The sequence below is a fragment of the Myotis nattereri genome, assembly GCF_964212035.1.
Source record: "Myotis nattereri genome assembly, chromosome: 5".
NCBI classification, from domain to species: domain Eukaryota; kingdom Metazoa; phylum Chordata; class Mammalia; order Chiroptera; family Vespertilionidae; genus Myotis; species Myotis nattereri.
In genome coordinates, this window is record NC_138080.1 from 697299 (window position 1) to 839808 (window position 142510).

A 142510-nucleotide genomic window follows, 5' to 3' on the forward strand; every position below is an offset into this window, starting at 1 on the left:
GACATTTCTCAAAAAAAATAAATGATGAAAAAGAAAACAGGCTCTTTTTAAATTTTACCTTTATTGTTGGAAGTATTACAAATGTCCCCTTTCTTCCGCCATTGACCACCCCCTTCTCCCAACTCCCATTCCTCCCACCATTGTCCATGGGCTATCGTAGGTGCATGTCAGTTCTGTGGTTGGTCTCTTCCCTCCCCCCCCCCCCATCGCCTTCCCTCAGAGGGTCTCCAGTCTGTTCATGCTTCCATGTCTCTGGATCTGTTTTGTCCATCAGTTTATTTTGCTCATTAGATTCCACATGTGAGTGAGATCATGTGATACTTGTCTGTCTCTGACTGGCTTATTTCTCTCAGCATAATGCTCTCCAGGCCCCTCCATGCTGCCCCAAAGGGTAAGAGATCCTCCTTTTTTACGGCTGCATAATCGTCCATGGTGTAGATGTACCACAGCTTCTTTATCCACTCATCTACTGATGGGCACTCGGGCTGTTTCCAGATCTTAGCTATTGTAAATTGTGCTGCTATGAGCATAGGGGTGCATACATTCATTCTGATTGGTGTTTCTAGTTTCTTGGGATTTATTCCTAGAAGTGGGATCACTGGGTCAAATGGCAGTTCCATATTTAATTTTTTGAGGAAACTCCATCCTGTTCTCCACAGTGGCTGCACCAGTCTGCATTCCCACCAGCAGTGCATGAGGGCTCCCTTTTCTCCGCATCCTCGCCAGCACCTGTCGTTTGTGGATTTGTTGACGGTAGCCATTCTGACAGGTGTGAGGTGGGACCTCGTTGTTGTTTTAATTTGCATCTCTCTGGTGATCAGTGCCTTTGGGCATTTTTCCATATGTCTCTTGGCCGTCTGTATGTCCAGTTTGGAGAAATATCTACTTAGGTCTTCTGCCCATTTTTTGATTGGATTGTTTGTCTTCCTTTTGCTGAGTTGCATGAGTACTTAGATGCTTTGGAAATTAACCCCTTATCAGATGTATCATTGGCAAATATGGTCTCCCCTACAGTGGGCTCCATCTCATTTTGATGCTGATTTCTTTTGCTGTGCAGAAGCTTTTTAAAGTTTTTTATTTTAATGCCATCCCATTTGTTTATTTATTTTTTCTTTGTTTCTCTTTCCCTGGGAGATATATCCACAAACATATTGCTAGGAGAGATTTTGCTGCCTATGTTTTCTTCAAGGATTTTTATGGTTTTGTGACTTACATTTAAATAGTTTATCCATTTTGGGTGTATTCTTGTGTAGCATGTAAGTTGATGGTCTGGTTTCATTTTTTTACATGTATCTGTCCAATTATCCAAACACCATTTATTGAAGAGACTGTCTTAACTCCATTGTATGTTCTTGACTCTTTTGTTAAATATTAATTGAGCATAATGGCTTGGATTGATTTCTGGGTTCTCTGTTCTGTTCCATGGATCTATATGCCTATTCTTGTGCCAGTACCAAGCTGCTCTGCTTACAGTGGCTTTATAGTATAACTTGATATCTGGTATTGTGATCCCTCCAACTTTGTTCTTATTTCTCAAGATTGCTGCAGCTCTGTGGGGTCTTTTTGGCTCCATATCAATTTTTGGAGAGTTTGCTCTAGATCTGTAAAATATGCTGTTGGCATTTTAGTAGGGATTCCATTGAATCTATAGACTGCTTTGGGTAGTATAGATATTTTGATGATGTTAATTCTACCAATCCATGAGCATGGTATATTCTTAACTTGTTTACGTCTTCCTCTATCTGTTTTTTCAACGTTCTATATTTTTCCAAGTACGGGTCTTTTACCTCCTTCATTAAGTTTATTCCTAAGTATCTTAATTTTTTTGTTGCAATTTTAAAGAAATATTTTTATTGATTTTGGAGAGCAAGGGAGAGGAAGGGAGAGATAGAAACATCAGTGATGAGAGAGAATTATAATTTGCATCTCTCTGATGATTAGCGACATTGAGCCTCCTGCACAGTGCCCCTGGGGATTGAGCCCAAAACACAGGCGTGTGCCCTGACTGGGAACCCTCCTGGTTCATAGATCGAAGCTCAGCCACTGAGCCCCACTGGCCAGGCTTTTGTTGTTGATGTTGTTGTTAATCCTCAATAATTTTCCACTGATTTTTTTTAAACAGTATAGGTAGTGACTTTATTTTTTAAATTATTTTGAATCAAAATGTCTTTTCATTATTATTATTATTCTTTATTGTTTAAAGCAGTGGTCGCCAACCTTTCGGACCTCATGGACCACTGGTTGGTGACCGCTGATTTAAAATATTACATATGTCTCCTTTCCCCCCCATTTCCATTGATTTTTTTAGAGAGAATGTGAGAGGGAGAGACAGAGAGAGAGACATCGATGTGAGAGAGACACATCGATTGGTTGCCTCCTGCATGCGCGCTGACCTGGGCCGAGACCACACCTGCAAGCGAGGCATGTGCTTTGACCAGAATCAAACCACGACCCATTAGTCTGCAGGCCAATGCTCGAACCACTGAGAAAACTGGCTAGGATGCCATTTTAAATGGGATTATTTTTTTAATTTATCTTTCTGAGAATTCATTATTGGTGTATAAAAATGCCAATGATGTCTGGGTGTTGATTTTGTATCCTGCTACTTTACCAAAATCACTTCTTAAATCTGGTAGTTTTTTTGGTGGAGTCTTTAGGGTTTTCTAGGTACAATATCATGTCACCTGCGAATAATGACAGTTTTGTATCCTCCTTTCCCATTTGGATGCCTTTTATTTCTTCTTCTTGTCTGATCGCTGTGGCTAGGACTTCCAGTACAATGTCGAACAGGACAACTCTGTCCTGTTCCTGTTCTTAGGGGAAATGCTTTTAGTTTTTGCCCATTGAGTATGATGTTGGCTGTAGGTTTGTCATAAATGGCCTTTATCATGTTGAGATATACTCCCTCTATTCCCTCTTTACTGAGAGTTTTTATCAAAAATGGAGCTCGGTTTTGTCAAATGCTTTTTCTGCATCTATTGATATGATCATGTGATTTTTTTATCTTTCGATTTGTTCACGTGGTGTATCACAGTTATAGATTTACAGATATTGTACCAGCCTTGCATCCCTGGAATAAATCCCACCTGGTCATGGTGTATTATCTTTTTAATATATTGCTGGATCTGATTTGATATATTGCGGAGGATTTTAGCATCTGTGTTCATCGGGGATATTGGCCTGTAATTCTCTTTCTTTGTAGTGTCTTTATCTGGTTTTGGAATTAGGGTAATGCTGGCCTCGTGAAAAGAGTTAGGAAGGGTTCTTCCTCTTGGATTTTTTTGGGATAGTTTGAGGAGGATCGTGTTAGTTCTTCTTTGACTGTTTGGTAAAACTCCCCTGTGAAGCCGCTGGGCCAGGGCTTTTGTTTGCTGGGAGTTTTTTTTTATTACTGCTTCAATTTCATCAGTTGTTATTGGCCTATTCAGGTTTTCTGCTTCCTCCTGATTCCGTTTTGGAGGTTGTATTTTCCTAGGAACGTGTCCATTTCACCCACACTGCCAGCGTGGTAGCATATAGTTGTTCATAGTGTTTGCTTCCAGTCCTTTGCATTTCTGTGGTGTCTGTTGTTATTTCATCTCTTTTGCTCAGATTTTATTTATTTGGGTCCTGCTCTGTGTTTCTTGACGAGTCTGGCTGATGGTTCATCAACCTGTTTTATCTTTTTAAAGAGCCCGGTCTTGGTTTCATTGCTCTTTCGTGTTGTTTTTTAAATCTCTATGTCATTTATTTCTGCTCCGATCCTTATGCTCGCTTTCTGGTTCTTTAAGTTGTAGGCTTAGTCCAGTAGCAATTTCTCTTATTTGTTGAAGAAGGCCTGTAGTGCTTGAACTTCCCTCTCAGGACTGCTTTCGCTGTGTCCCATAAGTTTTGGGCTGTAACTAAATTAATAATTAAAAACAAGCCAACCAGGAGGTCACAGTTCAATTCCTGGCCAGGGCACAAGCTCAGGTTTTGGGGCCTGATGCCCAATAAGGGGTGTGCAGGTAGCAGCTGATCGATTATTCTCTATCATCATTGATATTTCTATCTCTATCTCCCTCTCCTTTCCTTTCTATGAAAAATCAATAAAAACATTTAATAAAGAGAAATGTTTAAAAAAAAAAAAAAAAGACACACACAAGCCATACGTGCATAAAGGGGAACGGTCATTTTTTTTAACTTGGCTCCTTAAAGTCTCTGCCTTGGCTGGGACAACCAGCCCTCCTCGGTGAACCGTCAGTAGGTCCGCTCCGTTTGGTGAAGGGCAGTGACACGAGGCCGCTGTCCAGCCCTGGGGAAGGGGGACCGTTCAGACCGCGCCGGGAGCACCCTGGCTCCGCGAGGGAGTGAGACTGCACCCCCCGCGCTGGTGCCCGCAGCCCCTCAGCGAAGCAGACCTCACGTTCACCGTTAATCGTTCATCGGAGCTGATTTGTAAACAGCACCTCCTCCCCCCGCCCCCTCGCCCCCTTGGCCAGGCTCCCGCTCTGCTCAATGGCACAGATGCGGCTTTGAGCGGACTGGCCAGCCAGGGAGGGAAATTAATGAAGGGCGAGTCATAAAAGAGCTCGGACGGCCTGGCTAACTCACTCCAGCAGTAATTAACTTTTTTTTCTTTCTCTCTTTTTTTTTTTTTAGCTCATGAAGGTAAATATGCCCGTGGCACTGGCCCAGTCTAGCTCTTCTTTATTAAAAAGGAGCGGGCAGAGGGGTTCATGGGGAGCCGAGGCTTAATCTGTTTTCCCCCAAGAAGAGCAATTTTAAATCGCTCGTGTGATGTGTGGACAGACTGGCGATGCCGGGATCACACACTCCTCGGGCGGCGGGAGGCGGGGGCAGATGAGGGACGGTTCCCGACGGACAGACACAGTCGTCCTCCGCCTGAAAGCAGCTTAAAGGATCTCTTAAGGGTTTTTAAAAGTTTGCTCTTCTCCCTCCCTTCCCCCTGACACGATGAACTCCCGTTGTGCACACAAGCCTCCCGCGCCCGTGTCCGTGGGACAGGGACGGCCGCCACGGCCTCACGCCGCCAGCTTCCAGGGTTAGACACACGGTTATAAAGGCAGCTGAGGATGTGGTGTTGCCATCTCCTGTTGACACGGAGAAAAGGGGGACAGGGACCCGGCCTGCCTTCAAAGTAAAAGCACCTGCCCTGGCCTGTGTGGCTCAGTGGGCAGAGCGTCAGCCTGCAGACTGAAAGGTCCCGGGTTCGATTCCCGGTCAGGGCACACGCCCAGGTTTCGGACTCAATCCCCAGTGGGGGGCGTGCAGGGGGCAGCCAATCAATGATACACTCTCATTGATATTTCTATTTCTCCCTCTCCCTTCCTCTCTGAAATCAATAAAATATATTAAAACAAAACAAAACACCCCCCTGTTAGTATGTGAGGTACGTAAGACAGCCAGATTCATAGGCACAGAAGCACCATAGTTGGGGGAGGGGACAGGGCCACTGTTTTATGGGCACAGAGTGTCCGTTCTGCAGATGGAAAGTTCCAGAGATTGTGAATACGCCTGGACGTAAACTTAAAAATAATGAATGATGACTTCTTTTTTAAAAAGTATATTTTATTGATCTTTTACAGAGAGGAAGGGAGAGGGATCGAGAGTTAGAAACATCGATGAGAGAGAAACATCGATCAGCTGCCTCCTGCACACCCCCAACTGGGGATGTGCCCACAACCCAGGTACATGCCCTTGACCGGAATCGAACCCGGGACCCTTCAGTCCGCAGGCCGGCGCTCCATCCACTGAGGCAAACCGGTCAGGGCGAATGAGGACTTCTTACAAATCACTTTAGGATGGCGATAGACTTCGAGCGTGAAACCTGTGTTTCATGGCTAAAACATAAAAATGGCGTGCACAACCAAATATTCAGTCTGTTCAGAGGTGAAGCACTAGGTTTTAGTCAGTTCTAAGACTTTTTCTGCTACAAATACGTTGTACAATCAGATAAATACGCATCCACATTCATTTGAGTGTGACCTTATGCACTGACAGTCATCAAATCTCAGTGGCTTTTATTTTTTTTTTTTATTAATTTTTCTGTTTTTAGAGAGAGAGGAAGGGAGAGAGAGGGAGAGCAAAACACTGATGAGCGAATCATCGATCGGCTGCCTCCTGCACTGCTGGTGATGGAGCCAAAACCTGGGCATGGGCCCTGACCGGGAACCAGACTGGTGACCTCTTGGTTCCTGGGTCGACGCTCTAACCACTAAGCCACGCCAACGGGGCTCACAGTGGCTTTTAACTCACACGTTTCCCCCCTCGGGCGGCTCCACGGTGAGCGGGTGTCCCCGGGAACACTGCTCCTCACAGGGCCACTCAGAGCCCACGCTGCTTGGATGCTCTGGCTGAGGGGCTGGGCGTGCCCAGGGGGATGAGCCTCAGACCCTGGCGAGCCTGGGGACCTCACACAGGCAGGTGCGATGAGATTCGGTGACCGCTGTGAGACGGAGCCGCCGGGAATGTGCCCACGGGAACGGTGAAGCATGTCTCCTGGAACACACACGCGTGTGGCCTTGTGTGGGGGGTGCTGTCGGGACAAGGCATGTTCTACTCCCACATGGACGTGTAGCTGACGGACAGCCGCCCACAGCCGCCAACGAGACAGATTCAGGGGGACACAGTGAGGGTCCCCTGGGGGGGACCAGTCCCGCCGTGTTCAGTTTTGCTCAGAGACTCCTAAGCCTTCCACCGTGCTGACAGAACATCTAAAACCCCAAGCGGCCGTCAACGCAGAAGCGCTGCAAAGCCCATGGCTGCCCCCACGTCCAAGGTGCTGTAACGGCCCTGGCCGGCTTGGCTCAGTGGGAAAGGGTGGTCTTGCAGGTGGTATTCAGTAGAAGTAAAAGGTGAGTTGCTCAGGGGTTGAGCATTGACCTATGAACCAGGAGGTCATAGTTCAGTTCCTGGTCCGGGCACATGCCCAGGTTGCAGGCTCCATCCCCAGTGGGGGGCGTGCAGGAGGCAGCTGATCCATGGTTCTCTCCCACCATTGATGTTCCTACCTCTATCTCCCTCTCCCTTCCTCTCTGAAATCAATAAAGATGTATATATTTTTTTAAAGAGGCAAAAGATTGAAAAAATATACAGTCAAATGAAAGTACCCTCAGAAGCCCTCATTTTTAAACTATTACCATGCACAGCCAGATCCGTGTCCGGTGGGAAGAAAGCAGTGATGGTGTCCAGGACCACCACCCCCTCGCCCCCTGAAAAGACACTGCACAGGGAGCCACAGACACTGCACAGGGAGCCACAGACACTGCACAGGGAGCCACAGACACTGCTCAGGGAGCCACAGACACTGCACAGGGAGCCACAGACACTGCACAGGGAGCCGCAGACACTGCACAGGGAGCCACAGACACTGCTCAGGGAGCCACAGACACTGCACAGGGAGCCACAGACACTGCACAGGGAGCCCACAGACACTGCACAGGGAGCCACAGACACTGCACAGGGAGCCACAGACACTGCTCAGGGAGCCACAGACACTGCACAGGGAGCCGCAGACAGTGCACAGGGAGCCACAGACACTGCACACGGAGCCACAGACACCACTGAAAGGGAGGAGGCCCCTGTGCACAGGAATTGGGCTTTATTGCCAACTGCTGCCATGGGAACCGCCCTGGAAGGTCCGGTGTCTTTCTGCTGGGATCTCAGCGCTTTTCCTCCTTGATTTCCCTCAAATAAACTCGGTGAGAGGCGCTGGTTCTTAGGATCCCCCCCCAGCAGCTCCCCAGGTCCCTGGGAAGGGGGAGGAGGAGGGGGTGGCTGGGAACCCTGGGAAAGAGGAGAAAGAAGACCCTGGAGACACAGCGGGGCCTGAACCACCAGGACTGGGAGGCCCTTGTCCCTGAGCCCGAGCCCCTGGAGGGCCGGCCGCTGCCGCCCGGGATGTGTGTCCTTTGAAGCAACTTTAACGTTTTGTCTCTTGGGCCCTGAAATTCGCGTTCCCTGCAGTGACCACAGGAAACAGGAATCCAACCAACACTAACGCAGAAAGTGTGCTTCTGAGGGGGTTGGGGGGGGATTCCTGGACCCCAAGTCCTCCTGTTTCTTAAGAAACGTGATGGTTGGGAGACGCTGGACACAAAGAGAACCAAGCGGCACCGTTACAGCCTCTGCGGTGACAGCGCAGGTGAGTGACGACCCGGGGAGCCCAGGTGCGCGGGAGCGGCCAGGTGTGCGGGAGAGCCCAGGTGTGCGGGCGCGGCCAGGTGTGCAGGAGCAGCGGCCAGGTGTGCGGGAGAGGCCAGGTGTGCGGGCGCGGCCAGGTGTGCGGGAGCGGCCAGGTGTGCAGGAGCAGCGGCCAGGTGTGCGGGAGCGGCCAGGTGTGCAGGAGCAGCGGCCAGGTGTGCGGGCGCGGCCAGGTGTGCGGGAGCGGCCAGGTGTGCGGGAGCGGCAGCCAGGTGTGCGGGAGCGGCCAGGTGCGCGGGAGCAGCCAGGTGCGCGGGAGCAGCCAGGTGTGCAGGAGACCGCGTAGACGGCTTTGGGAGGAAGGTGGAGCAGGGAGAAGGAGGGAGAAGATGGCGGAGGGAGGAGGCAGGAGAAAGGAGGGGAGGAGGGGGAGCCGCCGCCTCTCCCGTCCTCCTGGCTGCAGGTTAGTGCGGAGCTGGCACCTGTCAGGCCCTCCGCCCTGTCCCGCCAATTTGATGCCCGACCACCTGGCTGAGGAGCCCCAGCGCTGGGGGCTGTGGGAACAGGTGTGGGGCGCACCCTGCCGCCGCCTCCCCCACCCCAACGACCCAGCACCGCGGGGACAACAGCCCTTCCCCACCGCAGAGCGCACCCCTCACCGCCCCCCCCCCACGCCCGGTGTCCCACTCTGGCCCCAGATGACTGGGCCCCGCACCTGTCCTATAAGGACCCCTGAACCCACCGAGGTGCGTCCCTGGGACCTGGACCCCCCTGAGGACCAGACAGAGCAGCCACGCACCTCGGAGCCGACAAGACAAGACAACCCTGTCCGCTGGGAGGACCCAACCCGGAGAGGAGCTGGTGGGGCCAGGGTACGCCGCCTCCCGGCAGCCCTCCAGGATGCGCACCCGCCCGCCTCGGCAGGACGCGGAGCTCCGGGAGGGAGGGGACAGCCGCTTTGGGGAACTTTCCTTGCGTTGAATCATTAACGCGGGTCCTGGGAGGAAAGCAGCGGCGCTGGCGCTCCAGGGTCCGCGATGGTGCGGGCACCCGCTTTTTAAGACTAAAGTGGGGGGACTGCTTCTCACACGTGCGCCCCCGCGGGCGGGAGACCACAGACCCTCTGCTCACGGTTTCCTTCCAAGACTCGGACGCCGGACCTTCAGGCTCCCCGAGCCCCGCGTGGGTGCAGCCAGGGCGCGGGGTTCATTTAATTGGGGGGCCGCGGGCCAGGGGTGCGCGCTGAGACCCTGCCCGGAGCCCGAGGAGGGCGCGCGCCCGGGACCCTCGGGCAGACTCCTCACCGAGTCCAGGGGACCCCGGCCGCATCGCCGCCCTCCCCGTCCCTCCCGCCCGTGGACTCTGGTAAGTTCTGCCCGGACCAGGCCGGGCCTGAGAACCGGGGAGCGCGCCCCACGCCGGCGGCGGGGCTGGGCCCTCGCCCGGGGACACTCGGTGCCGCGTTAGACGCGAGTCCGCACCCGGACAGGCCAGGCTCCTCCGGGCCGAGGCAGGGGCGGGGGGCACGGACTGCGCGGGAATCGCCTCCCCTGCCCCAGGGGACAGGACGCCGCGGTACCAGCGCCCAGCGCGGCCCACGCCTCCTTCTTAGACGCGACCGTGACCAGAGGGCGCCAGTGCGTGTCCGTCGGGTGCGCTCCTCACGACGGCGGCGGGGAGGTCCGAGCCCAGGTCACGTTTGGGCTTGGGCACCTGCCCACCTGCTCGCTCCCTGGACGCGGCTCGGTCGTGGGGGGTCACTGGGCGGCCCCCACTCAGGCCTCTGCCCCCAAACCCTCAGGGTCCCCTGGAGGTTGTGGCCACAGCCCTGGGCCGCGAGCTGCTTCCCAAGCTTCCAAAAGACGGACCCGTGTCGGCGCTGAGCGGTGGTGCAGGTTTAAAAGACGATGCCGTGGAATTCTCACTGTGACGGCCTTGCCCGCTGGCCTGGCGTTTAAATACGTCACGTAACTGTGATTCAGGGACAAAGGCCACGTTCTCTCCTGGCCGATGAGAAGGCTGCCTCCGAACAGGACCATCAGTGGGTGAGCGTCCACCTAGGAACCAGGAGGTCACGGTTGGCTTCCCGGTCAGGGCACAGGCCCGGGTTGTGGGCTCGGTCCCCAGTGTGGGGTGTGCAGGAGGCAGCCGATCCATGAATCCCTCTCATCATTGATGCTTCTGTCTCTCTCTCTCCCTCTCCCGTCCCCTTTGAAATCAATAAAAATATTTTTTTTAAATAAATTAGAAGTGATTTTCCAACAGGTCCCTTATGTCCAGCCATGAAAACCAGGCCAACCACGGGTTGGTACTGCCTTTGGTAAACGTGGAGTTACACACGATGTGAGCCGGTGTTGTCCATGTGGGTGGCGAGGAGGGTTTGCAGAGACATCACAGGGAGAAGTGAGGTCCCTTTGTGCAGGGGGGAGGGCGAGCCCAAACCAGAAGCAGATAGAAGTGTATGGGGCCGGGAGGCTTAACAAGCGACTTTTCTTTGCCGGCGTGATTTATTGTAGCTGTGTTGCCATGGACACCCTCCCTCAAAGGGCTCAGACCTCAAACGTGGCCAGCCTTCCTTCCCTGGCCATCTCTGACCCAAGGCCAGCCAAAGGTCACGTATTCCTGCCCCGGGATTGAGGTGCACGGCTTAGAGCTCTGTGTCCCCGAGTTTGGGAAACCATTTCTTGCCTTCTCGTTGGAGACGGTTCCACGCTCCAGTTGTTTTCACAAAGATGATGGGAAGGCAGAGTGGGTCTCCCAGCTCACGCGGAATATTTTCTTTGCTGGGGGAAAGTTCGCCTTTCAAACCAACAGGCGTGTTAAGATGGCCGATCCTGCCGCAGCTGCGGGTAAGGAAGGTATATAAATAGTCGGGTATTGGGGTGCTGGAGAGCCCTCGGGGATCCCGGGGAATCCCTTCAGCTCAGAGACGATGAGGGAGCCCAGAGAGTTCAGTGCAAGAGCCACATTTCTCCACAGCCACCCAGAAACCTCGCCTTTACGTAGTTTTAAAGTCAGGGCTTGTGAACTCTGAAGCTTATTGTGACTTAATTATTTAAATTGCCCCCCCTTTTTCGCTCGTCTTGTTTGCCCAGAAATCGCTTTCTTAAAAACCCAGTTGTGTTAGTCCTGAGAGTTGCCCCCCTCAGGCAGCCAGTGTTTCAAACACAATTCAGGGTTCGTAGGCCCAAGGGGTTCGTGCCATCTACACACGGACGTTGGTGGGAAACACACGCACTCCATTTGATATAGAAAATGTTCCGGAAAAATACAACTGACTCTTCTTAAAACCACACAAGCAGGAAAAAGTTATCACGCTATAGACAAAGATTATGAAAATTAGATATTTTATTTATAGCTTAACCACAAGAACAATTTTCTTGTTTTTTCTCTCCCCCACGAGTTGTAAATACATACTAGAATAAACTCTGTAGAATATACAAAAAAATACATAACTTTCCCATGAACAGTTTCTTTATAATAAATAGACGGGGACGCGCGTGTGGCTGATCCCCGCGGAGCTCCGCGCCGGCTTCAGTTCTCAGTCTGTTGATTTATGTTTAATCTCCTGAAAGAGCGGGGAGTTCCCTCGCCCCTCAAAGGTCGCGATAAACAATGCGCGAAGTGATGCCCCGCTTTCGCTTTTCCTCCACGTTTTTTTTCCCTGTCGATGGAGAGTTCAGCCCAGATTTCCACGCTCGCATTCAGGCGGCACAAAGCCGACAAATTATACAATGACTTCTAACCTGGCCCTCCAACAAAACAGCGTCTTCCCGAGACATCGTAGGAGACAGATGGCAACGTGGGGACGCAGGAGGAAGGACGGACAATGGCGCTGCGACGAATCCGGGCCGCGGAACAAAGTGCGCGTCAGGGGCGAGTTTGGTTTGACGGGTGAGGTTCCCACGGCCCGCGGCGCGCTGGGAAGGCGGCAGGTGCCGGGCCCGCGGGCCGTGGGGCACCGTGAGCAGCGCGTCGCTCCGAGGCCTGGGCGCTGCTCCCTCCTCGACATTAGCATCTCTAAGCCGACGCCGCGGCGGGACCGGGAACAAACCGCGTCCCCGGACTGCGGAGTCCTCGGCGCGCGGGGATGGGAGGGGGTCACGCCCGCCACAGCCGCCTCCTCCCCGCGCCTTCCCGGCCCTGAGACGCGCCCCTCCCCGCACCCGCCAGCCCCGGACTTGGGCGCCGTCTCCGCTTCAGTCACTCAGAGCCCATCTGAACAGAGGACGTCCCTCACCAGGGGCACCGACCAGCCGGACGGACGTCTGTGTCCGCCCAGGACTCAAGCGGGTCTCCAGGGCCGGGAAGTGGGGCGGGGAGGGCGCTGCGTGGCGGCGGGGTTTGCCCCGGGAGCGAGGCCGGGCGCGCGGCCTAAGCGCACCCCCCGATCGCGGGGCGGCGGGGCGCGCAGCGGCGCTTGTCGGGCGGCGCCGGCGGCCAGCAGTCCCGGTCCGAGCCGGCGGGGCTGGCGGGGGAGAAGGCGCAGCCGCACGGGGAGGTGGAAGCGGACGGCGCGGAGGAGGGCGGCGCGGGGCTGTCGGTGCCGCTCCACGTGGACGCGGGCGACGGGCTGTCCCCCACGCTGCCCAGGGCGCCGGCCGGGCTCGGCAGCGCGGGCTCGGGGCGCAGCGGGCCGGGCAGGGCCCCCCCGCAGTGGTCGGCCAGGCGCAGCGTCTCCGTGAGCGCCCAGATGTAGTTGTGCGCGAAGCGCAGCGTCTCGATCTTGGTGAGCTTGGCGTCCTCGGGGAACGTGGGCAGCACCTCGCGCAGCGCGTCCAGCGCCGCGTTCAGGTTGTGCATGCGGTTGCGCTCGCGGTTGTTGGCCTTCAGCCGGCGCGTCTTCTGGAGCCGCTGCGCCGTCTCGGCGGTCCGGGCGCCGCGGGGAGCGGCCCGCGCCCGGGAGGGACGCCGCCGGCACTCGTGGCCCAGGCCCGGCAGCCGCGCCCCCGGGGCGGCCCCGCGCGGCCGACGTGCCCCGCCCGGCGCGCCCGGCTCCCCGCGGTCCTCGTCCGCGCTGGACCGAGGCGGGGTCCGTGCCGCCGCCGGGGAGGCCGCGCCCCACAGCGCCGGCGCGTCCGCCTCCTCTTTCATCTCCGGAGCCTCGGACTTGACGACCGTCCTGCGGGAGGAGCGGGGAGGGGACACCGAGCTGTCGGTTACGCGGAAGCAGCGGCACGTGCGTGGGGCCCCGGGACGCGCGCCCGAGAGAAGCCCAGCTGGGGGGGGACCCCCGCGCCCCGCCGGGCCCCGCGTCCGCCCGGGAGGAGGCAGAGGCCCAGGGCGTGTGCGCGCGGAGCCGCCCTCCGAGCCGGTCACTTACTCGGCTGCTTCTCCAGCGCGTGCGGCGCGGGCGGGTCCCGTGCGTGCGCTCGGGGTGCGTGTCCGTCTGTCACTCAGCCCCCGCCCGGCACGCGACCCCCGGGCACTCCAGTTAAAGCGAAGCGGCTTGGGGTTCAGTGGCTGCGTGTCTGGCACACGACTCTCCTTAAAACCCCTTATATACCCCCCGGGAAACAATCGGATCGCCCCGGCCCCCTCCCCTCTCCCCTCTCCCCCCTCCCGCCCTCCCGCTCCTCCTTTCACTGCTTCGTCCTCATTCAGTCCTTTCTCCCCGCGCCCCTCCCCTCCCCCGCGGGCCATCGATCCTCCTCTCCCACCCCGCACCCCTCCGTCTAATCAGCATAAAATGGTTCCGGAGCCCCTGCCCGAGCTCCCGGCTGCGGCGGGTCCGCTTGGGGACTCGGGGTCGCCACCGCCTTGCGCCCTGATTGGCGCTCGCGCTCGGCCGGAGCGTGCCGCTAATTTATTAATGAATGGGGGGCGCGGGCGCAGCTGGCCAATCCCGGCGCCCGGACCTCGGGAGGCCCGCGAGCCACGCGCGCTGAGCCCGCTCCCTTTCAGCGGCTCCGCGGGGGCCGGGCCCGGGGGCAGCGGGACTCCCCCACCCCCAGGCGAGGGTCCGCACCCCGAGAGAGCGGTCGGTCCTGGTGCCGCTGGGCCCTCCGGGCAGGGCCTCCTGGGAGCCGTTTCAAGCGCATCACTCGGTTAAGGGAGGAGCGGGGTCTGGGTAGCGCGTCGTGGGAATGTGGGGCGTGCTGTGGGAACCGGGGGCGCGCTGTGGGAATGGGGGGCGCGCTGTGGGAACGGGGGCGCGCTGTGGGAACGTGGGGCGCGCTGTGGGAACAGGGGGCGCGCTGTGGGAATGGGGGGCGCGCTGTGGGAACGGGGGCGCGCTGTGGGAACAGGGGGCGCGCTGTGGGAACGGGGGCGCGCTGTGGGAACGTGGGGCGCGCTGTGGGAACGGGGGCGCGCTGTGGGAACGTGGGGCGCGCTGTGGAAACGGGGGCGCGCTGTGGGTTCGTGGGGGCAGCGCTCCTCGGAGACCAGCGCCAGAGGGTGGAGGACAGACGTGGCAGGATTCACAGGCGCCTCCGAGGGGTCCTGGAGAGGGGCGCGCGGAGGGGCTCTCTCAGGACGTGTGACAAACAGGCTCCAGCCACGACACGGACCCTTTTTTAGGGCGACCTCAGTAGACGGCTGGGGGGACAGCAGGAGGCAGCAGCGGAGCCCAGGAGCCACCGGCTTGCCTCACCGCCCGAAAGCGCAGGGCCTGCGCTGACATTTCCGCGCTGGGGGCGTTGTGGCCCGTCCTCCCCCCGGCTTTTCACTCGGAAAAAAGGGCTCAAGGGCGCAGGGACCCGGGGAACTTGTCTGGAATCGCTCGGCAGCGCCCACCCGCTTGTCGAAGGGGCTGACTTGGAGGGAAGAAGCCAGGGGGCCCGGAGGAGGGGAGGGTGCGGGGGTGGGAGACGCGCCGGGCGGGGCGGGGAGGGGCGCAGCTCGCCCGCAGCCCCTGAGGCGCCTCTGCAAACTAAGCGGAGGCCGAGCACCTGACGTTGGGGTTGAGAAGTGTCGGGTGGGCTCTGCAGGCGCTGGAGACAGGTGCGCGCTGGAAGGAGATGAAAGAGGTTTGATTTGCGTGGCGTTTTGCGTGGCGTCTCCTGCGGGGAGGCAACAGCAGGAGTGGAAGGGGCAAAAAGTGAAGGCTGGAGTCACCCAAAGCAGATCACCAGGCTTCCTTCTGTCTGTTTTAAAATATATGTTTTGTTGATTTCAGAGAGGAAGGGAAGGGGGGGGGAGAGAGAGAGAGAGAGAGAGAGAGAGAAACATCAATGATGAGAGAGAATCATGGATATGCCGCCTCCTGCACGCCCCACACTGGGGATCGAACCTGCAACCCAGGCCTGTGCCCTGACCAGGAATCAGACCGGTGACCTCCTGGATCAGAGGTCGACGCTCAACCACTGAGCCACGCCGGCCGGGCCCTTCTGTCTCGAAATCCTGTGAGAACTGCCGCGATGCTCCACTTAGCTCAATATTTGTGTTTTGCGTCTCCCCCACCTTTTAAAACAAACCCGCTCCGTTTAAAAGCGTTGTTTTCCCACTTCCCTCTGAACCCGTTCAGAACAGCTGGGTTTCATTGGTCCGCACGCAGGGCAGGAATTTAAACAGGAAGGAGAGACGCGTCCCGTGTCCTCGGTCTCTGAGTGGCAGCGTCCACCTCGCTCCCTTCTCTGGGTCTCCGTCTGCACCCTGAGCCGTGAGTCAGAACTTCACAAAAGACTCGGATCCAGGGCGAGACCAGACAGGGTGCGACACCAGAGGCTCGCGGTGTCAGCACTGACTTCACAGGCGGAGACCCCTCTGGACAGTCCCCCGCCCTTAAAACAAACAAACAAACAAAAACCTCCACCATCTTGGCGGCCGGGTACAGATGGAAGAAGGGATGCCTGGGATTGCGCAGGCCTTTGGTGATTTGAATGAAACAGGAGAAAGCGAGGTTGTGAGGACAGGCGGGACGAACCTTGCACATCTGCCTCTCCCCGCAGCACGGAGACCCCGTGCGCGAGCACCTGTGGGGGCAGGTGGTGTGAGCCTTAGGGTCGGTGGGAAGTGTCCTGCGGACCTCGGCCAACCACAGAGGCAGAGGCAGAGGCGGAGCTGGTCAGAGGCTGGGGCCCCAGAACACAAGGGACCTTTAGTTGACTGTTAACGGTATTGGGGCCTGCCCGCCCCCCACCGGTTTTTATCGTCTCCCGGGATTTTATGTCTTTATGGCGCCCTGGAAGGTCCGCGCTGTCCCTCTGAGGTTAATGATGCACAGCTAAGTGCGTCCCGCAACGAGCAGGGAAGGATTGTTGGGTCAATCGCACGCTTCTGATCTGAGATTTCCTTCGAATGGGACAAGCAAGCCAAGGAGCGCAAGATTTCCAACTGTGACATGAATCGCTCTCTGTAAATATAAAGCTATGGTGGAGCTGAGACGTTACTTTAACAACAAGGCCTTGTCGCCGGTGGCCGCAGGGACGCCTGAGGTTACCTGCAAAGGGCAGGCCTCTGAGGAACCCCCCCACCCCCCCAGACCACCTCCAATATGAGTCTAAGATTGTGGTTCTGTGTGGTGCGGCTTTTAGGAGGAGGATCACCGCTGATGCCAGGACGCTTCCTGGAAAACTTCCGCCTGTGAAGAATATTGTTTTATAGGAAAGACACTGCCAGGAACCGTGTTAGACCCTGGTGCCCCCGGGAGCCCGCCAGGCACCCAGCCCCGGAATTCTGTGATCGTCGGCCATTCGCTGGGCTTTGCAGAAAGAAAGCGACTGGATTGCGGCCCCATTAGCAGGACGTGACCAGCGCCGTGTCCTGAGCCCGACTGTCCAGGCCTCTAAGTGAAGTGAATTCAAGAGGCACTTGTGTGGTCCCCAGATTGTCCGGACGCAGCGGGGCTGAACCGGGGGAGGCAGGGCGGGCCGGCCGCAGCCAGGGCGGTGACCAGGGCGCGCTGTCCACCGCGTGACCTGTCCCGAGGGGTCAAACTGCTCATCCCCAGCCCCTCGAACGCCGCACTCCCCCTTTAAGGGAACAAAGGCTGGGGCGGGCGACCAGGACACACTGATTTACACCCGGGGCTCCGGGAGGGGCGCGCGGGGCGGCGAGGGCGCCTTGTAAAGTCTTTGTTGCTCTGAGGAGCCGGACTCCACGGGCGACCTGGCCTGCGGGTGGGTGTTGCCACGGGGCCACCGGGACATCGCGCCCCACTTCACCTCACAAATGGCCAAGGAATCGTCCCCGCAACAGGCTGGCTGGTGCAGGGGGAGGGGGCGGGGGTTACCCAGAAAGTCCTGTTGTCTCCAGCCCCAAACCTGTAGGATGTGCCCACCCGGGGCTTCGGGCCTGAGTTCTGGCCCCGTGGAGGGAGCGGGGGAGGGGTGGAGGGGTGGAGGGAGGGGGAGCAGAGGGGAAGGAGGGGTGCAGAGGGAAGGGAGGGCGCAGAGGGGAGAGGGGCGCAGAGGGGAGGGAGGGGCGCAGCGGGGAGGAGGTGCAGGGGAGGCACAGAGGCGGAGGTGGAGGTGGTGGCTGGGCGAGTAGCCCGCCCTTGCGCTGTGCCCGCTGGTGCCCCCCCCCACACGTGGCGACCTGGCCCTCAGGTGACAGGGGAGCTGGGACAGGAGCCCCCTCTGCCCGCGGAGGACACCGCCCCAGGGACCGGGAGGGACAGACCAGGGCCCGGAGACAAACACGATTAGCGCCCGGCCCAGCGACAAAGCCGAGGATTTGGGGACCTTAATCCCAAGTAATCCCTCCCTCCGGGCCCGTAGGGACCGCGCACTGGCCTCTGCGGTTCACCCGGCACCCGGCGGGGGGGTGGGGGGTGGGGAATCTCCCTGAGTCAGAAGCCCCGTGGGCACCGTCCCCTTTGCGCCGCGACAGGACAGCCGCCCCTCGTGTCCCCGCCCGGGGCCCCTCCGCGCCTCCTCCCCAGGACCTGCCTGTGCGCTCTCGGCGACCGGTGACAGTGCGCGGTCCGCGGGGAGAGGCCCTTCGGAGCGGCCTGTCCGGGGATGTCCCGCGTCCCCACAGGTGACATCGCGGTGGACACGCGGGACCGTCCACGGAGGAGGCTGTGTGCCCCCCCCTCGGGGACAGGACGCCGGTCACTAGGCCTGACCCGCGGCCCCGATGGGCACCCCCCACCGGAATGGGCGCAGCGGCCGCCACCCACCCGGGAGCCCATGCGCGATGGTGGCAGAGAACCGAGCGCCGAGAGACGGTGACGGTGACACGGGCAGAGGCGGAGACAGGGCGGCTGAGTCCCGACAGGGCAGGCGCGCTTCCCTTGCGCGGTCCAAAGTGGTGACTGGGTCCTGGACATTGGGGCGCCTGGCAGCTGATCGCGTCGTCCTGTCGCCCCCAAATGCCAGCGCCTGTGCGGGGGAGGCCTAGGCAGTGGGGGTGCAGGAGCAGACGCCATGCTCCATCGGCGAGATGATGCCATCGCTGGCGTCACAATTGTTAGAGTGATGACGCAATTGCTGACATCAAGGGCTGACGTCACATTCTCGCGTGCCCAGCGCCGGCGTGGGGGGCGGCGTGTCCCCATGGCGTTTCCTCCCCGAGAAGGCGGCGGAGCCCACGGGAGGTGGCGGGAGGCGGTCCCGGGCCTGGAGGCTTTGTCCGGAGGCGGTCGCTCCCTCCTGTGTCGCCGGAGCGCCCGGCGGCCCCACGAACCAGGGCCTCCAGGTGGGCCTTCCCCTGGGCTCCGCACACCAGGACGCCCGTGGCGAGAGTCCGCAGCCCAATACCCGGACCCCCAGCTCTGGCGGGTCTATGGCCAGGCGGCCCAGCCCAGACCTTTGCCCTGAGGGGTTGCCCTTGGCCCAGGAAGGTGCCCAGGCACTGGTGGGCAGAGGCGCAGACGCGGGCTCCGGGGTGTCTGCCACCGGCCTGGCATTTCTGTTCTCCGAAGAGGCAGGCAACACGCGCCTCCGCGTGACGTCATGCAGGCAACGCCCATCTCAGCGTGATGTCATGCGTGTCAGATGCAGGGCCTGCAGAGCGCCTGCTGTTGGTCGCCTTAGGCGCTGCCCCCTGAACCCAGACGCCACCCCTCGCCCCCCCGCCCCCCGTTTCCATCGCTTTCCCCCGAAATTTACTGTCCCCCGCGTTCTCAGGCAAATTGTGTTTTTCTTTCTTTTTCTTTTTTTACTGATGTCAGAGAGGAAGGGAGAGGGAGAGAGAGAAACATCAATGATGAGAGAGAATCAGGGTCTGCTGCCTCCTACACGCCCCGCACTGGGGATGGAGCCTGCAACCCGGGTGCATGCCCTTGACCGGCATCCAACCGGCACCCTTGGTCCACAGGCCGGCGCACTATCCACTGAGCCACCGGCCAGCGCCAAATTGTGCTTTTCTGAGTCAGAGGTAACTTGAGGTTTGACGGCAGCACGTGGCCGTGGCCGGTGAGGCTCTGAGCCGCGCACTTCCCAGCGCGGGGAACCTGGTGTGCATTTCCTGTGCCTTCGAGGCCGGGCTCAAGGGGAGGAGGTGGGGCAACGCATGCTTCGCTTCTCGTGTCCCCAGGGTTTTTGTGTTTTTAATCCTCACTGGAGGATATGTTCCCATCGATTTCTAGAGAGAGTGGAAGAGAGGGAAAAATAGAAACACATCGACCAGGACCCGGGCTGGGGAGACGCCTGCACCGAAAGTCCTGCCCTTGACCGGAATCGAACCCAGAACCCTGGGTCCATAGGCCGACACTCGACCCACTGAGCCACACCGACTAGGGCCCGGGGTTTTCATTTTTGAAGACCTGAGAGTTCATTCTCTCTTGAAAGAAATGGAGTCATCTCACAATGTAATATTGTGCAGATAAATCAAGACATGTTTTCATGTTAAGAAATTCTGGGAAAACAAAATGCGGTAAGGAAAGAAACAAACCTCCATGTCACTATTAACTCAACCTGAACGCCGGCTACTGTCCTAAGCAGAACGAAGCCTTCCCCTGCCCTTAAAACACTCCCCAGCGGCGGAGAAAACGCCGTGTCGATTTGCATCGTCTGGCCGCCTGCAGCCGTGTCTACAGATTATGAATGACACGGACTGAGACCAGCCTGTTTCTCAGGATGAGTCACTGGAGGCCTCGGGGAGTCACTTGGGGGCTAAGTTCCTTTTGTCCGGCGATGTTCCGCGGCCCCACAGGTGACATCGCGGTGGACACGCCCATTCTTGTGGGCTGCTCCCGAAGAATCACACTGTATGTTTTTTAAAAATATATTTATATTGATTTCCGAGCGGGAGAGGGAGAGAGCGATAGACACATAAATGAGAGAATCATGGATCAGCTGCCTCCTGCACGCCCCCTACTGGGGATTAAGCCCACAACCTGGGCATGTGCTCTGACCAGAATGGAACCCGGGACCCTTCAGTCTACAGGCCGGAGCTCTCTCCACTGAGCCACACCAGCCAGGCCGCACTGTATTTTACTTTCTTGTCTGAATCTTCCTTTGGCCGCAGCCTCGTGAAATGGCATCGACAATGCTTACTTCCGCATTCGGATGCTTGGAGACAGTCATTGTCCCACGCAAGCTAAGTGAGGAGTAGCGTCTAATTAAAACCACAGCCTCCCGCATCCCAAAAGCTCAGCGCTTTCCCCTCCCCAGAAAATGGGATGAAGGAAAACTCGCCACAAGAATTCTCAGCCAATAATCACCACACAGTCGGAGAGGAAGTCAGTCACGCCCGGGTCCAGGCCTCGCGAGGGAGAATCCCCGGCTCCCATCGGCTCGCTGGCCACCCGGACTCTACCTCGGTGCCTGGGAGGAAGGGAATCCGGACGCGGCCACGGTGGCCTCATCCCCGGGCACAGGCAGCAGTCAGGTGGCCGGCCGCTCACACTGGGCCACGTGCCCTCACAAGCCCGTCCCTGAAGGAGTCATTCCTGTGCAGTTTTTCTCCAGAGGCTCAGGCTGCAGGATGGCCGGCGGCGGCGCCTGGAGCGCTCTCTCCAAGGTAACCTGCGCGATTCCTGATGAAAACAGGAAGCAGGGACGCTTGTGTGGAGGGAAGCAGACGCAGGGCAGGCGCTGAGCCAGGGCGGGGCCCGCGGGGAGCCGTCCAGTTCGTTCAGTCCTCACAGATGAGGAAACCACAGCCCGGGTCGGCGCCGGCCGAGGTCGGGGTCCTGCTGGCATTCCTGCCCGGACGTGCGGTCCCAAGCCCGGGCCCTTCCCTTGAGCAGCGCATGCACCCTTCTGAAAAGACTCCGTGCAGAGGCCCCTCCGTGCAGAGGCCACGATTGTTCCCTGAGACACAGACATCAGCCCGATGTAAGCGCCCGTGCTTCTCTCTCATGCAACCACGAACACCAACCGAACGTACACGAACACAAACACAGCTGCGTGCAAAGGTGATTCCATCCAAACTGGTATTGACTTGACGGTAAATCACGTGCGCACACACAGGCACATCTGTTCTAAACTCCCGGAGACGCTCACCACACAAATCCACGGGACCTGCCACTGCGGCCGTCAAGCCTGGGTGCCTCTCCGGTCACGGGGTACGGTGTGACGACGGCCAGCGCTGTGCTGTCGGAGGCTGGGAAACCTAGTGTCACTGGCTGCCATCAAGTGCCAACAAATGACGTGCATCATATTAAGTTGCCTTTGTTTCCTTCTTTTTGGCTTTTAAGTCACTACTTTCAATCGTGATCAGAAACGTTAAGTGCAAACGGCACGAATATCTCACGTGACCAGTGGCCGTGGAGACCCCGTGTCCTCGCAGACACCTGTGCTCGGACCCACGGCTCCACACAGGCTGGGAACACCCTGAAATGATGGAAATACCTCACCCGAGTCCAAGACAGTCAAGGAAATGGGTTTCTCCTGACAGGACTGAAGGGGGCCCCTCTGAGGGGCCTACACATACACTCACACACCCACACACACTCACCTACACATACACTCACAGACACCTACACACACCTACACACGCTCACCTACACACACACACACACACCACCTATACATACACTCACACACTCACCTACACACACTCACCTACACACACACCCACACACCCACACACCTACACATACACACACACACTCACCTACACACACACTCACCTACACACCTACACATACACACACACACTCACCTACACACGCTCACCTACACACCCACACAACACTCACCTACACACACAACACTCACCTATACATATACTCACCTACACACGCTCACCTACACACACACATCTACACACCCACACAACACTCACCTACACATACACTCACACACACACACCTACACACGCTCACCTACACATCCACACAACTCACCTACACATACACACACACACACTCACCTACACACACCTACACACGCTCACCTACACACACCCACACATACACTCACACACACTCACCTACACACGCTCACCTACACACACACCCACACACCCACACAACACTCACCTACACATACACTCACACACACACTCACCTACACACGCTCACCTACACACACACCCACACACCACCTATACACAGACTCACTCACCTACACACGCTCACCTACACACACTCACCTACACACCTAGACATACACACACACACCTACACACGCTCACCTACACACACACCTACACACCCACACAACACTCACCTACACATACACTCACACACACACACCTACACACGCTCACCTACACACCCACACAACACTCACCTACACACCCCCACACACATCCACACAACACTCACCTACACATACACACACACACACACTCACCTACACACACCTACACACGCTCACCTACACACACCCCCACACACCACCCATACATACACACACACACACTCACCTACACACACACCCACACACCCACACAACACTCACCTACACATACACACACACACACCTACACACGCTCACCTACACACACCTACACACCCACACAACACTCACCTACACATACACTCACACACACACACTCACCTACACACGCTCACCTACACATACACACACACACTCCCCTACACACCCACACAACACTCACCTACATATACACAAACACACACACAACACACTCACCTACACACCCACACAATGCTCACCTACACACACACACACACACAAACACTCACCTACACACACACTCACCTACACACCCACACAACACTCACCTACACACACAACACTCACCTACACACGCTCACCTACACACACTCACCTACACACCCACACAACACTCACCTACACACACACACACCTACACTCACACACACACACTTACCTACACACACCCAACACTCACCTACACATACACTCACCTACACTCACACGCATACACACACCTACACATACACTCATCTACATACATACACACACACCTACACATACACTCACATACACACAGCGATGAGAAGGCCCTTTCCCTATGGATGGCTCCCAGCTATCAGCGGGGCACCTGTTGCCCAAGGGGAGGCGACAGCTCTCCTCTCACCAGGAGTGGTCAGCACCCAGTTCTGACGATGAGATGGGAGAGAAGTGGTCTACACAATTGCAGTCTTTTGTTTGTTTTTAAAATTAAATATATTGGGGTGACATTGGTTAGACATCAGTCAGTTTCAACTGGACATTTCTATGATACATGATCTGTATATTGCATGGTGTGCCCACCACCCGGTCAGATCATCTGTCACCATATAGTTGGTCCCTTCCCCTCTCCATCCCTAGCTCCTTCCCTCTGGTAATCACCACACTGTTGTCTGTGTCTGGTCACACACATACACTCACCTACACACACACACACACACACACACACTCACCTACACACACACACACACACTCACCTACACACACACACGCTCACCTACACACACGCTCACCAACACACACACTCACCTACACACGCTCACCAACACACAATTATCTACACACTCACCTACACACACACACATACACACACACTCACCTACACATACACTCATCTACACTCACACACTCACCTACACGCACTCATCTACACATACACTCACCCACACTCACTCACCTACACATACTCACACCTACACACACACACCCCTACACACACACTCACCTACACATACACTCAGTCACATACTCACCTAAACTCACGTATACACTCACACACACACACTCACCTACACATACACTCACACCTACACATACACTCAGTCACATACTCACCTACACTCACATATACACTCACCTACACATACACAGCCAACACACACACTCATCTATATACACACATACTCACCTACACATGCACTCAGTCACATACACATACTCTCTTACACTCACATACACTTACCTACACATACACAGCCTACACACACACACACACACACTCACACACACCTTCATTTACTGGGAAATTGAACCAGATTTGCCTGGTTAGAAAGAAAAATAGTAAGGAAAATCAATAATTAAGACTAACAGAAGAGCTTAAAAATGCCAACCTCACTAGCGGTTCAGGGTAAGAGGAGCTCGGAGGTGGCAGAGGCCGTTGGTTGGTTCCTTTCCTTTATAATGAAGTCGTGCTAACATAAACCAAAAACACTACTGGAACAAGAATACACGTCACTCGTGACTAGCTATAAAGCAGGCATTTCAAATCAGCGTTGAGCTAACGCTTTTAGAACAATTATTTAATTTTCAGGATCCAATATCTGTCAAGTAAATCACCAATTTCCGTTTAATTCTTGTTTAATGTGGAAGATTGAGTCAGCGCCCAGCTATTCCCAGCTGCCGTTACGTTGGGGCAGGGCAGGGGCACGGGCTGTGCATCTCCAGCTCGCTCTTCTGTTCCAACAGTGAAGACCAGAGCTGGCGCTTCCTCGTGAGTTTAGGTTCCACCGCAGAGTTTAGCGGATTTTTCACAAGTGACTCCAAGGCTGAAATGTCTGTTCATGAGGAGAGGTTGGCTGAGAGCCGAGAAACATATTTTCTAACCAACTACTGATGTGAAGGAATCACCAGCTTAGCTATTAACACATTTCTGTTAACAACCAGTTTTTCCTGCACTAACTGGCAAACTGGGTGTTCTAACAGGAAACGCAGACCTCCACACGCCTCCAGGGGAAGTCAGTCCTGCCATTTCTGCAGCGAAGCACTTCCCAGGAGGACATGTAGCTGTGCCAGTAGACAGACGGGCCGGCTGTGAGGGGGGCTGCGGAGTGTTGGCTGCTCGGAGGCCCAGGCGTGGGGCTGCGCGCTCACCTCCAGGTGCAGGCGGCGGGCGAGCTGCCAGCTGGCCTGGGTCCCAGCCCCGCGCTACTCTCCTGGCAGGTCAGGCGGGTCCCGCTCCGATGTCTCTGACCCTTGGCCTCAGCGGTTACAACGGGAAAGTGCTGTCCTCCACCCTCGGGGAGAAGGCCTGGCCCCCACACCCTCTCCGGCTTGCCCGCTCACCCACACATTCACCTCGGCCTCTTCCCTGCAGGCCTGACATGGCCACAAGCGCTCAGCCCAGAAGTGACCCTGCGCCATCAACGCTGTTCTGTTGATAGGGCTTGAGAACACCTGGTTACGCTGGAACTCACTTACGGAATTTCACAGGAGCGCCCCCCGCCACTGCAGCGTCGGTTCCGATGGCCAGGACCTGAGACTCCAGGTGCCCACCGACAGGTGAGTGAATAAAGATGCGCATATACATCATATATGTGCACACACACAACGGACCATCACTCAGCCACAGAACAGAATGAAATCTTGCCATTTGCGACATGGACCGTGAGGGCATTATATGAAGTGACATAAGTCAGAGAAAGACAAATCCGTCTGACCTCACTTACATGTGGAACCGAAAATAAACAAACAAAAACAAGGACACAAAGAATAGGCTGGTGGTGGCCAGGGCTGGGGTAGACATGGGTGAAGGGAAGGGGTCAAAGGGTAAAAAGAAAAGTAAAACAACACCTGAACGCCAACTGTCAACTTATCAAAAAAGAAAAAAAGGTTTGGCTTTCAAGAAAAGTGTGTATATACTAGTCAGTTACGATGGCCAGGACGGTAAACAGAAAGCAAAGTATGTAATTGTAAGACAGAGCCACGCCCAGGCAAGAACAGTCCTGCCCGCCTCTGAGCCCCTCTGTACGTAACACCTGTACCCACTATGTTCTCGGCAAAAACATCACTGAAGGGACGGGAGTCCTTTACCAACATCAGCGTGTTCGTACGCAAAGGTGTCGTCTCGCAGTGACTGCGAGTGTTTGACGCTCAGAGCTGACGCCTGGGAAGGCGGAGGGTCAGGAACTGAGGACGATGACGGGGCGCCCCTGCCCCCCGCCGTGTGGGGCCCAAACCTCAGCCTGATGCCGACCAGAAAGCGGGCGGCGACCCCTCTGGGTGCAGCTGCCTCTTTGGAACCAGGAGGGAGGCGGGGCCCGGCTACTCAGGGGACATTTCGAGGTGTCACAACGTGCGCAAGTACCACTGGTACCTAGAGGCAGAGGCAGAGGTGCTGCGACGCCTCCCGAGGCCCAGGGCAGCTGCCAGAGCTCTCCGCCCGGCGTCAGGCAGGACACAGCACCCGCTCCACCCGCTCACGCCTCCCCTCTTCTTGGAAACGGGCGATGGGAGGCGCGGGGTGAACTGTGGGCAGCACCACCAGTGTCATCAGACGGACTCGGCCATAAAGCTGCACCTGAGAAGGGGCTCAAAGTCATCGATGCAGGTGTGGCCAGGGGTTCCCGGGGCGGGGCCCTCAGGCTGCTCCTGTGATGCCACAGAACCACCCCCCCACACACACACACACACACAATATGCAGCCTCAAATCTGAACTGTCCAGGCTCCGCTTGGAAAAAAACTACTTGAGACCCCAGGTGCTCCGGCCGGCGAAGAATGGACTCAAAGTTAAGAAATACACTGGGGAGGGGGTCTGGGCAGCAGAGCTCGGACCTGGGATACACGAGTCCAGAGGCCAGCCTGTGGGACAGGGGCTGTGCAGTCACCCGTCTGCTTGGACGAGGAGGGGTTATGAAACAAGTCTTGTTTGCCAGATTTAGTTTTCCCCAAACATAAAAGAAGAGTTCTATAGAAGTTGACTGGTCGCTTTTATTGCAAAGTAATCCAAGTAAGAAATTTCTGCATCTTTAACATCAACATTGAGCCCCAACACTGGCTCAGTGGTTCGTGTTGGCGCACAGACTGAAGGGTCACAGGTTCAAGGGCACGCACCTGGGTTGCAGGCTCTATCCCCGGCCTTGGGGTGCGTGCAGCAACCAATCGATGTGTCTCTCTCACATCCATGTTTCTCTCTCTCGTCTCTTCCCCTCGCTCCCACTCCCCTAAAAATCAATGGAAAACATACTCTTGGGTGAGGATTAACAAAAAATTAAAAAAATAGCCCTCGCCCGTGTGGCTCCATGGGTAGAGCGTTGGCCTGTGGACTGGGTTCGATTCTGTCATCGGCATGGACCTCAGTTGCAGGCTCAATCCCTGGCCCTGGTCAGGGCGCGTGCAGGAGGCAACCGACCGATGTGTCTCTCACACCCATGTTCCTCTCACTCGTCTCCCTTCCCCTTTCTCTAAAAGTCATGGAGCAAGTGATACTCTGGTGAGGATTAGCATAAGCAAGTAAATAAATAAATAAATAAGTAAGTAAGTAAAATGAACTCTGAGCGACTTGGGCCACAGACGTCTTTAAATCGGTACGGACATCACTGGCATAAGTACCATCCAGCCCTCGCCATTTTCCATGTAGGACTAGTCACTGTTCCCTTGTAATAGTGTCTAGAAACCATGGCAAACTGTTTCATTTACACACACACACACTCACTCACACACACATAGAACATAAGCACAGAAAAGGGTGGAGGCACCAAGTTAGCAATGGTGTTCTACAAGCAGATGAATTTCTGTAATAAATATTTTTAAAACCCATTATATACCATCTACACCAATAACTATTGGGCAAATAAATGCTGAGGGAAAGGCTAGAAGGAAGTGAACCCAAGGCAGCCACGCGCTCCTTCCTTACTGTCCACCCCGGGGACGCGCATGGCCCGGCCTGGCCGCTTCTCCTCGGGGACAGACACGCTGCATCGAGAGCCCTGCTTGCTGACCGCGTGGCAGGCGACGGTCAGGCTGGCGGAGCGTCACCCGGGCGGGTGCTGGCAGAACCAGGTCTGTGTTCTAACAGGTGAGCCTGAGATTCGCTCACTTCTGAAGCAACATCGAAAAGCCCTGAGGCTTCCCCTGCCCCGTGTAACACTTATTTTTTAAGCAAATTCTTAGAAAGCTTTTATTTAAGCTTTCCTATCCCCCTCAGCATCTTATCTTAGCCTAAGTAACGTGTGCTTTTGAAGAGTATTTACGGGCATCTACCTGATGTGACTGAAGTAGCCTGAGTCTTCTGTGAGGACGGGTTTGGGGGAATGAAAAGGCCCGTGGGCGCGAGGCGGGCCGGCGTCCCGGACACCGAGGCCCTGCACAGGCCCGTTCCCGGGCGAAGGAGACGCAGCTTCACGGCCGTCTCTCCCACTGGCTTTCTTCTGCTTTTCTCCCGCGAGTTCCTCCGCGCGCTCCTCCAGCAGCCGCCGCAGCCGCGGCTCGCACCGGCTGGCCTGCTGCAGCCCGTCCGCCCTGCCTGCAAGGACAGGGGAGGCAGGTGAGGCAGCCCCAGCCGCAGCCGCTCCCCACGGCAGGTGCTCTGCTCCCCACAGCCGGCCGAGCACCAACCCCGAGGCCGGGTCTCATTCCAAGGGCTCAGGTGACCCCCGTCCCGGCACCTTCGCGGCGCAGCGCCCACCTCGGCAACCCCTACCTTGGCAGTGCCCACCTCAGCAGCACCCACCTCGGCAGCACCCACCTCGGCAGCCCCTACCTTGGCAGTGCTGGATCACGCGGCCCCACAGCCGGCTCCTCCGCAGACAGGCCAGGTGCCCCACGATCAGCAGGTGCCGCCTCCCGCGGGTCAGGGCCACGTTCACGCGCTGCTCTGAGTCGATGAAGCCCACCTGCCTGGTGCGCACGCAGGACAGCACGACCACCTCCTTCTCGGCCCCCTGGAAGGCGTCCACGGTGGACACCTGCACGGCCGCGAGCTGCGGGCGGTCCAGGTCCACGGCCCCGAGCAGGTGGCACAGCTGTGGGGAGAGACGGGTCGCGCATGCAGGGGCCGCGGGGACGCGGCCGAGCCCTCCCAGTGCCCTTCACCGGAGTGGAAAGGCCGCTGTCTTCTGTGACGCGCACGGCTCTGCCGGGTTCTACGCACGTGCGCAACTAGGTGACAACATCCATCGTGAAACAACGAATAACGGTTCATCTATTGCGGGAGCTCATTTGAATATGCTAATTTAGGGTTGATTAACAATGAAAAGTACTAAAAAGTTAAAAATTAACAAAAATGTTATAAGTAACGGACTTATATGTACATGAATATCTGGTGTCCATTTTTATTTACTGGTAAAAGGTAATAAGGAGAGACAGTTTGGAAAACAGATCCAATCCCATCTGTCCCAAAACACAAAGCACACGCCGCACTTCCTGCCCTCTGATTTGTTTATTTGCATTTTTGCCCCAAGAGCTGTAAACGGAATTTCATTAAACCTTGTTAGGTTTACATTTAATTATACAGAAAAAAAGCCAGGCAGACAAAACTCAGAATGCTTCTTTCTGAATGCATTAATTATGGTCCCAAAAGGTTTTAAAGCACCCAGTCAAGCCCTTACAAATAGAACATCAAGCGCTGTGATAGGAAATGATAGCATCTGTACACGGGGGGGAGACGGGGCGGGGGGGGGACACAAACCTTGCCCAGCTGGGACTTGTACAGCGTTATCACCCCGATCATGGTGCCTGGGATTCCACCTGCAACCAGAGCTCGAATCAGCGTCAGGGTGAAAGCGGCTTCCGCCTCATTATGAAAGCTGTTGCCTCCTTCCATCTGGAACAAAAAACAGACCCAGAATTACATTTCCCGGAAAGGCGAGGAAGACGAGAACATGGCACCACACACCACAGAGAACAGGACGGGGCTGTGCTGGCCCCGCTGGACGGCACTCGCCTGCTCCTGCCCTGGGACGTTGTAGAAGCACAGGGTGGGCAGCCAGGCGAGCAGCGGGCCCCTCTCGGCCTCCGAGATGCCGTTCCTAAGGCCGCCTCCGTAAAACAGGTCGTTAGCCACAGCGGCGATGGCCGGGTGACAGCGGTACTGGGTTCTCAGCAGAACTGGCTTGTGACCCTAAGAAGTTTAAATGAGGAAAAGTAAGAACTTGAAACAGCACTTTTTCTTAAGGGAAAAAAAGGTATTTTAAAAGTCGGAAGTACTGCCGTATTGTGCTCTGACTACATGAATTAGAAACACAAGAGTAAATTGTTTAATTACTAAAACTATTCTCCTGGTAAATGACCACACACCACAAAATCATAAAATATTAAACTGTCAAACCTTAACTCATGATCTAACAGGCAGGGTGAGGAAACCTTCACCTGGACCTCCCCGCCCGCCATGACCCATCCCTTCGCCCAGCGGGTCCCCCTGCGGACACCGCCCGCCCACCAGTCAGTCAGCCTGGGACCCGATGGGCTGTCGGTGTCACGGGGCTTGTGTTCACGTCACCCCGTTTTCCTAACAAGGGCCCCAAAGCACAAGATGCCGGCCACCTGAAGATGCCAGAGGAGCCATACAGTGCGGGCGTGTGCAGGCACAGTGTGCGCAGGGCTCCTGTCGCAGCTGCAGGCCGCCCTGGGGTCCGGGCGTGCCCCTCGGGTAAGGGCGACCAGCATGGAACAGTACGGACACGTGCTACAATGTGGAGGGGCCTCCAGGACGTGCCGAGTGGAAGAAGCCAGACCCAGGAGGCACCCGTGTGTGGTTGGAGCTGCCTGGTGTGAGGGTGGTGAGTGTGAACACAGACAGAGCAGACGTGGGGGCCGGGCAGGAGGGAGGTGGGAGGCGGGAATGTGTTTGGGACCAGACAGGGCAGGGGGTGTAGTGACGACCACTTACGTTGCGGTGGCTAATTCTATGTTATGTGAACATCACCTCAGTTACAAGTAGATTAATGATTAACTTTTTACATTTTTAATGTAAAGTAGAGCTCTAAAACGGGGCATGGATAATAGATCATAGGTGTTTATTTTTATTTTAGAACAAAAGCTTTATACTTTCTTCCTACTAAATACACAAGAAAAAGGCTCATTTTATAAAGGAACACTTAAATCGTGGGGTTCTACTTATCTTTAAGATGAGTGCTCTCTTTATTTTTATATATATTTTTATTGATTTCAGAGAGGAAGGGAGAGGGAGAGAAGCATCCATGATGAGAGAGAATCGTGGATGGGCTGCCTCCTGCACGCCCCCCACTGGGGATTAAGCCTGAAACCCTGGCCTGTGCCCGACGGGGATGGAACTGGGACCTCCTGTTTCAGAGGTGAGCGAGGTGAGTGCTTCCTAAACAAGTCCAACCGCAGGTCCTTTAGGGCGGGGCTCGGTCTCCTAATAGTGTCATTTCCCATCGGCCACACGGTGTGGCCGGACGCGGTCAGCCCGGGTCTGGCGGCAGCGCCTACCATCAAGCAGAGTCGATCGAACAGAGTCTGCTCCAGCCCGTTCCCGTGAGCCGCCTCCGATCCCTGGATCGTGGGGGGAAGCTGCTTGGGATCCCCAACGAGAACCAGCTTTTCACACTCAAACCTGAACACAGATCCAGAAGTTAGACAGGAAGCGCGGACGGACACGAGACTGTTTTCTAAATGTATTTCAAAGAACCCGAGGACCCCGCGCTCCAGGAAACAGGCTTCGTGGTGCCAGTCAGTGTAGTCAAAGGCCCGCGGCTGTGAGCGGAGAAACCCCTGGTATAACTGTATTTTCCACACAAGCCTTCTTAGCATCCCCTGCTCTGCAGAGAATCAGCATTTCATGGAACGCGCTTTGGGAAAGTGATTTTGGAACCTATAACTGCAGACTCAGGAGCGTTCCTTGGGAATAATTTGGTTTAAACTCCTGCAAGGAAGTAGGCTCTCGGGGTTAATGTCTTTCCAATTAGAAACCTGCAGTCTTGTAAGGTATCAGAACCATGTATGTGGTCACTCAGATGACCACAGTCTGTCTGTCACACATATTTGGTCCCGCCCAGAATTCCTGCTCACACCCTGGAACCCTGGGAGTTTCCCAAGCGGTGACAGGGATCAAGGTCCTCGGTTGTGTCTACGGGACCTTAGCCGAGCCCCTGAGGCGGGGCTGGTTGCCAGGGGAACTGGGGTTGGAGGGATGGAGCTTCTAGTCCCCACCCCCTGCCCACCCCCAGGGAGTTGACTGGGTCCCCAGTGGTCAGTGAGCTCATCAGTCACGTACAGGTGACAAACCTCCATGGAAACACGAGGGTTCAAGGCTGGGGGGTGGTGAGCGCGTGGAGGTGTAAGGAGGTGAGAGACGGTTTGGAAGCTCCTGCCCTCCCCCACACCTTGTCCTGGCACCAATGCCTCTGGCTGTTCCTAGTGCCACAGTGACCTGGGGTCAGGAAACAACATGTTCCTCTGAGTCTGCAAATGCTCTGGCAAGTTAACGGAACCCAAGGAGAGGGTCGTGGGAACCTCTGGTTATGGCCAGTCGGTCAGAAGACCAGGTGCCAGCCCAGGCCCGGACTGGCACTGAGCGGGAGGGGCCCGGGAACCTCCGTCTGCACCCAGTGGGTCAGCAGCTCAGGCCTGGCCCTGGCGTCGGAAGCGGGTCTTGCAGGACAGCCCTCCCCTGCGGCTCTGACGCTGCCTGCGGTGAGCACGTCAGAACTGAGGGGAGCTTTTGTCCCCCAGCTGGTGTGGGAGAACGGCTTGCTGGAGGGGTGGGGAGCCCCGCACCATGTAGGAACTGGTCTGGGAACCCCTACTTCAAAACCTACATGCACATCCCAGCTCTATGACCCCCTATGGATGCACACGGCAGGTTATCTACTCTGCGCGTCAGTACTCATCAGCAACCTGGACGTGCCCATGCTGGCGTGGCTGCGGTGAGGACGTAAGGAAGCACATGGGTGATGTGTTAGCATCCAGTGTGACTCCTCCACCCTCTGTGCACGGCCTTAGCGCTCCTCTGCCCTGGCTCCTGGGTGGGGAGACTGACTCATCCTCCTTTGCTCAGGACAGTCCCAGTGTAACAGTGAGAGCCCAGGATGCAGGAACCTAACTCATCCCAGCCAATCGTGATGCAGGAACCTAATTCATCCCAGCCAATCGTGATGCAGGAACCTGCCCATCCCAGCCAATTGTGATGCAAGAACCTGCCCATCCCAGCCAATCGTGATGCAGGAACCTGCCCATCCCAGCCAATCGTGATGCAGGAACCTGACCATCCCAGCCAATCGTGATGCAGGAACCTGCCAATCCTGGCCAATGGCGACAACTGGGACCGAAGCCCCCCTCACTTGGGGACAGGATGCTGAGTCCAAATCCAGGCCTCCTCCCGCCCCCTCGGGATTCGTGAGAGATGCTTTAAAAGCACAATGTTTCAGTGGCTGAGACAGTTTAGATTTCATCTCCTACACTTTAAGACAAATTGTCATTTCTTATTTATTTTTATCTACTTGATATCCTTCCATAATCTAAAAACTATCTTCGGAAACTAGACATGGGAGAGAGACGAAGGAGGCAACTGAAGCAGAGCCTGAGCCAGGTTCCCAGATGGTGGCTAGAGGCACCTTCCACAGCGAGCAGCCGGGGGTGCTAGGGGCACCCTCTCGAGAGCCGTCCTCCGGAGGCCTACATGCCCCCGAACAAAGCGCTGGCACATGAGCCCCCCAAGCCCCCGCTGCGTTCTTGAAAATGTCAGTGTGGCACTTGAATTGCCAAGGTTTCCACCAGAGCCTGGAGGAGTGATGCGAGCCGTGCCCTGAGTTACCTGGCGATGGGGAGGAGGGAGGCGGGCTCGGTCATCTGGCTGCTCTCGTCCAGCACCACCACGGGGAACCGCAGGCCGGCCATGCAGGGGAACGGGCAGGCCGCGCAGGTGGCGCCCACCACGCGGACCTGGGCACAGGGATGAGGGTCGTCAGCTACTTAGAAAACATGAGCCTGCAGGTGGGGTCAGCACTGAAGGCGGGAGCCCTGCAATCAGAGCCCACAGGCCACTATGTCCACTTGCCACTGTCCCCCGAGAAATGGGAGCCACAGGCACAGCGACCGAAGACAGCCTATTGCAGAGTGAAGGCTCATCGGACACTCACAAGGAAGCTGTCATGATGCCAGGATCTTAAATGTCAGGGGTCACACGCACGTTTTATCCTCTCGCTGAGGCTGAGTAAACGGGTGCCCTGGGCACGTGGGCGAACGGACCCGCTCACCGTCAAGTACACGCCCAACTTGATGCGCCAAGAAGGAAAGTCGCTGAGTCATTCCAACAGCAGTACAGCCCATGCACTGCTGGTCGTGAGTTTATGTGAACCTCACAGGCTTAGATATTACCCCAGAATACCATTATTCCCCAGGCAGAAAGCCTGATCAAAGCTAGTATTTCATCTCTAGGTCTAAATATAACAAAGAGGAAATCAATACATTTTCTAATTGGATGTGGTCACTGGCCTCCATCAGCAGGAATAAGAGGAACCTGAGGTTTCTGGGAACTCAGACCAAGGTCAGGCTGGTCCCTCCCCGGCCCAGCAGGTCCTCCCCTCCCTCCCGCCCCGCCCCAGCAGGTCCCTCCCCCCGCCCAGCAGGTCCCTCACCTGCCCCAGGAGGGTCCTATTGGTCCCCAGTTTATGCTGCTCGATGCTTCTCCTCACATAGACTCTTTCCATGGGAGTCAGGTCTTCTTTCATCAGCGCCTGGAGTTCTTTCAATTGCTCGCTGGCATTTTCTGAGCCAGCATGCAAGCTAAGAAAGAACGACATAAAATACCTTCTTCACTCCATTTCCAAAACATTACAAAAAAGTTAAAAACGGATTTCCTAAGTTAACCAGGAAAAAGACAAAGCTTTCTCTATTCTTCCTCAGAAAACATCTGAGAGAGGAGGTCTGTAAGGTTGCGGTGTTCTGAGAGCACTCTATGGCTTTGGAATTACGATTTCTTACCTGTAAGGTAAGACCGGCTTGGCGATCTTCCTAACACTCCCAACTCTGACAAACTTGTCAAATCCAAGACTGAGGAGCCTTTAAACAAAACAGCATAAGACAGTTCCATGTAATATTTACGTTATTAACATTACTTTTGTGTAACAGCATCTTTTAGTTTTGTAATTCAATGTGAAATGCTTACATTCAATGTAAATGCAATGTGGCTGAGAGTTTTAATAGAACGCATTTGCTAGAGGCCTTTAATACGCACTCTCACGCCGGGAGCTCATTACCTGTGCCTCAGAGAGCCTTCACGAAGGGCAAGCTCGCACAATTTATTCCGATCTGTGATTCCAGGCCGAGGACTTTTTCCTCAGAGGAAATCAGAATCGGAGACAGACTTACGTCTGAGGGTCCTTGCCACCATGTTATTTATAACGGGGAACACGTGGATGCACTGACTATGGCTTAAAGGATGATCTAAGCAAGTCACTGCCTATAGCAGACCCATCAAAAGTATGTTTTCTAAGATTTAAAAGTAAGACACAAATACATACTGATCACACCAAGTTTGGAAAATAAAATGAGTGTATGTATAAAACATCTGTAAGGAAATATATTATCTGTACAGACCGTACATTTTTACCATAAGTTCAGTTTTTGCGTCTGCATTTATACATAGGAGTTACTTCTCCTAATCGAGCTTGTAACTGATGCTGACATTCAGACCATTAAACACTGGTGACCCTCACGTCATCTCTTGTTCGGTTTCAGCAGAGCCGTGAACACCCCCAAGCACCTGCAGCACAGGCCCTGCTCCTGCTTCCTCAGAGCCTCTCACGGGACCAGAGGCGTGACTCGAGCTGCTCAGCTCTGCACCGTCAGCTCACACACCTGCACCTCAGCTCCTCCGGTCACAGACCCGGAGAGGAGGGCTTTCACACACGGCACCGGAGCCAGCACAGGCATCGCGTCTGCACTGGTTCCCGCGGGCCCCGAGTCCCATGGAGGGGCAGGGGTGTCCCAGGGGAGCTCGCACATGCAGCAACCCGGGCTGTCGGAGGAACAGGAGTGTGGGAACCCACGAGTTTACGACATGACAAGCAGTGGGCAGGCTCTCTGTCCTGGAGGGAGGCCCCAGCCGCTCAGTCAGGGTGCGGGCGGCTGGCACGACCCTGAGCCGAGGCCTGTCTGGGGTGGGAGAGGTCAGGGCCTGAGCCCACCTCTCAGGCAGGTGCCTCCTGCTGTGCTCGCTTCCACACAAGCGGACATCCTGTCCTTGTGCCAAGGCTGTCAGGTTTGAAACCCATTTCCTACAACTTACAAGCGAGGAAGGTAGCCGGTTCTGTCTCGTGGATATGGCTCGAGTCAGAGCCAGAGGCCTCACACCTGGGCCCAAGAAGATGGCCCCTCTCAACAACCAACCCGCGCCGCCAGCTCCTGACGCTCACGTGTCATACCCACCCGAGGAGGACTCTGTCCACAGCCACGTTAGTGGAAGAAGAAACCAGCACTTTCCACGGCCGTGCGCGTCCCGCTGCGGGAGCGTCACTCTTTTCAAACAGCTGCACCAGAAACAGAATCACCACTGCCAGCAAGTAGCTCTTTCCTGCTCCAAAAACTCCTAGTTTGGAAGGAAGGCAAAAACAAAGGGGGCGTCATCAGTACATTTCTGAACGCACCAGAAATAATGTCACCATCTCCCTCTCCTTCTTGTAACGAAGTCATCACAAGACCATGAGCAGAGCGCCCAGGATGTGCTCAGCACCAGGACAGATGGCCAAGCAAGACCTCTCAGCGCAGTGGTTCTCAACCTTCCTCATGCCGCGACCCTTTAATACAGCTCCTCATGGTGTGGTGACCCCCAACCATAACATTATTTTCGTTGCTACTTTATAACTGTAATGTTGCTACTGTTATGAATCGTAATGTAAATATCTGATATGCAGATATAGTCTCATTGTTACAAATTGAACATAATTAAAGCATAGTGATTAATCACAAAACAATATGTAATTATATATGTGTTTTCCCATGGTCTTAGGTGACCCCTGTGAAAGGGTCGTTCGACCCCCAAAGGGGTCGCGACCCACAGGTTGAGAACCGCTGTCTTAGTGGCTTAGGAAGGCAGCCAGGGAAGGAACAGTTAAGAACAGGACACGTGGGGGGAAGTGGCCAAAGGGGTCAAATAGTGTGAAGGGAGGAAACTGGCCTCAGCACAGATGGCGTTACCACCTGTGCCCCCGAGACTGTCGTGCTGTTCATGTTGCCCCAGGTCAGTCAGTAAATAGTGAACGTGGTGAGGACGCTGTGACTGCGTCCGAGAAGGAACCCCGCTCGGATCTGGTGGAGGTGGGAACGCTTCCGACAAACAAGCGGAACGAATGTGTCCAGAGGAAGACACGCAGACGCTGGAAGCCAAGGTCCCTCCAGCAGAGGCTGGAGAAGCTCGCAGGCCAGAGGCGAGGCTGAGCGGGAGGCGAGGGCAAGTCCCAGAGCTCTGCTCGCTGTCGGGGAAATGAATTTTGTCCTGGAGATGGGCAAGTCCCTGACGGATCTTAAGCAGGAAACTGACTTACTCAGAGTGTTTTGGTAAAACCAGTTGAGCGGAACTATGAAGTGTGAATCCTGAGAAAGAAAACAGCTACTAAGAAGTGCTCCTGGCGGCCAACTGGCTCAGAAAATGAAAAGAAATAAAGAAAAGAGCCTGGCAGCCATTTCTACAGAGGCCTCACATGTACCCTGCCCTTCGGGGAGCAGCCGGCCCGGGACCACTGGCCTGCACTGCCCGCCTGCCTGCCTGGCCCTGCATCTGCCCAGCCCTTAGGAAGTTCTTCCTGGCATCCATTTCAACCAATAGGACTGAGGCTCTCCCCATCCCATCAGAGCTGAGCAGCTCTGACCAACCAGTGTGGCTCTACTCTGACCCATCAGGACAGTGCCTTTGGACCAATCACACTTTGAGGACTTGGAGCCCTCATTTGCATAAGAACGAGCCAATCAGAGGCCAGGGGTGGGGGTTCTGTCCAGGAAGTCACTTCCCCTCTGGCTCTGGGAGCCCCTTTCCCTTTCCACCCAGCGCTCCCTGACCAGCGGCCCCGGCTGAGCCGAACCAGACGATGTCGCAGGGAGCAGAGCAGCCGCGCCCGAGGCCCTGGCCCAGGGCCGCCTCAGGGTCACTGTCCTCACAGCCGAGCGGTAGCCATTGAGCTCTTTTCCCCAAAGGAAGGCTCCTTCTCCCTCGCACCCCAAAGTGGGGATTCCTGTGGGCGCTGAATTGGTGCCGACGACCATGGGTTGACAGAGGGTGAAACTCACGGTGAACTGATTCGAGCAGCGTGAGGCGACCATGGCAATGACATGCCCTCTTTACCACATGCCAGGATGGGCCAAGCCTTTACCTAAGTCAACAGGTCAGTCCTCCAAGCCATGAGGCAGAGGCTCTGACTGACCCGTGTGGAGTAGGAGGTAAAGCTGCGAGGGAGTAACCTGCCCAGTCGCAGCGCTAAGACGAGCCGGAGCTGGGGCGGAGCCCAGGATTCCAGCTGCAGGGCCCGTCTCACCCTAGGAACGTGGAGGAGGCGGAGGCTGGGATGGAGGGGTGCACGTGACCTGGTGGGACTCGCCTACCGACAGGGCAAAGGTAGGTGCGGAGGCATCTGCTGTGTCCTGCACGCCCTGGTTCAAGGCGGGGGCGGGGCCCACATGGCCAGGAAGGAGGAAGGTTGGGGACAGCTGCTGGGAGGATGGGGAGTGAGCTGACAGTTCACAATGGCTTTGCTCATCAAAACTGACGCCCACCATGACAGCCGCCCACTGGCATCACTGACGGCTCCGGGCCGATGCTGGGTCAAACCCGAATACGCCAGTGGTGGGCACAGGCCACTGGTGCCCATGCTGCTCTCACAGCCTCTAAAGTGGGTCCCAACATCTCAGAGTCCACTTGGGATCGCACTGACTAGAAGGGGCAGAGGAGCAGACCAAGTCCCAGAGACTCATATACAATCAGGTGCTGGCCAGGTGCTGGGCTGCAGGGGGTCCCCACACCCAGGTGTGCCCGGCACCCCCCGGCCCTCACCGTGGACGATGGTGATGGGGAGGGGGCAGGCGGGCAGCCCCTGCCCCACCTCGGCAGGCCCGCGCGCCGCCACCATGCGCGCTATCTGGGCGAGAGCGGAAGCCTGGTCCTCGTTCAGCTGGTGGGCCTGGACGAAGGCGCTGGCTAACTGCAGGGCTGCTCCTGGGCCGGGCAGCTCACAGCGCGTGTGGGTACTGGCGAAGGCGGGCGGGACGAATCTTCTCTTATCCCCGCTCTTACTGCTGACTGCAGCTGACGAAGGCCTAGGAAAAGGAGCAATACAATCAGAGAAAAATGAGGGGCTTCTGAAACAGGGGGGGAGACCTGTTTATAACTTAACCTTCACTGACGAGCACCTCAGAGAACGTCCTTCTGTGAGCACCAGTGAGAAAAGCACTGGCATTTGTTGAATACCTACTACGCGCAGACACCATGCTGAGTACTGCACATCTTTACTGGGATCGTCACACTGGGGAGCAGTTAATCTACCCAAACAGAGACACGGAAATATTGAACGTTTCTCCCACAAGTACCCAGCTGCTAAGTGGTGTTTGACACGGAGCCCAGGCCTTACTATGCAAACTGGCTCAGGAAATTACTAGAGCCTCTACGTCAAGTAAAACTGTCAGAGATAAGTTGGCTTTAGTATATAAAGACTGAGTTCATTTCAAAGTAGAAAAATAACATATTGAAAGTACACAGACTTTTTTTAACCCAAGACTTCATTGTGGTAAAAAGAATGAAACCAAATAGACCATAACATTCCAAATTTGAAACTAGTTTTGTCAATTTAATAAAATATCACTTCCAATTTTTTTAAAGGAGTTATAGTACTTGGGAAATTAAAAATGAGATAAAGATTATGTCAAAAATAAAACTAGTAGCAATATACATACTGGATTCAAACTGTAAAATAATTACAGTGGGGACTGACTTACGAGTGTCCCAACTAACGAGTTTTTTGAGATACCAGCTGTCTCTCGGCCGATTTTTTGCATTGAGTTGATAGAGTAATTTGAGTTAACAGCTCCTTAACGAGCTTGGTCTCAGAACAAATTAAACTCGTAAGTCAAGGCCCCACTGTACTTAAAAGTTTGGCCCGGCTGGTGTATCTCAGTGGTTGAGTTGATTCCGGGGCAGGGCACAGGCCCAGGTTGTGGGCTCATCCCCAGTGGGGGGCATGCAGGAGGCAGCCGATCCATGTTTCTCTCTCGTCATGGATGTTTCCCTCTTTCTCTCCCCCCTTCCATCTCCTAGTCTCTGAAAGACAGTTACAATTTTGCTGCCAAATGGGATGCACTGTTGCTGGGTACCCCGCCCCGCCCCACCCGCAGGGGCAGGACTTACATGGCCAACAGGTGCTGCGTCAGAGGCAGGGTCGCGGGGCTGAAGTGCTCCCGCATGTTTTTCAGGGTGGTCAGCTCCGTGCTAGCATTGCAGACCCACAGCGCGTGGACGACCGCTGCGGAGAGGGCGCGGAGAGGAGTGTCAGTGCCCACAACAAAGACCGGGAGCACCTTAGGGAGTGTCCTCGCAGCTCAGAGCCGGCGCTGAACCAGCCCCAGGCCGCAAGCCCTCGGCACACCCGCCTCCGTCCTGCCGTCTGTGTCCTGCCGTCTGCACAGGCACACTGAGTGTGGGTCCGTGACTGTGCCCGAGGGCGTGGACAGACGGACAGACACTGTGGAGTCACGCGGGTGACATGCGCAGCCGCCAGTCAGCACCCCGCCCTGGACCTGCAGCATCTGTGACTTCACAGAACCACTGGGAAGCAGGAGACTGGACGCTGATGTTGGTGAGGACTCTGAAGTGACCAACGGTCGCTCCACTAAACAGGATCCGGCTGTCTACTCAGCTCCCACAGGAAACAGGGAGCTGGCCTGGCCGGCAGCTGAGTGCTGAGTGTCGGCCTGCGCGCCAGAGCGTCTTGGGTTCCCTTCCCACTCGAGGGCACGTGCCTGGGCTGCAGGTTCCATCCCGCCCCCGTGGGGTGGGTGCGGGCGGCAACCAATCCGTGTCCCTCACGTTGATGTTTCTCTCTCACTTTGCGTGCCCCCCTTGCACTCTCTCTATAAAAATATCCTCGGCTGAGGATTCACACACACACGCTAAAACGTGTATGAAACACCTGAATGAGTCATTCAATGCTGTGTCTTTAATTAGTTAGGCGAGCGCCGGACATTGGAAATTATCCCAGAGCTGCCGAGCAGGAGGCGCCCAGGTTCACGAACGGGGGCGCTGGCGGCCCGGCCTCCCCAGGAGCTTCCCAGGCCGAGGACAACCTCCCTCCACATGAAACACCCTCCGCTCCGCTGCCCTCAAATCCCTGCAAATCTGAGAACGTCTCGGTGTGAAGGAAATGATGTGTTTACAACGTGCCCAACTAGCGTGAGAAACCAAGGGAACTCAGTGAACCACGAGAATAGGACTTAATACTAGAAATTATGTGACAAAATTCCTATTTAGAAATCAGGTACATGCGTGTAAATTCCACCCCAACAAAGCACCGAAGTGAGGGCCAGGATGCTGTGGGTCGACAGCCCTCTGGGGTTGAACTGCAGAAACATTCCCACGTTTCCAGGGACACAGCCCAGGGAGCAGAAGTGGGTGCTTTTTCTCGGCTTTCATCGAAGAACCCACCCAAGCCAGCACCCCTGCTCGAAGCACGCCTCACGCTGTCCTCTCTCTGGTAACAGGCGGCCTGGCGATACTCACTGTCCGTGGGCCACCGGGAGGGGAAGTAGCCTTTCAGAGGGAGCAGCTCCACCTCGTTGGCGGACGACGGCCCGAAGAACGCGCTGCAGGCGATGAACGTGTCCAGCTCGAAGTCCAGGGTTTTGGAGACCACCCACAGATCGTCTGCAAACAGACACGGCGAGGGCTCGGGACGGTGCTCAATCCAGAGCTACTCGGATTGCCTAGGTGCCTAGTCCTACATTATTTCTCAAAAAACAAAACTGGTTATTGTCATCTTCAAGATTCCACCCAAATGAGGACCTGAACATCTCCATGGTTTTAACTAGATTACTTCCATGGTTTTAAAGTTATTTTATCATTATAAAAAAGTGTAAATAAAGCAGACATCTAACTCATCTCTTCTAGAACAGCCTTATAGCTACATCAGACTTTCCCCAGGTAGACTATAAGTCTAGAGCAGCGATTTCCAACCTTTTTCATCTCATGGCACACAAAAACTAGTTACTAAGATTCTATGTGGCACACACAAAATATACTTTTTGCTGATCTCACACAAAAAAATAGGTTACAATTTTAAATCATTCACACTGGATGGCTATTGTTGGTTGGCTGTTGTCAGTTTTTATCTGACAATCTGAGGGAGAGGCAGGGCCCCTGACTCAATAGGCAGGAACTGCATGTTTGGACATCCTTGCGGCACACCGGTGAAAATCGCTGGTCTAGAGAGACGCTCTGCGGTACAGTGGTTTCCATGCTCAGAAAAGGTTGGCAGCCCATGGATGGAAGGCAGTGCCTCCCCACACCGCCACTGGCCTGAGGCTGCGGAGACGAACCGTGTGCCTTCTCCATGTAGAGCCTGCCCCCCATCCCCAGCGCACACTGCGACCCGAGGCCAGCAGGACCCCGCACGCCACCTGAGCACAATGTCCACCACCAGCAGAGTCGATGCCTGCAGAGTCGACTGTAGCCCTGGCCATGGCTCAGGTGGCTGAGCGTCACCCTGTGCCCTGAAAGGGCACCTTTTCCGTTCCTGGTCAGGGCACACACCCAGGTGGTGGGTTCGATCCCCATCGGCGTGCGCACGGAGGCAACCGATCAATGTTTCTCTCTCACATCCATGTTTTTTTCCTCGCTCTCTCCCTTGCTCTCTATTCTAAATCAATAAAAACATATTTTTTAAAGAAAGTTAAAAAAGAGAGTCAACCGTATTTGTCTTTTTGTAAACTGCTTTTGTTCTAAAACTTATTTATACCAGTTGTATCTGTTGTTATAATCATATAACTTAATCATGTATTATTTCAACCATTATGAATATGAAGAAAAAAACTGTTTTAAGAAAACCTAAGGGAACAATTTAGAAAACTTTAAAGGATTTGCTAAAGAAAGGGACACAAAACACAAAAACTGCTCTGACTCAAGTGCAGAGGAGATCAGTGTAAAGCATGAGAAAAGAGAGCGAACAAATGTAAATCGCTCTCCACTCAGACTTCGAGGTGCCGCGTCCTTGCCCAGGTGACGGGTCAGACGGCGCATTCGCAGGCGGCACCCTGTGGGGATGGTTCATACGAGGACGATGAACGGGTCTCCAATCAAAACCCGCATTCTGAACAAAAGCCTGGACTCTGTCAAAAGCTCATTAATAAAACTGCCCATGTATTTTAGGGTAAAATGCTAACGGCTCATATGCGTTATCTATAACCTGACTCTAAACAACCTGTACAACCACCTGGCCCAGACGAGCCTCACCGGCCTCAGGGAAGACGGCCGACGCCCAGCAGCACACGCAGGGCTCGCAGTCCTGGGCTGAGACTGCTCAACCGGGCGCTTTCCACGCCCACCCAGCCCCCGGCCTCCTTTGCTTTACGTCCACTCTTACCAATGCCCCGAGAACTATCATTTTAGTGAATATGTGCAGGAAACTATTTTAGAAAAAGCTGAGCTACACCGCAGTATATTTTATTCCTAATTTATTTAAAAGCGTTTACCAATTGAGGTAACACATCTAAACGACTTATTCCCATTCGCTAATGTTTACTTTCTTCAACGTTTGCCACAATTCGCAGGAAGATGTCTAACTCACGACAGCTGGCAGGAGTGTGCTCCCGCTCCGTTCTCCTCGACCCACTGCAATGACCACACAGAACAGGGCCGCGCGAAGGCCACCCCTTCCTAGAAGGGAGGTTCTGATGGAATGGTAAGACCTAGGAAGCTTGGGAACTACTAATCCCTGCAGATGACAGGAATTCTGGATGGAAAAAGAAAAGACAGAATTTTCTGGGGGACTTCAGGAAACCCCCCCGCTCGGCAGCCACAGGAAGCCTGGCTGTGGGTGCAGGAAGGGGTGGGGCATCACTCCTGACACTGACACTGGGCATGTGACCCTCACCACAGAGGCTCAGGCGACTCCGAGGGCCGGGACCAGGGAGGCTCTGAGTGAGGAGGGCGGCCACGGGCATGAGTCCTGGGCACCATGACCAGGGAGCAGGTCAGTCATCGCAGGTCTCGATCGACGGGGCTTTGTTGTTAGGAAGACACAATAGCTATGTTACATTTTGGGCCAACAGACACTGCAAATGTCAGGTAGGTATTATTACTATTATTCTCTGAACAGAGACGTTAAGTAGATTATCCACAGACAGAGGCCATCAGGGAGGCCTGGGACTGAGCCGGCTTCCTGAGCCACGGGAGCACCGAGCCCGGCCAACCTGCCCCGATGCTGCCAGACAACAGCTGAAACCCAGGGGAAGCGGGTCTCAGGCCAAAACAATGACCCGCTGAAGGGACACAAAGACTTGCATAGAAAACACTGGGCCTCAGGGCCCTTCAGAAAGGAGGCACCGGACAGATGGACAAGGACGGTGTGAGCCTGGGAAAGAGGGGAGAAGTACGGGGAGCAGCAGTGCAAATGGAGCAAGAAACACTGCAAAGGACATGAACAGTGTTCGTCTGGGAAAATGTGGCAGTTAAAGTAATAATCAATGGGATATATAGAGAACGGATACGTTAGAAAATAAGCAATTTAGAAGAAGACAGAAAACCCAGACAATATAAGAGAAATGTGAAGCGATTTAGAGATGACATTCAGAAGTGCTGACATCGGAATAATAAAAGTCCTAGTGAAATAAATAAAAACAAGAGGGAAATTACCTGAAGAAACAATGGAGATCAATTTCCCAGAACGGAAAGCGCAGTGTTTCCCGATGCGCACAGGCACACGCTGCACTCCAGGTCCAGTGACGACGCCACGAAGGCGCAGCACGAAGCGACTCAGTGAGAAAAAGACACGGAGCCAAGACACCGGCACAGAAACCGGGAAATCATTCACCAGAAGAACAGCCACATGGAGCCGGGACCCGAAGCCGCGGGCGTTCCGAACCCCCCACCTCAGCCGTGGGCAGGACCCCGAGTTCCCTCTGAACCCCAGAGGGCACCGCTGACCCAAAAAGGGAAGCGTGGCATCACACAAAGAAAAGAGTCCAAGATGGAGAAGGCCGGGAGGGGAGGGTGCTGGTGACAGCGCCGAGGACAGGCCACCAGGCCTCCCTGTCTGAGGACAGCGGCCGTGGTGACGACATCTTCACTGGGAGCGGCAGACAGACATGAGAAAGGAAAGCAGTTGCCAGTCTTCTGTTTTGGAACAAAAATCACCCGAAAAAGTGTTCCCTGAAGGAGACACACTTGAAACCCGTCAGGTGTAAGAAACGACCAAACAAGCCAGCGAAGAGGCGAGGGAGTTGGCTCAGAGCTTGTCCACTCACACGACCTAAAAGCTCGAGAAGAAACCCGAGAACAGACTCTGAAAGCAAAGCCCAGGTTTTCAGGGGAAGGAACCTCAACCCAAGCGCAGTCACCAAGCAGAGAGGCCGGGCACGCAGAACAGACGCAGCCGCTCTGCCTCCTGGGACCGGCACCAGGACGTGCTGTTCCCAGGGAAAAGCCACGTGATGACTGAGCTTGACCATCTAAGAATTCTTGTTCTGCCTTTGTTTTGTTTTTTAACCAGCCCATGATTTAAACTCGTATAAATTTTTCTTTTGAAAAATTATTTTCAAAAGAATAAATCTCTTTTAAGGATAGAAATATTTTCTCTTTAAAGCTACTCATGTCTTAAAAATATATATACTTAATTAATTTCAGAGAGGGAGGAGAGAGAAACATCAATGTGAGAGAGAAACACCTATCGGTTTTGCCTTCTGCACACAACCCACTGGGCACGGGGGAGCGAACCCGAAACCTGGGCGGTGCCCTGCCTGACTTGGAAGCGAGGCGGTGCATGGGTCGGCGCTCAACCAACTGAGCCACCTGGCCAGGCAGGCCTGTTGTTGTCTGTTTCCTTTTTAAGTTAGGGTTACATAACTTTCCCATAAGCCAACTTCATAAACTGATTTTTTCCATTTCCCTTTTCATTAAATTTATTGGGAGTAGCAGTGGTTACATTAATTGATTTTTAAAAATATACCCAGACTGTTCCCTTTATAAAAGAATTATGAGGTTATAATTCTCAGATTTCCTCATTTGTACTTATCATGAAGTGAATTAGGTCTGTGTTTCTTTGCCTTGAAAATAAATGTTGAGATACATTTAAAATAATAATGGAATAAGAGGAAATTGTAGCTTTTTAAAATAGATCATCTTTGCTAAAAATTGTTAGCAAAACTAAGATTAAGATAGTAGCCGAAACCGGTTTGGCTCAGTGGATAGAGCGTCGGCCTGCGGACTGAAAGGTCCCAGGTTCGATTCCGGTCAAGGGCATGTACCTGGGTTGCGGGCATATCCCCAGCGGGGGATGTGCAGGAGGCAGCTGATCGATGTTTCTCTCTCATCGATGTTTCTAACTCTCTATCTCTCTCCCTTCCTCTCTGTGAAAAATCAATAAAATATATTTAAAAAAAAAAAAAAAGATTAAGATAGTAATGTTTATTATGAGTATACAGATAATAAACTATACAACTATTAATTTTTATTATAGTTTTAAATATTTGTGCTTTTTGACTGTTTTAGTTTTCCAGGACAATTTCGGATTTGAGTTATATTCCAATTATTTAGGCAACATACATTGTTTAAACGTAGCAACACAACCAAAAATTGGTTTTATATTTCACTGCATATAAATATTTCTGTTAAACCAGAATGTACAACATCTAATTACTCGGCTATGTGCGCTTAGAGGAGGGGTGGGCAAACTTTTTGACTCGAGGGCCACAATGGGTTCTTAAACTGGACCGGAGGGCCGGAACAAAAGCATGGATGGAGTGTTTGTGTGAACTAATATAAATTCAAAGTAAACATCATTACATAAAAGGGTACGGTCTTTTTTTTTTTTTTAGTTTTATTCATTTCAAGCGGGCCATAGTTTGCCCACGGCTGGACTAGAGACACTTTGAGGAGCCGTAGGTTGGGATTCAGGTGAACAAACTGTGTGTGTGTCGGGGGTGGGGGGCGGGGGGATGTGCCCACAGACAGCCCAGGTGGCTCACTGAGGCAGGGACTGCGCTGCGCATCCTAGTCCTGCTCGTGAAAGGAAATAGGACTTCAGTCCCTTCCACAGTCACCCCCGCTGCTCTGCAGGAAAATAAAGGTTCTTGGTCAATTAAGTAAAAGTAACAACATTTGAAAGATAAATATAGAGCGAGTTCACAGAGCCTGAGCCATCGACCAATCACGCCAACCTACCTTTGCTATAAGCCGAAGAACTTTCCTTCCGACTCAGCTTGAGATACAGTTTGCTTTTAGGTTCAGGATACAATTCAGGGTGTGCGGCCGTACCCTTCTTTAGTTTGCCATACTGTTTTCTTTGAAAATCAAATCCTTTTCTGCAAAACAAGTAAAAAACAAAAATGAATTTGAATATTAAGGTACAAATTTTTCGTTAATTGAAATATAATTGGCACATACTTTATATTAGCTTCAGGTGTACATCGCAGTGATTCTAACAGACAGTGAAATGACAACTACGGTAAGTCTAGTTAACATTCGTAGTTACAAATGTTTTTCTTGTGATGAGAACTTTTAAGATTTATCCTTAGCAACTTTTAAACAGACTATATACAGTATTGCTAGCCATCGTCACCATGCTGTACATGACACCCCCAGGACTAATTTATTTCATAGCTGCAAGTCTGAAGGCACAACTGTTTTAAAATACAGCAGGTAAGGACCAGGATGGGTGTGCTCATGCTTTCATACACACAAAAAATAAAAACATACTGCGTCAAAGGAAGGAACCAGCAGCCCTCACGGAATTATCATTGTTTTAAGAGACTGAGATAGAAACAGTATCTCAGCACCTAAGGAGCTGCTGTGACTGTAAAGGGGATGACAAGTTAGGCCCGATCTCCACCTCTTAGAGGTGAAGCGATGACTGAACAGACACGCAGTGCTCAGCTGAGGGCGGCACCTGGGAGCTCCCGTGCACGCTGTTCTCTAAGTTCCCATGCACATGCTCAGTACAGCTCCCTTTGGGGCAGTCCTGCTGCTATGAAACGTGTTTCCAAACGCAGCGCTTGTACCTGCAGTCCGGGCTGTGGCAGCCACCACCATGGCCCTGCCCTCACCAAAGCCAGGCCTGTGGTGCTTCGGTAGGGCTGCCCTTGGGATTGGGATTGTGTATAAAAATGATGAGAAAATGGCGTTCCTGCAGCTGCCTGGCAGTGCTGACACTGCTTGGTTCAGAGAGGGGCCCACACGGCGTTAGGGACCTGCTCCCATCTCAGCAGGACACACCCAGGTGAGCTTCCAGGTCCCGGATCTCCTGTCTCTCCCCGGACTTCGGCGACTGCCTTCTGACTGGTCAGGACACTGTGTGATCAGCACTCACCTCACCGAGAGCTGGCACTCCTCGTAGACGGGGACGCTCTGGCTTCTCAGGTACAGGCCGATGCTCTTCACGTCACTTAACACCAGGGCGGGCGGAGAGTCCGCCTGTGTGACGTGTCCTGGGGCCACCTCTTCAAGCCACTTAAAAAAGTTACACCTGTCCGCTCTGGGCGCGTCACAGGCGTAGAAGAGACGGCCCTACGGAGACAATACAATTCAGCGAGAAAAAGTGTTTCTACTTTATACTGGTTTTTTGAAAGGAAAGTCCTTTTTTTAAAATTCATTGATTTGAGAGAGGAGGGGGGTGAGGGGGGGGAGAGAGAGAGAGAGAGAGGGTCAATTTGTCTTCCACTCACTGGTTGCTTCCTGTATGTGCCCTGACCGGGTGGGACTCGCTGCCTTGGCAAAGTGGGATGGTGCTCTAACCAGTGAGCTCCGGCCAGGGCTTGTATGCTGTGTGCTGAGACTTTCACGAAGGCTGCGTGGCATTAATGCACTCCAATAAGTTCGTCATTATACAACGCAATCTTTCCATTGATTTAAATAATAAAATTTAAAACCAGCTAGTTTTCCACTTGTTTCTTCCGTATCAAAAAGTTACATGTTACATTATTCTGAGAATGTAAGCTTACTTGGAAAATAAAATGCACTGTTTTTCTGATTTAAAGTGATCACTGCCGACAGCCAGCCTGCGAGCTGCCCGAGCAGCTCTTCTCACAGCCTTTCCTGCTCACGGACCTGCACGTGCACACACGATACACGCGTGTAGATTGCTCTGCTCTTTAAAGTAAAACTCAGACCTAACCCTTATACCAACAACATACTACTAGTATGACAACGATGTCATAGATAATATACAACACTTTACCTCATGGTTCTAACATGGTTTATGGACCTGGTTTGACAACTATGTTTAAACCAGGTTTACGTGCTCAGCATGCAGACACGGAGGGAACCTGTGTTGCTGTGCAGCCTGGTCTCACAAGAACGCACCACCCACTGACACACAGACATCGCACGACACCTCCCATCACCGTGCGCATTTAGCAAACAAACAAGTCGGGGGCGTCCTGTCCCCCTGCCCTGCGGCAGCCGAGTCCCTTCCTCCCGACCTCCAGGCTCTCCCTGGGGCTGGCCGGGCTCCTTCCTGCCTGCCTGCCGGCCGCGGTGTAACCTTCCTTCCATCCTCTCCACCCACCACTCAGCTCTCAGTTCCTAAGCGTTTGTTAGTGACGAAAGCTCAGGCAGAGGCTCCTGGTCAGACTGACGCTCTGCTGAGCCTGTGAGAGCAACAGGTGCTGCACCTTTAAGGAGACAATGCTCGTGGACAACAGGAGGGAAGGGGGAGTGAGACCTTGTTGGGCCCCTCCTTCTTCACCATGACGAGCTTCGCGGGCCGCTGGTGGCAGCAGGACGGCACCCTGCTTCCCGCGGCGCCCCCTCCCGCTCCGAGGGACGACGTGTAAAATGACAGGTCGACTGCGGAGAGCGCTTTGCGCAGCCTCTGTGCCAGCCCGCACAGCAGTATGTTCAGATGCTCTACAGAGAGAAGGGGGGGATTAGTCACAATGATGCACGTGCGCATCACGTGTGCTGCTTGCTGAACTGGAGAGGAGCCTGTGAACAGAGTGAACTATAACCTAACACTGAGCTTCAAAGGCAAGGCTTGCCCTTGGACAGCAGAGCGAGCCGTCAAATCAGGCATCATGCTTAAAATTTCCTCCTAACAAAACCACTTGGAGCACTTCAAGTTTAAAAGAAAATAAAAAACTGTAACTTCAGAAAGAGAATACTGTCATTTCCCATCTCTAAAACAATATGGCTCTGATATTAAGCTACTGTCAAACTCTGGAGTAAACATGGGCGATAACACACTCCAAGGGGAGAGCTCACCACGAAAGTTCACACCGCATGACCCTGCACCGCTCACAGCCACACGGCTCGCAGCCACATGGCTCACACCACATGACCCTGTACCACTCACAGCCACATGGCTCACAGCCACACGGCTCACACCACATGACCCTGCACCGCTCACAGCCACACGGCTCACACCACATGACACTGTATACCGCTCACAGCCACACGGCTCGCAGCCACACGGCTCACACCACATGACCCTGTACCACTCACAGCCACACAGCTCACAGCCACACGGCTCACAGCCACACGGCTCGCAGCCACACGGCTCGCAGCCACACGGCTCACAGCCACACGGCTCACACCACATGACACTGTACCGCTCACAGCCACACGGCTCGCAGCCACATGGCTCACATCGCATGACCCTGCACCGCTCACAGCCACATGGCTCACACCACATGACACTGTACCGCTCACAGCCACACGGCTCGCAGCCACACGGCTCACACCACATGACACTGTTCCGCTCACAGCCACACGGCTCGCAGCCACACGGCTCACACCACATGACACTGTACCGCTCACAGCCACACGGCTTGCAGCCACACGGCTCACACCACATGACCCTGTACCGCTCACAGCCACATGGCTCACAGCCACACGGCTCGCAGCCACACGGCTCGCAGCCACACGGCTCACACCACATGACACTGTACCGCTCACAGCCATACAGCTCATAGCCACATGGCTCACACCGCATGACACTGCATCGCTCACAGCCACACGGCTCATAGCCACATGACTCACACTGTATGACACTGCCTCGCTTGCAGCCACACAACCAGCACAGGAAACAGAAAGGCAGCAGCCGTACCTACGAGACAGGAGGTGAAGACCTGCTTGTAGTGAGCAGGAGACTGGAAGACAGCGGGCACGCACGTCTGCCTTCGGGGAAGAGGAGCAGATATTATCTCCCGCCCACTGGGGAAGCACAGCTCAGAGACGTTTATCTCCTGAAATGGAATAACTCAGGTTAATATAACAACTAAAAAATGCTAATTACTAATGAGTAAATTACTTCCTATAGGTATGTTCAAGAAAAGAAGCAATTTTTAAAAATTTTCCAGAAACCTTGAAAATACCTTCCTAAGTTTAAATGAGAAACGAGTGTGGGAGAATGGCCACGCGAGCACTGTTAATAAACAGGACTAACTCTTCTTGCTGGCCCCTTTGCGAGAAAAAAGTTAGCAGATGCTGGTGGATCACTGTGCATCTCCGTCTCTGCTACAGTTGCCAGAGGAACTGCTGCCTGGCTGCTGGGGCTCAGGGAGGCCATGGTTTGGTTCCTGGACAAGCAGCTCACAGATGTCTGTCTATCATCATCTATGTGTCTATCTCCCTCTCCCTCTCTCTTCCACTGATGAAGATATCTTAAAAAGAAAAGAACGGCTCACATTCAGTGTGTGAGATGTACCTTTACCTCGATGATCTGATCAGCAGACGGAGCTGAGTGAAATAAAGTCACCGGGCGGCAGTGCTGGGGGCACCTGGAACCGTCGGAGCTATGCTTAACCCACTGGGCTAAATGCTGCACCAGACGCCTCCCGATGTGGAACTTCACTTAAGGCCCACAACTGCTAGGCAACACCGTCCGTCAGTCAAAGCAGATGTTACGGAAACTCACACACACAAAGCCACGGCTCCAGGAGTAAATCCTGGCTGGGGAAAGTCAGACGATACCGACTGGGAGCACCGGACACGTCCTCACCTGCACGCCTGTCGCACACGCAGACTCTTCCCACACATCCCGAGCGTCCTCAGCCTCGGATGCAGACTCCAGCCTCAAAGACAGCGCTTTCCTTCCACAAACAAAGTCCCGCGTGCCGACGCCCTGCTGCTGCTGCCGCCGGAGCTGGCCTCTCACCCTCTGCAGAGGCGTGGGGCCTGCGGAGCTGTCCCCAGCATCGTTGCGCCTCTCGCCTGCGTCACCACCGCACAGCCCCATGGCCGCCGCAGGGAAGCTGTCGTCGTCGGTGACACCTGCCTCAGGTGGGCCGGGAGTCGGCAAGGCGCACGGGGGGGTGTTTTGGTATTTCAGCCACTTGCTTTGAGCAGACATTCCATGAAGTGAAACACGCCCTGGGGTCGCCTCCATGGACCCTTGACACAAAAGGGTTTCACTCTGGTCCTCAGGCCCAGAGCTGGGAGGAAGAACGGCTGGCTCCTCACACAGGCTGAACAGGGGAGAACCGGGGGAGCAGGGAGACGGCTGCCAGCCCCAGGCGGTGGCCCAGGGCCCAGGGTCTCCATCGGGGGGCGCATCCACTGGGGGCGCAGTCACGAGCGCAGCTCGGGTTCTGCTGAACGAAGGCAGCCTCGGAAGGTGCTGGCTCTCCAGGGAACTGAACCTTTCCATTCCTGGAGAAAAGCCAATTAAATAAAAGTGTATTAAGTCAATGCCTCGGCTCTAAAATACTGCGGGTATCTACACAAAACAGCAAAAATACTAACTTGCCTTTGAAAAATCACATTTAATTTTTATTTTTTAAAAATATATTTTTATTGGTTTTTTACAGAGAGGATGGGAAAGGGATAGAGAGTTAGAAACATCGATGAGAGAGAAACATCGATCAGCGGCCTCTTGCACACCTCCCACTGGAGATGTGCCCGCAACCCAGGTACATGCCCTTGACCGGAATCGAGCCCGGGACCCTTGAGTCTGCAGGCCGATGCTCTATCCACTGAGCCAAACCGGTTAGGGCTCTTTTTAAAATAAAATATAATTTTTATGGTCTTAGTCTCAAGAAAAGAAAAATTTCAAAGATAAATTACAAGACTCTGAGCCTGGCTGGTATGGCTCGGTGGTTGAGCTATGAACCAGGAGGTCACGGTTCTATTCTCAGTCATGGCATATGCCTGGGTTGCGGGCTCGATCCCCGGTGTGGGCAAGTAGGAGGCAGCTGACCTATGATTTTCTCTCATCATTGGTGTTTCTGTCTCTCCCTTTCCCTTCCTCTCTGAAATCAATAAAAATCTATCTTAAAAACATTTTAAGAAAATACTAAAACTTTTTTAAGGTTGATGAACTTGAAACTGTCTTTTTCTTTTTCCCTTCAGCTGACAATTTCCCCCCAATTAGAACATTTTATTTACATGGCACTGAAGTTTTCAGAGAACTTTCAGTCAAGAAGGGAATCATCATCCATTTCACAGATGAGATCATCGAGGCCCAGAGGTAACACGACCAACTGGCACTCAGGATGAGACCCCAGACTGTCCCCCACTTTACATTCCTTCTCCAGAGACTGAAGTTTGAGGTTTGTTTATCCATGTAACTTCCTCTACATATTTATCACATGCACTAATTAACATGTTGACCGTAAGGGAAAAGATTTTTAGCTTTAGTTTGACCTATTGTATGTGATAAGAGTTCGTGTTTGGGCTGAGTGTTAGTAATAGATATAGCCCTGAAAATGCAAAAAGCAATAATGTGTTGAATAAACAAACAAATGAATAACGCTGCGTGAGAATATACAGGCTTGAAGTTTTACCAGACAGGACTGTTCCTATTTGACAGTAACGTGCCTCCTTGGAGTGTCTGTTTTTAGGAAATAAACTGGAGTTCACTTCGAAGCTAGAAAAGCAGTAGTTGAGCCAACAAGCCATCAAGCAACAGCGACAGAGGAGGTGAGGCCAGGGAAAACGCAGAGGCTCCTGGTGTGACTTGGAGGCGCCTGTCATTCTCCTGTCACTCTCCTGTCACTCTCCTGTCTCAGACAACGGCTCTACTGTACTGTTTGCTCTAGCCACACCCACGGAACCTGCTCCCAAACACCCAGGCACATTGCAAAGCTCTTCCGTATCATCCACCCACGACTAAACAACAGCCCATGACTGCACGCCTCACCCGGCAGAACTCAGAACCCGGGGAGATGCATGAGGTCACGGGAGAGGACGGGGTGAGGGAGGGTCCTGCCGAAAGCGGGGCTATCGAGAAGCGGGTCACACACAGGGGTCGGGATGGGGAGCCGGGCCTGGCACACCCGGGCGGCAGCAGCTGGAGCGCTGGCGGAGACTGCCAGGACCCTGAGCAGAGAGGGTAAGCCGGTCATGCCAGGGTAACCGATGGTGTAGACCAGACATTCCCAAGGGGCCGCAGAGGGAGGGCTCTGGGTTACCGCCGGGCTTCTGGGTGCCCAGAGCTGAGAGGAACCAGAGCCAGAGGGAGGGGAGAGCCACCTGCCACAGCAGAGCCCCGAGGCGGGCGGGCAGGCAGGCGGGGAAGGCTCCAGGATGACTGGGGTCTGGTCCAACATGTTCTCAGTTGGTAACAATCTCTCAGACAGAAAGCTCCCTGACACGGCAGGTAGACAGCAGAGCTCCTGGAACAGCTGCAAGAGGAGGAAGGGAAGGCCACCTGGTGACGGTCTTGCTGGCAGGGCCCCCTCGGGGACTTCTAGCAGGAAGGCCTCGTCGCGTGAGCCCAGAGAGAACGCGGCCGCGGGGCTTGGTGCTGAGCCCTCCTGTGCGGGCGGGGGCACCTGTCCAGAGAGAAACAAGGCTGCAGACCGCAGGCCTGGACTGCGCTCCCGGGAGAGCGAGCCGGGATCCACACTGTGAGACGCCGCCTCGGCCACACCATGCGGAGCGCAGCGGGCAGACTCCCCCGTGGGACAGGGCAGAAGAGACTCACCCAAACCAACCAGACAGTGGGGACCCCGGGGCCCAGGGAGAAAGGCCGCGAGGGCTGGGAACCCTGAAACCATGGGTCACCCGTTCTGCTCTGAGACATGTTTACTACATGGTTTTTCTGGAAGCTCTGCAACGACCCCAAGAAGGAACACGCTGTAAGCAGACCCCAGGCCCGCGGTGGCGGAGCCGACACAGCACGCTTCGCGGTGGCGGGGACAGCCGGCTTGCTGGCACCCACTCACTCCCCAGGGGCCGCAGAGGGAGGGCCCTGGGTTACCGCTGGGCTGCTGAACAAGCACAGCTGGCGCTCACTGCTTCGGAACACGTGCGTGCTGTCATGGGCTCTGGGCCCTCAATGGAGCTACAGTTCAATACTCTCTGCAGAAAATCTTCGTTGCCATTTTTATGGTGTCCAAACAGGTGACACTGTGATCGCAAAAAGCCCAAGTGATCCAAAACCAAGAATGTGTAGGAGCCATTGGTTTGGAAGGAGACAAGTCAGAGGGTGTTGAGCTGCACAGCTCCCTCCACAGGCCCAGGGCTAGCCAGGGGCGGGCAGACTTTCTGACCCGAGGGCCACAATGGGCTCTTAAACTGGACCGGAGGCCGGGACAAACGCATGGATGGAGTGTCTGTGTGAACGAATGTAAATTCAAAGTAAACATCATTACATAAAAGGGTACGGTCTTTTTTTTTTTCAGTTTTATTCATTTCAAATGGGCCGGATCCGGCCCGCGCGCCGTAGTTTGCCCATGGCTGGGCTATGGCCTATCCCATACGACCTAGAGCAGTGATGGCGAACCTTTTGAGCTCGGCGTGTCAGCATTTTGAAAAACCCTAACTTAACTCTGGTGCCATGTCACATATAGAAATTTTTTGATATTTGCAACCATAGTAAAACAAAGACTTATATTTTTGATATTTATTTTTATATTTAAATGCCATTTAACAAAGAAAAATCAACCAAAAAAATGAGTTCATGTGTCACCTCTGACACGTGTGTCATAGGTTCGCCATCACTGACCTAGAGGAAGATTTGACCTAAGAGTGATTTGGCATTTCTTCCTGATGGCCCTGAGGAAACACTTTATTTATTTTTTAATATATTTTTATTAATTTCAGAGAGGAAGAGGGAGGGAGGAAGATAGAAACATCGTTGAGAGGGAATCATGGATTGGCTGCCTCCTGCACATTCCCCACCCCAGTGGGGCTGAGCCCACAACCTGGGCATGTGCACTGATTGGGAATCAAACCGTGACCTCTTGGTTCATAGGCTGATGTTCAACCACTGAGCCACGCAAGCCGGGCACAGGCCCAGTTTCTGATGAGCAGCACGCACTTATTCTTTTCATTTCATTCCTGTCTCCTGTTCAAGTGAAATGACGGCCACTAAGACCATGTACGGAGTACTTACTAATACACTATTTGCTACTCAAAAAAGCAAACTAGAAAGTGAACTACAGAACGGAAAGCCTGTTGGGTTTCCTTGAAACATGACAGACTCTGACCTGCACTGACTGGGTTACGGGTTTGGTTCTGAGGATCAGTGTCCACCTGAGGGGCTCAGGCTGAGACGTCCTGTCCGGAGCAGGAAGGCCAAGGACTGAGCAGCGCCCATGACGTCCTCAGGCCTAGAGCAGACCTATCGTTGACCTAAACGTCAAGGTACTGCTCCCAAATGAGGGGCCTTTTGGATCTGTCCCAGACCGCACCAGTCGTCTTCTTCACTGTCACTCTTTAGAAGCCTTTAATTTTGTTGTCGCTTCCAGAAATCGATCACCTTAAAAATCTAACATGGCTGACAGATGGCCCCCAAAGTCACGTGGAAGCCAAATGCATGCGCCTGTACTTGGAAATAGGGCCTGTAAGAGGTAAAAGCTAAAGGAACTCACAGGCTAAGTGAGGGGCCTGATGGGAGAGAATGAGTCCCCCCCCCCCCCCCACACACACACACGTGCACACACACACGTGCACACACACACGCACACAGGAACGGCCGTGTGAGCGCACAGAGTGAGCAGCCACCTATAAGCCAGGAGGAGTCCTCAAGAGAAAACCAAATCAGCCAGAACCTGGAGCTTGGACTTCCAGCCTCAGACATGTGAGCAATAAATGTGTGTAAAACACGCGAGCTGCACCCTCTGTGCGGCGGCCGGAGCTGACCGACATCCCTCCCCTGACTCACCTGGGAACCACTCGGTTCCCTCCTCCGGAGGTAGGAGTCTCTCTCCCTGTCTCCCCCACCCTCCACATCCATCCAGCAGCATCCACACGTCTCCTCCAAATGACACCTGTGTCCCTGTCAAGTCCTCTGCACGCTTCCTGAGACACCCCACACCAAGTCGCCGTCACCCAGGCTCCCTGCTCCCACTGCTCACCCGTCAGATCCCCCACAGCATGTCAACCCAGTGCCAGGGCTTTCTGCTGACACCCCTTCAGGGACAACCTCACGCTGTTCCCCTCACAGGCAGGACTCGGTGTCTGGCCTGCTCCTGTGCCCAGTCTCCTCCCCTCACTCACTGGCCAGCTGGGGGCGCCCACCCACCAGTTCTGCAACCTCAGGAAAGCAGGGCCTTGCCCTGACAAGTCAGACGGGAAATCCCGCCTCTGGACCGTGTGACTAACAGAAGATGCCACGTGGGCAGGTGCTCACGACAGCACCTGGGTGTTCGCTGCGGCGTGAGCACTGAGGCATGGAGAGCTGGGGCATTCGCACAATGGCACACCCACCAGCCCCGGGAACGCGTGACTACAGCCACCGGCACCGGCAGCGATGGATGTCAGGCCTGCCCGCTACGCACACGCAACTTTAAAAGCAAGACTGGGAGAGGGGGCTGCTGGGAGGCTGGTCATGCTGTTCCTGAGGGTGGATCCGCTCTGAGTCATTCCTGAGCTGTGTGCTCATTCTGCACGTGTGTGATGGTCAATGAAAAGGGGAATTTAAACATCTCTCTAACAGATCCTGCTCACAGACACCCAGGCATGGCTTCTAGCGGGTAGCAATGCGAGGCACTTGGTGTCATACTTGGGGGGAAAAGAGAAGAAAAAAAGCTACTAGCTGCTAAACAAATGTAACCTGACTGTACGCTATTGTCATAAATTCCCAGTCTTCTCTGAAGGGAAAAGTGATCCTTTAAATTCCTGATCCTACAAAAGAAGTAAATCTTCCAAATAAAATATTTTTGCCCTATTTAGTTTGATTTGAGATGTTATGTTTCTTGTCAATTTACGGAATTCCTTTTCAAGTTACAACTGTACAAAGATTTAAACATACTCCCTTCATAAAATTTAGCACTGACATATGGGAAATGATTTTGGGAGATGCAACTATAAAAACTTTTTTTACTGGGGCAGGGGGGTGGGGGGTGGCTAGAGGGAGTCAATGGGGAAAAAGGAGAACATATGTAATACTTTCAACAATAAAAAATTATAAAAACAAAAACCTTTTTACCTGCAAGAAGTCAACTTGCGCACAAGCGCGAGGCAGCTTGGCCGCCCAAGCACAGGCGTCGGCGGTGGAGCTGTTGTGCGCGGGGCGACCCGGGAGCTGGCGACAGCCCAGCGGCGGGCAGTGCCCTCGGACCATCACAGCGCTGGTCGCCGACCCCTGCACTTGGTGCCCTTGGAACTCAACAGGCTACAGGGAAGTTAGGAACAATGGACACGTGTGTTCACAATGTAATTATACAGAGAAAACAATACACAAGTCAGCTTTCTGTTCATATTGTTAATATCATTAATGTAAATGACGACGAGGGGACCAATGCTCTTACCCGACGACTCGCTAGAGGTGACGGAAGTGCACTGACTTAACTGGGCTCCAGTTCAACAGCAACCAGCGTGACTTTACTATGAGCACAGAACTGCCCTGGTGCCGAGCTACCTGAGCCAGGGGCACACGGAGCCCGCTCTGCCCTTCCCCCCCCACTGCAGGACGCCCACTGCAGGACGCCCACTGCAGACCTGCCGGTCCCTGCGGCCGGGACCAGCTCTCTGGGAGCGCTGAGGACAGAGCCTCTGCTCCCCCGGCGCCAATGAAGTCCTCACACCACGCGTGGCAGAGTGGCCAGCAAGAAACACGGCAACAGGAAGGGGAGGAGAACAGGGAGCCTTTTCTTGAAATTTGTAAATATCAGGCTTCACTCTGAGGATCTGCCTCCCAGAAGACTTGATCCCCTGCTGGGAGAGCAAAGGTCTAAGCGTGACCCCAACAGAGGCAGCAGGGGGCGCTGCCCGCGCGGCCAGCTCTCAGGCTGTAGCCTTCTCTGCTGCCCTGCCCTCTAGGGAGGGCGCTGGCGTTTTCACAGCACACGGGGGGGGGGGGGGGGGGGGGGGGGGGCTACCCAGAAATGGAAAAGTAAGAAGGCTAATCGAGCCAAAGGAATGTACCTAGAGGACGAATTTATTTCTCACTGATAAATGAACAAAATGACCATGAGGCATAACAGGAATATTCTCCGAGTTAAAAATAAATATTCTAGGCCACACATTTGAAAGGAAAATCAAATCTAAAATGCCCCAGGACTTTTGTTGAAAACATTACTCTGAATTTTAAAAATACGCATGGCAGTGTACAACGTCTGCTGTGCTGGCGAAGACACGTTCCACACGCACGGATGCCTGGCCCCATGGTGCCCGTGGCTCCCTCCCGAGATGCTGGTTGCAGGAGTAGAGTCGACTGGAAGCCAGGCCGGGATGCTGCCTCTCCAGCGCCCCCTAGGGTGGGCTATGGGCACCTGTGCGCCACGTCAGCGTGTGGGCGCTACAGGTCACGGCTGTGAGGAACTGTCGTTAACGGCACTTCACAGCCCATGGCCAGCCCCTCGGGCCTCCTAGGCACACGCACCGGTCAGGTCACTAGTAACACAGCGAGGGCTCAAGACCTAACGCGGCCAGAACCCTCTCGGTCCTTATTCTTAAAACCGGGGGTACTAGCACGCTCCCCACCCCTGCCTATGAAAGCTCTGACGATTGTGTGAAAACCACAGGAAAACACATTCACTTAGAAAACCAATGATCTTCACAGGTTTTACCTGAGGGTCCCAGGGGGTTCTCTCTATCTGTGTAGGAGAAACAGCTGGAAAGACGGTCTCTTCCTCACTTCCCAAGGAAAGGAACTAGAATAAAGGACCAGGAAGTGTGTTCAGGAGTGTGATGGGAAAATGCTCCAAGACTGGAGGCTAGGTTGCCTTTGAAACACACTTGTCGTTTCTGCCTTGCTTCTGTCTCTCTAGACATGTAAGAAGCCACTCCAGCACAGGGCTGCTCTACAGAAGGGGTGCCCTGCTAATTAACCTCAAAACGCCTGGGAAAATCCTGATTCTAAAACTGTAATTGAACCTTTAACACTAGAAAAAATTACTGGGTTCGTTATAAATCAGTCATCAAACCTAAAGCTGATGTTAATGAGAGTTATTTAATTCAAAGATTAGTATGAAGTTAAAGGAGGAAAAACTATAAACAGTGTAACAGTTTATTTAAAGAATGAATCATCTAGCAACCAAAAAACACAAGATATTGGCAACATTTTAATTTCAAGACAGCTGTAGTAAGTGTAGTAAGAAAGTAATTACAGAAATAAAGATTAAAATGTTACTTTGAAAGACTGCAAGGCCTTCCCATGACTGTGAGGTTACAACAGATTTCTAAAAAAATGTGTGACGCCCGGCTGATGTGGCTCAGTGGCCGAGCGTCGTCAGTGCACCAAAAGGCCACGGTTTGACTCCCAGTCGGGGCACACGCCCAGATTTCTGGCTCGGTCTCCAGTAGGGGGTGTGTAGGAGGCAGCCCACTGATGTTTCTCTCCTTTCCTCTCTCTCTAAAACCAAATATATATATCTTAAATGGCAACTTATTCTGGAGGAAAATACAGTGATGGTGTTTATTTGCAGTTTATATTTGGTAATAACTGTCCTTGAAAAAGTTTAAACTCTATTTTCTCCAGTGGGAAAAACCAACAAAAATGTGATCACTTGTAGTTATATGATGCAACTGCTGATGGCCTATGATTTTATCATATACGGTAATAAGTGACTGATTATGTGCATGCATATAGGCCTAACCAATGGACACAGACAACAGGGGGGTGAGGGCATGAGTGGGGGGGATGGAGGGGTAATATGGGGATAAGCACACATATGTGATAACTTAATCAATAAAGAAATTTTTTAAAAAAAGATAAGTGACTGAGTCACCACAGCATGGATTTGTTTGTCCTGCTCGGTATTAGGCAGCAGAGCTGTGAGTGCAGCTGTGACCACCAACGACGATGTATGAATCAGGTGATGCTTGTGTGTTTGCAAAACTAGCTTAATGAAAAAGACTGGCTCTTTACCTAATCCTACAGACAACACGGGGCATTTACACAAAAGATAGCAGGTTCAGCTAAGTGAGTATGACAGGTAACTAATTACAAGTAAGTTTGAAACTGACAGTGTAAAACACAAACATAAAATTATACGCCACATCCACATGCACAAATGTAACTTCGGCAACGTTACGTTTTATAAGTTAACTCACCGGCAGAGACTGCGCTGGTCCACCTGGGTCCACTTGGTCATTTTCTCTCATCGTCCTGGGAGCACAACACTAACGTAAGAGAAACCAAAGGCAGCAGCAAGTTACACACAGCATGCAAACTTCAGACATGACTGTGAGGACACCACAACAATCAAAGGAATAAAAACTAAATCTGATTAAAGACTACTTTCACATTGCAAGAATTTTAGAAGACTTTTCAACAGTACGATGAACATGAAGTTAAATATTCATATTGTAAACAGTAAGATTTGACAATTTATATCAAGAACCTAGGAAAGTTGCTCATAGCCCTTCAGGTCAGTTACACTTCTGGGAATCCAATCTCAGAAAATAACTTAAATGTAAGCAATGATCTGTGTGTAAAAACCTTTACTAAAGTGATGCTGTACATCAAGCATGTCAAACTCAAAGGCTAACATGGGCCAAATAAACAAAGTTTAAGTTTGTGTGGCCACAAAAAAGCAAAAGCTTCAATTTTCATAGAAACATAGGTTTATTTCGATAGAGAATGCTGAATACAAAGGGCTGAAATAAATGGGTCGTTGTTAACTGAAAATAACAGAACATTTTAATAAAAATATTTTTTTCTTGAACATTAACTTACCAGATACTGAATAACTGCACAAATTAATAAGCGTAACACAAATAAACCTACTTTTCTTGTTCTCCGAAAGCAAAATATTCCCTGTTGCGCACACCAAACAAGTCAGTACAAGACTAATGACGTGGCAACCGGCTGTTAAAATATCCACTGCTAGTATTAGTGGAGAGAAATGGTGTGCCTGCACATAAGGGAAATGAATGCAGCATGTTTATAGTAATCAGTCATTAGCGAACGTCATAGTTCGTTATTAATAATCCTATATAATAAAAGCCTAATATGCTAAGTGTCCAGTAGTCTGTTCAACCAATCGAAGTGTAATATGCTAATGATATGCAAAGGCTGCTCAAAGGCCAGGCCGAGGGACCCCACTGGTGCACGAATTCATGCACCAGGCCTCTAGTCCTACATAATAAAAGGCTAATATGCAAATTGACCGAACAGCAGAACAACTGGTTGCTATGATGCACAATGACTACCACGGGGCAGACGCTCAATGCAGGAGCTGCCCCCTGGTGGTCAGTGCGCTCCCATAGGTAGTGCCACTCAGCCAGAATCAAGGCTGGCAGAGCACAGCGGCAGTGGTGGGAGCCTCTCTTGCCTCCGCAGCAGCGCTAAGGAAGTCCGACTGCTGGCTTAGGCCCACTCCCCGAGTCAGTCGGACATCCCCCGAGGGCTCCCAGACTGGGAGAGGGCACAGGCCGGGCTGAGGGATTCCCCCCAAGCGCACGAATTTTGTGCACCAGGCCTGTTATGTATAACAGGATATTGTAAAAATTAAGTTAGGAAATTTTTATTAAAACACTTCTTATATAAATAACCTGTGAAAGACATTTATGGCCCTGGCCAGGTAGCTCAGTTGGTTAGAGCACTGTCCTGATACGCCTAGGTTTGGGGTTCAATCTCAGGTCAGGACACATACATGGATAAGTGGAACAACAAATCATTTCTCTCTCTCCAAAATCAATCAATTAAAAATAAAATTTCTGTTTAAAGGAAGATGTTTTTAAAGTCTTTAATAATGTGAGGATGAAAAGGATATAAAACTATTTATACACATCAATCTAACCATATTTTTAAAAACAGGCCCCCCAAAAGCTGGAAATGTTAATAATTATCTCTGTATTTTAAAAAGGGAGGAAAATCAAGATGAAAAGAAGAAGACCAACAACATGGAAACCAGAGTAAAATACACAACGGGGCAAGTGGGACATTTCCCCTTTGTCCTCGCTGTCTGCGGGAAGAGCAGTGCCCTGTAATGAAGGGACTGTCCTCCAGGAGTGCCGGGGTCCGCACGAGCGCTGATCTGGAGGACTGCCTCCAGAGCTCCCACCCGTCCTGGCTGTGCTGGTGTTTCTATGTTCCTGCCACGGTTGCCATGGTAGTACTTTGGCTTCGGCAAATGATTTACATTTGAGCGAAGTACAGTGTCACTCGACATGTCAGACACTGAGCAAACTAACTCAAGGTCAGATCTCACGTCATTTCTTTCAACAACACCACGTCCTTGTGAAGCTGGGTTTTAGGAAATAGCTGTGATAAAATCAGCTCCCATGCGGGAATCAATGTGGAGCAAGAAATCTAATCTGGGCCCTGACTGGTTTGGCTCAGTGGATAGAGCAGCTGTGGGCAAACTACGGCCCGTTTGAAATGAATAAAACTGAAAAAAAAAAAAAAAAAGACCGTACCCTTTTATGTAATGATGTTTACTTTGAATTTATATTAGTTCACACAAACACTCCATCCATGCTTTTGTTCCGGCCCTCCGGTCCAGTTTAAGAGCCCATTGTGGCCCTTGAGTCAAAAAGTTTGCCCACCCCTGGGATAGAGCGTCCGCCTACGGACTGAAGGGTCCCAGGTTAGATTCCAGTCAAGGGCATGTACCTGGGTTGCGGGCACATCCCCAGTGGGAGGTGTGCAGGAGGCAGCTGATCGATGTTTCCCTCAGCGATGTTTCTAACTCTCTCTGTCCCTCTCCCTTCCTCTCTGTAAAAAATCAATGAAATATATTTTTAAAAAATAAAATAAAATAAAAGATGGTGATAGAAAAAGTAACGCACCAGTTGAGAATCCTGGTTCAGATGAGGAAACTGAGGACGGGCTGGCGAAACGACGACGGTCGACGGCTTCCCGGCTGTAAGAGACAAAGCCCAGTGATTTCACCCAACACGCACAGCAGCGCCCTGACATCTCCTTAAAACTCATTTCCAAAACTGAATGAAACAAGGAATAAAATTCAAATCGTAAGATGTGGCCAAGTCTTGATAACTGTTAAAAAAACCTTCAATGATCTCCTATGCCCAGTGGGCCAGGCACTGGACAAACAGTGTGACAAACAAGGTCCCTCAAAAAGGGAGGGACACAGGAAATAAACAAACCCGGCCACGCCAGACTGAGACACAAAGGTCCCCACCAATGAAGAATGAGAGCTGTGTAGACAGGACGATGGGAAGACCCCTCATGGGGAGTAACACTGCAGCTGGGACCGAAGACAAGGAAACATGAGCGGTGCAGGTAGGTTTCTGCTTAAAAACAGATTTTTCTTCTAAAAACGTCCATACTCAACCACCTCAATTTCTACGAAATGCACCAAGAAGACTATCATTTTAAAGTGCTTATCACTGTAAAATAAAAACTCATAGCTATAACTTCATTTTTAGCCATTTGTTTCATTATTTTCCTGTTGAAAACAATAAATGAAACAAAAACAACTGGATTTTAGAACTTGAAGCTATTTATTTAAAGAGCTTTAACAAGGAACTGGACACCCAGCTGGTGTGGCTCAGCTGGTTGAGTGTTGTCCTGTGCACCAAAAGGCTGCCAGTTCCACTCCCAGTCAGGGCACAGACCTGGGTTTCGAGTTTGATTCCTGGTCAGGGCTCAAACAGAAAGGCAACCGATTAATGTTTCTCTCCCCCATCCACGTCTCTCTCTCTCAGAATGTCCTCAGGTGAGGATTTTTTAAAAGGCACCTGGGTAAAAGCTGGTTTTCCTTTACCACTTTCACCCAGGGAACAAATTCTAAATTAGCATTTGACTTCTTGTTTCAGCGATTCTACTATAAACAGTGTCTTCCTGGTCTATTTAGTGCCACATTTTCCAATTTTTGTCATAAAGCTGTTGGCTACGACTTCGATGTTAATGAACTACATAAATTACAGGGTCGTTAACACACTAACACAGGACTTTGTGTTTATGGGTTCATGACAATAGTCTGACCTGAGGTCTGAAGGAACCTAATCCTGTATTTCCCCTGAAAGCTATGGCTCATCGTGTTTGCGGTGACTTTATGTAACAGAACTACTGCAAATAAAGTGACTGTCTGGAACCCTCTTTTCCACCTTGATGAGGAAAAAAGAGATTTCCCAAAATTAATTCTAAAATTCTTAAATCTTCATGGTAGGAATGTGTATTCTTATGGTATTGTATAATTTTAACTACCCATATTTATTTTTCAGGCTTTTTTTTAAATTTTTTAGAAAATAAACTGTAATGATCATCAAATTTAACTACATTTTAAAGAAACATTTAGCAGTTATAATAATTTACTCCTATTTTTCTCAGGAATTCCTTGAACTAGTCAACTAAGAGTTTAATTTTAACTTTTCTTTGAGTATTGTAAATTATTCATTCACACTCAGGTGTACATAATATTTACTGTATTTACTAATGTTCTGTATTATTTCTTTTTAAAAATACTGTTGGCAACATACCATAAGCAAAGTAAAAAGAGCAATGATATCCTGGAAGAAAATATCTACGACATATATCACAGGTAATGGGCTAATACATAATATATCAAGAGCATGTATAAATCAACAAGAATAAAAACCACTATTAAAAATCTGACAAGGGGTAAGACGTGAAAATATATATACAAATGCTGGAAAGTGGATCCATTCCCTGTGGTAATAGCAATACAAACGTAAATGCAGTGAAATGCCACTTCTCACCACGAGGCTGGCGAGGCTGTGGGGAAAAGGCTGCCACACTTGCCGGTGGGTGAGAAATGGTGACTGTGCAGTATGTACAGACATTTCCACCCGCAGCCCCACTGCTACATATTCGCATACTTCCAACAATATGCAGAAAGCCCACACACTCATATGGACACATAAGGTGACTGTCACGTTACTTGTGACAGGAAACACCAGAGACTGGGTGCATCGATGGCCCATCCACAGGAGCCTCAGAGCTGTAACCAGGACAAGGCCTGTGCATGCGTGACCTCCAGGAGGCACTGCCAGGTGAGAAGCAAGGCGCTAACGAGTACAGAGCGTGGCGCCCTCTGCTGAACAAGGGACAGCAGATCCTCGTGGAGCTGTTTGCAAAAGGAAGCACGGGCCGAACCGGTGTGGCTCAGTGGATAGAGCATCGGCCTGTGGACTGAAGGGTCCCAGGTTCGAGTCCGGTCAAGGGCACGTGGACCTCGGTTGCGGGCATATCCCCAGTAGGGCGTGTGCAGGAGGCAGCTGATCGATCTCTCTCATCGATGTCTCTAACTCTCTATCCCTCTCCCTTCTTCTCTGTAAAAAATCAATAAAATACATTTTAAAAAAAGGAAGCACGGGTGTGACACAGCAGCCGCTACAGCAGCAGGCCGGGACGGGGAGGCCTAAGGCAGGAGCACACGCCTGCATATGGCTTTGACTTTTGAACCAGGTCAGTATTTTACATAGAAATAAACACAAACCAACAAGCATGGCCAAAAAAGCCGAATGAACTATATTTATACTGAATAATATAATCGCCCGGAAGAGAAAAAAGTAACCCAGTAACTACCGAACATAATACTCAGCTCTATACTCACAGGAGATAGTCTAAAAACAAAAAACTGCACAGGATTCAGTGCTGTAGTGACACGGGTGTGGCGATCTGGGACCGTGTGGTGTGGATCGTGGAAGGAACGGACTGACGTGGTAGGGAACCTGGCCTTTCCTCACGGTGGGAACAAAGGAGCACATTATGGAATGGAGGGAAGAGAGCCCTAAGGAGTGGAGGTGGAACTAGAGATAATCACTGTAACCTGACTTTTTAAAAAATAGCAGCTCCTAGCACATGTCCAAAAATGTATGTCAGGACTGGCCCATAAAACACACGTTTGCTTACATGTGTCTTCAGACGTGCAGAGGACACTCTGGCGGAAACCGCACTGAGTGAGCTGCGCGAGTGTCAAAGGAAGGAGACTTCCTTTTCACATCTTATCCTCTAGTGCAGTGGTTCTCAACCTTCCTAACGCCGCGACCCTTTAATACAGTTCCTCATGTTGTGGTGACCCCCAACCACAACATTATTTTCGTTGCTACTTCATAACTGCAATTTTGCTACTGTTATGAATCGTCATGTAAATATCTGATCAGCAGGATGTATTTTCATTGTTACAAGTTGAACATAATTAAAGCATAGTGATGAATCACAAAAACAACATGTAATTACATATGTGTTTTTCTGATGGTCTTAGGCGACCCCTGTGAAAGGGTCGTTCGACCCCAAAACGGGTCACGACCCACAGGTGGAGAACCGCTGCTCTACTGGAGCGGCTGACCCAGGACAGGCACTGCCTATCTGAACACATGTAATCCCTAACGTCGCCTCCAGAGCAGGGGTCTCCTCATCCTGAAGCTCTAGAGAACAATCCAAAACAGACAGGCATCCTAACCTTCAGGGCTGCTCTCGGACTGCTTCTCCGGGGCTGCTTGTTGTTTCAAGGCAGGAATTTTCTTTTTCAGCATTTCCAAGCCTTCTAAAGCTGTACTGTGTTCAGACAGTGACTTTAAAAGGGAAATACTGTTTACTAATCCAGAGAGTTCTGGAGAATTTCTAGGACGATTCCAGGACTGTCTGCTTGCTCCAGCAGCATCTACTTCAACATGGTCATGGGATAAACTCGGAATCCCTCCCAAATCTTCAGATTCAGCAATATGTGCTCCTGTGTCTCTGGAAATAGGATGCTTTCCTCCCAGAGGGTAAAACAAAGAACTGGAAACTTGGGGGGCTGATTTATCAAGAGCAATACATTCGTCAAGGTGACCCTGACTGGCATCTAATCGTTGGTGACTGTCGTCGCTGCCAGAGGTTGACGGTAAAACCTGTTCATCGTTTGTATCTAAGTCACATCCCATAAAAAAAGGCCGAGGTGGAGTCTGTTCTGAAAATAGGTTGCTTTCAGGAGTCTGATTAGTGTCTATGTCTAAAAAATGAGGAATATATAAATTTGAATTTATGCCTTTAGATTTATCTGGTAGTGAAGCAAAATCACAGTCACTTCTGACTTTGTGGGTAGGGCTATTGGCAGCTTCCTCACCTGCATCCACATCACCGGTCCACCCTACAGTGCAGGCACTGCACCCCGCGGCTTCATCCCCAGTGGGTGCAGCTGTCCCACAAAGCTGTGGCGGCAGGGTCTCTGGGGGAGGAAACGGCTCTATAGGTTTACCCCCAATAGGCGTTAAGAGAGGCAAGGGTGCACTGCCACCCTCCTCACAGGGCACACCCTCACATCGCCTCTGAACCCCTGAACTGCAGGCATCAGCCAAGGCCTCCCTTTCCCAATCCTCTGGGTCCTGGGACATTTTGTTGCTTTCCTGGAGTTCCTCTTCCGTGTCACTGGTTTCAAAATTGTTCAGATTAAAATTTACCTCCAAAACTGGCTGTGTCACATGACTCACGGGTCCATGAATACTAAGATTTTCACTGTCAGTATTCGTCCTAGAAAACATGTCAGTGACGGCTTCAGAGATCTGAGAGTTGTCACTCTGTGAAGATTCAAACTGCAGACGCTCAGATGCCGGCAGGTGAGACTCTGCTTGTTTACACGCCCTTTCTGGCGTCCCACAGGTATCTGTCTCCTGAGCATTTTCTGTAGGAACGGATCCTCTTACGCACACCTGGTCATTCCGATTAACAGGCATTGGAATACTTCCTTGCATGTCGGACCCTGACACTAAGCCATCCTTTCCCAAATCGCCACAGGTAACGGATAAGCTTTCACCGAATGAAGGAATTTCTAATTTTACTTCCCGATCCCAGGATGAATCAGCATTGTCTACCAGCTTGTCTCCATTAAACTTTTCCACATTTTCAGCACCCGTTTCGAATAACTGGATCCTTTTTTGTTCCAAAAAGTCTCTCAGATTTAAACCGAGGTCGTCTCCCTGAGCCGGGGGCTCCCTTTCCAGCTCATCTCCAGTTGCAGCAGCAGAACGAGCAGGCGAAGGCTGTGGGGCTAAGTACACAGCCCACCGGCTGTCCCTGCTCGCGGGGCTTGCTGGGGGCCGCCGGCACTGTAAGCTCTCTGTTCTCCCCGCAGCACCCGCTCCCTGTTCAGCGAAGCACTTTGGTGTAGTGGGAACGTGTAAGCTTCCTTGTGGTTGTGCTCCAGGGACATGGGCTGACATCTCAGGGTCCACTTCCTCAGACACACTGGCTGGCGTGGACTTCAGAAGAGCTAGGATCTGTGCTTTGCTCCTGATGTTTTGTGTGACTCCTAAACAGCGGGGTGCCCAGCGATGTCCTTTCGTGGGCTCGTCAGGCAGGAAAGAAACGGCGGCCTTGACTGCAGAACTGACCGGAGAGCAAAGATGGCCCTCCTCCCTCAGCCTCTCGGGGTTACTCCTGGAGGAGGGGGCAGAGCCGACGGGAAAGCCCGGCGGGCCACTCCTCCCGTCCTTGCGGGCGACAATGTTCCTGAGGTCTGCTGGCACGCTGCTGACTTCTTTCCTGCCAGCAGCAGCAAACAGAGGAGGCGTGCTCGAGAACGGAGCGAGGAGAGCAGGGCCAGGGGCTGCAGCCTCAAGTGACGCGGCTGATTCGCCATTTTCCATAATAACCATTTTCTTTGGCACTTGCCGTGGTCCTTGAAAACCCTAAAAATAATAAAACAATTACTAGCTGTTCTATTGCCTATAGAGAAAATGTGATATGTACTGGCTGGGAAAAAAAGAAGGAAAGAAAAATGAATGTGTATGTTTTGTAAGGTAAAGTAATAATTAATATATAACATTCACAAAGTTGAAATGTAAACTCATTTTTATTAAGATTTTTCCTAATTAGGGTTTACTTTCTACCTAAGCATATACTATAAAGTACCACATTAATGAGATTAAAACAACTTCAAAATTCACGACTTCTTGAAATGAAATACAGGTATATATTGACTCATTATTCTCACAGAGACACTTACAGTAAACTTCCTTTTCAAACCGGCAGGCTGACACCCGAGGGACCGGCCGCAGGGCATGGCCCGCGGTGGACGGGACCCTCGTGCTTCCTGAATGTCCTCCTGGCTGACAGCGGTGCTTCCAGCAGCTCTAGCCTCCTCCACTGTGATTAAGTACCGCTCACTTTCTAAGCTGTCTCCAGGTTTTACCTAGACGTTAAAGAATGGAAGTCAGAATCACACACACCCAGTTACCGGATGCCCTATGCGTTCTTGTAAGCTTACAGCACTAGCAACACACAACGGATATTCAACAGTTATTGAGTGAACCAATCAGTAACAAATTCCTTATATATTATCATGTACTAGTTAAGTACCAACATACACAAAAAAGAATACTACAACAAAAGTTTCACTAATTCATTTATTCAGCAAACACACTGGGGACCCAGGTGAGGTCCTTTGTTATTTGCTGGGGATTCAGACAGAAGCAAGAACCTCTTTTAGAATCCATACAACTAAATGTAATTTTTAAAAATTAGAGCTACTAAATGTCAATTATATATCTTTAAATATCACAAATTAAATACTATTATAAATTAGTAGTTGCTTAAACAATTGTATTCCAAAAAAGCATCTTAACCAGCTAAGTATAGCGCTAGCCACCATCTCGGACTGCAGCATAAAAAAAATCAACCTAGTTGATAAAAATCTGTGTATTATCACAGAGAATGTGCTTAATTAGTTAAATTATTCTAAATGAAATAATAACAGTTACCACCAATGAATCACCTATTAAAACAGTGCTTTTAGACCCTCTTTTGATAAAGATAGAAATACCACACGCACTATTAGTGTCATGTAAAATTTACAAGTAGATTTAATACCATGGCCCAAACCAGCACAACGACAAGATGCATCCTGACCCTTCAGTCACTGCACTAACGGCTGGGCATCTTCCCAGGGCGCAGCCCCGCCCAGCCCAGCGTCTGCCCAGCCTGGGTGTCACAGCAGAGTCAGACGCACGGCTGAGCTGCACGAGTGTCTGAAAGGGGGAAATGACCCGGAAAGCACAACCCGTTATCCTTACTCATTACACTAAAATGCCTTTAGTTCCCCTCCCTTCTCCTCCAACAGAGAAAAACACAGGAACAATGCATGAGACAAGATTGTAAGTAGGAATAATTCCACAAAACAGTTCCCACTGTGGTTCTCTGCCTACCAAAACCACAGCATAGAGCCGGACTAGAGGCACGCCTGGGCCCACCCCAGCCCCACCACGGCCACGCAAATGTGGGCAAGCTACCTAAGCTTCAGTGCGGCACGCCTAACCCGCAACCACAGGGCTACATAAACATCAAATCAGACAACATCTAAACGCTTTTAGCACAGAATCTGGCTAATAAGTGCTCAGGAAACACTCGCTGTAATTATTAGTATTACTGTCTTGACTGTACTTTTTAACATTCGTAAAAAAATTCTTAAAGAGATACCGTAAAACAATACTTAAAAATGCGGTGGACACCCCCTGGCCAGGCAGCTCAGACGGTTAGAGACTGTCCGGATCCACCACAGCTTCGGGGCGATCCCCCGTCAGGGCACATGCAACAATCAACCAAAGAATGCACGAATGGTGGGACAACAGACCAACATCCTCTCTCCCTCTCTCACTCCTTCCTCTCTAAAATCAACAAGTAAAAATTAAAAAATAAGACAGACACATTAAAATACCTCAAGGCGCGTCAGAAATAAACTCTCCAAGCGTTCTCCTTTGTCATCATATAAAATCGCCTATATTAAAACAAAATAAATGTTAAAACGGGGCACAACATAATTCTGCTTTTCTTAAACATCTTCAGTAGAAAATCTAAGAGTGTTCTGTAAGTAAACCATGTAAGGAAAGGATCGCCCAGCCAGTGTGGCTCAGTGGTTGTCGACATGTGACCCAGGTCACCGTTCGAATCCCGGTCAGGGCACAGGCCCGGGTTGTGGGCTCCAACCCCAGTGTGGGGCGTGCGGGAAGCAGCAGGAAAGGACCGCCCACTTTGTTAACGTGGATGAGGAAGTGTGTCTGTCTCCAATGTCACTCACTCTGCGAAGAGAGCTTCGAAGGCACACGAGAAACTAAAGTTAGTCCCCGCCCTGACCTTGGGGTGGAGCTGGGCAGCACCCAGACGGGGCGTGTGAAGACTGCTGCGGTCGGGGGGATCAGGGCGAGGACAGGGCTGGGCACGGGGACAGGGGCCAGGGAGCCAGGAGGTTGCTCCTGTGTCTCTGCAGCCACTCGCAGCAGTCCCTCCACTAGCCCTTCCAGTATCGCTGTTCCCATCGCTTGGGGGGTTTGGCAGTTCCTCAACAATTAAACGCAGAGGGACCCACACCCAGCAATTCCACGCCTGGGCAGTAGAGAAACGGAAAACATGTTCTCAAAAGCTTGCACACAGATGTTCACACCACATTATTCCTAACAGCCAAACCGAGGAAACCGCTCAGATGTCTGTCAGCTGACGAGGGGATAAGGAAAGTGTGGGAAATCCACACACCAGAACATTACTCAGCCAGAAAGAGGAATAAAGCACCGATACAGTCAACACGGATGGACACTGCGGCATGGCATCACGAGAAGCTGGCAGAGGCCCGCAGGGTCCGGGACGGCAGTCACGTGACAGGCGGAACAGGCACAGCTCCCGGCAGCCAGCAGGTCAGTGGCTGCTGAGGGCTGGGTCACATACCGAGTGGTGACTCCCCATGGATATGGGATTGGGGGGGGGGTGACAAAAAGGCCCTAAAGTTATATCCTGGTGATTGCAAAGCTCTGTGAATACACTAAGACCCACTGAACTGTGTACTCTAAATGGGTGAATTGAAAGTGTGTGGCCCGGCCAATGCAGCTCAATGGTTGTCGACCTATGAACCAGGAGGTCACAGTTTGACTCCCAGTCGGGGCACATGCCCAGGTTGTGGGCTCGATCCCTAGTGTGGGGCGTGCAGGAGGCAGCCGGTCAATGATCCTCTCTCTCTTTCTTTCTATCTCGCTCTCTACCTCTCCTTCTGTTCTGAAATCAATTTTTTTTAAAAAAAGTGTGTGAATTGTATGTCAGTAAAGCTGTTAAAAAACGGGTGTCTCCAAGGGCTCTCTCCTCTCCCCTTTACAGCCTGTGCCCCGCCCTGAACATCATCTTCCACACAAATCACACGGTGTCACGTCTCTGCTCAACCCTTCCTCGGTCGCCACAGCCCCACAGAATGAGAGCAGCAGTCCTCACAGAGACCAGGGAGGCCCCAGAGGCCCTTCTGTGTCCACCTCACCCTTGCTCCCCTCCTCCCGGTGGTCTGCCTAACCCCCTGGACATGCTGGTCCGTCTCCTCCATGTGACTGCCACAAAGCCAGGGGTTTATCTTTGTTCCCTGCAGCATCCCTCAGAACAGTGTGTAACTCAGAACAGAAGCTCAAAAACTGTGGAATAAATGAACCAATGAATCCACTCCAGGAGCTGCAAGCAGCACCCAAAAGCCACACACTCCCTTCAGCAGCTCGGACGCTCCTGAGTCCAGGTCCCCACGCCGGTCACCTGACTGTCTCCACGACCTGAAACTCAGTGCGTTCAGACGGAGCCCAGCCTCCGAGTTCCCTCCGAGCTGGCGTTCTTTCTGGAGATGCCCTGACAAGTACGTCAATCGTCAATCGTACGGAAACCGGAAGCTGATTTTGGAGCCTCCTTACCTTCCGTATCGAGACCTTAAGATTCTATGCTCTTTTCCTAACGTCTCACTAGTCACCCCTCTCACTTAGTCAGACCCCATCACTCTGTGTCCATATTACTGCTGTCCCTTCACGACAACTGTCTCCCTAAGTCCAATCTGACTTGCATCCTTCAGAACTTAAAGGTTCTGTCTGACACTGTTGCCAAAATAATTTCCTGACATGGAACATGGCTGTCACTCTTCTGCTCCTCGAGCTGTGCTCTCCGTCCATCATGATGCGGCTGCTGCCACTGCCCCACACGGGCCTCACTCCAGCCACAACCGGTGCCTGTAGCCCTCACCTCGCCTACCGTTCTCTACCTCCGTGTTGCAGCTACGGCCCATCTGCGGCCCCTCTTCCCACAACCTACCAATTTTGTGTCCAAAGCAAACGCTTCATCGGGAAAGACTCCTAACCAGAGTGAGAGTTTGATGTCCGTCCTTCGTTATCAGAGCCCTGAACATATACCTGTACCGAGTATGATCCTCATGCTTAGACAAAAGCCCCTCACGACAGAAACTGCAGCACCAGTCACCATCCGACGCCTGACAGAGACGCCTGCTGACAGCGAGCCAGGTGGCGTGCCAGAGGTCTACATGCTCCTCGTTTAACCCTCGGGACAAGGTCACAGTGTCACTGTCCCCATTCAGAAAGACACTAGAGGCCCGGGGGCTAAATAACCTGCCCAGGTTACACGCCCACCAGGCGGAGAGCCGGCCGCCAGCGAGGCCTGCCTGGCAGGACAGCTCTCCACGCCGACTCCACAGCTGACCTCACTGACCCACCGCCCACCAGCAATGCTTGTTGGGTGATGGCGCCATTAATGGAGACGGTAAGATCTGGACAGACGGAGAAAAGGCATTACGAGCGCGAGAGAAGCAGGGGAAGCAGTGGCCGAGGAGAGACTGAGATCGGTACCTTTCCTGGGCCAGAGAATCTCTGGTGCTACCTTGCATTCATCTTGTTTTCCTATCACCTTCCAGTGTGAGGTGTACAACGCACACAATAAACACGTGACAACTGAAGATAAAGTGGACACCACTAGCCTGACCTTAGTATTATGATTTTGTATCACAAGAAGACGTGATGGATACTCAGAATCCAATCAGATGCCTTCTCTATATATAAAAGGCTAGGTGACCGACCGTCCGGTACATATGACACGCACTGGCAACTTAAAAATAAACGCTGACTCGCGCATGTGTGATACGTGAAAGCTCTCGCTGGCGCCCATCGCACGCATGTGCTCCGATCTGTCATTGTCGGTCGTGAATTTGGTTGACACTTCTATTATAGAGAAAGGGCAGATAGTGATATTAAAATATTTCTTCTAATTAATTTCCTTTCAATGTGCACGAATCTGTGCACCGGGCCACTAGTTTTAATATAAGACTAAATCTGTAGGATTTTGAAGACTTGACCCTAACCAAATAGGAACAATATAAAGAAAAAAAGTACACAGAATAGCATCAAACAGTGAATGAATTTATTAGTTTAAGATAAATGAATAAAAAAATGTAGGAGGGGGAAGGCTAAACATTCATCTATTTAAATGAGAAGAATTAACCAATGTTACCCCAATAAGTTCAATTAAGAAAAGGACAAGAACATGACTTGGACATGGAGATGTCCACTATGGGACCGGCCCTCTCCACTGGGCATGGCCTCGTGCAGACTGCAGCTCCCGAAACTAAACGCAGCTTCGGCTCTGCCCTGGGCGCTTTGCACTTACTTTGTTTCCTAGGTGAGCGATCTTCAAAGTTCCATCTTGCCACACTTTTGACTTCTTCGCCTTTTGATGAGTATACAGTACCTATTTCCAAAAGCACAAAGTGAAGAAATGGTTTCTATATATGTATGTTAAATGTTACGTAGTTTATACCCTTCTACCAAAAAATATACTTAGGACATCTTTTACCAATATAAAAGCAGAGATAGCATAACAATAACAAAATAAACCCATTTAAGAAAAAGGAAACTAGGCAGCAAAAGGCAAGGGGGTGGAGAAAGGAGAAGTAAATTCTAAATAAAAACTGAAGTTAACTGGTAACAAACGTAATTTTGAGCTTCTTGTCATCAGCGGGCACGGGAAATGTGCTGGTTACACAGCACACATGATCTGTGCAGAGCCGCCTGGAGGTCCCCAAGACTTCCCAGGGGTCTGTGAGGTCAGGACTATCTTCATGGAGCTACTTGCCTCCTCCCTCTCATTCCTTCCGGGAAGCACAGTGGAGTTAAGTGCAGGTTATTTATGTGCAACAGTGTAAGATTCAATTTCCGATTGCATGCAGAAGCAGAGCTGAGAATTAAATCCAATGTCAAAGGGACATGCAAAATATGTACATCAATGCTACTCTTGTCAATGTTTCTTTGTTATTGTTTTTGGAAAATGTAGCTATTTTCTTTAAAAATGTAATTTACGGCCGGAACCGGTTTGGCTCAGTAGATAGAGCGTCGGCCTGCGGACTGAAGGGTCCCAGGTTCGATTCCGGTCAAGGGCATGTACCTGGGTTGTGGGCACATCCCCGGTGGGAGATGTGCAGGAGGCAGCTGATCGATGTTTCTCTCTCTGTCTCTCCCCCTTCTTCTCTGTAAAAAAATCAATAAAACATTTTTTTTAAATGTAATTTACGTTAAATGTAATGAGTTTATTATTTTTAGTAAATACGTATTTTTAAAATTTTGTTATAATTTCTAATATGAAAGACATCACTATAAGCCCCATAATCAAAAATTCTTAGGGTCCTCAATAGTTTTCAAGAGTAGGAAAGGATCCTGAGACCAAACAATGTAAGACCACGGATGCACCTAAAAGAGGCACGTCCGTTCTTCAAGAGAAAGACTGTTCCCTGGTCCCAAGCTCCCTGAGATTTTGTTCCAAAGGACTTTGTATAACAATGTGAACAGGCGACAAGAGATAGGGCTGCCAGTTAAAATCCAGGGCAACGCTTGAGACAGACACGCTCATACTAACAACTTTCACTATCTAAAATCCAAATGTAACTGAATGTCCTGCTTTTAGGTTTGGGGTTTTTGGGGGGGGTTGTTTGTTTTGGGGTTTTTTGTTTGTTTTTTCTCAATCTGGCAACTCTAGCAACATCTGTAAAATGTGGAAGAAAAACAAAGACTTACAATAAATTCTTGGCTTCCCATGGTTTCTTCTGAAGTTATAAACCAGTCAGGTCCAGAAATAATCAGTGGTTATTCAACCATTTAGAACACCTAAATTGAAAAATGACAAAGAATACTCAACCCTGACGAAATGAATAAGTATCAAATACAATCTTCTCACAAACTCTCGCCCCGAGGAATCAGAGCTCTGTGACGCTGTAACTACCAAGGGGAACAGGTGGGGCCAAGTTACCCGGCACTGAGACCCCGTCAGCGACGCCGCCGTGGGAAAGGAAGGAAGCAGGATATGTGATGATTAGCAGTCGGCACCAGCTCTCCCAGCGCCGCACCACCTACCACAAATGATGCCCGCCCCAGGCTGGGTCCCTGATGGAAGGAGCTTGGACTCTTGGCTTCTGAATTGCTATGGTCACAAGAGGGCCCCCTTGTTTTTTTACATTTCTCCTTTTACGTCGTACAGTCGGATCTACATAATTCCTCTGCAAGGAAAAGATCTTTTCAATGTCGTGGCAACGGGTCCTGTAATTATCCCAGGCCGCTGGATAAAGCTGTTATTGCGGGCAAATTTGGAAATCTAAAGCCATTGCTGGCGAAGAAGTAAATAGAGACGATAAAAGAAAATTATGTGTCCCCTAAAGCCTTGGTTGCAAGCCATGACCCCTGGGCCATCAGCATCAGCTGGAAACTAGTCAGAAATTAAAATCCTTGGTTCCACCAGGACTTACTACACAGGAGGGTGGGGTCAGGGCCCCGCAGTCTTTCAAGGAGCCCGGGGAGGGGGGGCAAGTGATGCACGCTTGAGTCTGAGCACCGCCCGAGAAGCCCTGGGAGGGCTCGATAAGGCTGCGATCGGCGATTCTGGGTTCCATTTCTCGTTCACACGTGTAAAATAGACCGCCGGCATATTACTTATACATTAGATACATTTACTTAGCTCTTCCCAGGTGCCAGACTCAAATGCACAAAACACCATCCCTAACCTCAAGAAATGCTCAGTGCCGTGGAGTGATGAACAGTAATTACAATAAAATGTAACAGGAACAGCCCAGCCCGCGTGGCTCCTGGTCAGGCTCGAGCCCGGGCTGCGGGCTAGATCCCCCCCCTGTGGGGCGTGCAGGCGGCAGCCGATGAATGATTCTCCCCTCGTCACTGATGTCTCTCTCTCTCCCCCTTCCTGTCTGACATCAATAAAAATGCAAACACTTTAATGTGACAGGAGGGCAACCCTCTTGGGCCCCCTCCCTGCTGCAGGGAGCTTTTCTGTAATAAAACTGCGTTTAAAAAAAAAAAATTAGCCCTCGCCAGTGTGGATCCGTGGATAGAGCGCCGGCCTGCGGAGTGGGAGGTCCCAGGTTCGATGCCGGCCAAGGGCATGTGCTGGGTTGCGGGCTCCACCCCCACTAGGGAGCCAATCAATGATTCTCTCTCATCATTGGTGTTTCTATCTCTCCTTCTCCCTTCCTCTCTGAAATCATTAGAGAAATATATTTTTTTAAAAAAAATTTTTTTAAAGTGGCCCTGGCCAGTGTGGCTCGGTGGATAGAGCGTCGGCCCGGAAGGGTCCCGGGTTCGATTCCGGGCTAAGGGCAAGGCCCGGGCTGCGGGCTCAGTCCCCACTGCGGGGCGTGCAGGAGGCAGCCGATGCATGGTTCTCAACACTGACCTTTCTCTCTCTCCCTCTCTGAAATAAATAAAAACGTATTTAAAGATAAACAAGTAAATAAATGCATCAATGCGACAGGGATGAGCGCAGGGGCCAGGGCGCCCAACAAGGCTCCTGGAGCGCGCGGCCGAGCGGCAGGCGGCGCCCCCAGCGGCCAGGGCGGGTGCGGGCGGGGCCTCCGAACAGGAACCCACCGCACCGGCCCGCGAGGCCCGCAGGCGGGATGGGGTGCGGGGACCCCCCTCCCGGGGCCGCGTCAGGGTCCAGGGTGCGACGGCGGCGAGAGGAGGCTGTGAACGCGAGGAATGGCGGCAGGACTCGCGCGGCCGCACTTCCCCTCGAGGCCGGCAGGCGGCGCCCCAGGGCTTTCGGCTGGTGGCCGTCCGCCTGACTCAGGGTTCAGGGTTCACAGCTGCTCGGGGCGGGCGAGCGGGACACACACCGGCTCCGCGGCACGGCTCCCGGCACAAAACGCAGGCCTTTGGGGAACGCGACCCCCGCGGCCTGCGCACTACGGGGGGGTTGGGGGGGGGCCGGGAGGCCTCCGCAGGCCCCGTCCACCCGCACCTGGAGCCGGGCGATTCCGGGGCGCCCCCGCCAAGAGGTTCCAAAGGGGTGGGGACCCCCACGTTCCCGGGGGACCACACAAGTGAGCGCCATGCACGCCCACGTGGCTGTGCGCTCGGGCCAGGGCGGCCACTGTTTCCCGACCCATCAACGGCCCACGGAACCCAACGTCCTGTCCTGTCCCGCCAGGGTGGCTCGGGGTTGAACTTCGACCTCTGAACCTGGAGGTCACGGTTGGGTTCCGGTCGGGGCACAGGCAGGGGTTGCGGGCTCCATTCCCACCGGGGAGTGCAGGAGGCAGCCGATCCGCGACTCTCTCATCACTGATGTTGCTCTCTCTCTCCCTTTCTCTCTGAAACCAATAAGAAATATATTTTTTAAAAACCCAAAAACTACAATTAAAAAAAACACCACATCACAATAAGGAGAAGCCCCATTTCCTTGGCCGAGACTCTGTGTAACCGGTGACGGTGAAGACGGGCCCTCCCACCTCACACATCCGGGGGCTGCAGACCCGGGGCCACCGGCCGCAGGGCGTCCTCGCCGTCCGCTCGGGGGCGGCTCTCTCGTCCCTTACCCAGGTCAGGGACGCCGCCTCGGCTCCGCGCCCTCAGTCCCGGAAAGCCGGGCACCGCTCGCCTTCCCCACACGCGACGCAAAACCCGCTTCCAATTCTCCCGCCAAGCGCCGTGACGTCACCACCCCGGGACATCCATAGCGCCGGCCCAGCGCTCCGCTCGCGCGGCCGACTCCGCCCGCCAATCAAACTCCTCATTGGTCGCGTGCCCCGAGGCCCCGCCCCGCGAGCCGCACGACGGAGACGTAGCGACGCGCTGCGCTTCGGGACGTCCAGGAGGCGCCCAGAGAGCCGTGTCGCGCGTCCTATGACGCGTCACAACCACGACTGTGAGACTCGGGAGACGGAAAGCGCTGGAGGACGCAGGCGCTGGCCTGCATTTTGGAGACTGAACGGAGTAAGTCCCGAGGGGACTCTGGGGCCACCGAGGGGCGCGGAGGTCCGTGCGCCCTGTCGTCTGTCTCCCTCGTGCCCCGCCCCCTTCCCCTCCCCCCTCTCCCTCCCCCCTCCCGGCGAGCCCGTCAGTGCGCACGCGCGGAGTCGGCGCGGAAGGGCGAGGGCGGGGCACGCGGAAGTGACGCTGCGTCACGGACTGGAGCCCGGGGCGCTAGGGTAACGGGAGGGAGGACCTGTGTCTTCTAACCAAGTCCTTTTTGGCCTGGGCCTGGGCCCTTGTCCCCGTGAGCGCGGCGTGCGGGGCCGGGGCCCTCGCGCAGGGGTTTGGGGAGCCGAGGCGGGGCCGGGCCTTGGAGGTTGAGCCGCGGTGAGGAGGCGGTCGCGCGCGCAGGGCCGGGGCTCTCGGCCTCGGAGCGCCCGGTCGCCCTGACGAGCCCTCCAGGCCAGGGGCCTCCCCGGGGAAGTGCCTGCCGGTGTCCGAACGCTGTGCACTCAGTGCGCCTGCGGGATGTTCCGGAGAGACGCCGGGCGTCTGCCCAGGGCTCCTCGCGGCCGGGGCGCCTCGCTCCCCCGGGGCCGCTTGGCCGCTAGTTCTGCGGCCGTTGCCCTCACCCGGTTTGCATCGGTGAACAAGCTTATGTCCGCCTTCACATACACCGCTTACTAGCATATTCGTGCATCTGGTTTTTAGGTTTTCCTTTGAGCTGGTTTTAACGCGTAACTAGTTCCCTGGCTCGTTGCTTAAAGATCGTGGACACGTGTCCATTTTGCGCGCAGGACCAGTGGCCACCTTTCCATTGAAATGCGCCGTGGGAGAGCCCTGGCCGGTGTGGCTCAGTGGATAGAGCGCCGGCCTGCGGACTGAAGGGTCCCGGGTTCGATTCCGGCCAAGGGCATGGACCTCGGTTGCGGGCACATCCCCAGTAGGGGGCGTGCAGGAGACAGCTGATCAGTGTTTCTAACTCTCTCCCTCTCCCTTCCTCTCTGTAAAAAACCAATAAAATATAAAAAAAAAATAAAATGCACCATGGAAGACGTTCATGGGATTCCCGGGAATTCCTGAAACTCGCTCCCATTCCAGCCAGAACGTGGACTGGAGGCCTGGGGGCCGGAGGCGAGGGGGGGGGGGTCCGGGGGGGTCCCCAGCTCCCAGGGCTGTGTCCCCTCGCAGCTCGGAACCTCTGCCACAGGAAGTTGGAGGAAACGGCTTGTGGGTTGTGAGCAGGTAGAATGGCCTGTGTGGACGGACGGACGGGCGCGGTCACACAATACGGTTTATTCCTTGTTTAAAGCCGTTCGCGGTCACCGCGTCCCTCAGTAGCTCCTGGAAAATCCGTGTTCTGCTGTGAGATGGCCCGGAAAGCACTTATAACCCCCCCTCCCCGCCCCGAACAAAAAGAGCTTGTAATGCTTAACACCTGGCAGCTTGGTCAAATCCTCTAAAATACGTTGTTTAATTGTTCAGCAGACGCATAGGTCGTGGCCAAGCTAAGGGATCCTAGTGAACGCCTTACCGTCCCGGCCACACAGTGAGACGTGCGGGCGAGCTGCACGGACCGTCCCGGGCTGCGGTGACCGCGGCTGCGGGGAACACCGGGTGGACGTGAGAGCCGACCCCCGGGGCGCGTGGCCGGGGCGTGGGGACAGGTTGCTAAGGGATCGGCGGCGATGGTTCCGTGCCACTGAGGGTGTGCTGCGTAGCAGCAGTTGGAAGTGCTGTATGGACACCTTTTTTAAATGCACCTTTATTGATTTCAGAGAGGAAGGGAGAGAGAAACGTCAGTGATGAGGGAGGATCACGGACCGGCTGCCTCCTGCACGCCCCCCACTGGGGATGGAGTCCGCAACCCGGGCCTGTGGCCTGCCCGGAATTGGGCCGACGCCCTAAGCACTGAGCCAAACCCGCTAGGGCATATGTACACTGTTTCGATTAATCTTCGTAAAACCCTATTACATGGGTACGGGTTTTACCCACATCTCATAGAGCTCAGAGAGAGAAGAGGTAACGTGCTCAGAGCCCACGCAGCTAGTAAATGGTTTGGCTGATTAACTCCGTGGACTGTGGGTCCTTCACTAGAAGCGCAGGCCTGAGTAGCAGAGGTAATGCCTCGTGCCAGGTGGTTGCCTTCTGTTTAGTCCATGGCTTCCTCTAAAGCAGTGGTTCTCAACCTTCCTAACACCGCGGCCCTTTAATACAGCTCCTCATGTGGTGACCCCCAATTTCATGGTTACAAATTGAACATAATTAAAGCACAGTGATTAATCACAAAACAGTACGTAATTATAGATGTGTTTTCCCATGGTTTTAGGCGACCCCTGTGAAAGGGTCGTTGGACCCCCAAAGGGGTCGGGACCCACAGGCTGAGAACCGCTGCTCTAAAGGAAGGCCTGTTTGTTTATCTACAGAGCACACGTGCAGGCATGTTATGTACCCGGGCAAGAGTCCCCGACTTGATTCAAGCCCCGAAATGAATCCTTAGGAGGAGGACGGCAAGGAGATTCCCTGGGCTGAGATGCGAGGATGGGGGACCGTCTGGTTCCTGGGAGACTGTGACTTTCTGTCGCTACTTCCTCGGGTGGCAGCCCTGACAGCAGAGGCTTGGAGAGCTGGCTCAGGGGGACGCTCGCCCTGGGACCTGCCGTGGGATAAGCAGGGGCTTCATTTGGATTTTATTTACAGTCCTACCCCCCCCCCCCCCCAAAAGGGTTTGTAATGCTTACACCTGACAGTTGGTAAAATCCTTTAAAATACGTTGTTTAATTATTCAGCAGACACATAGGTTGTGGCCAAGCTCCAGTCCCTGCCCTGACAGTGTTTAGTCTGGGGGAGACACAACTGTAATTCCAGGCGGTGATCAGAGGAGACAGGATGGACGGTGGTGACGGGTTGTGCAGGGGTTGAGGTTAGCAGGACGGGGATAGGTTAGATTTGGTCGAAGAGAACGCCTCTGAGCTGGTGACCTTTGCAGGGACCTGAGTGAACCAGGAAGTGATCCCTGTGCTGTGCAGGCCTTGAGGTGGGCGTGGCCTTCGCGGGAAGCCCCTGGTCCTGGTGGCCGCGAGTCACAGCAGGTGTCAGAGATGGAGTTAGGGCGACACCCCCGGGCAGAAGGACGCGGCCTTGTAGGCCCCCGAAGGGCCTTGGGTTCATTCTGAGTGTGATCACAGTCGAGGACTTGGTGCAGGAGGTGGACCTGCCCTGCTTTCCATGCCTCGGTGCTTTTCCGGCTGCTGCTGGTGGGTCGGTGCTAATGGGGGAGGCGGGAGCAGGCCTCGGTGGGCGCCCTGCATCGTCCAGGCAGGGCACACGCCAGCTGGGCCCTGAGGAGCTGTCTGGTGTGAGGAAAGGATTAGGTGACTCGGGCTCTGCCCGCCTGCAGTTCCTACTTGGGTCTGAGATGGAAAACTAGACAAAGCCCAAGTTTGCTAAAACTTGAGTTTAGTTTTCCCATTTTAAACTTGAGATGAAGTTTGGATAAACAGGCAGAGATCGCGCCGTTGAATGTTAGAGTGGTGAGCTCGGGAGAAGTCAGGGCTGGAGAATTTAGATGGTAAACTGTCAGCATCGAGTCAGGCAGCTGAGAGCTGGGACCCTCCGGAAGGATCCCTGTGGGTCAGAGGGAGCCCAGCTGAACCCAGGGGGGCGGGTGGGAGGGTCCAGAAAGGGAGACTGAAGGGGAAACCCCCTGGGAGCTGCATGAGGAAGACCCGCGGTTCTCAACCTTCTGGCCCTTTTAAATACAGCTCCTCATGCTGTGGCCCAACCATAACATTATTGTCGTTGCTGCTTCATCACTGTAATGTTGCTACTGTGATGAATCGTCTTGTAAATATCTGATACGCAGGATGTCTTAGGCGACCCCTGTGAAAGGGCCGTTCGACCGCCAAAGGGGTCGCGCCCCACAGGTTGAGAACCCACAGGTTGAGAACCCACAGGTTAAGAACCGCTGGGTCAGACGGTGCAGCTGATGTGTGTTCCGTGTCACCTGCATGGGACCAGGTGGGACCAGGTGGGGACGCGCTGCAGCACCAGGACACCTGTGGTTTCTGATGACTGGTTCTGACCTGGAGCTGCATTCTGTGTGATGCGGGCATCACGTAAATTAATGCTTCCTTACGTGTCTGTGTTACAGTCCGCACCTCGCTGACCGAGGAAGCCGGTTCTCAGGCCGAGTTCTCTCGGGTTGACTTTGGAGGGTGACGGGGGCTCTGGCTGCCCTGTCGCCGCATCTGCTGCCCGCGGGTGCAGGGCCTTGCTGAGACTGAGACGCAGATGGGCTTCCATCTCCTGCCCTGTTTGCTGAGCTCTACGGGGCAGAGGCAGCAGGTGGAGAGGGGCAGCGTTTCCTCTCGGAGGCCTGCCCTTCCGCACGCCCCCAGCCCAGCCTGTGGCTTCCACGGATAAAGGTCAGTGTGGAGGCTCCTCTGGTGCGTGAAAGCTTTAGCCCCCTTCACCCTCCCATCTGTCATGTCATTGTGGTCACATGGGCCCACGGCCTGCCCGCCAGCCGAGAGGGGCTGGAGAGATAGGTCCTAACTCTCCTGTTTCCAAGAAAACCATCTTCAGTGAGACCGGTTACCCTCAGGCCGGCCGGCATCATCCGACCCAGTGGTCAGCCTGGGCGCACGCGTGTGTGCATGTGTGTGCATGTACCTCTAGTGACGGCATTAAGAGTGACTCCTGTGTGCCAGGGACGGGGTGGATGCATCCGTAACTAACACAAGAAGCACGGGTTCCTCCAGCCCGCACTCTAGGGAGGGTACAGAGCAAACAAGCGCTGCATGCGATGGGCCGTCAGGTGCGGAGACAGAAACTGTCCAGAAACGTGCGGTTTTACATAGAGTTGTGGAAGGAGCCCTCCCTGGAGAGGCGTGTGAACAAGACTTGATTCCGCAAGCAAGGGAGCAGCCAGGCACCTAGGGGGTTTCAGAGCAAGAGCAGCCCAGGACTGAGGCCGGAGCCCAGGGGCAAAGGAGGTGCCAGGAGAACTTGAAGGGAGGGGGTTGGGAACTGGTGCCCAAGAAGTGAGTCCTGGGGTGGTCTGTCACCCGAGAAGGGCCATTCCGCAGCTTCCCTGCGAAGCTCTGCTTAGTGAGGAGAAAGAGACACTTTACCATTCAGTCAGGAACCCACTGTCTCACAGGCGGTTGTATTTAAAAATGTAAACACATTTTTGAGGTCTGTTGAGATGAAATGTCTGAGTTCCTCCATCGTACACTTTGACTTACTGACTCAAAGTGTAGCTAAGTGCCATTTTACATAGAATCGTCTAGGCCTGCAGTTTCAAAGGCCTATTTGACCTGTGTCTGAGGCAGGATGTTCTAAAAGTTTACGTCTTAAAGGCCAGTGGGAAAAGCTAAACATTTTTACATGAACTGCCAGCCAGTGAAAGTTTACTCACCGGATTACCTCTCTGTCACCAGACGTACACGTTTACTCGTTAATTCACAGGAATGGAGCCCGATCACCAGACGTACACGTTTACTCGTTAATTCACAGGAATGGAGCCCGAAAGAGGAGAACAAGAACCGGCGACGGCAGAGGAGAGCGCTGAGAAGAAGAAAGAGGCTGAGAAGAAGAAGCGTTCTCGGGTGAAGCAGGTGCTCGCGGACATCACCAAGCAGGTGGACTTCTGGTTCGGGGACGCCAACCTCCACAAGGACAGGTTTCTCCGCGAGCAGATAGAGAAGTCCGGCGACGGCTGTAAGTGCGTCCGTGTCAGCGGACCCGGTGTCCAGCTGCACTGCCTCGGATGTACCGGCCTGTTTACTGCTGACATAGCATGCGATTGCATGAATTGTGCACTGTTTTACTTAGTTCTTCCGTGTTACTGTGTTATGTGTGGTGTATACACACTACATTATATAAACATGTTGTGCACACTAGACTGGATTGAGAAAACGCATGGACACGGATGGCAGCATAGTGAGTGGAGATGGGGGAGGTACAGCGTATAATGGTGATTGATAGGCATGGTGATGGACAGTGACTTGGGGTTGTGCAGATTTGTGGAATTATGCACCTATAAGGACTTTAAGAAAAAATGGACAGGCACGAGAGCAGCGGTTCTCAACCTGTGGGTTGTGACCCCTTTGGGGGTCGAACGACCCTTTCACAGGTGTCGCCTAAGACCATCGGAAAACACATATATAATTCCATACTGTTTTTGTGATTAATCACTATGCTTTAATTATGTTCAATTTGTAACAATGAAATTGGGGGTCACCACAACATGAGGAACTGTATTAAAGGGTCACGGCATTGGGAAGGTTGAGAACCACTGCACTAGAGGCATGTCCCAAGAAAGCATTTTAAAACTAATAAAGTTTAAGGTTTTATACTCAGTTTTAAAAGGAGACATTAAGAATTCAAATGGGACAGGGTTTCAACCATGATGGTAACAGGAGCAGATTGAAAGTTTATTTTTGTTCACTTTTACATTTTTATTAGATGTTGATATATCGCTTCTGGTGTCTTTTAACAAAATGAAAAAATTGACCACTGACAAAAAGTTAATAGCCAGAGCACTGAAAAGTTCAGCTGTTGTCGAGGTAAGAACAGTTTATATCACATAAATTACCACACAATTACATAAAAACTCAGCCGCTCAGTAACTGTGTGCTTCGCAGCTGGACTTGGAAGGCACCCGGATCAGGAGGAAGCAGCCCCTGGGCGAGAAGCCCCCGGACGAGGACGAGCGGACCGTGTATGTGGTAAGCCTGTCCTGGGAGACAAGGGAAGACGTGTCGCCCTGGGGTGAGAAGAGTGAGAGCATTATTAATAATGTCACCAATTCATTGTAGGAGCTACTTCCCAAAAATGTCAATCACAGCTGGATCGAGAGAGTGTTTGGGAAATGCGGCAACGTCGTGTATGTGAGCATCCCACACTACAAGTCCACGGGAGACCCGAAGGGATTTGCCTTTGTGGAATTTGAGACAAAAGAACAGGCAGCAAAAGCTATTGAGGTGGGTCCGGAGCCTAAAAAGAAAAAAAATGAGCAAAATAAAATTATCACGCATTTTAATTAGAAGAAATTTTTGCTGATTTCATTTCAGTTTCTTAATAACCCACCAGAGGAAGCACCAAGGAAACCTGGGATATTTCCTAAAACAGTGAAAAATAAGCCCATTCCTGCCCTGGGAGTAGCTGGTGAGTATTTAAATAAAAATATTGTAAGTGGACGTGGCTGCAGGGAAGTGAGAACTGATGGGAGCATTGTTACAGAAGAAAAGAAAAAGAAGAAGAAGAAGAAAGTCCGGGTGAAGAAGGAAGACGGTGTCCCGGCCAAAGAGGCGACCGTGGACACAGGCAAGGAGAGCGGCGCCTGCGAGGCGAAGGGGCCCAGGGCCGCGTCGGACGGCTCCGAAGGGGAGGGCGCCGAACCCCAAAAGCCACCCTCAAAGAAGAAGAAAAAGCGGGTTAGAGCTGACGCGGCCGGTTTGCCTTCGGGGCGCGCGGAGAAGAGGAAGCGGAGCAGCTCCGAGGACGCAGGGTGCCCGGCTCCCAGGCCCAAAGTCAGGAAGACGGCCCAGAAGGACAAACCGAAGAAAGCCTCCCAAGTGTCCAAAGAAAACAAAGGTATTTCCGACTTCGCTCACGGTCGGGGCTCGACAGATCCGGCTGACTTACCACCTGATTCCTGTCTTTTCCTGAAAGATCTGGAGGTCTCCACGGAAGAGGAGAAGGAGGCGGGCGACGTAAAGGACGGGTCGCTCCTGAAAGCAAAGCGGAAGCACAAGAAGAAGCACAAGGAGCGGCACAAGATGGGCGAGGAGGTGATCCCCCTGCGCGTGCTGCCCAAGTGAGTGCGCCGGTCGCGGCGGCCAGGCCGGCACCATTGCTAAAGTGCAATTCCAGGTCGCGTACAGAGTTGCACATTAGCGACAGTGCCGGCCTGCAGCCAGGTCTGCGCGGCAGGGTGACGGGGACCAAGCAACAACCACACTGAAACATGGAAGCACTTATTTCCGTCTGTCGAGCAAATGCCTCCATGTTAAAGTGGTGGGTGTCCTTAGAGGCTGAAGGGTTCCGCTGAAATGCCCGACCGCAGGCCAGGCTTGTGCGCTTGGGAACAGGCACAGCGAGACTCACCATCACTGAAACATGGAAGCACTTACTTCTCTGGTTCCAAAGCAAGTACATCCACGTTTAAGTGGTGGGGAGCCCAGTCCTGGGAAGCCTTGCGGTCCTGACTGGCTTTAACCTGAAAGTGAGTAGAAAACAGATTTGGGCCCAAAACACGGTGTGGGTGTGGGGACACCTCCACTGAAACATGGAAGCACTTACTTTTGCTTTACACAGCAGGTGCCCCCAGGTTAAAGCAGAGGGGCCCCCCGCGCCTCTGGGAACAGGCTAGTTGCTGGGCGGCAGCCGAGGGACAGCTGGACTCACCTCTACTAAAACATGGAAGCACTTACTACTTAGGTCACAGAGAGCATTTCCATGTTAAAGTGGAGGGGAGCCCACGGGCGCCGGGGTGGGGGCCACGGAGGGACACGCAAGCAGCATACCTTTCAGAAGAAAGTTGTTACCGTCCTGTCCTCCTGGGAAGGGTAAAGGGCAAGGACTTGGGGCTCCTGTATTTATAGGATCCTTAGCTCTGAATTCCTTAACTGCCTTTATCTGAGGGAATCATTAAGGGCCTTTTGTTATTCTAATGCCTCAGCTCAGGAAGGTCGGATCCTGGCTGGGTCGGGATTTTTTTTTTTTTTTTGAAGTATACAGATGTCAATGTTACAGCTAAACCGTCACCAGAAGATCTCCTCCTCCTCAAAACTCTGCTATCTGTGTGTTTGATGGCGCAGATTAGGGTTAACAATGAGGCTTCCAGGAGCCCACAGGGCCATTGTGCTCCTCCCTGGAGGGGCTCCAGCTGTTTGAAGAAGCATCTGCATGTTAAATGCATGTAAATACGTTGCTTCCAGGGGGTGCCTTTTCCCTCTTAGGAATTCCTTTTCGTTCCTGTAAACACGAAGGAATGTTATCTCTGAAATTGGGAGCAGTTTAACAGTAATCTGAGTCTTTCGATTTCAGTCTGTCCTTCTCCCCCAGAAATGACTGTTGTAGAAAATGTTAGCAGTTAATTAATTCAAAGCCTTTATTTCCAAAAGTTCAAATCATTGAAGTAGACGTAGGAACTGATCTGGCAAATCGATGCCGGTCCATCTGGGTGCTGGCCTGGGCCCTCCCTTTGCCTGCTCGCGGGGCGATGTGAATCATTGTGAGGGGACGTCCGTAGTCATCTGCTATTTCTAATGTACTTTTCTTTTCTTACAGGAGTGAATGGATGGATTTGAAAAAAGAGTATTTAGCCCTGCAAAAAGCCAGTATGGCTGCGTTAAAAAAAACAATATCCCAAATGAAATTGGAGTCAGAAATGGAAGTAGACCATGGAGTAACTGATAAGCCTGGACTGAAAAATGAAAAAAGTAAAATGATAATTTTTGTAACATTATATTGTATTATACACTAAAATGCTATTTTGGAGTTATAGGCTGAACTTTAATTTTTAGAAACTTAATTATACAGTAATCATTACAGAAATTACTGATTTGGCAAGTTATTCAGATGTGTGACATTCTTGATATAAGAACATTTGAAGAGCTTATTTAAACAGTATGTTTCCTAATCTGTTATTTAAGTTTTCTCTAGTTCTCATTGTTAGTCAGATTTAGTAATGAGTGCCTACTTTATGAATTGTTTGTGTAAACAAAGATTGTAATTTCGCACTTGTAAATTTATTTCATAGTATTAACCACAAGCAGAAACAACACCAAATGAGATTCCTATGAAATTTATAATATTAGGATATATGTTAAATTCCTATAATGAAAATAAATTTTCACATCTGAATTATTATATATTCTTTATTATCCCATGCCTGTTTATCTAGGTACTTTTTGGTTTTTTTGGTTCAGGGAAGATGGGCATTTTGGGGGGAAGATGTTACAAGTGTTCTAAAAGTAACAGTTTGCATTTACAGTGATTACAGTTTCTGTATTTCATGGTAATCTGCATTTAGCAGTGTGATTTTTGTCAGGGAGGCCTATTATGAACCCCAATGATTTACAATGTGTAACTTTCTTAATTACATAAATTATGTTACAATTAAGTTTAAATTAAGTAAACTAATTTTTTAAAGCAGCCTAAGAAACAATGATGGCGGTGTAGAGAGGCCTAGGTGTTAAATGGCTGAGGGTAATAGTGCTTCCTGGTCTTTTCTGCTCCATCGGCAGCGAGCAGTGAGGAGGGCCGTCCCCCGGAGAAGGCGCAGGCGGCGGGGCCGCAGTTCACGGCCGGCGTGATCGTGAAGATCGTCAGCCCGGAGCCCCTGCCCGGCAGGAAGCTCGTCAGGGTGAGCCACAGCGTCCCGGCTGCTTGTCCCTCCTTCCTCCTCAGGGCTCCCTGTGGAAATGGGGGCATTTGGGAAACACAGCCAATCCGATCAGGGCCCGTTCCTCTGGGAAAGTCCTTGCAGGGTTTATTCCAGAGCCACTCTGAAATGTGACCAGAGCAGAATCGAAAGACTGAATTCTTCGGTCTGTCCGTGGTGCCCTGGCCGGTGCCCGGGGGCTGAGTCCTTCTTAGCTGAGGGCGGGCTGCAGCAGAGCGCCTCCCTGGTGCTCCTCCTCGGGGCTTTTCTTTTCAGAGAGATGGGTGTTAGAAGGGTAGTGCCGACACGTGCTCAAGATTCAGTCGGCAGTGGAGTTGGTCTGGAATTACTCTAAAATCCTAATCGTCTGCTGTCAGATTTTGGAACAAACGAAATAATTTGTGATTTCTTTTCATTGGTGTTCTTAGCTTTGAACAGACTCCTAAGTTGTCTTTTGCCTAAAGTCAAAACTGTTTGGAATAAAAGAGATAATATGTATATTTTTTTCTTTGCATGAACTTAGTTTATTTTTGTCTGTTAATGAATTGAAATTGAAATTTTTTTCTTGAAAGAAATGTAACAGAGCAAATGTATTTACGTTTTTATACTGACTTTCAGCATCATGTTGAGTTGTTTTGGTTTTGCATCCTCATACCAGTCACGTTTTACCTGCATAACCTTTGAGGTTGCTCACTGTGATCGGTGTGAACGCTTTCCTGCAAGTCCGCAGCTCTCGCTGACACCTCGGTGAGGAGCTCCTAGACCTAGCCTGTGGGTGAGGGTGTGGTCAGGCCCACTCGGACACTCCCAACTTGCAGAGCGTTGTGGCAAAACAGAACTTCACACACAGGGATAAGACCGAACTTGGAAGTGCTGCTGTGCTTGAGTTGGTTGGTTTTTCTATTAAGATTTAATAGAAAAATCATTCGGTTTGTCATTTGGAATGAATAGCATAAATTTATGTCGATTACAAATTCTTCATTCATGATCATCGAAATCATAAAGTAACTATGAATCAAGTTCCCGGTTACTTGCATTTTGCTGGAACAAAACCGATTGGGAGGAGGTGGCGGCTGTTTGTGCTTGCCATGGGGTTGCCAGGCTCATTGTCATTCCAAGGGCACCCCGACGTGACGATGGCTTTCAGTAAATGTCTTTTGAAAGGGGCCACTATAAACCAGTCACATAAATCAGTCACATGGCTGTGCTTCCATTGCAGAGTCCAACTTTTCCAACTTGAAACCGATTGTGTTTCTTGCCTAGTCCCTAAGTTAGTGCTGTTAGCGAGGTACAGAAATGGGAGAATTGACCAGTATGTCTTCTTTCTCACTGACTTAGCGAACATGAGTGCCTCTGTGTGATAGGCAGGATGATAGGAATGGGATGAGGTAAGACTTAGTCCCTGTTTCCACAGACTCACAGGTCTTTATATATGTAAGCTTCATTCTTAACTAATAAGCTTTTCTCCTCGTCTGTGATGCAGTAGTCTTTCCAGGTGTTTCTCAGTTCTGTGTCAATCAGACCTTAAAAATCCAACATCTCAGAGCAACCTGAATTACTTGTGGCTTGAATTTTTGGGTCAAAACTGCAGGGGACCAGATGGATAAGGCCCTGTTTTTGGCTGGGAATCCTTAGCTGTTTGTTTAGCTTCATGAACGGAGACTGATAAATGAAGACCTGGTGTGACATTCCTGCATAATCGCCTGCGTTTGCTGAGGGGCCTGCTGGGAATGCAGGAATCTTGTTAATCTGCCCTCCCAGCAGGCGAGGTGGGGAAGCTGCCCCTGGGTCTGGGTGGCAGGCTTGTTCAGCAGAGGTGGTTCAGGTATCTCATCAAAGAGGAAGAGCTTTGGGCTGTATTTTCAAAGACCGCCCAGGAACCTCGGATTTGTGTAGGTTCACTGAAACCTTCTTTTGCATGAGTTGTTACAAGAAGTTGAATATTTTCATGTATATTTTAAGTCAGAAGTCACAAGTGTACGGGTGAGGGGTAGCACTCCTCTTCCCCAATCCGTGGAGGCTCTTTCTATTTTGTTTTTAATTCCAGCCCTTATTCTGTCGGCTCCCGGACGGGGCGCCCCTCTTGTGGACGGGCGGGCGGGTGTGGTGCGCTCTGCTGCACGTCTGTGCTCCCCGGACAGGTCTCCCCTCGGGGGAGGTGAAAGGTGCAGTGGCATAAGGGAAGTTACGATTAGAGGCGATGTTGACTGGGTTCTCGGGTGTCCCTGTGAGGCTTCTAAGAGCGTTTGTACATATTTCAGAGGAAATGCTTAATGTAGGGTCGTTCTCATTGAGGCTTCAGGCGGAATAGCGCGTTCTGACAGAGCCCTGGGGGACACGCCGCCGGGTGTGAGACGCTTTGCTCATCCCCCTCTCCCTGTGCGGCAGGACACGCTGGCCACCGTCTCGGAGGTGGTGTACGTGGACCTGCTGGACGGAGACACCGAGTGCCACGTGCGGTTTAAGTCTCCCGAGGACGCCCAGGCCGTCCTGAGCGCGAGCGCGGACCTGCAGAAGCAGCACTGCTGGAAACTCGAGGTTCTCGCAGGTAAAGCCGCGGGGACCTTCCCTCTCAGCTGCCTGTTGGGGGGACTGTGACGCTCTGAGTCTGGCTAATGAGTCCGGTCTCCTCTGCGCTCTCACGCGCACCGTGGCCGTGAACTTCAGCGCTGCTGGGGCGCAGAGCCCCGAGCGTGTTTCTCCGTGTGCCCTGTGTTTTCAGGTGACCATGAGCAGAGGTACTGGCAGAAGATTCTGGTGGACCGGCAGGCCAAGCTGAACCAGCCCCGCGAGAAGAAAAGAGGCACCGAGAAGGTAGCGGCTGATTTTATTTAGCTTCGCGGTTCTTTGCGTGGCTGGGAGCTGGGGGCAGCCTAAGCGTGTCCGAAGTCTGACGCGCCTCTGGAGTCACGCGCAGGCGCACAACAGCCTGGGTTTGCAGTAGGTGGCGGGTTTACGCGGCCTGCACTGAGCTTGAGGTTGAGGGAACACTTATTTTCTAGATTTTGAAATACACAGAATTGGAATTATTTCCTCAGGAGGGTGCATGATTTTAATTTAGCGTTTTCCCTTTGGCCTTTTTTTTTTTTAACTTGTGTGCTGACTTAGAGCAGTCCTGCTCTCTGAGCGCTGGGCTTTCAGCTGGGGGTAAGCGGTCATTTAAACATTCACTTAAGGTGGAAACACAGCGTGTGTAGAGTGTGGTCTCTAAGGACAGGAGCCTCCAGAGACAAGGTGAGAGCCTTTTGGAGTGTGGCTCCCTGAGCAGTGATAAGCCGTATCGCTTTTTCTCTGCATAGTCGATAAAAACAACTTTCAATACAGTAAGTAATTTAAAGCAAGCTTCTCGTTCAGTAATTTTATTTTAAGGTACACTGAGTAAATTATTGTTTCTAGTGAGATGTCAAGCTTATTATTTTAAAACAGATTATTATATATGTAAAGGTTAGTGCATCTTAAAGTGCTTAGAACAGAACAGGGCACATAATAACTAAATTACTATTATCAAAATTTTAAAGTGTATATTGTAAAAGTCAGAAAAGCCTATGAAGATGTGCATTTTTTTTTAAATATATTTTATTGATTTTCCACAGAGAGGAAGGGAGAGAGAGAGGGTGAAAAACATCGATCAGCTGCCTCCTGCACATCTCCCACAGGGGATGTGCCCGCAACCCAGGTACATGCCCTTGATCAGAATCGAACCTGGGACCTTTCAGTCTGCAGGCTGACGCTCTATCCACTGAGCCAAACCGGCTTCAGCGAAGATGTGCATTCTTATGTCATTGGTTGGCACTTGAAAAGTCATGCTTTCTGTATTCCAGGATTGTCGGCTTGGGCTCGAATTTATAAAATTCTTTCCTCCTTCACCTTAAAAATCGGGTGTTTTTCCTCAGCCTCGCTTCACCCGCCTCCATTGGGATGGAGGTGGTTTGGGGGAGGTGACCCCCGGTCTGTGTGAAATCTGCCTCTGCAGGCAGACACTGCTCCCAGGGGGCCTTCCTCCTTCCTGGGGGCGCTGGGCTCTGGGAGGTGTTAATTTGAAAGCCTGCATGAGGCTATTTAAATGTTAAAGTCGCTAATCCAGAACTCGGCCCTGAAATGAAACCACTTAGTTAAATAATGTTTATCTTCCAGTTGGTGTGTCGCTTTATTTAAATTGTATGTTTGTAGAACTAGGAATTAGTAATTTTGTTTTTCAGAAAGATCCCATTTTCCTAAGTTTGAGGCGAGGAAAAAGATTGACTTGGGCGTTTTGTGAATGGAGCCCAGCGACGGCCGGTGGGGAGCGCGGGCTCTTTTCCGACCCCCTCACCTGCTGCACCTTCAGCCACATCCAGCCCCGCCAGGGAGGCCGCCCGTGGGCTCCCGTCCGAAGTGGAACGCGGGAGCCACACCAGGTCGCAGTTGGGAGGAGAGGCTGGGCCGTGATCAGTTCACAGCCTCCTTTCTGGCTCATTTCGTTTATTTCCGAGGGCCCGTTCCTGTTGCCACCAGTGAGGACTCCGCGAGTGGCCGCGCAGCGGGTGCGGACAGTGCCGCGCGGAGTAGACCAGGGCCCGGGCGTCTGCGGCCTCGGCCCAGGGAGCCGGGTTCCTGGGGGCGGGGGCAGTGCCGCTGGGGGGCCGGACAGGCCTCTCGGGCGGGCGCTGAGGGTTCCCAGAAGGTATGCCAGACGGTGACACAGACCTGCCTGACAGCCCGTCGTCCACGGGGGGAGAGCGCTGCCGTGAATCCTGGGCTTTGTTTCCACATCGCGGTGTGGGCAGTGGGGACAGTTTCCTGAGTCCTGGTGGGAAGAGGGGAAGGACACTCACGTTCTGCCCCTGCCCCCCTGCGGGTAGCGTCTCCTGCGGGGAAATGAGATGACGCTCCCAGTCGGTGAGGGACTGGAGGTCTGCCCACACGGCCTCCCCGTTCCTGCCAGACCCGGTCGGTGCCTGTGGCCATCACCGGGAGCACATGGTGCAGAGTGAGGCTTCTCTCCTTTCCCTGTAGCTCTTAGAGTAAATGGTAATATTTTTAGTCTTTACTGTTGAAAGTGTTTCATTTGTCCCCCTTTTCCCCCATGAATCCCTCCAGCCTGCCCCTACCCCCTCCCCAGGCCTCCCCCCCCTAACTGTCCATGCCTGTGGGTTATGGACACACACGTAAGAGGTCTGTGGTGGGTTACCTCCCACCCACTCACCCTCCTGTTTTCATTTTGTGTTGCTTTTTATCAAAACGGGTTTTTCCTGCACGACTGGTGTGTCGGACGCTCAGCAGGGGAGAGCATAGTTCACGGATCGACGAGGGAGCTGGAGTGGCCGTTGTCACCTGGCCTCGCCTCGGGAGGAACGGGCTTTCGGGGTGACCCACAGCGACTTCCTGCCAGTGGCGTCCTGTCACCACACACTTTAAAGAAACTGTGTCGGTGGGCGATTGCTCATTCGAATCTGTGTTTTTATGAGAATGAGATTTTCATTTCTACCAAAGCTAAATATTTAAGATGTTTTTATCAAGAAAGCTTTTGGGCCCTGACCAGTTTGGCTCAGTGGATAGGGCGTCGGCCTGCGGACTGAAGGGTCCTGGATTCGATTCCGGTCAAGGGCGTGTACCTGGGTTGCGGGCACATCCCCAGTGGGGAGTGTGCAGGAGGCAGCTGATCAGTGTTTCTCTCTCATTGATGTTTCTAGCTCTCTATCCCTCTCCCTTCCTCTCTGTAAAAAATCAATAAAATATATTTAAAAAAAAAAAAAAGAAAGAAAGCTTTTGGGCCCTGGCCAGTGTTGCTAAGTGGTTAGAGGGTCGGACCGCACACCAAAGGGTCAAGGGCAGGGATGGGCAAACTTTTTGACTCGAGGGCCACAGTGGGTTCTTAAACTGGACCGGAGGCCGGAACAAAAGCATGGATGGAGTGTTTGTGTGAACTAATATAAATTCAGAGTAAACATCATTACATAAAAGGGTACGGTCTTTTTTTTTTTTTAGTTTTATTCATTTCAAACGGGCCGGATCCGGCCATGGGCCGTAGTTTGCCCACGGCTGGTCAAGAGTTTGATTCCTGGTCCAGGGCGTGCACTGGGTTGCAGGCTCAATCCTTGCCCCAGTCAGGCACATGGGGGCAGGCAGTTGTCTCTCACAGTGATGTGTCTCTCTCCCCCTCTGCCTCCCTCACTCCCTGCCGCTCTCTACAAAAAGTCAGTGGCTGACCTAGCCGGTGTTGCTCAGTGGATAGAGCGTCAGCCTGCGAACTGAAAGGTCCCAGGTTTGATTCCGGTCCAGGGCACAGGCCTGGGTTGTGGGCACATCCCCAGTGTGGGGCGTGCAGGAGGCAGCCAATCCATGATTCTCTCTCATCATGGATGTTTCTATCTCTCTCTCTCTCTCTCCTTTCCTCTCTGAAAGCAACAAAAATATATTTTTTTTAAAAAGTCAACAGAAAAATCCTCTGGTGAGGGTTAAAAAAGAAAGCTTGTGGAATATTTAGTTATTTTAAATGATCTTCATACCACATAATTTCATGCCTTCTTTGAAAATATTGACGTGTTTGTGTTCTGGCGTAATAAGTATTTTCAATAGTAGACCGTACTTGTGACATTTATTTGTTTGTTTATGTATTTATTTCCTCATCCGAGGATATGTTTTTGTTTTTGTTTTTGTTTTAAGAGAACGGTGGGGAGAAAGACAACAATATGAGAGAGAAGCTTCCATTGGTTGCCCAGCCCTGACCAGGGATTGAACTCGCAGCCTGACTGGGAATTGAACCTGCAACCTTTGGGTTATGGGGTGACGCTCCAGCCAACAGAGCCTCCCAGCCAGGGCTGTGTTTGAGATTTTAGTTTTCAAATTTGTAAGCAGAGCTTTGTGTGGCACTCTGCCCGAAATACGCCGTCTCGTCCCAGTAGCACATGATTCTCAAGCTCAGTGTCCTGGCTGCCCACAGGCCTGTAGGAGTGACTTAGCGTCAGGACTGACGCCGAGGTGCGGGGGGCGGGGGCGGGCGGGCAGCTAACAGGGTGGGTCCTGACCCGCAGGTAACCAACGCAGCTGCAGGGAGTGTGGCTCCTTTTCATTGGAAAATGTTCAGTCATCTGGAACTAAGGGGGGGGGTGATTGGAAGATTGAGCGCCTCTTACACTATAAACCACACCTGATGGTTCTCTCTGTGACTGACGCGGCCTAAGCCTAATTGTCTCACTCGTCTTCCTCTCCCCTTTTGGAAATATTTTATTCAAGCTGATGATAGTTGTGAAATTTTCCTAGACATAATTATATTTTGTTTGTGTTTAGGTATCCAATACATTCTAATTTCTGATTTCTTTCTCCGTAGTTAATCGCCAAAGCTGAAAAGATTAGACTCGAAAAGACTCAACAAGCAAGTAAACATATTAGATTTTCTCAATATAATTGAAAAAATTTTCATTCACCTCTTAAGATTTCACTGGATGCTGGAGCTGTTCTGAAGAAACCCATTTTTATTATGCTAGTAATGCCTGATGAATGTTTTTTTTAAACCCACATTTTATCTAAAATAACTTGTAAATAAGATTTTTTTTTCCTAGAGACAAGTACATTGTATACTAGGATTTTTTCATTAAACATTTTATTTGTTGAAATGCTCGTACATAAATCAACCTCATTGATTTAGTAAATAAATGCTTTGAACATTATCATTAATTTTGTTTGTTTATATCACTAAATAACGTGCCGGAAAAAATCAGTACTACGTTAAGATGCAGTTTAGGGAAATGTGCAGGCGCTCACTGCACTTGCCATTTTGTAGCTTCCATGTCCTGGGTGTCGCGTCAGGCTGGTGTGTGCAGACAGATGTGCGGCCTTTTTATTCCGTGGGCTGTTCTCTGCCCCTCCGCGTTCCCGCTGAACAGGCCACATGAACTGCTTCCAATTAAAACATTACATTTTAAAAGTACTGAGTTTGTCTCCATAAATGAAGACAAAAATAAAACATACAAATGCTATTAATTAACCAGTTAACTGCCCTGCATCCAAACGGTAGCCGTCCCCACACGCCACGATGTTTTGAATTTAATTGCATCTGTAGACGCTGGTGGCGCTCAGAGGATTGTGAACTCACAGGGGAGAACATGGAACCTGCGTGAGGCCTCGCTGAGGGACTCCCAGGCTGGAGCCGTCGCCCCCCACCCCACCCCGGCCTGTGCCGGCTGCCTCTCCAGCTCCCCGTCTGCCTCCAGGTGTCAGGGCGTGCCCTGTGCAGCCGGTCCCACTCTCCAGGCTGCTGACCCCGTCCCTTCGGCTCCGTCCAGCGGTGCCCTCCACCCGGCTGCCTCTTCGTACATCTCAGCAGCCTGTGGGCAGAGCTCTGAGGACATGGGCCACGTCTCGGTGGGGCGACATGAGCTTTACTGCCACAGAGAGGTGTCCTGGCGGCTCACCCCTCGCCTCTCCCTGAAGGAAAGCCAGCAGACGCTCTGCTGGAGGCAGAGACCGGAAGTAGTCACTGAGCACTTGTGAAGACGATGGCGACACGCCCGCTGACCCAGAACTGTCCTCATAAGTGAATGTTTCAGGAGTTCAGTTGCCCTCAGGGCAGTCTACGGAGACTGGAGAGCTCATCAAGGAAGACTCCAGAACTCCTCTCCCGGCCATTCACGACGAGACAGGTCTCCGTGGACAAGTCTCCGGGCCAGGAGGCGGGAGGCAGCCGGGGCTCCGGTCCCTCTCCTGGGGCTTGTGTCCCGGGCAGAGGCAGTAAACAGACATGAGAGCAAAGTCCAGCTGTTAGGTCAGCCCCAGGGACAAGGTAAACAGTGGGGGAGAGGCCCCACTCGCGCCTGCATTTCTTTAATTAATTGAGGGAGACTTTAGCTCGCCTGCTGCAATCAGACACTGACACGGCACCCGTGAGAAATGCCACGTGTGAGAAATGCCGAGAAAGGGGAGGTTCCCGCCGGGGGAGCCCCAGCCCCGGGGAGGACAGGACGGCAGTCGGCATACAGCGGAGGAGCTGCGGCCAGCCTGCCGGTGAGAGCCGAGCCCCGGCTCGCCCTCCGCCACCTGTGGCCCCGGGGAGGCCATGCCCTTGTTGATCCGGGACTTCGCACAGGAAGCGCTTAGTGAAAGCTTGCTGAATCGCATTAAATGGGATGTGCTTCGGGGGGTCGCGGGGGATGCTGTGATGTCGGTGCACAGAGGCCAGTTCCTTTTATTCTTTTTTTCATATATTTGTATTGACTTCAGAGAGGAGGGGAGGGGGAGAGAGACGGAAACGTCCGTGACGAGAGAGAGTCACTGATCGGCTGCCTCCGGCACGTCCCCTGCAGGGAACCGAGCCTGGTTCACAGGTTCACCCACTGAGCCTCCCGTGTCCCTGTATCTGCGCATCTCAGTGGGACGTGCTTCCTTCACTGCCACACGAGGCTGGTTGGAGCCCCCGTCGGGCCTCCGTGTCCCGGTCGCCAAACAAAACCTATTGGCCGTGGTGGTTGCTGGTTAGCTGTGTCCTCTCCGTGGAGCGGGCGCATCTGTAGCCACTTTCCAGTGAAGAAGATGAAGGTCCTGCCAATGTCGGAGCAACAGGCTGGTGAGGGCGTAACGGCCGTGTCTCCTGCTCTGGATCCCGCATTCAGTGACGGGACGCCGCCTCGACCCGGCTCCTCTCCCCTTTCCTCCTCCTCTCCAGCCGCGTGCACCTTGTAGAGACACGTACGTACCGTCACGTGGGTGACCTCTGCGGCAGCGCGTCCTGGAGGAGCTGTGGGCAGGGTCACCGTGGACAGAGTCTGGACCGTGCAGGGCTGTGCAGGCCCTCACAGCAGCGGACTCCAGGATCCACTCCGGCTTATTTGTACTAAACTCATCCATACTGCTCTCTGGTCAGTCTTTTTTATTTTAATATATTTTTATTGGTTTCAGAGAGGAAGGGAGAGTGAGAGATAGATAGAAACATCCATGATGAGAGAGAATTGTGGATCAGCTGCCTCCTGCAAGCCCCACACTGGGGATGGAGCCTGCAAGCCAGGCATGTGCCCTGACCGGAATAGAACCCGGGACCCTTCAGTCCCCAGGCCAATGCTCTATCCACTGACCCACACCAGCTAGGGCGAGGATGGATATTTTTAATATGCAAGAGAACTTTGCATAATTATTAACTTCTCAATATTTTCTGCCATTCAACCACTTGCCTTTCAATTTGCTTTATAGTATAGTTATAACTAAATAGATACGTTATGTTTTTATAGAATCATGTTTTGGGGGGGGTTTGTTTTGTGTGTTTTTTTAATATATTTTTATTGATTTCAGAGAGGAAGGAAGAGGGAGAGATAGAAACATTCACGATGAGAGAGAATCATGGATCAGCTGCCTCCTGCACGCCCCCTGCTGGGGATCAAATCCACAACCCGGGCCTGTGCCCTTGACTGGAATTGAACCCAGGACCTTTCAGTTCACAGGCCAACACTCTATCCACTGAGCAAAACTGGCCAGGGCCCAAAAATTATTTTAAAGAAAGGTAGGAAGCACCAGCTTAATGAAAGCAACACCGACACGGCGTCTATTTAAGGAGAAGAAGGAAGAAGGTGTCAGTGAGAGACGGTGAGAACCTTTAGGAGAAGTGAGTCCGCGAAAGGGAAGGAGAGGGGGGCGAGGCCTGGCTGGAAGGCTGATGCCCTCGGAGACGCGGGCACCAGTGGTGATGGGAGCCACGAGCCAGGCCCTGAGCTTCGTGTCGGTGCGGCACGGCGCAGAGAGGGGAGGAGGGCTGATCCTCGGGGTGCGCTGTGGGATGGGGGGGGAGGTAGGGGGGTGTAAGCTTGTCAATGGCTGGTTTGGGGTGGAGCTCTAAGGGGACGTCCTGCGGATTGTGGGACATTAAATAGGAACCACGATCAGACCCCAAAATCAGGGCACGGGGTTCCCCAAAGCTGCCCTAGGAAGCCTGGAGGATGTCAGTCATGCACTTGTTCCTGTGACGCGTGTACGGTCCTTGAAGTGCAAACGCACAGCTAAACCGGACAGCCCGGCTCATCGCTGAGCTGCGTGAATGAAGCTCAGGGTTTGATCCTCCAACAGCCGCTGCGCTCACAGCGCCCGCCCAGCGTCTCCCTGGAGCACATGTGCACGGAGAACTGGGCCTCAGAGCTTCAGGGAAGGTTTCACAAAAGCAACACACGTGGGTACCAGCGCCCCCTCAAGCAGCACGGGACGGCCCTGGCGGGTGGCTCAGCTGGCTAGAGCGTCGTCCCAAAACACCAAGATTTCGGGTTCGATCCCTGGTCAAGGCACATACGAGAATCAACCAAAGAAGCATAAGTGGGACAACTAACCAGTCTCTCTCTCTCTCTCTCTCTCCCCCCATCTCTCTCTCTCTCTCTCTCTCTCTCTCTCCCCCCCCCCCGTGTGTCTCTCTCTCTCTCTCTCTCTCTCTCTCTCTCTCTCTCTCTCTCCCCGTCTCTCTCTTTCTAACACTGTAAGTACCAGAAGCTCCCTCACGAGGGAGGACCCGTCACAGTGTAGAATACCTCCCTCACCTGACTTTGTGCTTTAAGAGGAACCAAACGCTTAGATGTTCCTTCGTATTATTGCTCTGCTCACTCCGGGACTGCTTCTGAAAGGAAATCCCGAACTCCTCCAGAAGAGGCAGCCAATCACACCGGTGCCTTTATCCAGATGGATACCGGGCAGAAGTTAGGATCGGAGAGAGGGTTTCGCGAGCCAGCAGTACGGTACGAGCCCTTTGGGTAGACGTTGAAGAGAAACCACCTCCTTTTATTTTTTATTTTTTATTTTTTTTAATCTCTTTTTATTGATTTCAGAGAGGAAGGGAGAGGGAGAGAGAAACATCATTGATGAGAAAGAATCATGGATCAGCTGCCTCCTGCATGCCCCCTAGTGGGGATCGAACCTGTGACCCAAGCATGTGCCCTTGATCAGAATCGAACCCGGAACCCTTCAGTCCACAGGCCGACGCTCTATCCACTGAGCAAAACTGGCCAGGGCAGAACCCACCTCCTTTTAAAGTATGTGTCCTGCCTGGCCGGCGTGGCCCAGGGGCTGAGTGTCGACCTGTGAACCAGGAGGTCACGGTTCAATTCCCAGGTCAGGGCACAGGCCCGGGTTGCAGGCTCGATCCCCAGTGTGGGGCGTGCAGGAGGCAGCCCATCCATGATATTCTCTGTCATAACTCATCACCGATGTTTCTATTTCTTGTTCCTCCCTTCCTTTCTGAAATCCATAAAAATATATTTTAAAAAATAATTAAAAATGAGTAAGTAAATAACAGCAAATGTCCTGTGTGCACCACAATAACACTGAGTACGTGTTAGGATAACACACAGGAAGTCGACCACAAGACCCTGCTGGTGACGAACTAGAGTGACGGTGGACACTTCCGTGTCTTTCTGTCCTGCTTCTGTATTTTCCTGAACGTGCGTCTCTATTTAAGTTTTAAAATGTGGACGGGAAGTTGAAGAATCCGTCAAATGCACTCTTCACGTCGACGGGGAGCCCCTGGCTGACATTGGCAACGAGACGTTGGTCCTTGTGCTTGCATCTCAGGTTTGGACAGTTCTAAGCATTCCAGGAGGAACCGGCGACCCACTCAGACGCGCTGGTTTAAGCTGTTCAAACTGTTGGTTTAGCTCAGTGGATAGAGCGTCAGCCTCTGGGCTAAAGGGTCCCGGGTTCGATTCTGGGTCAGGGCACATGTCTGGGTTGTGGACTCGATCCCCAGTAGGGGACGTGCAGGAGGCAGCGGCTCCATGATTCTCTCTCATCATTGATGTTTCTATTTCTCTCTCCCTCTCCCTTCCTCTCTGAAATCAATAAAAATATATTTAAAAGAGAATAAAATAGCCCTAACTGGTGTGGCTCAGTGGATAGAGCGTCGGCCTGCGGACTCAAGGGTCCCGGGTTCAATTCCGGTCAAGGGCATGTACATTGGTTGCGGGCACATACCCAGTAGGGGGTGTGCAGGAGGCAGCTGATCGATGTTTCTCTCTCATCGATGTTTCTAACTCTCTGTCCCTCTCCCTTCCTCTCTGTAAAAAATCAATAAAATATATCTTTTTAAAAAAAGAGAATAAAATAAGATTGTGGGTGTAAGCTTCGAACCCGGTTGTTTTTCCCGTTGTCGGGTTAAGCTCCTCGAATGGAACGGACGGCTAGTTGGTATGCACACCTCTTAGCCCGGAGACCCAGCGGCTCCGAGGGGAGCAATGAGCAGAGAGAAGAGGATAGGATGATTGGGAGCTTCGGCTGCTGTTACTACGGAAACCAGCTCTGTCTGCCCCGGCTCTGGACTTGTTTAAAAAGACAAAAAGTCTGATAAAAAGTCAGGAAGGAAGTAAATAAAAGAATGAAGAACTATTTTTAAATGATCTCCAATACTGAAAAACGACTAAAATTTCAATTTAAAAATTGTTCCCATTATTATACTTATTTACATAAATAACAGATTTTTAAGGGGAAAAAATTAGAAAATTCACAAGGACTAAAAAGAAATCAGCAAATCTCTACGCTATTTTCCACTATTCCGTAACTTGCTCTGTTTATTGAACAGCAGGCTATAAAGATCTTTCTGTTAATAATCATTATCTTCCATCAGGTGTTTACTGTGCATGAGAGCGGTAGTGTCTTGGCTGGCCACCTAGGATGTGTGTGGTGTTTGTAATCTCTCGCCAATCGTCTCTTCCCTGATAGCACCATTGCTTTCATGTTTTTAAAAAATATATTTTATTGATTTTTTACAGAGAGGAAGGGAGAGGGATAGGGAGTTAGAAACATCCATGAGAGAGAAACATCGATCAGCTGCCTCCTGCACACCCCCTACTGGGTATGTGCCCGCAACCAATGTACATGCCCTTGACCGGAATTGAACCCGGGACCCTTGAGTCCGCAGGCTGATGCTCTATCCACTGAGCCACACCGGTTAGGGCTATTTTATTCTTTTAAATATATTTTTATTGATTTCAGAGAGGAAGGGAGAGGGAGAGAGAAATAGAAACATCAATGATGAGAGAGAATCATGGAGCCGCTGCCTCCTGCACACCCCCTACTGGGGATGTGCCCGCAACCAAGGTACATGCCCTTGACCGGAATCATACCTGGGACCCTTCAGTCCGCAGGCCGACGCTCTATCCACTGAGCCAGACCAGTTAGGGCGCATCATTGCTTTTTTTTTAGTCCTTTCTACCTCTTGCTTTTCTTTTCTTTTTTTTTTTTTGTAGAAAATATATTTTATTCCTAAATACTTCAGCATTTATCTCCTAAGAACAAAGACATTCTCTTACATAACCACAGTATAATTATCAAGTTCAGAAATTTAATGTTGATATAATACTATAATCTAATATACAGTCTATATCCAAATCTACAGCCAATTGTACCAAGAAAGTCCTTAACAGTGTTTAGTGGGTTCTTGTTGTTGTTGTTGCATCATTGCTTTTAATAGCCGTTGTGTTACCTGCTACCTTACCAACCAGTCCGCTGCTCAGCACTTCATTTCCTGTTTTTTTAAAAAATATATTTTATTGATTTTTTACAGAGAGGAAGGGAGAGGGATAGAGAGTGAGAAACATCGATGAGAGAGAAACATCGATCAGCTGCCTCCTGCACACCTCCTACTGGGGATGTGCCCGCAATCAAGGTACATGCCCTTGACCAGAATCGAACCTGGGACCCTTGAGTCCGCAGGCTGATGCTCTATCCACTGAGCCACACCGGTTAGGGCTCATTTCCTGTTTTTGATCATTGTAAGTATGTGTGTGCTTAGGATAAATTCCTAGACGTGTTCCTGGCAGGACACAGGGGCAGGCCCGCATTCCCCAGCGAGGCCTGCGAAATGGCCTGAGTGCTGGCTGTGCTGTGACTGTTGGTCTCCTGCGAAGCCGCTCTAGTTGGCGCCAGGCTTGTCGAGAGCCTCCCTTGCATTCAGGACCACGACTGCCTAGACCTGAGCCACCGGCAGACCTGCATGAGCCGGACCGGGGGGACCAGCCCCTGGGGAGGGGGCACCCGGGCCCTCAGTGGGCGTCACTGCTCCCGGCAGGCTGACCTCTGTCACGCCCTGCGGCCACCTGGCGCGGCTCTCTGTCCACCCGCGAAGCGAAACGGGAGAAACCGGGGGAAGGAGCGAGGACTCCTTCCTAAGGCACTCGGTTTTATTTTGTTTTTGTTGTTTTTTATTGTTTTGATCGATTTCAGAGAGAGGGGACAGGAGAGAGAGAGAGAGAGAGACATCAGTGATGAGAGAGCATCATGGATGGGCACACCCTGCCTCCTGCACACCCCCCACTGGGGATCGATCCCGCATCCCCCCCTGACCGGGAACCACCGTGACCTCCTGGCTCCGAGGCCGACGCCCAGGCACTCGGGCCGGGCAGGAGCCCAGTGTCTCTTAGCTCCGAAAGGTGTCCTGGCCTGATGTGCTTCCAGCCCAGCTCCCTGCAGTGCTGAGGGGTCTGCTGAGGCCCGCCCCTCTCGGCGTGGGCTGTCCCGGCTCCCGTGCGCCCCACGCCGCCCCCACCACAGTCCCCCTGGGCCCCTGGACTGCTCTCTGCTTCTGAGGACACAGTTCAGTGTGGATGGACCTGGCATCAGTCAGTTTCCTTATGTCATCAGATTCTCCTCGAAGACTTTTAAAGAAGAGCTGCCTCCATTAATGTCAGTGAATGACGAGACTTACCCTCTCAACGATGGGCCGCCGTCTCTACCGCATTCTCCTCTCCAAGCGGACACCCCGGCTCTGCAGGCCGCCTGCCGCTCCTTGTCCTCGCTACGATGAGAGTGTCTGAGGGGCGGGGCTTAACTTTGTCTATTGCATTGAGGTTTGTGTAACAGCTAGTGAATTCCCATGTGTGTGTGCTTTGTTTTGTTTTTAATGTGTTTACTGCACATAGACTATGAGTGAATCTGCAGTGTTCTCACTGCACGACAAAAAAATGAAAAATTGGTACATAGGTGAGGTGACGGGTGTGTTCATTGACTTGATGGTGGTTATCACTTCACATTGTACACATACGATAAATCACATTGTGCACCCTTGCAGAGGATGATAGAGGAAGCTTATTTCAATTACCTCAGGAATAAACTAGTTTTGATTACTTGAAAAACATCCATTTGGAGATTATTATGCTATTAGAGGCCCCGTGCATGAAATTCGTGCACTGGAGCTGGGGGGGGAGGGCAGGGGGGGTGTCCCTCAGCCTGGCCTGCCCCCTCTCACAGTCGGGGAGCCCTCAGGGGATGACCTACTGACAGCTTAGGCCCGCTCCCCGTACAGCAGTCTGGCCTCCTTCTGAAGGAGGCAATCTGGCTGATCAGGGGAAGGCGCCGCCCCCATCACCCTGCTCCTGCTGCCACTGCCAGCTGTGGGGGGACTGGATGAAAGACAGTGGAGGGGCCCTGGCCAGTTTGGCTCAGTGGATGGAGCATTGGCCTTCGAACTGAAGGGTCCCGGGTTCAATTCCAGTCGAGGGCACATGCTCAGGTTGTGGGCTTGATCCCTGGTCACGGACTTGCAGGAGGCAGCCGATCCATGATTCTCTCTCATTGTGAATATTTCTATCTCTCTCTCTCCCTCTTTCTCTCTGAAATCAATAAAAATATATTTAAAAAAGAAAGAAAGAATTAGCCTAAGAACATGTATGCATAACCCACGGACACAGACAACAGTGGCCGGGGGGGGGAGGGGGGGACGTGGCTGGGTAGAGGTGGGTAAAGGGGGGAAATTGAGGGGGCATCTGTAATGTCAACAATAAAAAGAAATAAATATTCATTTACATACAATTATGATATTGATTTCAAAGTATTCCTACTTAGTGACAACTTCTCACATTGTCACTATATCTTGAACATATGCCGGAATAAAGACTGTCATTCTTTCTGCTATTTTTTTTTAATATATTTTATTTTATTTATTTTATTATTTTTTTTAATATATTTTATTGATTTTTTACAGAGAGGAAGGGAGAGAGATAGAGAGTTAGAAACATCGATGAGAGAGAAACATCGATCAGCTGCCTCCTGCACATCTCCTACTGGGGATGTGCCCGAAACCCAGTTACATGCCCTTGACCGGAATCGAACCTGGGACCTTTCAGTCCGCAAGCCGACGCTCTATCCACTGAGCCAAACCGGTTTCGGCTTAAATATATTTTATTGATCTTTTACAGAGAGGAGGGGAGAGGGATAGAGAGTTAGAAACATCGATGAGAGAGAAACATAGATCAGCTGCCTCCTGCACACCCCCCACTGGGGATGTGCCCACAACCAAGGTACATGCCCTTGACCGGAATCGCACCTGGGACCCTTCAGTCCGCAGGCCGACGCTCTATCCACTGAGCCAAACCGGTTAGGGCTCTTTCCGCTACCTTTACGTCAGATGCTAACTAATTCAAACACCTTTCCCCATTAATCTCATCGGTGAGGACAACCCCTGTGCAGTCACATGCCAGGATGTTGACTGTAGACCTGAGGCTTCTGGATATTTCTCCCCCTAGACAGCGAGCTTGGTAGACTCATCAGGGGACATTACATGAGGTTTATGACTCTGGACTCCAGTCTATGTCCTGCTACTTGGTAGCTAAATGTTGTTGGTCAGACTGGGTGGTGTTGCTCAGTGGCTGAGCATCGCCCTATGAGCCAGGAGGTCAGGGTTCGATTCCTGGTCAGGGCACATGCCTGGGTTGTGGGCTCCATCCTCAGTGTGGGGCGTGCAGGAGGCAGCTGATCAATGATTCTTTCTCATCATTCCTGTTTCTATCTCTCTCTCTCCCTCTCCCTTCCTCTCTGAAATCAATAAAATATATATATATTTTAAAAATAGCCGAAACCGGTTTGGCTCAGTGGATAGAGCGTTGGCCTGCAGACTGAGGGGTCCCAGGTTCGATTCCGGTCAAGGGCATGTACCTGGGTTGCGGGCACATCCCCAGTGGGAGGTGTGCAGGAGGCGGCTGATCGATGTTTCTCTCCCATCGATGTTTCTAACTCTCTATCCCTCTCCCTTCCTCTCTGTAAAAAATCAATAAAATATATATTAAAATAAATAAATAAATAAATGTTTTTGATGAATTACTCCGCCTCTTTGTGCCTTGGTTCTCTGGACGGTAACATAGAGATTAGAAAAATGCCCATTTTCAGAGGGTGTGGGAGAATTCTTTAGTTACTAAGATGCTGGGCCCAGTACAGTACCTGCCGTGGGGCCAGGGCTTTGTAAAGGCTCGTTACTCTAAGAATCAACATCGAATCCCTAATCTTTTTTATTACATTTTATCTACCTTAAAGGTATTAGTTTTACTTTGCAATTGCCAAAAACTAATAGAGACTAGTAATTCGTGTTTATATAAACAATACAGCAGTCTTTTTGGAAGGGTTATGAGGGAGTGATGTTTCCATGACATAGCACTTGTGAAATTTATTTAAAATGTTTAAGAGAGCCCTAACCAGTTTGGCTCAGTGGATAGAGCGTCGGCCTGCGGACTGAGGGGTCCCAGGTTCGATTCAGGTCAAGGGCATGTGCCTTGGTTGCGAGCACATCCCCAGTGGGGGGCATGCAGGAAGCAGCTGATTGATCTCTCTCATCGATGTTTCTAACTCTCTCTCCCTCTCCCTGTAAAAAAGCAATAAAATATTAAAAAAAAAATGTTTAAGAGAGCCCGGCCAGCGTGGCTCCGTGGTTGAGCATCGACCTATGAACCTGAAGGTCACGGTTCGATTCCCGGTCAGGGCCTATGCCCAGGTTATAGGCTCAATCCCCTGTGTGAGGCGCGCAGGAGGCAGCCGATCCATGGTTCTCTCTCATCATTGATGTTTCTCTCTCCCTCCCTTCCTCTCTGAACTCAATAAAAAATATATTTAAAAAAACAAAAAGGGCTGCTCCAGTGACAGAGGGAGAATGTGGGGCTGCTGGGGGTGAGCGCTCAGCGAGGAGGGGCCACAGCTGGTGTCCGCAGAACCCAGGAAACCAGAACCGCCGGGCGGGGGAGGACCTGCTGCGTCAGCCACGGTTCTGTCCGGCACAGACAGGTGAGGGTGTTTTACGCTGTGAGGTCGGGGAAGCACAGTGGGCTCATAGCTGTTAGCACATTAGGGTCCGCACAGGAGAAGGACTTAGCCACGTGGTCACCACGCTCTCACTCAGTCACTCTCGCTCTACGTGGCTGCGACGGCAGCAGCACGAACCGTGGGCGTCGCCCCGAAATCCGCTCAGTGGACGGCCGCCGCTTTTCCTGTCCTCATCCCGTCGCTGCCTCGGGCATGTGTCCTGCCTGGGGCTTGAGCCACGAGCTCCTGGGTCACAGGTTGGCGCTCCACCACGGAGCCACGCCGGCCGGGCGGTGCCTTAACTCGGGATGAAACGAAAAGGCTGTCCGGAGGGAAGCTGCCCCGCCAGGCGGAGGGCCTGGTGTGGGCGCCTGTGTCCTGTGAGGACAGCACGGCAGCACCCGACACGTGTCCCCGAGCCGCTGGGGGGCTCCCGGCCTGGAGGGTGGTCACCGGCACGGTCCCGGTCACGTCGGCCCTGCCTGTGACACCAGGCCGCGCTCAGGAAGCAGGGTCCAGGGCACTTTAAATGCTGGTCATTCCTCGGGCAGCGGAGACCGGCAGGTCTGCGTGCTGTAAGCTCTCCTCGGTCAAGGTCCCGGGACACCTGCCGGGGCGGCCGCAGACGGGCTCTGCCTGGCAGCCGCGCAGTCTGGCTCTCGCGGAGCGGGCGCTATATTTAGTCCGTCCCTCCCTCGCCTGCGAGTCTGCTTTTTCCTCTCTCTCCCTGCTGCCCTGAGAGAACCGTCAGTGACGAGTGGGGAGAGGCCCCAGAAGGGTGCAGGGCGCCGTGGACAAGGACTGTTTAGACCCCGAGTGGCCCAGAGGCGGCCGACCTCGGGGAGAAGGAGCTGCTCTGCACCTGCGGACAGCGTCCCGTGCCCGGCCCCCTCGGGGCTGGCCTGTCTGGGTCCAGGCCTCTGTCCAGATGCCCCTGCGGTGGCAGGTGCTTTTCTTAAAATACTTCCCGAGCCCGGCCGGCTGCTCAGTGGTTGGGCATCGACCTAGGAACCAGGAGGTCAGGGTTCGATTCCCAATCCGGACATATGCCCGGGTTGCTGGCTCGATCCCCAGTGTGGGGCGTGCAGGAGGCAGCTGATCCATGATTCTCTCTCATCATTGATGTTTCTCTCTCTCTCCCTCTCCCTTCCTCTCTGAAGTCAGTAAAAATATCTTTAAAAAAGGCTTCACTGAGTCCTCCATCACCAATGGCAACCGGGATGGTGCGTTCAGCGGGAGCTCCCTGAGCAGCTCTGGGGGCTGCGTATCGGCAACAATGGCCAACGCCTGCACTTGCTGAGCTCACACTCTCCTAGGGAGGGAGGCGTGTGAACACAGGTACCGTGTTGGGCCGGGATAGAGTCTGTGGAAAAAAATCAAGCCCAGAAGGGAGAAGGAGCTGGAGGGAGTAGGGTGTGTGCACATATTTTATTCTTTACTTTATTTAATACTAGAGGCCCGGTGCCTGAAATTTATGCACAGTTGGGGGGGGGGGCGCGGCCTCAGCCTGGTCTGTACCCTCTCCAATCCGGGACCCCTTGGGGGATGTCTGATCCCACAGGGATTGGGCCTAAACCGGCAGTGGGACATCCCTCTCACAACCTGGGACCACTGGCTCCTAACTGCTCACCTCCCTGCCTGCCTGATCGCCTCAACCCCTCTGCTTGCCGGCGTGATCGCCCCTCACCACCCTCCCCTGCCTGCATGATTGCCCCTCATTGCTCCCCTGCCGGCCTGATTGCCCCTAATCGCCTCTGCCTTGGCCCCTGCCACCGTGGCTTTGTCCGGAAGGAGGACGGATGACGGGAAGATGTCCGGTTGACCTGGTCGAATTAGTATATTACCCTTTTATTAGTATAGACTAGTGGCCCAGTACACGAAATTCGTGCACAGGGGAGGGGGTGTTCCTCAGCCCGGCCTGCACCCTCTCCAATCTGGGACCCCTCGAAGGATGTCCTACTGCCGGTTTATAGGGATCAGGCCTAAACCGGCAGTCGGACATCCCTCTCGCAATCCGGGACTGCTGGCTCCTAACCGCTCACCTGCCTGCCTGCCTGATTGCCCCTAACCACTCTGCCTGCTGGTCTGCTTGCCTCCAAATGAACCCCCTCCAGCCTGATCACCTCCAACTGCCCCTTCTTGCTGGCCTGTTCTTCCCTACCTTCCCTCCCCACTGGCCTGCTCGACCCCAACTGCCCCACTGCTGGCCTGATCACCTCCAACTGACCCCCACTGATGGCCTGCTTGCCCCCAACTGGCCCCCCTGCAGGTCTGCTCACCCCGATTGTCCCCGCCTGATCACCCACAATTACCCTCCTCTCTTGGCCTCTAACTGCCTCTACCTCGGCCCCACCACCATGGCTTTGTCCAGACCAGCGGTTCTCAACCTGTGGGTCGCGACCCCTTTGGCGATCGAATGACCCTTTCACAGGGGTCGCCTAAGACCATCCTGCAGATCAGATATTTACATGACGATTCATCACAGTAGCAACATGACAGTTGTGAAGTAGCAACGAAAATAATGTTATGGTTGGGTTACAACATGAGGAGCTGTATTTAAAGGGCCGGAAGGTTGAGAACCACTAGTCCAGAAGAATGTCCAGAAGGTCTCCCAGTCTAATTAGCATATTTCCCTTCCATTAGGATAGATAGAGGCCTGGTGCACGGGTGGGGGCCGGCTGGTTTGCCCTGAAGGGTGTCCTGGATCAGGGTGGGGGTTCCCTTGGGGCATGGGCCAGCCTGGGCGAGGGGCCTGTGGTGGTTTGCAGTCCGGCCATGCCCCCATGGGGTGAGGGTCCCCCAGGCTGGGGTGGCCAGCCTGGGTGAGGGGCTGAGAGCTGTTTTCAAGCTGGCCACACCCCCTTCAGGGTGGGGGTCCCCTCTGGGGGGGAAGGCCAGCCTTGGTGAGGGGCTGACAGCTGTTTGCAGGCTGGCCACAGCTCTGGGGAGCCCAGGCTCCCAGCCCCTCCTTGAGCAAAGGCCAGGGAAGGCTGGAAGCAGGTATCTGGGGTTTATTTATCTTCTATAATTGAAACTTGTAGCCTTGAGCGGAGCCCACAGCCGGCCAGGGCAGGCGGGAAGCTTGGCTTCCTCCATCGCCAGGGGCAACCCAAGCCTCCTGTTTGCTCCAGCTCTGTGGCCGCTGCCATCTTGGTTGGATTTATTTGCATTCTCATTCCTGATTGGCTGGTGGGCGTGGCTGATGGGCGTGGCTGGTGGGTGTAGCAGAGGTCCAGTCAATTTGCATGTTTCTCTTTTATTAGGTAAGATATTTTTATTGATTTCAGAGAGGAAGGGAGAGGGAGAGATAGAAGCATCCATGATGAGAGAGAATCATGGATTGGCTGCTTCCTGCACGCCCCACACTGGGGACTGAGCCTGCAACCCGGGCATGTGCCCCGACCGGGAACTGAATTGTGACCTCTTGGTTCATAGGTCGATGCTCACCCACTGAGCCACGCTGCCGGACGGCTGCACATATTTTAAATCAGGCACTTGGGTTGGGCTCACTGATAAAATGGCCCGTGACCTGTAGGACCTGAGTGGGGAGCCGTGCTGCCGTCAAGCCCAGGAACAGCAGGTACAAAGGCCCTGGGGTGGGGTTGCCTCGGATGTTGAGGTGCACGCAGGTCGTACTATTGGGGTGCAGCGAACATGGGGGAGAGAGGCAGGAAGGGAGCCACTGGTGCCACTGTAGGTCCGAGGGCAGGGCCTGGGGGTCACCCTGAGAAATCTATTTTGATTCTGGGGGAGAGGAACAGCCGCCACCTGGAGTGACCAGACTCTGGGCACCGAAGGTGGAGAGGAGTCACTCCCTTGGTCAGCCAGGCGGGACCCGCACCTGCAGAGCTGGCCCCTCTGAGACCGCTGAGCTGGGTCAGGCACATCAGCCCAGGAATCTTCGGGGTCTGAGAAAATCTCTCATCTATTTTATTAGTTTGTTTGTTTTATTTTAAATATATAGATTTTTTTATTGATTTCAGAGAGGAAAGGAGAGGGAGAGAGCTAGAAACATCAATGATGAGAGAGAATCATGGTCGCCTGCCTCCTGCACGCCCTGCACTGGGGGTCGAGCCGTCCTTGGATATTGAATCCAGGTGGGGGGTGGGGAGGGGAGGCGCTGAGGAAAGATCCGACCTCCTGCACCGTCGCCCACGTGAGTCTCCCGACCAAGGGCTCCCGTCTTTTCGGTCGCAGTCAGCTTAGCTGGGAATTGCCCCTCAGACCCCCCTCGGGCCCCTAGGTGAGGGCTCGGCACAGAAATTAGAGGAGGTAAACCAAGATGTAGGTGCGACTTGGCATGTGAATGTCTAAGGGTTCAGACACACCCTGAAGCAATAACGAAGGATCCACGTTTCTTTTGCTTGGGAAATTGGCGATCACAGGAAGTGACCACCCAGCGCGGACAGGGCCCAGCGAGAAGAGAGCGTCGGACGCTGCTGGTCGTCACACCGCTGAGTTGTCAAGAGAAATGTGTAATTTCTCAAAGAGCTTTCGAGAGATTGGTATTCTTTGGCCTAGACCAGTGGTCGGCAAACTCATCAGTCCACAGAGCCAAATATCAACAGTACAACGATTAAAATTTCTTTTGAGAGCCAAGTTTTTTAAACTTAAACTCTATAGGTAGGTACATTGTTATTAACTTAATTAGGGGACTCCTAAGCTGGCCTTTGCTAAAAACGTCCTCCATCTGATTGAGGTACGTTCGCTGAGGTCGACCCCTTCCAACTCTCCCATCCACACTCGTCTTGTGTACTTATTTCGTCTATTTCCTTTCGTTCATCCTCTCTGTATGTCCACACCATCTCAACATACCTTTCTCAATCCTGGACACTACATCTTCTTTCACTCCACAACGTTCCCTAAAATTAACTTAATAAACTTTACGTAAAGTTTTAAGTCAACTTCGCACTGTACGTGCGCGCCCGCACGTGGTATTTTGTGGAAGAGCCACACTCAAGGGGCCAAAGAGCCACATGTGGCTCGCGAGCCACGGTTTGCCAACCACTGGCCTAGATGCTCTGTTTCTAGAATTTTTTTCTTCCAAAGAAAACAATCAGGAATGTGGGAAGAGTCCGTGGAAGGCGGGATTTTCATAAAATGAAGCAATCGGATCCATGAAAGGTCAGGGTGAGAACTTCCAACCACCTGGGGAGGGCCCGTGTGGGGCGGAAGAGCTGCCGGTGGCGAGGCCCCGTGTGCCCCGGCACTGGGACCAGCTGTCAATCACAGGGGAAAGGCAGGGAGCTATGTCACTGTGTTAAACGTTCCCAGACGTTGATGTCTTGGTGGGGACACTGCTTTTTCTTCATATTTTCTTCATTTTCTCGAAAAAGAAATTAAATGCATCTCAGTTGTGTCATCAGAAAACGCATTCCTGAGACACGTGCTGTGACATCCGTGAGACGAAAGGTTGTCTCCCCGTCTCTGTCGGCCTGAGAGGTGCGCAGGGAAGGGATGGAGGGAAGAGACCAAGTCCAGCTCGGCCGGTGTGGCTCAGTGGTTGAGCGTCGACCTTGAACCAGTGTGGCGAGCCGGTACGGCCATGGCATACTCAGCCCCAGGGCGCCTTATGTGCCACGCCAGCTCAGCCTGGTTCAGTGACCCTGAGTGGGGGCGGTGAAGGACTAGAAAAGACAGACAAGAGAATGAAAGCTGGGTGTCGGTGGGACGCTGCTCCCTGATGAGGAGACAGCGCCAGCGCCCACAAGCCGTGTCTTTATTTTATAGCAGATGCCACGAGGCAAAGTAAGGGCGTGACCAAGATGTTTACAACATTCTCCTGGGTTTCGATCCTACTCAGCTACATGCACCTGAACTCTATCAAGCCCACATCACTCAGGCACGTGGGGCCACGTGTTCGGACCATAGGTTCAAGCTCACAACTACAGCTGGTGGCTACGATTGTGCTGGGAAGGCTCTGCCCTCCAGCTGGGACTTGCACGTGGCCATGAGAGGACTGTGCCCTCTCATCAGTCCAAAGCTTGAACCTGTCCAAACCCTGTAGCCGCGCCCCACAAACCAGGAGGTCACCGTTCGATTCCCGGTCAAGGGCACACGCCTGGGTTGCGGGCTCGATCCCCAGTGTGGGGCGTGCAGGAGGCAGCCGATCCATGATTCTCTCTCATCACTGATGTTTCTCTCTCTCTCCCTCTCCCTTCCTCTCTTCCCAAAAATTCAATAAAAAGGTATTTAAAGTCGAAACCAGTTTGGCTCAGTGGATAGAGTGTCGGCCTGTGGACTGAAAGGTCCCAGGTTCGATTCCGGTCAAGGGCATGTACCTGGGTTGCGGGCACATCCCCTGTGGGAGATGTGCAGGAGGCAGCTGATTGATGTTTCTCTCTCATCGATGTTTCTAACTCTCTATCCCTCTCCCTTCCTCTCTGTAAAAAATCAATAAAATATATATATATTAAAAAAAAAGGTATTTAAAAAAGAAAAAGAAAGGAAGGAAGGAAGGAAGAAAGAAAGGAAGGAAGGAAGAAAGAAAGAAAGAAAGAAAGAAAGAAAGAAAGAAAGAAAGAAAGAAACCCAGTCCTGGCTCTCTGGCCACTGTCAAGCCCAGGCCCTCTCAGACCCCCCTCCTCCCTCCCCACCTGTGTGACCTGGGACTCCCCTAGTCCAAGCTCCACGAGGGACAGCAGCCCCCCGGGTCCCCACTTCCACTCCTGCCCCACCAGCCCCTCCCAGGGCAGAGCGGGTGACTCAGCACTGCCCCCTCCGCCCAGAAGTCCTTGTGGGTCACGTGCCCTCCCTCTACTGGACGCCCTTCCCCAGCGACTGCCAGGCCTGCGTGTCCTTCCGTCCGTCCCTGTCACCTGTCAGCCCAGGAGCCATCCCAGGTCCTCGGGTTAAAAATAGCAGCATCTCCACCCGTCACTCTGTCATTCTCTGTGTGTTTGTCCACTTGTCTGTCCTCAGAGCCCCTGAGATCACGCGTCCGTGTAAGGCCCCCCTCCCCTTCCCGGCTGCAGCCCGTGTGGTCTGTTCACCCCGACACTAAGGGGTGTTCTGGAATTAAAGACATTCTTTCAAAAGATTAATGCGACACTCTCCCCTCCGAGTTGTCTCAATGACTAGAGAGAAGGGCACCTTCAATCCATTGCCTCTCAGACTCATTCTGAAAGCTGGGGGCTGGGCACTGTCCCCGCGTTGTAGGTAAACGCCAGCTGGGTGCCCTGAGAACTACGACCTCCGGTGGACAGGTGGCCTGTATCGGGACCAGAAGAGGAATTTTTTTTTTAATATATTTTATTGATTTTTTACAGAGAGGAAGGGAGAGGGATAGAGTTAGAAACATCGATGGGAGAGAAACATCGATCAGCTGCCTCCTGCACACCTACCACTGGGGATGTGCCTGCAACCCAGGTACATGCCCTTGACCGGAATTGAACCCGGGACCCTTCAGTCCGCAGGCCGACACTCTATCCACTGAGCCAAACCAGTTTTGGGCAGAAGAAGAATATTTTAAAATATATTTTTATTGATTTTATTGAAGGGAGATGGAGAGAGAGAAAAAAACATCAATGATGAGAGGGAATCATGGACCGGCTGCCTCCTGCACACCCCCTACTGGGGATGGAGCCCACAACCCCGGCATGGCCCCTGACTGGGAATCAAACCCTGACCTCCTGGTTCATAGGTTGATGCTCAACCACGGAGCCACGCTGACCAGGCCAAAATAGGGATAGTAGACAGACACGCTTCTAACACGTTGGGCTGTGCTGGTTAACACTGGCTCCTACGACAGGTGAGGGCGCGGAGGAGGAGATGCGGCCGAGGTCCTGTTGGCTGATTCTCCCCCGGTTGCGGCTCTGACTGACCCCCGCGGGCCAGCTGGTCCCCTGTCCGTGGGGCTCAGGTCCCGCAGAGCAGGCCACCGGGGGTCGGGGGCCTGGCTGTCACAGTCGGTCACTGCCCCATTCCGATGGCTCGGCTCCTCACTGCTGTCATCTCGGCCAACCCTCAGCATCCTCGTCTGCAAAATGGGGTGGTAACCGCTGTGCTGGGCCCGCTGTGGACATGCAATCACACCACACGTGCTGAGCGCAGCCCCGAAACAGCGCACACAGTCCCCCCGTGACTGTGCTCACCGCGACGCGGACCCATGAGGACAGCGTGTCTGTGTCCGGTGCTCCCCCAGCAAAGCCAGCGAGCACAGGGAGAGCGAGATCCACCTCACAGCCCCGAGGAAACAGCGGTTAAAGCGAAACAAGCCGGTCAGAGGAAGATAAATATCACGTGGTCTCACTCACATGTGGGATGTAATGATCCACATGAACTGATGAACAAGACTAGCTCCAGAGCCCTGACCAGGTTGGCTCAGTGGATGGAGCGTCGGCCTAAGGACTGAAGGGTCCCGGGTTCAATTCCAGGCAAGGGCATGTACCTTGGTTGCGGGCACATCCCCAGTAGGGAGTGTGCAGGAGGCAGCTGATTGATGCTTCTCTCTCATCGATGTTTCTAACTCTCTATCCCTCTCCCTTCCTCTCTGTAAAAAATCAATAAAATATATATTTAAAAAAAAAAAAGAATAGATCCAGAGACAGATGGCGGCGGGGGCGGGGGGGGCCGTTAGAGAGCAACCAAAGGACTTGTGTGCATGTGTATTAGCATAACCGATGGACACAGACACTGGGCAGTGGGGGCGTGGCCGGGGTGGGAATGGCTGGTGGGGGGTGGGAGGGTGGGGGGGTGAAGTGGGGACAAAGGAGACATATGTAAAACTTTAGACAATAAATAAATAAACAAACAAATAAATACATAACCATTTTGAAAAGGAAAAAAAAAAAGACAGGATGTAGTATTTTACCTATCAAATTGGGAAAGGCATTTTAAAGATCCATGTAGGCTTTATAAAACAGGCTGAAAAGGCGGCTCGTACATACACTCACTGCTGGTGGGAATACGATTTTGTAAAATATTTTGTATTTATGTACCTAAAGCATCAAAATGTTGATAAAAGTGCAGTTGATTCTTTTAAAATATATATATATATATTTATTGATGTCAGAGAGGAAGGGAGAGGGAGAGAGAGAGAGAGAGAGAGAGAGAGAGAGAGAGAGAGGCATCAATGATGAGAGAGAATCGTGGATCGGCTGCCTCCTGCACGCCCCACACTGGGGATCGAGCCCCCAACCCGGGCCTGTGCCCTCACCTGGGAACTGAACCGTGACCTCCTGGTTCAGAGGCCGACGCTCAACCACTGAGCCACACCGGCCGGGCTACAGTTGACTCTTGAGCAACATCAGAGCTAGAAGCACTGAGCTCCCTCCCCCTGACACACAAAGAGGCAGGTGACTCCCCCAAAACGTAAGTACGAAGAGCCCCCCGTTAACCAAAAGCCCTACGTATCCGTGAACAGCCAGTGAACACGTACTTTGCACTCTGGACGAACTGTGTACCGTACTTTTACAACAAAGTAAGCCGGAGAAAAGAAAATCACAAGGAAGAGAAAACACATTTACAGTATTTATTTTTAAAACTTTTAAATCATGAGGGTATTTTCCCTTGATTTTTAGGGAGAGGGGGAGAGAGAGGGAAAGACAGAGAGAAACCGATGGGAGAGACACATCGATGGGCTGCCTCCTGCACGCGCCCTGACCCGGGCCCAGGCTGGGGAGGAGCCTGCAGCCAAGGTCCGTGCCCGTGGCCAGAATCGAACGCAGGACCCTTCAGTCCACAGGCCGATCCGATGTTCTATCCACTGAGCCCAACTGGCCAGGGCTACAGAATTTATTTTAAAAAATCCACGTAGAAGCGGACCCACGCAGTGCGGACCGTGTTCTTCAGGGCCCGCTGTCCGCACTCTGAAGGGCTGGGAGTTCGGTCCAGGCCGTGAGGAAGGAGGTGCCGCCATTCAGCCCCAGGACCTCGGCGACAGCGTCGCCAGCACAGGCTGCTGTGACTCAGACACCGGAAACCCTCCGAGGGGCCAAAACCAACCACCGAATAAATCATAACCCACTCCTGCGACGGGGTTCTACCGGATGCGGCCAAAAGAGATGTCGTGGAAGCACGTTCACTAAAAGTATTTGTAGTGTGTGGTTAAGTTAAACGAATCAGATGACTGCATTTTTAAATTAAAAAAAAAAATAGTACAGCGATTTTATTTTCGTATGTATTTTTTGGTTAATGCTCACCCGAGGATATTTTTTCGACTTTTTTTTTTTTTTTTAGAGAGAGAGAGATACACACAGAGAGAAACACTGATGTGAGAGAGACACATGGATTTGGTTGCCTCCTGCACATGCCAGGGCCAGGGCCGAGGATCGAGCCTGCAACCGAGGTGCGTGCCCTCGACCAGAATCGAACCCGGGACCCTTCAGTCTGCGGGCCGATGCTCTACCCACTGAGCAACACCGGCCAGGGCTGAATGCATATTTTTAAAAAATTAAAAAATACTCGGAAAACTAAACCTAGATGTGCACAGGTCGGAGCCAGCGGATGGGGGATTTGAATTTTCCTCCTTGCTCATCGGTTCCAGTTCCTACATGACCATCCTGTTCTCTGCACAGTGGAGAGGCCCAGAGCTGAGACCCTGGCTCGGTCCATGTCCATGCTGTACGCGGTCCATGTCCGTGTTGTGTGTGGTCCGTGTCCATGTTGTATGTGGTCTGCTGTATGTGGTCCGTGTCCGTGTTGTATGTGGTCTGTGTCCGTGCTGTATGCGGTCCGTGTCCGTGCTGTATGCGGTCCGTGTCCGTGCAGGAGGCAGCCGATCCATGATTCTCTCTCATCATTGATGTTTCTCTCTCTCTCTCCTTCTCCCTTCCTCTCTGAAGTCAATAAAAACATATTTAAAAATACGCACCAACGTCGTGGTGTTTTCTGATTTCATTCATTTTCTCTGGGAAGCTGCTGGGCCTCACTCACTGTTTCCCTAAAGTTACGCTCACACTGCTGGAGCCAAGGCTGGGCCACCCTCACTTCACAGCCTTGACCTTCGGAGCAGGTGGCATTTGACCTCCCAGCGTGCCGTGGTGTCTGGTGACACCGCCGGGCTGTTTATGGCTTTAAGATTCCGCCTGACGCCTGAGCAAAAGGCCTGGAGGAAGCATGCCCCGACCCGGCGAATCGCCAGGAGTTTCTGGGAGCAAAAATGTCAGCCTAAAGGTGGCCTGCGTCGGATCCCTTTTACAGAACTTCTTCCTTTTTTACTTTTCACAGGACACGTGACTGATTCACCTCGCGGGCCGGCCCCGTGGCCGCTCTGCGCAGGGGGTGTCAGACACTTTTTAGCAACACGGGACAGACCAGGGTCCCAGGCACTGGGGTGTGACCACAGGCCGCCTGGAGGGCCTGGGGGTCGGGGCTGCGCCCTGTCCTGCCTGTGGTGGTGGGATCCACATGGTGAGAGCGTGTAGAACAATCCCACATGCACATACGCCCTCACACACGGCACACAGGAGAGCACAGCGCACAGGGGCGGCTGAAGGGGTGGGTGTGTCCGCATCGGTCCTGTGGCTTGGGAAGGTCACCCGGGCCCTGGGCCACGTGCACACAGGTCCTCGCCATTTTTTTTAAAAAATATGTTTTTATTGATTTTTCAGAGAGAGAGGGAGGGGGAGGGATAGAGAGATAAAATCAATGGGAGAGAAACATCATGGATTGGATATCTCCTGCACGCCCCACAATGGGGATGGAGCCCGCGACCCGGGCATGTGCCCTGATCAGGAATCGAACCGTGACCTCCTGGTTCATAGGTCGACGCTCAACCACTGACCCACACCAGCTTGGGTGAGCCATTTAGCTTTTAATTATTTTCTGTTAATACTCACAAATATAAATACGCACATACATATGTGTATTACACATTTTCATCCCCATGTTAAAATAGAACGAGGTTTTTAAAAAAGATATATTTTATTGATTTACTTTACAGAGAGGAAGGGAGAGGGTAGAGAGTTAGAAACATCAATGAGAGAAAACATTGATCAGCTGCCTCCTGCACACCTCCTACTGGGGAGGTGCCCTTGACTGGAATCGAACCTGGGACCCTTCAGTCCGCAGGCCGACGCTCTATCCACTGAGCCACACCGGTCAGGGCTAGAATGAGGTTTTAATGTAAAATTTTATGATTTTATGTAGAACAACTGGCCAGCCTTTTCCTCTTTTATCCTTTTATAGCCGTCGGCCTGAAGAACGTTTTCCTGAGCACAAGGAGGAAGTAAGCCCTGGCCGGTGTTGCTCAGTGGGTAGAGCGCCGGCCTGCGGACTGAAGGGTCCCGGGTGCGATTCCGGTCAGGGCACAGGCCCGGGCTGCGGGCTTGATCCCAGTGGGGGGCGTGCAGGAGGCAGCTGACCCACGATTCCCTCTCATCACTGATGTTTCTATCCCTCTCCCTCTGTCTCTGAAGACAGAATATATGCAGGACGTGAGCAGGCACAGGAGGGCGGCTTTTGTCCTCAGGCAGCGAGAGTCCTGGGGCCGCCGAAAGGACCCGTTCTCTCCTCTTCGGGGCGGGCTCTGGCTGAACCCGCAGGCAGCTGGGGGGCCGGAGGGTGGGGGGGACACACGGGGGTCACTAGGGACCTGCAGCTCCAGGACGCACCTCGGAGCTGGAGATGGAGCCGGAGATGGAGAAGCAGGGCGTGGCCGTTGCCATAGCAGCGGCTCCAGGCTGGGGGCGTGGCCGTTGCCATAGCAGCAGTTCCAGGGCTGGGGGCGTGGCCGTTGCCATAGCAGCGGCTCCAGCGCTGGGGGCGTGGCCGTTGCCATAGCAGCGGCTCCAGGGCTGGGGGCGTGGCCGTTGCCATAGCAGCGGCTCCAGGGCTGGGGGCGTGGCGAGGTCAGACACACCCGTGCTAGTGCGGAGGAGGGACCAGGGTGTGAGCGCTTGTGCGATGGATGGACGGACGGATGGACGGACGGACGGGGAGACAGGGCTGTGCTGGGGCTGGACCACCGCCCTCCGCGCTGGGAGGAGCCTTCGCTCCCCGCCCGGCGCCCCCTCCCCGGCGGGGCCCGCGACCAGGACGCCGGGGTTTAAGCGAGTGGAGAGGGGTCGCGTCTCACTGGCAGGAGGACCTGTCCGTCTGCGTGAAACCTGATGTGACGGATCCGTCTGTCCATGGGGTTCGTTTGAATGAAGAGCTCAGGGCCGTGGAGCTGGAGGCTGCGGGTTGGGCTCCCGGGGACTCAGAGCAGCGGCCGGAGCACCTCCCGGCTCCCCTGGCTACAGCCCCTCACCTCCTGCTGCTCAGCCGCTGTCCTCGCGGATGCGGGAGCCTGGCCGCGGGCGGAGTGTCTGCCGGGCGACGGGCCTGACCTCGCCTCACGGTCACTCAGACCCTGGGAAGTGACCGCAGTTACCGTCTCCACCCCACAGACCAGAAAACAAAAGCATAGAAGGCGAATGGCTCTCCAGGCAGCTACTGACGTCACCACCAGAACCTCCCTGGCCATGGCCACCATCCAACCTCCCTGGCACGGCCCCCCCCCCCCCACCCGCCCCAGCCTCCCTGCCACGCCCCCTCCACCCCAACCTCCCTGCCACCCCCCAGCCTCCCTGCCACGCCCCCTCCACCCCAACCTCCCTGCCACCACCCCCCCCAGCCTCCCTGCCACGCCCCCTCCACCCCAACCTCCCTGCCACCCCCCCTCCATCCCAACCTCCTTGCCACCCCCCCCAGCCTCCCTGCCACGCCCCCTCCATCCCAACCTCCCTGCCACCCCCCCAGCCTCCCTGCCACGCCCCCTCCATCCCAACCTCCCTGCCACGCCCCCTCCATCCCAATCTCCCTGCCACCCCCCCTCCATCCCAATCTCCCTGCCACGCCCCCTCCATCCCAATCTCCCTGCCACGCCCCCTCCATCCCAACCTCCCTGCCACGCCCCCTCCATCCCAATCTCCCTGCCACGCCCCCTCCATCCCAACCTCCCTGCCACCCCCCCAGCCTCCCTGCCACCCCCCCAGCCTCCCTGCCACCCCCCCAACCTCCCTGCCACGCCCCCTCCATCCCAATCTCCCTGCCACGCCCCCTCCATCCCAACCTCCCTGCCACGCCCCCTCCATCCCAACCTCCCTGCCACGCCCCCTCCATCCCAATCTCCCTGCCACGCCCCCTCCATCCCAACCTCCCTGCCACCCCCCCAGCCTCCCTGCCACCCCCCCAGCCTCCCTGCCACCCCCCCAGCCTCCCTGCCACCCCCCCAACCTCCCTGCCACGCCCCCTCCATCCCAACCTCCCTGCCACGCCCCCTCCATCCCAATCTCCCTGCCACGCCCCCTCCATCCCAACCTCCCTGCCACCCCCCCAGCCTCCCTGCCACCCGCCCTCCATCCCAACCTCCCTGCCACGCCCCCTCCATCCCAACCTCCCTGCCACGCCCCCTCCATCCCAACCTCCCTGCCACCCCCCCTCCATCCCAGCCTCCCTGCCACGCCCCCTCCATCCCCGCCTCCAGGGATAAGGCCTCCATAGAAAGTGTCGCATGGACACTGTTTCCAATCAGGTCCCATCCTGAGGCGCTGGGGGACAGGGCTCAACGTAGGAATTTGGGGGACACAGTTCTCCCCATAACACAGGTGCTCAGGGAGGCCTCCCTGATAAGGTGATGGGCACAGAAGCCTGAGGAGGTGAGGGAGTGACCCAGTCAGGTGCAGGGGGCCGGGTGGGGAGCAGCGGGGGCCCTGGTGCCAGGCCTGCGAGGAGACCTGCGTGGCCACACGGGCTTCGGTCACAGGGAAAGGCCTGACCCTCCTCAGGGGCAGGAGCGGGAAGGCACACTCTCAGGCAGGTGGGTGGGGGGTGGGTGGCGGCTTGGGCTGAGGAACAGGAATGAACCGCCAAGTGGCTGGATCCTGGAGGAAGGTGGAGTCACCAGGACTTGCTCTCGCTTCAAAAGTGAGTTATGAGAACAAGCCAAGATTAAGACTATCCCCGAGGCCTGGCTGGTGTGGCTCAGTGGTTGAGCATCGACCTATGAACCAGGAAGTCACAGTTCGATTCTTGGTCAGGGCACATGCCCAGAACCCTGATGGGGCAGCCGATCGATGATTCTCTCTCATCATTGATTTCTCTCTCTCTCTCTCCCTTCCTCTCTGCACCCAGCTGCGGTCTCTCTACCTGCATCCCAGAGACCTAGAGGCGCCCACAGGCTCACCCTGTGTGATCGATCCTCACACAGACCTGGGTGGCAAGGCCTGACTCCGCGCCCCGAAGTGCTCCTGGGGGCCAGAGGACACTGCCAGGGAGGACAGGCCTCTCCCCTGTGTCACAAGCAGAGGGTGGGAGGGGGCTCCCCAGGCACCAAAGCCACAGACAGGCCAGTTGGACAGGCCTCGGTCCCCCTGCAGTTCACCCCACATTCACCCAATAACAGATTCCCAGGGTGCCCGCTGAAGGGTGTGCCTGGAGGAGTGAGTGTAGGTGCAGGGGTGAGTGTGCACAGGACTGAGTGTGGATGGAGGACTGAGTGTGCACAGGACTGAGTGTGGTGGAGGAGTGCGGGTGACGGGCGGGATGCGTGTGCGCGGAGGAGACTGCGCGGAGCGAGGGCGTTGCGGGCGCGGAGCCCCTCCCCGCGGGCGCGCCTGGAGCGGCCGGTGCGCGGCGTCCCGGGCGGGGCAGCACCCGGAGCCGCCTCCCCGCCGCTCGCGTCCGGACCACAGCGCCCGGGTCCTCGGAGGCTCCGCGCAGGAGGCAGAGGCGCCGGAGCTTCGCGGGACCCCAGCCGCCCGCCCCGCGGCAGGAGGAGGGCGCAGCGAGATGGCGTCGCCCCCGGGCCCGGCCGGCACCCCGCCGAGCCCCCCGCGGATGCGTCAGGTGGGTGCGCAGTGCGGCCGCGGGGACAGACCGAGCCCAGCCCGCGGCGGGAGCTCACGCTCACCGGACACACGCGTGCACACAGGCTCAGGCACGCACACACACACACACACACTCACACTCACACACACACACACACACACACACGCGCGCGCGCGCGGTCACACCCAGGGACACACGTTCGCGGCGCGCCAGGCGCACACCCGCTGTCATGTGACACCGTGAGCGGCTCTGTCGCCGGGAACCCAGGGGGGCCTGGGGGACACGCACCCCAGACCCTGTCCCCCCCCCGGGCGTGGAGGGGCCCCGGCAGCATCGCCCCCACCCGCGGGGGAGGGGACCTGGGGACCCAGCCGCGCCCACCGCGGCCGCCTCTGCGGGGACGTGCGCGCTGCGGGGCGCGGGGTTTGGCTGGGATCCGCCCCGTTTCGTTTCTCGGGGTGACGTGACCGCAGCGGAGACCCCGCGCGCCGGGCTGTGGTTCCGTGGGTCCGACCCGGCCGCCGCCGCGAGGAGCCGCCGCCGTGGCGAGGAGGGTCCCCCGGGGCGCAGGCTCGCGGCCCCGTGGGTGGTGGAGGGGGCCCTGCGCCAGGACGGCCGGAGGGGCGGCGCCCTCGGGGCGTAGGCTCCCCGTGGGTACCAGCGCGGGTGGGTGAGCCCTGGGGCTGGGGACGTGCGGTGGCCGCGCCCTCTGCGCGCGGTACTCCCAGGGGCGCGGGGTCCGGGGACACGTACAGGGGGGTGTGGGGACGCGCAGCCAGGTCTCTCCACACACGGGCTGCGATGTGCACAGGCCGCGCTTTCCCCAGGGCGTTTCCTGTGCAGACTGTACATGAATGTGCACCTAAAAAACAGGGCCCCCTGTGCCCCGAAGAAACGGGTTAGATTTTAATTCCTTATCAGACCCGGGACTGGTTCCATGACAGTGCATTTTTAGTTGTTGCCCTGGGAGCTGTTTCCCCTGAAGCAGTGCGGTACAGGCACCGGTCAGTCTGTGTCTGTGATAGTTATGCACCTAAGAAAGAAGGTGAGATTATTGCTATTGACAATATAAGAGAAACCACATCCTGTGCCAAAAGAAATCATTTTCCTATCTGATTGGCTACGTATGTGTGCATGGGTACTTACAGGAGCGTGGAGGTCAGTGAACCGATGTGGATTTAAATAGAATGCATGCACACACACACCCCCGAGACACCTCATTCTATATTTAGACGCTCCCATTGATCTCAGCAGCGGGCGGTGTGAAATCAGTTACTAGAAAATATTTGCAGGGACGGTCACGTTGCCTGCTGAGTGGGTGCTATTTAAAGGCCCGCAGAAATAGAAGCGTCCAGCGTGACCGGGTCCGCGGTTCAGGCTGGATGGGTGCGACCTTCCAGGGCCTCCCGGTCAGGGCCTGGCGCATCGATGAGCGTGGGATGTGGCGAGAGGTTGCCGGCAGAGACCCGGAGCAGCACGGACAACTCGCCTTGCCTGCAAGTGATTTTGAGCAAATCAGAAGTGAAAGAAAAAAAAAAGGGGGATAAGAGTGAAGCGGTGAAATATTTAGGCCCCAGTCCCTGTGTATTTTGAAGGGATCGCTGTTTCCCGGACGTGTTTCTCCGGTCCTTTATGCATAACCTTTTCAAGTCACTTCTGGATTGAATCAGAATTGAATTAAAATCAGAATTGGTTGTGTTTTTTTTTCTTGGTAAAAAATGGTCGAGAGAAAAAGTATAATTAAAAAAGCTCAGGTCCGGGGGAGGGAAAGATTTTAATTAGAGACATTGCAAGGATTTTAACAACAGAAACATTTATTGGTCATAATTTTAATGCTATGTGGAAATTTTTTTATTTTTTTGTTAATCCTCACCCGAGAATATTTTTTCCACTAATTTTTAGACAGAGTGGAAGGTAAGGAGAGAGAGAGAAACATTGATGTGAGAGTCACAGCGATTGGTTGCCTCCCACACGTGTCCTGATAGGACAGGGATCGAGCCTGCAACCGAGGATTGAACCCACGACCCTTCAGTCCGAGGGCCGACGCTCTATGCACTGAGCCAAACCACTAGGGCTATATATGGAAATTTGGGAATGAAAATATTAGAAAGGCTTTTGGTGACTATAAATATAATTAGTTGGTAAGTTAGTGTGTTTGACTGCTAATTTTCATGAAAAGACGCTGTGGGAAGAGTCCCTTACTCGGCATAAAGTAATGAAGTGGGTAAAAATCTGACCCCTGAGCAGGGTAGGCATTTTTAATGAAGACAAGTAGTAAAGTGTTTGCAGTTTGAATTGTAGGGTCCTTTCCACGATGTTCTCCCCGCAGCGTTTATTTCCCAGCTCTGTGCTTTGATTATTCCTCCGATAACGAGCCTGAAAAGGGCGCCTGCGTTTGCACAGACCCGAGGCCGCTGTGTGACTGAGTCTATGGCTGCATCTGTTTGATGTGTTTCTGATCTATCGGAAACGCTGTAATTGCCTAATATATGATTAGAATGCCGATCACAGACTCCGCCTATCATTTCCACAGCTAGGTCTTTTGGACAAAGGTTTTTTGGGGAAGCTTTCGGAAAACGCTGGTGATGCAGCTTCACACGCGCACACAGTCCAGGCCGCGCAGCGTGGCTGAAACCGAGGTTCCCGACTCTTTTTAAGAAAAGGTATTTCTTTGTTTTTTAAAAAAAGATGATGAACGGCCAGAAGTTTTGCTGACATTTGTAAACATTTAAGTCAAACCAGTTCCCGAAGTAGAAAGGCAGATTTTCAGGGTTTCGGCCTGTGCTTCGTCATTGTCTGACTTTGTGAAAGAAAATATTAAGAAATGGCAGTTCCGCCCAACCGGTGTGTGGCCGGCGTGGCTCAGTGGGTGAGCGTCGACCTAGGAACCAGGAGGTCACGGTTCGATTCCCGGTCAGGGGACATGCCCAGGTGTGGGCTCGATCCCCAGTGTGGGGCGTGCAGGAGGCAGCCGATCCATGATTCTCTCTCATCACTGATGTTTCTCTCTCTCTCTCTCCCTCCCTCTTCCTTCCTCTTTGAAATAAAAAAGAAAAAATAAATGAAAAAAAGAGGATAATTTACTCAGACAGTAAAGGGATGGGAGAAAAAGGGAATAAATGGATGTAACGGTGCATCGGCATAGTTGGTTTAGATTTTTTTAATTGATGTTTAATTTACAGACAGTAAAATTCACTGACTCAGTGTGACGAGTGTGACAAATCCTGTGCTTCTGCCACCACAGTCTGGGCACTGAGCAGTCCCTCTCCAAACACCCCCCTTCACCCCCTCCCTCCCTCCCTCCCCAAACAAACACCCAGGGCTAATGCATTGGTGGGAATCATTGATGGGCTGCCTCCTGCAACCTGGGCATGTGCCCTGACCGGGAATTGAACCCGGGACCCTTCAGCTCGCAGGCCGACGCTCTGTCCACGGAGCCACACCTGCCAGGGCCAGAATACAACCCTTGGAAGTGGACTCTTTTCACTCAGCGGATGCCGTCAGCGTCCTTCTAGTTCCCGCGTGCAGGGTGTCGTCCCTCCTGCGTGAGCCGTGTGGTCACGGGGGCGACAGACCCCCGCTTAGCGGGTCAGACCAGGGCCGTCCGGGCGATCGCAGGCTGGGGCCACGTGACCGCAGCTGCTGCTGAGCACCTGCTGCAGGTCCTGGGTGGACGTGGGCTTTCATTCCTCTGGGGAGTGTCCCCGGGCAGCAGGGTGCCGGGCACAGGTGAGTGCGCGAGATGCTCACCCTCCCGCCGGCGGCCTCGCCTGCTCTTGCTGTTGTGGCGGTTGCTATGGTTTCAGTGCTCACAGGTGTGCAGAGGTATCTCCCTGGGTTTTCAACTTGTTTTTCTCGCATAAACAGTGACGGCAAACACGTTTCGTGGGCTGATTTGCCACCCTTACATGTTCCTTGTTCACGTGTCCCAATATTTTGTCCATCTTTTATTTATTTATTTTAAAAAATGTGTTTTTGTTGATGTCAGAGAGGAAGGGAGAGGGAGATAGAAACACCCATGATGAGAGAGACTCACGGATCGGCTGCCTCCTGCGCGCCCCACGCTGGGGACGGAGCCCGCAACCTGGGCGCGTGCCCTGACCTCCGGGAATTGAACCTTGTCCTCCTGGTTCCTAGGTCGACGCTCAGCCCCTGGGCCCCGCCGGCTGGTTTGGCCGCCTTTTAAATCGATTGCTGTGCTCTGTTGTTGAGCTCAGAGCGTTGTGTGTACAGTCCGGGTGCAGCTCTTCGTGAGGTGTGATTGGAAAATACGTTCTAGTCCATTTCTTGTTCAGTCTCCTTACAGTGTCCGGCTGGGTTCCCGCCGATCCAGTCCAGTTGCCGGTTTGGCTTCTGTTACAGGTCGTGCTTTTATTATCTTCACGACCGTTTCCCGGAGCCCGAAGCCACTGCTTCCCGTGTTTTCCTTTAAACGTTTCCAGTCACCCATTCTGAGCTGGTGTTTGTGGCGTAGACGCCGTGGTTGGAAGTCGCTGTGCTTGGCCTGTTAACCTGCGTGTGGCTCTCCATTCAGAAACCAATGGGGAAGATCAATGGGGAAGATCAATGAGGAAGATCAATGGGGAAGATCAATGGGGAAGATCAATGGACATGTTGGCACGAGTTCACTCCTGGGCTCTGTCCTCTGGAATGAGGGACTTGGGGTTTTCAGGTTTTAGGAGAGTCTGTGTGTCATGTAGGTGTCAAGGCAGCTTTCATGATAGTAACATGCCCTTGGCTTTGCCTGAAAAATATTTACCGGATTCCCAGTCAAAACACCATGCAAGGCGGAGGCGCGGCCTCCAGTCCAGTCGGAGCCGTTTGTGAAAGTGGGATGTGTCCCAGGAAACCAGGAAGACACGTGGACAGAGACAGGATCCTGCCCCACGCGCCCCTGCCCCACCCGCCCCTGCCCCACGCGCCCCTGCCCCACCCGCCCCTGCCCCACGCGCCCCTGCCCCACCCGCCCCTGCCCCACGCGCCCCTGCCCCACAGCGCTGGTGCCACGGCTTTCAACACAGTTTCTCGCCGGCTGCGCTGGGCCTGGGCATGAGGTGGGAGCAAACGGGGCCTCAGCTCCTTCCCTCGGCTCCGGAGGACGGGCAGGGCCTGTTCCATCACTTTGTTCCACGGGTGTGTGTGTGTGGGGGGGGGGGGATGAGGGGGTTTGCAGTTTGCAGCCCGGAGGGAGCAATGACCTGTGCCCGGGCACCTGCGGCCTGGCTTTCAGCGATCTGCTTCTGGCTGTGTGGCAGGGACGTGTCAGACAGTCCCAGGGGCTGTAATGACACCAACCACCTCACACAGCAGCTCCTACGAGAGGCCTGTGCTCTGCTCATGAATCGGTGAGGACTGGGGGGGGGGCAGTGACACAGGCAGGATGTGATATGGGCAGGAGGTGATCTGGGCAGGAGGTGATCTGGGCTGGAGGTGATCTGGGCAGGAGGTGATCTGGGCTGGAGGTGATCTGGGCTGGAGGTGATCTGGGCAGGAGGTGACACAGGCAGGAGGTGATCTGGGCTGGAGGTGATCTGGGCTGGAGGTGACCTGGGCTGGAGGTGACACAGGCAGGAGGTGATCTGGGCTGGAGGTGATCTGGGCTGGAGGTGACACAGGCAGGAGGTGACACAGGCAGGAGGTGATCTGGGCTGGAGGTGACCTGGGCTGGAGGTGACACAGGCAGGAGGTGATCTGGGCTGGAGGTGACCTGGGCTGGAGGTGACACAGGCAGGAGGTGATCTGGGCAGGAGGTGATCTGGGCTGGAGGTGATCTGGGCTGGAGGTGACACAGGAAGGAGGTGATCTGGGCTGGAGGTGACCTGGGCTGGAGGTGACACAGGCAGGAGGTGATCGGGGCTGGAGGTGATCTGGGCTGGAGGTGACACAGGCAGGAGGTGATCGGGGCTGGAGGTGATCTGGGCTGGAGGTGACACAGGCAGGAGGTGATCTGGGCTGGGGTTGATCTGGGCTGGGGGTGATCTGAGCTGGGGGTGATCTGAGCTGGGGGTGATCTGAGCTGGGGGTGACCTGGGCTTGGGGTGATCTGGGCTGGGGGTGATCTGGCTTGAGGTGGCCGGGGCAGGCGGTGACCCCCGGGCTGACTGGAGCAGCTGAGGTTTGCTGGGCTCCAGGGCGGGGCCCAGTGCTGGCCGGACGCTGCATGGGGACACTGGCCCTCACAGCATGGGGACTGGCTTCTAAGATTCACGCAGGAACAACGGCACTGCTGCGACCTCGCCCTGGAAGTCACACGGGGTCACTTCTGCCAGGGTCATGGCGGTCACGGAGGTTCACCCAGATTCGGGCGGGGCAGGCGGGGGCCCCGGCCCCAGGCGTCTGTGGAGCATGTCAGCTTCACGGTGTAAGAATAGCCCCGGGGCCGGCAGTGTGGCCAGGGGTTGAGCGTCCACCTATGAACCAGGTCACGGTTCGATTCCCGGTCGGGGCACGTGCCCGGGGTGCCAGCTTGATACCCGGCGGGGCGTGCAGGAGGCAGCAGATCCATGATTCTCTCGGTTGTCATTGATGTTTCTATCTCTTCCTCCCACTCCTTTCCTCTCTGAAATAAAAAATAATAATAAATTTTTTTAAAAGTAACCTTAGGCAACACTGCTATTTCCATCAACTCTGTAAAATCTAAGGAACCTGGAGTGTTTGCTCTGCACACACCTTTCCATGCCCTGCGGAGCCCTGCCTTCCCGGCAGATGCTGCCCCGGGGCCTCCACATAGAAAAATTCCAGGCCGGGCTGCCTGGAGGGAGTTCAGCTGAGGAATAATTTATCGCTGAGGCTGCGCAGGAAACGGCCTAAGATGACAGCTCACTGAGAGCCTCTGAGCAAAGGCCTGCCGAGCAAAGGGTGGCTGGGACGGAGATGGAGATGGCCGGCCTGGCTCCTTCGGCGCCCGAGTCAGGACCAATATCTGGGCTTAGACCAGGTCTCTTCTTGCGACAATGCGTGGGAGCAGCTCTCCTTCAGGACGTTGTGAAGGTCACACAGGACTGCGCCCTGGCTTCCTCCTGGGCTCCCACCCCAACGGGGCACCCCCAGCCTCACGCCCGGCACCGTGATGCAGGAAGAACGGGTGATCTGTCTCAGCTTGAATCTAATCAAGAAGGACCCATGCGTTGACCTTGAAACGCCCCCCTCCCCCCAAGGGAATAATGGGAGGCAACATAGGGTGACACTTGCATGCATTTCAAGGTTCAGTAACTCCAGCCCGGCCGGCGTGGCTCCGTTGAGTGTTGAGTGTTGAGCTATGAAGCAGGAGGTCAGGGTTCGATTCCCAGTCAGGGCACATGCCCGGGTTTCGGGCTTCATCCCTAGTGGGGGGCGTGCAGGAGGCAGCCGATCCAGGATTCTCTCTCATCATTGATGTTTCTATCTCTCTCTCCCTCACCCTCTCCCTCTCTGAAATCAATAAAAAAAAATTTAAAAAATTAAAGATACAATAACTCCAGCAGAGCCTTGCCCTGGGGTTTGGGGGTGAATCCCGTGTCTTCCCTTTCTCCCCGATGCAGCCGGTCACGTCTGATCCCTGTCTTCCCGGACGGCTGTGCCAGGTGGACGGCTTCCCGTTCCGAGACATCGCTTATTGGCGTGTGGATCTCAGGTCGTGCCCACGTGATTTCATTGGAAAATCACTGATTTAAATGCACTTACGTGTAACGTTGAGGAAGTGCTATGGACTGTAGGGAATCTTACCGTCTGACTTGCGGGGTTTCCATCATTTCCGAGCCTCCACCTCCGTGACCTGACCACGCCTGACCCAGGTGTGCGTCCAGCCGCGGGCACCTGGGCGAGCTCTGGGCTGTGGGTGAGGGGGGCGTTTCACAGGTCAATGCACTGGTCCTTCTTGATTAGATTCAAGCTGAGATAGATCACCGTCCTTCCTGCGTCCCGGTGACGGGCGTGAGCTCTGGGGGTGCCCCGCTGGGGTGGGAGCCGGGGAGGAAGCCAGGGCGCTGTCCTGTGGCCGAGGCTGGGCTCCCCCCAGCGAGGTCAGCGGGGCAGGGGCCCCGAGGGAACGCACGAGGCCCAGGTGGTGAGGGATGAGGAATGTGTTAGGTCATCAGGAGCCAGACGGACTGAGCCCCAAATGGCACCAGCACCCAGGGATGGGAGGCAGAGATTTTATTTTTTAAATCAATTAATTAATTATTTTAAATACACACACATATTATTGATTTCAGAGAGGAAGGGAGATGGAGAGAGATAGAAACATCAATGATGAGAGAATCGTTGCTTGGCTGCCTCCTGCACGCCCCCTCTTGGGGGTCAAGCCCGCAACCCCGGCTTGTGTCCTGACCGGGAATCGAACCCTGGACCCTCGCCCTAGCCGGTTTGGCTCAGTGGCTAGAGCGTCAGCCTGCGGACTGAAGGGTCCCAGGTTCGATTGGCGTGCAGGAGGCAGCCAATCCATGATCCTCTCTCATCATTGATGTTTCTATCTCTCTCCCCCTCTCCTTTTCTCTCTGAAATCAATAAAAATATATTTTTAAAAAACCACAAAAACAAACCCAGGACCCTTCAGTCCGCAGACGGACGCTGTATCCACGGAGCCACACCGGCTTGGGCAGGAGGCCGATATTTTAAAGGACTCAGGGCATCTTTTTCTGGGCAAAGCGTTCTCTGGGCGGGCCCCATCCTGGGATGTGGGGGGTGGGGCGGGGGGTGGATTAAAGGTCTTAGCGAGTGGGATGTGGTCCAGCGAAAGGGAATGTCCGTTGTGAAGTGGCCTGGAGGTCAGCCCCAGGGGAGGGATCTATCGATTCAGTGACTCGATCGGACCCACCAGCGAGTGCTGCGCGGGGCTGGCTCCCCTTTTCGTGGAATTAAAGTCTTTGTTCCCCACGCGGCTCTGACCACAGCCGTGCTCCCGAGCCTCGCTCACGGCCCTGAAGTGGCCACAGCTCTCAGACCTCCTCCCGTCTGTTAGTCTCAATGCATCGCGGCCTAATGGACGAGCTGCCGGCCTGGCCTCCGGCGCTAAAAGCCGGCCCCGGAAATGCCGTCTTCTTCAAACCCATTAGCGGCTCCGCTCGTGGTGGTGAGTGTGGGAGGGCCAGCCTTCCGCCCCGGGAGCCGGGAGGCGCTGGGCTGGGCGGGCCCGTGTCTGCCTGGGCTCGGGCTGGGCTTGGAGAACAGACAGAACCCCCACAGCTCCACGGACTCTGCCTTCCTCTCCCCAGGTCGGCCTTCGCTTTAATGTCCGAGGTTCCTGTACTCCACGGTCAGGCACGTTCCGCCGGCTTCCTGCCCCACTTACCGGTCACAGCTCTCGCCCGCTCTCATCTCTGTCGACAGGGTGAACGTGTGGCCAGAATCACAGTCCTTAATGGAACTCTCCCCCCACACCACACACTCACACTCACACACACACTCACACTCACACACTCACACTCACACCCCCCACACACACACTCACACACTCACACTCACACACACACACTCACACAGTCATACACACACACACACTCACACACACACACATACACGCACACTCACACACTAACACACACACTAACACACACTCATACACACACACACACCCAAACACACACACTCTCACACACACTAACACACTAACACACACACCCACACACTCACACTCACACACACACACTCACACACACACACTCACACAAACACACACACACCCACACTCACACACACACTAACACACACACACACACTCACACACACACCTCACACACTAACACACACTCACACACACGTACATTCACACACACACGTACATTCACACACACACACACACACACACACACCACTTAGGCTGTTTTACAAGTGATTGAGTCTTTATATAAATCTTTTTATTGATTTCAGAGAGGAAGGGAGAGGGAGAGAGAGAAACATCAATGATGAGAGAGAATCATGGATGGGCTGCCTCCTGCACGCCCCACACTGGGGATCGAGCCCACAACCCGGGGCTGTGCCTTGGCCGGGAATCGAACCCCGACCTCCTGGTTCATAGGTCGAGGCGCAGCCACGGAACCACGCCGGCCGGCTGTTCTGTGTGTTTTTCCACAGTTTGAAAGTATAAGTGAGTGATCAGGGCGAGGAGAAGGATAGGCCAGGGCAGGGGTGGGAGCCTGGGGGGGGGGGGGGCGGCTTGCTGGCTTCCCTCCTGCGGCCCAGACCCCTCCCTGGGGAGGGGCAGCCAGCAGAGGCCTGGCGTCTGGGAAGCGGGAGCCGGGGAAGAGCCGCGCTGGCAAATGTTACCGTAGAGGAGACGGTGGGGCCGGTGCCCTGAGCTCCGCACCGGGGAGGCCAGGAGGCAGCGTGGGTGCTGAGAGTGGGGCGGGCGGGTCCTGTTTCCTGGCGGGAATGCCCACGGGCACTGTGACCCTCGGTGAGGCCAGCGGCGCCATCGTCCGGAAGCAGGTGGTTCCATCGACCTGAGTCCCACACGTGACCGCTCTCGGACCCGCTGCAGGGAATGGGGGTCCCACTGTCATACCCGCTGCGGGGAATGGGGTCCCACTGCAGGGAATGGGGGTCCCACTGTAGGTGATGGGGGTCCCGGTCTCAGACCCGCTGCAGGGAACGGGGTCCCGCTCTCAGACCCACTGCAGGGAATGGGGTCCCACTGCAGGGATTGGGGGTCCCACTGTCGGGCCCGCTGCAGAGAATGGGGTCCCGCTCTCGGACCTGCTGCAGGGAATGGGGTCCCACACTTGGACCCGCTGCTGGGAATGGGGTGCCGGCAGCCCCTGCGCTGGACTCAGCACGGCCCCCCACTTCCCTCTGTCTTGCCTTCTCCTAAGGAACATCTCCCCCCAAATTCCAAGTCCCACAGTGAACGGTGTGTCTGTCTCCTCAGAGTGACAGGAAGCTGAGGCTGCAAACCCCGTTCTGTGAAGCAGATGGAGGGGCTGGGAAATCATGGGCGGCTCCTGGCTTCAGAGTCTGTGCTTTGCTGGGGCCGCTCGCCGAGAGCGCTTCTCCCAGAGTCTGTGCGGACCCAGCTGCAGCTCACGACGGGCTGGAGTGTCACGTGGGGTGACACGCGTGTGGCCAGCGTGCGGTAGCTGTGTGCGCGGTCAGTGCTTGCTGTGAGGACTGTCCCAGGCTGTCACACCCACACGTGTTCGTGGATCCAAAGAACCCCCCCCCTCCCCCAGCCAGGCACCTGCGTGACGGGGAGAGAGCAGGGTCCCATCCACGATCTCGGTCCCTGGAGGGAGACCCTCTGGGAGGGGACGAATCCCCTCCGAGCCCGTGTCTCCCCTGGAAATCACCTCCCCATCGGCGGCCGGGGACCGAGACGCTCAGGGAAGCAGGAGGGGGCACCCAGCTGGCGGCTGTGACATCCCCACTCCCCTCGGAGGCCTCCGTGCCGGGAGGGGAGGGTCGGGGAGGCTGACGGGGCGGAGGCGAGAGAATCGGAGGTGAAGCCGCGTTTGCGGGCAGACGATGGGCTGTATGTTCACGGGGTGGGGGCGGGGGGAGGACTTGGGGGGAGGGCACGCGCCCTCCCCCCCATGCACGTAGTTATTCTGAAAATGCCTGCGAGCGTTCCAGAACCAGAGGCCACCCGCCTGGTGACGGCAGCGTGCACAGGGCGAGAGCGGCGAGAGGGTACTGACCCCCTCCTCCCACCTCCTCGGTCAGCCCTTCACAGGCCGCCGGCCGCACAGGAGGGACCTCAAAGCTGAGGACATGCGCTTGGGGCGTCCAACAGACAGGATAAACCCAAGAAAACTCCCAGACAGAGGCCACCCGGCTGGCGATGTGAGACATTTGGGACAAAAGGAAGAGAGGAAGGGGTGGGGATCTCAGAGGTGAGAACGGCGATTCCGGGCGGTTGAGGAAGCGCGGAGGGGGTAGCAGGAACCCCCCTCTGGGACCCAGGGGGCACCCAGCCCCAGGCCCCAACCCCCAGGCTCCAGCCCCCCAGGCCTCCCCCCGCCCCCAGCCCTCTGGTGGCCACACTGCGTCCTAATGAGACTGAGCCCAGGCTGCCCCCTCCGTCCCTTCCTGCCCCGGTTCCCCTGAGTCTGGGCCGGGAAGAGGGAGGGTCCGAGGTTCTTTCCGAGTCTGTTGCTTCTTAGGAACCAGCTTGAATGTACACCCCGAAGGCCAGCTCCAGCCGTGAGCTCACCCCGCAGTCTCCACCCCCAGCAGACGGGGGGCCGCGGTGTGGACCCCGAGAACTGGCCCCTCCGCGTCTGAGGGGCACCTGTGGCTCCCTCCTCACCGGGGAGGGAGGAAGGGGGTGGGTTTGCTGGTACCCAACACCCCGTCCAGGCGTGGGAGCCTCCCGTGGGCTGGCGCCCTGGGGCCCAGCACCCCGTCCCCAGCGCACCCCGGACGGAGCCCCGGGTCCCGTTCTCTCCGGGACCCAGCGAGCCGTGAGACCAGCCGCTCACGGGCCTGTGCGAGCCACTCTGCCAGCGCCGGCGCCTGCTCCGTCTGCTCACCGGTGCACCCGGCTTGCAGCTCAGGTCAGGCTGCTGTGGGTGAGTCCATGACACTTTCTTCGAAGCTGTTCAACCATCCAGGTCACTCAGCAGGGCTCACACGGTGGGTACAGGTCACATATGTCGGAGGCGGAAAGAAATCGGGGCCCTGCCGGTGTGGCTCAGTGGATAGGGTGTCGGCCTGCGGACGGAAGGGTCCCGGGTTCGATTCCCCGTCGGGGCACAGGCCCGGGTTTCGGGCTCGATCCCCAGTGTGGGGCGAGCAGGAGGCAGCCGATCCATGATTCTCTCTCCTCGTTGACGTTTCTCTCTCCCTCTCCCTCTCCCTTCCTCTCTGAAATCAATAAAATATATTTGAAAAGAAATCGTAACTGGAGTTCTCAGCCATTTAAGGGGAAAGGCGGGCCCAGGGCACAGCCACCTGAGCCCCGAGCGCTCGTCCAGCTTCGCCGACGGAGGGACAGGGTCAGGGACCTGCGTCAGGTGCACCGTCTTCATCCGGAAACCGGGGGGCCCACAGCTTCCTGTGGCCCAACCCCAGCCCTCAGCCCCCACTGCCGACGCCCCGGCCCCTCACTGGAGCGACATGGATCCTGGTGACCAGACACACGAGTATCTGTGTGCACACGTGTGACCTGACCCCTAACATGTTGTCCACGGTGAAGGATGATGCGGACGTGCGGGGTGAGGTGCGTCAGGAGGACAGCCTCCCCACCCCCCCCTCGCTCTGTGCGCTCGCGTGGTTGTGTTTTCTGTGGATGGGTAGACGGACGGACGGACGGACGGGCGGGCGGGCAGGCACTTCAACCTCCCCTGACGGTCGCCGCACAGCGTGGGGGGTTCTCTCCGGACCCGGAAGCCCAGGTGCGCCTCCGGCCGCGTCTTGTCCTCACTGCTTTCCGTGTTTCCTTCCTCCCGGTTCGCCCTGAATTAGAACCCAGTGCCCAGGGAGCGTCCAGGCGCCGGCGGGACGGGGAATGCCGGGGACAGGGGTCTGTCGGGAAAGCGGTCAGACCTGGGCTAGGGAGGGGGTGCGGGGGGCACCCCGAGACCCAGGGGGGATGTGCCCTTTGTTTGTTTACTGCCTTGTTATCTCTCATACGTCCTCGTGGCGCGTCCCCTCCCCCGGACGTGCGGAAGGGAAAGGCAGGGCTCTCTGCTCTGTTTGTGGGACAACGACGTCCGTCCCGGGCGCTGGGCACTCGGCCACTTTGCCGAGCAGGTTGCTGTTTAGAGCGGAGAGTGAGCCTTTCAGCAGGACGTTCCTGTAGGAAACAGGCCTGGCGTCCAGTCCCCTCAGGGCCTCCTCCCGTGAGTGTGGGGGGGGCAGGGGGGGGGTCAGGGCACCGCTCATCCGTCCCCTCTGCCTCCCTGGGCCTCCCCTCTGCCTCCCTGGGCCTCCCCTCTGCCTCCCTGGGCCTTCTGGGAGTGGCCCTCGGGCCTCTGTGAGTCTCAGCTTTGATCCTGTTGTCTCTTCTGTTATCTCCGCGTCTGAAAGGCGCCCTGCCTTTGGGGTAAAGTCCGCATTCCTCACCAGGCTCCGGCCCCTGCGGCCGCCCCTGAAGGGCCCGCCCGCAGTCCTGGCTTCTCTTCCAAGTCCCTTTGTTTGGATCTGAGCCTCCCCGTCCCGGCCAAAGGGGAGGGGGGCTGCCTCAGCCCCTCCCCCAGGCACCGCTGAGCGCGCCGAGGGCCCCAGGCCAGGATCAGGCCTTTGTCTCATCCCCAACTTAAGGCCACTGTCCCCCCCCACACCCGCTCTCTCCCTGGCATCCCTGCCCCCCACTGGGATCCCTGCCCCCCACTGGCATCCTTGCGCTTCCCTCTTCCTCTGTGACACCGAGGGTGGACGCCCAGCCCGGGGCTCAGAGAAGCCAGGGCGCTGGTCTCCTGGAAAACCTCCTTAAATAAAACCCCAGGCTGCAGGCTGGGTTTTCCAGCGACTCTTCCAAACGTTCACCCCAACCTGCTCCTCTTGTTTTTATTTATTTATTTTAAAAGGGTTCGTGGTCCAGGTTCAGAGGAGGGAGGATAACGCAGGGAAAGCCCGAATAAATGGGCATCGGCGCCCGCCGGCCAGCAGCCCAGCAGCCCGACCTCCGCTCCCCGCTCCCTCCTGCCCTGCCCTCCGCGGCCGTGCTGCCTCCCCACAGGGCGAGCTCGGGCCTGTCTGTGGTCAGCTCCCCTCTGACCAGGAGCCCCCTCTTCCCAGAAGCGCCGTGTCCCCGCGCCTGGCTGCCCTCCCTAGCCCCACGCGGGCACACACAGCTGCCCGCCCTCCCCGGGGAGCGGCCCTCGCAGGGCTGGGCCCCCACAGCTGTTCTGAGACTCAGAGTCGGGTTCGTTCTGGATACACTTTTACATGAAGCCTTTCCGTTTCATTCCACTCGGATGTCGTTGTTCTTGCTGGGAAACGCTGGCTTCACCACCTCGACAGTTAGCGGCTGGAAAACCCCTCGCGAAGCCTTGTCCTTACGGAGACGAGTGGTGGTGACACAACAGGGCTCCCGGTAAACACTGGGCCCCCTCACTGACAGGCCACTGCTCAGGGCAGGGAATGAGCATTTAGGCCAAAGAAAGTGGGACAGCAGCTCACGTGTGGGGAGGGCTCGTGACGAGGGGGGGGGCGCCCTGCAGCCTCAGCGGACTTTGCACCAAGTGTGAGTGTGTGTGCGAGTGCGTGTGTGAGACAGTATGAGTGTGTGCATATATGTGAGTGTGTGTGAATGAGTGTGAGAGTGTGAGTGAATGTGAGTGTGAGTGAGTGTGTGAGTGTGGTAGTGAGTGTGTGTAAATGAGTGTGAGTGTGAGTGGAGTGTGTGAGTGTGTGAGTGTGGTAGTGAGTGTGAGTGAGTGTGAGTGAGTGTGTGAGTGTGTGGGGTGCCGGCTGACCAGAGGCCTAGGTGAGGCTGGTGAGGCTGGTCTGCCTTGATGGGAAGACTGGCTCCCTGCCTGGACAGTGGTGACCTGTGTGCATGGAACGGGCGACACGACCAGATTTTCTTGGTTTGAAGAAAAGCAAAGTAAAACTAAAGTTGAGTAAAAATCCCCCAAAGGAAATGCCAGCTGCCCCAAAGTTACATCATCAGAGTCCATAGCAGATCTGGGGGCATTCGGTCCTGATCCCCATCCCCTGAGCCCCGAGAGGCGGGGCTGGCAGGCACCCCATCAGCCCCTGCTGGCCAGGTCAGCAACTCTGGAGGGGGACCTGGTGGAGGGGACCTGGCCAGAGCGAGTGGGGGCCTGGGTGGAGGGGTCCTGAGCGGAGGGGGTCTGGCGGTCCCGCGGGGACCGGAGTGGGAAGGGCAGTGGCTCCCAGGGCCAGGTGTCTGTTGCACACGGTGTCTCCCCACTGCCTGTCCGCTCTGCAGACGCGTTTAGGGAGGGAAGCGCTCCTGTCAGCAGTGTGGCCTCCCCGCGCGTCCCCGCCGGGGCCTGGAAAGGGAAGCGCGGTCGTCGGGGCTCTGCCCGCGGAGACAGGGTCCTTCGTGCACGCTCGGCTGTCCCGCGGCTGCCACTCACACGGCGTGCGGCCCAGTGTCTTCTGTTTCCCACGGAACCTCTGGGATGGAACAGCACAAACACAGAAGCTGCTCACCGGCTGCGGAACGGCCTTTGGGGGCTCGTCCTGCTTTTCGGGGTGTCTCCCTGGCTCCCACTTTTTCATGCTCAGGACGAGACCCAGGGCAGGACTGGGTGGCACTGTTGTCCCCACGGTCAGGGCGCAGCTCACACGTCTGCCTGCAGAGCCTGCGACAGAGAAACATCCATGTGAGAGAAACACATCCATGGGTTGCCTCCTGCACGAGCCCTGAGCAGGGCCCGGGCTGGGAGGAGCCTGCAACCGAGGTCCGTGCCCTTGCCCAGACTCGAACCCGGGACCCGTTGGACCGCAGGCCGACGCTCCACCCACTGAGCCACACCGGCCGGGGCTCACTCGTTTCTGTCTTTGACGATCTGATGGTCAAAACACACATCACGGGTGAACACGTGTTCCTGCCCGTGTCACCCATTGCTGGGGTCCAACCCCAGCAGGTCCAGGGGTCCCCAAAGGTGTGGACGGAGTCGGCGAAGAAGGAATGACACGGAGACAGCGTTCAGTTGATCAGCAGCCTAGCCAGGATCTCTAGCCAAGTTCTGGTCTGGATCTCCAGCCAAGTTCTGGTTAGGATCTCCAGCCAGGTTCTGTGTCCATGTTCTCTTGCTAGGTTCTCCAGCCAGGTTCTGTCCAGGTTCTCCAGCCGGGTTCTGTAGCCATGTTCCCTTGCTAGGTTCTCCAGCCAGGTTCTGTCCAGGTTCTCCAGCCAGGTTCAGTCACCAGGTTCTAGTCAGGTTCTCTTGCCATCTTCTATCCAGGTTCTGTAGCCAGGTTCTGTCTCTAGGTTCTTCAGCCAGGTTCTCTCGCTAGGTTCTGTCTCTAGGTTCTGTGGC

General features: G+C 53.8%; 3 protein-coding genes across 6 annotated transcripts; 1 reads left to right on the forward strand and 2 right to left on the reverse strand.

Moving 5' to 3' along the window:
* Positions 1–12498: 12498 nt before the first annotated feature.
* On the reverse strand, positions 12499–14749 carry NEUROG2 (neurogenin 2; the record flags this gene model as incomplete). The annotated part of the gene is made up of 2 exons (XM_081091294.1): positions 12499–13246; positions 14715–14749. The coding sequence occupies 2 exons, from the start codon at positions 14747–14749 to the stop codon at positions 12499–12501; spliced, it is 783 nt and encodes a 260-aa protein (XP_080947420.1).
* Positions 14750–26508: 11759 nt separating this feature from the next.
* On the reverse strand, positions 26509–77329 carry ZGRF1 (zinc finger GRF-type containing 1; the record flags this gene model as incomplete). The annotated part of the gene is made up of 27 exons (XM_081091295.1): positions 26509–26588; positions 27977–28083; positions 28324–28585; positions 28823–29084; positions 29750–29884; positions 30005–30181; positions 31513–31636; positions 33836–33963; positions 34659–34806; positions 35005–35082; positions 36451–36610; positions 39065–39327; positions 40412–40526; positions 41780–41923; positions 47435–47574; positions 48579–48775; positions 49932–50116; positions 51315–51453; positions 52209–52480; positions 54858–54981; positions 58584–58769; positions 60166–60249; positions 68942–70138; positions 70456–70641; positions 72163–72222; positions 75909–75989; positions 77309–77329. 27 exons carry the CDS (start codon positions 77327–77329, stop codon positions 26509–26511), a joined length of 5055 nt encoding a protein of 1684 aa, XP_080947421.1.
* Positions 77330–80347: 3018 nt separating this feature from the next.
* LARP7 (La ribonucleoprotein 7, transcriptional regulator) lies at positions 80348–98536 on the forward strand. 4 transcript variants are annotated; one of them, XM_081093100.1, is made up of 14 exons: positions 80381–80512; positions 84645–84918; positions 86012–86215; positions 86963–87063; positions 87142–87225; positions 87316–87480; positions 87571–87664; positions 87740–88093; positions 88172–88316; positions 89792–89943; positions 90751–90869; positions 93276–93435; positions 93610–93701; positions 98197–98536. In XM_081093100.1, exons 3-14 carry the CDS (start codon positions 86014–86016, stop codon positions 98275–98277), a joined length of 1749 nt encoding a protein of 582 aa, XP_080949226.1. In that variant the 5' UTR covers positions 80381–80512; positions 84645–84918; positions 86012–86013; the 3' UTR covers positions 98278–98536. The 4 variants fall into 4 exon arrangements, with proteins under 4 accessions (XP_080949227.1, XP_080949225.1, XP_080949226.1 ...); XM_081093102.1 differs by lacking the exon at positions 80381–80512 and adding an exon at positions 80650–80727; XM_081093101.1 differs by lacking the exon at positions 84645–84918 and having other exon boundaries at positions 80348–80512.
* Positions 98537–142510: the final 43974 nt, after the last annotated feature.

Excerpts from the sequence above, each read along its gene's own strand:
- LARP7 (XM_081093099.1), top strand. The coding sequence starts at position 86,014 with ATGGAGCCCGAAAGAGGAGAACAAGAACCGGCGACGGCAGAGGAGAGC. Across the intron at positions 87,064-87,141 it reads AAAGTTCAGCTGTTGTCGAG|CTGGACTTGGAAGGCACCCG; the intron begins GTAAGAACAGTT and ends TGTGCTTCGCAG. Across the intron at positions 88,317-89,791 it reads CCCCTGCGCGTGCTGCCCAA|GAGTGAATGGATGGATTTGA; the intron begins GTGAGTGCGCCG and ends CTTTTCTTACAG.